The 144179-nt window shown below is 34.5% G+C and overlaps 10 protein-coding genes, 1 long non-coding RNA gene, 1 other non-coding gene and 1 pseudogene across 14 annotated transcripts; 7 read left to right on the forward strand and 6 right to left on the reverse strand.

The window, feature by feature from the left end:
- The first annotated feature begins 1514 nt into the window (after positions 1 to 1514).
- LOC144565320 (calcium/calmodulin-dependent serine/threonine-protein kinase 1-like) lies at positions 1515 to 7798 on the forward strand. The gene is made up of 11 exons (XM_078315044.1): positions 1515 to 2471; positions 3155 to 3285; positions 3598 to 3639; positions 3977 to 4085; positions 4195 to 4273; positions 4735 to 5031; positions 5672 to 5784; positions 6042 to 6149; positions 6478 to 6540; positions 6921 to 7088; positions 7422 to 7798. Exons 1-11 carry the CDS (start codon positions 1968 to 1970, stop codon positions 7560 to 7562), a joined length of 1755 nt encoding a protein of 584 aa, XP_078171170.1. The 5' UTR covers positions 1515 to 1967; the 3' UTR covers positions 7563 to 7798.
- A 1379-nt stretch (positions 7799 to 9177) lies between these two features.
- On the reverse strand, positions 9178 to 9250 carry TRNAA-AGC (transfer RNA alanine (anticodon AGC)). The gene has a single exon. It is a non-coding gene; the product is annotated as a tRNA-Ala (tRNA).
- Positions 9251 to 9343: 93 nt separating this feature from the next.
- On the forward strand, positions 9344 to 11619 carry LOC144565822 (pentatricopeptide repeat-containing protein At2g22410, mitochondrial-like). Its single transcript, XM_078315667.1, has one exon. The coding sequence runs from the start codon at positions 9344 to 9346 to the stop codon at positions 11366 to 11368; it is 2025 nt and encodes a 674-aa protein (XP_078171793.1). The 3' UTR covers positions 11369 to 11619.
- Positions 11620 to 12324: 705 nt separating this feature from the next.
- Positions 12325 to 13719, reverse strand: LOC144565374 (heat stress transcription factor B-4d-like). Its single transcript, XM_078315111.1, has 2 exons — positions 13405 to 13719; positions 12325 to 13018 (listed from the first exon to the last, which is right to left on the reverse strand). Exons 1-2 carry the CDS (start codon positions 13654 to 13656, stop codon positions 12500 to 12502), a joined length of 771 nt encoding a protein of 256 aa, XP_078171237.1. The 5' UTR covers positions 13657 to 13719; the 3' UTR covers positions 12325 to 12499.
- Positions 13720 to 25635: 11916 nt separating this feature from the next.
- Positions 25636 to 30230, reverse strand: LOC144565323 (uncharacterized). Its single transcript, XM_078315048.1, has 6 exons — positions 29874 to 30230; positions 29222 to 29314; positions 27666 to 27899; positions 27169 to 27271; positions 26426 to 26655; positions 25636 to 26108 (listed from the first exon to the last, which is right to left on the reverse strand). The coding sequence occupies exons 1-6, from the start codon at positions 30158 to 30160 to the stop codon at positions 25886 to 25888; spliced, it is 1170 nt and encodes a 389-aa protein (XP_078171174.1). The 5' UTR covers positions 30161 to 30230; the 3' UTR covers positions 25636 to 25885.
- A 7840-nt stretch (positions 30231 to 38070) lies between these two features.
- LOC144565324 (large ribosomal subunit protein uL15x pseudogene) lies at positions 38071 to 38735 on the forward strand (annotated as a pseudogene). Its single transcript, XR_013514873.1, has one exon. The product of XR_013514873.1 is annotated as a large ribosomal subunit protein uL15x pseudogene (transcript).
- Positions 38736 to 43032: 4297 nt separating this feature from the next.
- LOC144565409 (LYR family of Fe/S cluster biogenesis protein) lies at positions 43033 to 44945 on the forward strand. The gene is made up of 2 exons (XM_078315158.1): positions 43033 to 43363; positions 44565 to 44945. Exons 1-2 carry the CDS (start codon positions 43151 to 43153, stop codon positions 44751 to 44753), a joined length of 402 nt encoding a protein of 133 aa, XP_078171284.1. The 5' UTR covers positions 43033 to 43150; the 3' UTR covers positions 44754 to 44945.
- A 23554-nt stretch (positions 44946 to 68499) lies between these two features.
- PRMT3 (protein arginine methyltransferase 3) lies at positions 68500 to 74243 on the reverse strand. The gene is made up of 7 exons (XM_078315047.1): positions 73827 to 74243; positions 71237 to 71692; positions 70777 to 70874; positions 70511 to 70589; positions 69910 to 70128; positions 69296 to 69463; positions 68500 to 69160 (listed from the first exon to the last, which is right to left on the reverse strand). Exons 1-7 carry the CDS (start codon positions 74118 to 74120, stop codon positions 68717 to 68719), a joined length of 1758 nt encoding a protein of 585 aa, XP_078171173.1. The 5' UTR covers positions 74121 to 74243; the 3' UTR covers positions 68500 to 68716.
- A 1118-nt stretch (positions 74244 to 75361) lies between these two features.
- On the reverse strand, positions 75362 to 80990 carry LOC144565164 (flavonoid 3',5'-hydroxylase 1-like). The gene is made up of 3 exons (XM_078314837.1): positions 80311 to 80990; positions 79608 to 79904; positions 75362 to 76142 (listed from the first exon to the last, which is right to left on the reverse strand). Exons 1-3 carry the CDS (start codon positions 80896 to 80898, stop codon positions 75516 to 75518), a joined length of 1512 nt encoding a protein of 503 aa, XP_078170963.1. The 5' UTR covers positions 80899 to 80990; the 3' UTR covers positions 75362 to 75515.
- Positions 80991 to 92183: 11193 nt separating this feature from the next.
- Positions 92184 to 100336, reverse strand: LOC144565325 (Peptidase C15, pyroglutamyl peptidase I-like protein). Of its 2 annotated transcripts, none has more exons than XM_078315049.1 (6): positions 100120 to 100336; positions 98357 to 98666; positions 95161 to 95265; positions 94743 to 94790; positions 94103 to 94366; positions 92184 to 92452 (listed from the first exon to the last, which is right to left on the reverse strand). In XM_078315049.1, exons 2-5 carry the CDS (start codon positions 98633 to 98635, stop codon positions 94124 to 94126), a joined length of 675 nt encoding a protein of 224 aa, XP_078171175.1. In that variant the 5' UTR covers positions 98636 to 98666; positions 100120 to 100336; the 3' UTR covers positions 92184 to 92452; positions 94103 to 94123. The 2 variants fall into 2 exon arrangements, with proteins under 2 accessions (XP_078171175.1, XP_078171176.1); XM_078315050.1 differs by lacking the exon at positions 100120 to 100336 and adding an exon at positions 99928 to 100072.
- On the forward strand, positions 93548 to 94209 carry LOC144565327 (uncharacterized). Its single transcript, XR_013514874.1, has 2 exons — positions 93548 to 93653; positions 94036 to 94209. It is a non-coding gene; the product is annotated as an uncharacterized LOC144565327 (long non-coding RNA).
- A 23614-nt stretch (positions 100337 to 123950) lies between the features above and the next one.
- On the forward strand, positions 123951 to 129087 carry LOC144565212 (uncharacterized). Its single transcript, XM_078314896.1, has 8 exons — positions 123951 to 124297; positions 125121 to 125154; positions 125571 to 125780; positions 126866 to 126955; positions 127227 to 127292; positions 127566 to 127657; positions 128068 to 128115; positions 128667 to 129087. Exons 1-8 carry the CDS (start codon positions 124047 to 124049, stop codon positions 128782 to 128784), a joined length of 909 nt encoding a protein of 302 aa, XP_078171022.1. The 5' UTR covers positions 123951 to 124046; the 3' UTR covers positions 128785 to 129087.
- A 5704-nt stretch (positions 129088 to 134791) lies between these two features.
- Positions 134792 to 137095, forward strand: LOC144565661 (peroxidase 5-like). The gene is made up of 2 exons (XM_078315476.1): positions 134792 to 135084; positions 136242 to 137095. Exons 1-2 carry the CDS (start codon positions 134866 to 134868, stop codon positions 137007 to 137009), a joined length of 987 nt encoding a protein of 328 aa, XP_078171602.1. The 5' UTR covers positions 134792 to 134865; the 3' UTR covers positions 137010 to 137095.
- The last annotated feature ends 7084 nt before the right edge of the window (positions 137096 to 144179 follow it).

Raw genomic sequence — 144179 nt, forward strand, 5'->3', positions numbered from 1 at the left:
AAAAAATCTAAGCTTTTAATATATCATCAGTTATTCGTGTATAACAACAATGTACCAGGTACAGGTAACAGGTACTGTTAATTATTTAGAACCAATATGTCAAGGCCCCCAACATATAGTATAAATTAACCTAAATTTGTTACTTAATTGATATGTGGGGTAAGTTAGCTGCTACATGCCTGTATATAATTAATGAGCACATTAAAAGTACCAATGGCTCCAATGGAGATACCTTGTAGTGTGTCTAAACTCCACTAGAGTGAGCAGTACTTTGTTGGATCAATATCAATAGTAAGGCTACTATGTTTTGCAAATTAAAGTGAGTGTTTTAATTTGCGCTCATATTTTTAGTTTTAAAGTTCAAAATGTCAATCTGAACCATTCAAGTTGATATCCATATTAAATCGTGCTTGGAGACCAAATTTTATATTTTTTGGAAATTTTTTACTATTTATTTAGAATTTTTGAAAATCACTGTTTTTAATGGTTCATAATTTTCTGAAAAACACTGATTTTGAAAAATTCTAAAAAAATAGTAAAATTTTTTCAGAAAAATATAAAATTTGATCTCCAAGCACAATTTAATATGAATATCAACTTGAATGGTTCGGATCGACGTTTTGAACTTTAAAATTAGAAATATGAGCGCAAATTAAAACACCCACTTTAATTTTCAAAACATGGTAGCCTTACTCCAATATCGATATATAAAGTGATATTTCTTACATTATATATTTTTAATAACATACAAAGCATCTGCATTGATATTAATTTTTTAATTTTTTAAAGCTAATGTAGCGTAGATTCTAATCTTGAAAGATTCTTCTAGATTAATCATTTTTTAACGGTAAAATAGTGAATTTTGTTTCCGTTGTTATAGTTGTCTCTAGCAATAATTGCTGACGTGACAGTTAAAAATAATTAAAAATTAATTGAGACGAGTATCGATGTTGAGAAATTAAAATTAATTTAATTTCTATTTAATACTGGACAGTTGGTTTTAATTTCTTCTTAATTTCACTAATAGGCCTAAAATATTCTTAATTTTTTGTTATATAATAAGAGAAAACAAATTATTAAAACAAGAGAGTGAACCTCAAAATGAAAATTGAAAAGTTTAGGTAAAACGATTAACGAATTAACGACCAAAAAGAAAAATTAACAAAAAGGAATATTAAAAAAGGAGAATCCAAATCATGGTGCAGGATAACTTGCAGTAGAGTGTAGAGCCAACTAAGATTATTGGATTCGCATTCAATTCTTATGCACCGAACCCGAAACACCTTGCTTGTAAGCTCAGGATCTAAACGCACAAAATGTGAACAAACTGAAAACGAATATTTCCATTTAGGTCCCTCTCGATTAAATTATTTGTAAACTCGCCAAATAAGACAGCCTGTGACTGTGATTATAACAAAATGGCTTTGCATAAGCTACGGTTTTATCTTTTATTTATCACTCTCTTTCTCACTCTCGAGAAAAAGAACAAATGCCACACCATAAAGAAAGAGCCTCCTCTTAAAAGAAAGCAAAAGAAAGCAACACCTTTTCCTCTCTCACCCCCCACACAACATTTACTCAGATTCATCACTTTCCTTCTCAATTGCGCCATGGTATCGTCGCTTCGCTAGAAAAAATTGACCCTTCTTTTTCTCTCATTTAGCTCTCAAAGTCGGTATCTTTCTTTTTTTCTTTTGTGTTTCCTCTCTTTTTTGGCTGATAATTTGCCACTTCGCTTGTTTAATTGGAGCAAAATTTGATCTGATTTCGTTCCTTCTCTCTTTCTTGTCATACTCATGTTTTAAATTTGCTGTACTCTAATTCCCTATTTGGAAAAATGCTTCTCTGAAGCTCCCAACACTAGCTTCTTGCTCTAAATTTTTCTCAAAATCTTCGCAATTGCAAATCAATTTTTCATCTGAGCCCCCCCTGAAAGTCTTGCCAGAGAGCTTTAATCTTCTCTCACCATGGGGCTGTGCTACGGCCGACCAGCACCAGCCCCGGCGCTCGACCCAGTACAAGATGAAGTTGAAAAAGACAACAACACTGTTGACGTTGTGGGGCCCACACCTAAGAGACCCAGCACGCCGAAACTGCCCAAATTTCCGTTCTACCTCCCGAGCCCGTTGCCGGCCTCATACAAGGGCTCTCCAGCCAATTCAAGTGTCACTTCTACCCCTTTACGGATTTTGAAGCGACCCTTCCCGCCGCCATCACCAGCTAAGCACATAAAGGCTCTCCTGGCAAGGCGGCATGGGTCGGTGAAACCAAATGAAGTCCCCATACCAGAAGGTTCTGAGGTGGAATTGGCACTAGACAAGAATTTTGGGTTTTCCAAGGGCTTTTTTGCAAAATATGAGCTTGGGGACGAGGTGGGCCGCGGGCATTTCGGGTATACTTGCGCTGCCAAAGGGAAGAAGGGGGAGATGAAGGGTGAGGAGGTGGCAGTTAAGGTCATACCTAAAACAAAGGTCTGTATTTTGTGGAATTATTTTTGTAATTTTATAGATCTCGAGTAATTTGCAGTTACTCGGATTTTTTTGGTGATTTGTCACTGTAGTATTGGGTCTATGGAACCAAAAATTAAATACTGTCAATTATTTAGATTCATGTTCTTTTTGTCTTTCCAATTGCATTCAAAGCTTGAGTTGCATAATGCGGTTTAGAATTAATTATTGTCTTATGCCTTCTAGTTTTTGTTCTTTGTCATGTTTAATTGTGGTCTATTGATAAAGTAAGGTGGTTGATGATACTACTGGCAAGGTACCAACTGGCCCTGGTTGTCTATTATTATGAATTGATTGAGCAAATGCTCACAAGTTGACCAATATTTAGAAAATGTGAATATTGCTTATCATATTCAGATAAATTTTTACATATGGCTGCCAGCTTGGTTTAGTTTTGAAAAACATATAGACAAGTAAGCGACATCATTAATAAATGAAAAACCAAATAACAAAAAATTAACAAAGCATGATATTCCATCTAGGTTATTGTCCATTTTTGGTTTAGTAGGTCTCCTTACCTGACAATTGGCGTGTTCTCAAATTCTTGGTATGATGTTGTTTAATTCTGACCTATTTTTCTAACATTTTCATGTTATGATGGGCATATTCCTTTTTCTCACACTAAAGCAGAATTTTATTTTTGTTAGATGACAACTGCAATTTCAATAGAGGATGTGAGGAGAGAGGTCAGAATTTTAAGTTCTCTTACGGGTCACAAAAATCTAGTACAATTTTATGATGCCTTCGAGGATGAAGATAATGTCTATATTGTCATGGAGTAAGTATTAAATAGGAAATTTTACCTTGCTATTCTGCCCTTGCAAAACTTCATAACATGCTCATGTAAAAGTAGAATTTTCCTTGTCATTCTATAAAATATATATTTCATTACATCTGATTCTTGAAATCTACCAAAATTGTCATACCATAACCTCTTCTTTACCTCTTGAGCTCAAGAATTATTATACTTTAGAAAGAAAAACAATGGAACCAGACACAACTTTCATGCATCAAAATACTGTACCAGTTCCATACCTAACCAGTGTTATATATACAAGTTGGTTATTTTAAATGTACACTTTTTTATCAGGTTATGCAAAGGAGGTGAACTACTGGATAGAATACTATCAAGGTACTTTCGCATTTCATTCCACAGACTTATTTTAAATTTTAGCCAGTGTCTCTGATAAAATGGTTAGTGATTGGGGTTTAATTTGGTTAGGCACATGAACTCATCAAAGCATTGAACCAGTTAAACTAGTTTACAGTAGACAAATTCAAAGAAAATGATGAAGGAGATAGGACCAGACTGTAATGGCGTGTTAGCAAAATCCAACAGTAAAGAAAGATGGCCTATAGTAATTTCCCATAGGCATCAAATTTCAAATTGTAGATTTAACTTGTAAGGTTCATTCAGGCTCTGATCTGATCTTTTTAAATGTTATTTTAAAATTTAAACAATACATTAGGGGTGGGAAATACTCTGAAGAAGATGCAAAGACGGTTTTGGCACAAATACTTGGTGTTGTATCATTTTGCCATCTCCAAGGAGTTGTTCACAGGGACCTGAAACCAGAGGTTCATTTTTCTCTAATTTCTTTTATTTAATTTAATAGATCCATGACATTTAGTTGCACTAATTAATTTTAATACTTAATTTTTTTATTATTTTCTCTCCTTTTGTCAGAATTTTCTTTTTTCTTCGAGGGAGGAGGATGCTGCCTTGAAAGTGATAGATTTTGGATTATCAGATTTTGTGAAGCCAGGTTGGTTTTAAGTAGGCAATACGTAACGACATTGTGGTTCACTCATGCCGACAGAAAACTTAATAATCTTTGTTTATATACTTCTAAGTAACTTTTTTATGCTTGAAAATGAATTTTTTGGCAAAGCTCCAGGACCTCCCCTTGGTAACTTCTGTTTGTCTTAGTCCCTAATATCAATTATACATGCATATAACAATTCATAAAGACAGCAATACAAGTTTGAATGTGTTCTGAATGGAAACCCCCCACACATCCACAGTACAAAAATATAATTGTGCACGATATATTAATGTTTCTATAACAAGCATGTATCTATTAAACCATCTATGTCTATCAATGCTTATACACCAACTGCTCCGTCTTACTAAATTCACACACAGACACACAAAACACACAGAAAATGCTCAAAGTTTTATCTTTCCTCAATTATTAACCTCTTGCCTCTTTAAACAATTTTCAAGACGAGAGGCTGAATGATATAGTCGGGAGTGCCTACTACGTGGCTCCCGAAGTGCTGCACCGGGCTTACGGTACTGAAGCGGACATGTGGAGTGTCGGTGTCATTGCATACATTTTGTTGTGTGGGTCCCGCCCCTTTTGGGCCCGAACTGAGTCCGGAATATTCCGTGCTGTGCTCAAGGCCGAACCCTCTTTTGATGAGGCCCCATGGCCATCTCTTTCCACTGAGGCCAAAGATTTTGTCAAGAAATTGCTCAACAAGGATTACCGAAAGAGGATGACAGCTGCTCAGGCTCTTTGTAAGTTTTCTTATTTTTTGAGGAAATTCACTTGGGGTTGGGTTGGTTTGCTGGACAATAAGAGAGCATCCAGATTCAGTGTTTTAGTGGGGCATGAGTTTATTATCTTCTGAGGGTACTGTCTGATCTTGTATTTTGTTGCGGCTTACATAAAATTCTTCCTAGTTATTTTGTATACCTTTCTTGGAACAATAAGCTTGCAAAACCGAGTACTATACATAGATATGTGAGAGGAGTAATTAGGCATTGTTTCAGTAAGTTTAAGGATTCGCTCCCATGTGAACTTCTAAGATTTCATGTTTACCTCACATGGGGACAAATGACATCTATGGATCTTCCTGTCCCTTTTTTTGAAAGATGTCTAAACCTCTCATAAATGGAGAAGGAATTAGTGATAGTATGATTATCATTTGGAGAATGGGAAAAATTACTCAATAGAAGTTCTAAAAGACCGGCAGCCACTCAGGCTCCTACTGCAACTCTTAATTTATTAGTGCCCCGGATTTCATCTTTGATTTGGTCACTTGTTTGAACTTAATGCTGATTATTAATTCCATGGAAGTAGAATTTTCACTAATACAACAAATAAAATTTGTTTATTAAAGACTTGTTTTTTTTTCTTCTATGTTCTAAATTTTAGGTCATCCATGGTTAAGGGATGGGCAAGAGGTGAAGATACCATTAGACATGATGGTTTATAAGCTTATTCGGGCTTACTTGAGTTCATCTTCCCTTCGGAAGTCAGCTTTAAGGGTATGGTACTTTTCAAAAAAATTATCTGCTTGACTATATTATTAGTATCAAATTAAATTCCATCGCTCGTTCAAATAAACATCTTACCCCTTGAAGACTCTGACAACAACTCAGCTGATTTACATGATTTTGCAATAGTCTGCAGTCAACCTACTGACTTCAATGTGATTAAGCTATTTTTATTATTTTTTTAATTCAATTTTCTCATATAGGTTTGATTTATTTTTATTATTATTTCCGGTTTTCTGTTTGTCTAGGCCCTTGCAAAGACTCTGACAACAACTCAGCTGATTTACGTGAGAGAACAGTTTGGATTGTTAGCACCCAATAAGAGCGGTTATATCTCTTTGCAAAACCTAAAAACGGTTGGTGCTTTAGTACCCATTTTTTTTTTCTCTCTTTTGGCTAATTGCAAGCTTGTTGGTTACCTGGAGCTGGTTGCCTAAAACATGTTGAATAGCATGTGGTTGTGCGGGTCCAGTATTAACTGAAACATTACCAAAATTCGTAGTCAAATAGTCAATGGTGTGGTAAGTACTTTTCTCTGACTTCAGTTCAAGATTGCACATCTAGACTTCATTAAATCTGATATCCTTTTTCTATGAATGCTTCTTCTCATTTGAAGTATATATTTATTTCTGATTTACTTCTAAATGTATTTGTTGTTTGAATATTGCTTTTCTTCTTTGAAAGGCTCTGGTCAAGAACTCAACAGAAGCAATGAAGGACTCTAGAGTGCTCGATTTTGTCAATACGGTATGTATGCACTCAAAACTTGGCCCTTGATTCTCTATTTTTTTAATATATATTGGCGCTCTTCACCTGCTTGTTTCAAAAGGAAAAGCTATATGCACTTCATGCCCATCAGATAATATAAATCTACAGATTATAAATGAAAACAAGACAAGTTCTGAAAAGTTTTTCCTGTTGACTTCACAAATTACCTTATACCGAAAAAGGCTTACTCTGGTTGCAGGTAGAGACAACATTCCTAAGAAAATTATACCATATATTATTGCACATGGTTCTGTTATTTCTAAGTACATTTAAGTCACTTAGTGCAATTGGCAAGGACTAGTTCTTGATTGTTTGTGTTTTGGTTTACTGCAATCTCATTTTTTTATAATTTTTTTCAGGTGAGCTCTCTTCAGTACAGAAAGATGGATTTTGAAGAATTTGCCGCATCTAGCATCAGTGTGTACCAGTTGGAAGCACTGGACACTTGGGAGCAGCATGCACGCCGTGCCTATGAGTTTTTTGAGAAGGAAGGCAACCGACCTATCATGATAGAAGAGCTCGCTTCGGTATACCTTGTTTCTGTTCTTTTATAATTCAATACTGATTTTTTCTGTTACATACTGGTTTTGTATTGGTACCAGTACCATAAAAGATGGTAAAGTAAAGATTGAGTGTGACCCATTCCAACTGTTACATAAAAAGGACTGAAATGTGAAATGTTATGTACCAAAGTTTGAGATAGTCTCTCTGTGTGAAGGTCGGTCTTCTCCAAAGGTGGTAAATTAGTAACTATTTGTTGACTGTGATGTCACGAAGGAACTTACTTCTGTCATTTGTTTTAATTTTAATTTTGTGTTTTAGTACAAAAGAAATATTATTTATTCTCTTTTTATTGTCAGGAACTGGGACTGAGCCCCTCAGTACCAGTGCACGTGGTACTTCAAGACTGGATTAGGCACTCTGATGGTAAACTCAGCTTCCTTGGCTTTATCAAACTCTTACATGGTGTCTCTACCCGCTCGATTATCACCAAGGCCTAACAAAGCCCTAAAAATTTAGGGTTAGAACAGGAAGTGGCTGTGGCCATAATGAAGAAATATAATTTGTAATGTTAGAATATCTATTTATGGTTAGAGTTTCTCCTCTTTTCTCTCTTTTTCATTTTATTTTTTTAAACTACTTGTGTGGGTAGTATATGGATGCATGTGATGTGTAATGGTTATGTCGAGAGGTTTTTGTACAGATTTAACTGATAGAAAAGATACCGCGGTTGGCTTTTATGTCATTTGATCTTAGCTCTTGATTATATTTTTATTGGGTTTTAATCATTTTTGTACAGATTTGACGTTTGAAATTATATAATAGAGAAATCTTTTAGAAAACAAATCTAATCCCCTTCTGGCAATGATGGTTTACTTGTTGCCAATGTACTCTAGGTAGGGGTGGAACTAGAAAATTTAAATAGGGGGGCTAATTTATAAAATACATAATATATATATTAATATGTGAAAAAGATAAAAATTGAGCTCATGACCTTATTCTATGAAACTCTTAAGTACAAGTTGACAAATATTCTATGAAAAGAGCTAGACTATATAAAAACATAAAAAATAATAATTAAATTTTAATATAGGAATATGACTTTACTTTTGACATACACCTAGATTTGCCCCTTGCTCTACATCCTTTCAAACATTAAATTCAAGTGTTCTAAATAGTGACCTAGAAAGCTAAGTTACGGGGTAAAACTGTGCTAATCGAGCTACGGCCACTATAGCGCTAATAGCGGTCTGCTATAGCGCGTAGTGACAATAGCGGTCCGCTATGCTACATGGGCTTGTAATTTTGCAATTTTAATGGGTCTTAATGTCCAGATATTGATACCGCTTAACTGATTTAAATGATTTGCAATTAGTACTATTTGAATTTAAATTGATACCGATAGCGGCACCAATATATTGGTAGTGGTATATTTTGAATATAAATTAAATATACCGATAGTTTTTGAATTAGAGATATTTTGAATGACAATTTGAACTTTGTATTAGTTCAATATGAATATTAGAATTTCTTAATTAATTTAGTGTTTTTTTCTTGATGTTTATTATTAGTAGAAACATAAAATATAATTTTTAAAATAAAAAAGTTATTTACACTAAAGCTTTTTTTATTTTCCGCTATGCCGCTATAAATGCTATTTAGAACCTTGTTAAATTCTGTTGCATGAAAGTGATCCATAACTATAACTTTTAAGCACCGTGTTTGTTTTGAATACTTTTTGTAATGGTCTCAATCAAGGTGTTTGTTTGTTTTTGTAATGGTCTCAAGCAAGTAGATCACGTGGACTTCGTTTGCATGATTGTATAGACTCTAAAAAGTATGTTTCAGACTTTCAGTTGGTCACACTTGTAATATGGCCTGAAAATCGGAACAACAAAATGGAAAAGAAACAAGAAACTATGATTTAGTTGCACCAACTTGGGAGAGATTGTCAGGGAAGTAATTCATGTTACTCTATCAGATATTATTGCAATTAATCATCAAACATGGCTGCTTAAAATGAGCTTTGCTGATGAAACCATTATAGATTTAAAATAAGGATTATTATGATGTTAGAAAAAAATATAATATATATTTATAAAAAGGATAAAAACATGGAGATGCGGGGTATCGATCCCCGTACCTCTCGCATGCTAAGCGAGCGCTCTACCATCTGAGCTACATCCCCGTGTTTATATATGTAAATCACTTAACATTTTATTCTTTATAAATACATGCAGTTTAAAGTATTGCGAATTGCCATGATTTCGTTATTGGACCTATGCACCTTCCCTCTGCTCTCAGATCAGCCATTACAAAGCCCACCATTACTCTCTCACTACTCGAAACCCACCTCGCGAAATGCTACACGTCTCCAAAACTCCTCCCACAAATCCTCGCACAAGCCACCATTTCTGGTCTAATCAACGACACCTATGCTGCCAGCCGTATCATATCTCTCTGCACCACTTCTCTGTTTTTCCCTTTCCATTTTTCACGCCTCCTTCTCCAACAGATCAAATCACCAAACGGGTTCATCTTGAACTCGGTTATGAGAGGTGCTATCAAGAGAAACTTCCCCCATTATTGCATCCCTCTGTATAGCTATCTGATTACCGAGGAATTAGAGGTTGTGGATAAGTGCACGTACCCGATTCTACTTCATGCCTGTGCAATTAGAGGTTGTGAAGTCGAAGGAAAAGAGATTCATAACCACGTTCTGAAAATGGGTTTTGAGTGCGATGTTTATGTTGTTAACACGCTTATCAGTATGTATTCAGTCTGTGGGAACTTGCAAGATGCACGTAAGGTGTTTGATAGAAGTCCTGTGTTGGATTCTGTTTCTTGGAATTCAATGTTAGCGGCGTATATTCAGTTGGGTGATGTGAATGAATCGGTTGAGATTTTTAATCGCATGCCTGAGAAGGAGAAGGATGCCTTTACCTCAAATTCCATGATAACTTTGTTTGGAAAGAGTAATAGGGTGGAGGCTGCAGAGAAGTTGTTCGATGAAATGGGTTACAAAGATATTGTCTCATGGAGTGCTATGATTTCTTGCTATGAGCAGAGTGGTATGATTGTTAAAGCATTAGAGATGTTCTCTGAAATGAATAAGGAATTTAGATTAGTCGATGATGTGTTAATGGTTACTATTCTCTCTGCATGTGCACAAATTGGGGTGGTGAGGCAAGGAGAAATTATACATGTGTTTATTATGAAGCTTGGCCTTGATGCTTATAATAACATTCAAAATGCACTCATTCACATGTACAGCAGTTACAAGAATGCGGATTCAGCAAAAAAGATTTTTAAATCGAGTGATAATTTGGATCAGATTTCGTGGAATTCTATGCTATCGAGCTACATTAAATGCGGTCAAATTGAAGATGCGAAGTTACTATTTAGTACAATGCCTCAAAGAAACACGGTAACTTGGAACACCATGGTATCAGGCTATGCACAAAATTATTATTTCAAAGAGGCTCTAGAATTGTTTGATCAAATGCTTATTGAAGGAATGAGACCAGATGAGACCGCACTAGTGAGTGTTCTTTCAGCATGTGCACGTATGTCTGCTTTAGAACTAGGCAGATGGGTACACATGTATATCGGGAAACAAAGATATAAACAAGATGAATTTCTCAGCACGGCTCTCATTGACATGTATATGAAATGCGGTTGCATGCCAGAGGCGCTGGAGGTTTTTAATTTTTCTGGAGAAAGAGGTGTTTCCACATGGAATGCACTTATTTTAGGGCTAGCCTTGAATGGTCTAGTTAAGGAGTCAATTGAAAAATTTTCATGCATGGAACAATGTGGAGTAGTCCCAAATGAGATTACCTTTGTGGGAGTTATGAGTGCATGTAGGTTTGCCGGTTTGGTACAAGAGGGCCGCTTCTATTTCAATTTAATGCAGGAGAGGTACAAAATTGCACCCAATATTACACATTTTGGATGCATGGTGGATCTGCTAGGCCGTGCCGGTTTTGTTAAAGAAGCTGAAGCACTTATACAGAGCATGCCATTCTCTCCTGACAATTCCACCTGGGGTGCATTATTGTGTGCATGTAAGAAACATGGAGAGACTCGAATAGGAGAGAGAATTGGGAGGAAGTTAATCGAACTTGAACCCAGCCATGATGGATTTCATGTGCTTTTGTCAAACATGTATGCCGAGAAGGGAAAGTGGGATAATCTAACAGATGTAAGGTCCTTGATGAAACAGAGAAATATGAGCAAAGTACCTGGTTCTAGCATGATTAACTATTCAAGTTTGAAGACCAGATATCATACATTTATGTCATGATTCATGTGAGCAGTATTGCTTTTGTTATGTGATGTAATTGTAGATAAGTGCCTCCAAATTTATAGTTAGTGAATATTCAAGTTATGATTAATACTATTAGAATGGAGTGTTATTACCTTAATTCAGCTGAGCTTGTTGATTGTTCATAATTTTTGTTGTTGGGTTCAAGATCGACACTTTTTTTTCTCTTCTACTGTGGCTCTACTTGTACTATTGTTGAGTTCATAACTTCAACTTTGCTTTGTTGATTTTGTATCGAGTTGTCAGGATATTTATTTCTTATCCTTTCATCTGATGATGTGTTTGCACTTTGCAGATCATTTATTTTCTTACATGGGATACCTAACAGTCAACATAGATAAATAATATAACCAATACACGTCTGATAGGAAGTCCTAGTTTCAATCGGATTTGATTACTAAATCTGCATTGTACTTCCGTTGATACTTTACATGATTGGCATCTTTAGCTCCTATTTCTGAACTCACAATGATGCTTTGTCTAAAGAAATTATTGAAAACCTAGCTGATCAATATGAGTTTTGAACTGAAATCATTGAAGCTGCAATAGTATGATATTTGATTCTCTTGTGCAAGAAACTTTATTTAGATGAAATAAATTCTGAGTAGAGATCTGAGGAATTAAAATGTGCATAACATTGTTGGCAATTATGCATGATTTTTTTCTTAACTTGGCTTGTGATCTGTGCTGGATAGAAGACAAGTTGAAGTGTTTGCTACAGACATCGCCACCTTGACTGATAGACAATTAGACATTACTACCTCTGTTCAGGAAACAGTTTACATATATCCGTTATTATCATTATGATGGGATCGATGACCATTTTTTAAGATAATTTACAGAGAGAAAAAAACAAATATTAACTAGATGAGAAAACAGACTAAATTCGGATCAAATAGTGGTACCAACCTAGTTTCAGGTAGGTACAGATCATAGGCTAGCCAAAAATCACATGTTAAAATTATTTTCTAAAGGTGCAAAATGTGAAGAGAAATCCTGCAGCTGGGTTTGCCTACTCTACTCAATAGCTCTTGAACTTAAAACTCTCTCTCCTCTTGTCCAAAATGAGAATATGTACAAAGAGAAAAACTCTGAATCCTCAAAAATTTGTTAATCATCTTGATGTAATCTCATCTTTTTTGCATGCAATGAAACACCAAATAGCTTAACTGTATCAGTCGGCTCATCAGACTGATCGGCAGGATCGAGCTCCGCGAACCTACAATTGGTATAAGATTCAGTTGCTGTAACTGGAGTTACATGGTTTTGCAAGAAGTATATTATGTCATTGTATAGCTTCTTCATGTGTGAGAGCTCTGAGAGGAGAATTGAGTTGCGTCGCCTCAGCCGTTGGTTGTCCTCGGATAGAGCACATATAAAGTTTGGGTTATCCATCTGCTTGGTAGTATGCCAAGTGGGTCCCAAATTTTGTTCCATTGTCTGATTATGTGGAGTGTAGGAAGGTTGAGGAGCTGGTGAATGGAGATAAGGGGTGAATGGAGGTAATGGAGAGGATAGGATTTGGTTTGATGTTTTTCTCCTCTGAATTTCTGAAAGCAAGTGCTTGGATCCCTTTCTGAAGAGCTCATTTGCAAACTCCCACCTGTCTGCTACAATCTTTCTAAAACCCTAAAGTTATTGAAAATAACAAGTTAGTCCAAGAACTTGTTGAGGAAAACAGGTATACCACTGACAAAAAAATGTTAGTTCAGAACACTAAAAAATATTTTTTATGCAAAATGTAATACAAAAGAAATTGTAGTGTTTAGTTATAGCAGTAACTTTGTATATGTGGTTTATCTGTAGTGTATAAATTAGTATCCCATTTTGGAAGCACATAAGATTTTGAAGAACAAAAGGAATGTTTAAGATTTTCCAGCCATGCATATATCCTTGGAAAAATTATAACTGCACAATACGTAGGAGATGAATTAGAAAAGAACAAAAACTGAAAAAACTACCAAACACAAAAAAAATGGGCAAAAACCCAAAGAACAGAGAGCTGAAGTACTTACATAGGTGTTGAGTTGCCTCACAAAACTAGAGAAATTATTGTGCTTGAAATAGTTAGGCAAGATTTCTCTGGCAAACTCAGGAGGTCTCCATACAACAAAGGTGGCATCATTGTCTCCCCACGAGACTATGTGATCGGTACATGGATCATCTACCAATTGGTATGTCTTTGTCAAAAATGGTGCTGGTACAGCCTTGTTATTGCTTGCATTGGTGAAAGGAGAAGGGGGGCTGTTATCCATGGGGATATCCATCTCTAGGCCTGAAGGTTTCTCTTCTCACAACTAAAAGGGATTTGGGTGACTTATTGCTTGTCTGCCTCGCTTTTGATCTCTTTCACATGCTTATATATACACACACATAAGCATGTGTATTGTAGTAGACTGAGACTGAGAGTATGTTTGACAAAGCAATGAAATTTAACTAATCAATACAAAATGATAGGTTACTTTTTTACGTCTAACCCCAACTTTACAAAGAATTACAGCAGTATCCTCCTTTTGAGAAAAAGATAGAAAACTATGCATGAAATATGAACGCATGAGTTTAATGCTTTAAGCATAGTTTTTTTTTCTATTTTTTTAAAAAATAAAATACTATTGTTCTTAAATATGCGGTGTTGTACAAGTACCAAGTCATGAATATATGAAGGTTCTTCCAATAATGTGCTAGGGGTTTTTATAAATTATATTGATGCCTACCTCAAAAAAGAACAAAATTAATTACATTGTTGCCAAGCTCCTGTTTTGGTTTAAAAGAAGCTGTGTGTAAATTTGCACTGGGAAGTACACAAAATCAATTTAAGCCCAAAAAACTACACAAATTAAATGATTTGATTATTTGAGCCACTGGTGTTGGTCCCTGATGTAGAATTTTGTAATGGGGTTGAATTACATAATGATCTGGAGGAGTATTAGAGATCTCTCTCAGATCTCGAGGCAATTTGATTTTCTTTGTATTTATAAATTAATCAAATTATATACATTTATAAATTAGCTACAGAATCTAGTTATTTAATCTCCATTAGTGCATAGAAAAGAATCAAGGTAAAAATTACCATAATGGAAAACAACAATGAAGCAATTTGTTATCAAGCAAATGTCTTGTGTTTGGAAAGAAACAATAAAATTAAAATAGCGCTTGACAAGATAGATTGTGAAAGTTTAAGAACAAAATAGACCAAATTCTAGAAGTCCGGTCACAATTTTGTAGATGGATTTACTATAGTTTTTATGCCAAACTTTCAAAGTCCCCTCCGGTTATTTCCACAATTTTTCAAGCCAAATCTTTCTTGTTTGAATTTTTTTACAATTTGAATTCTCAATTGCTAATATAATTTTAATTTTTTGTTTTGTTTTTTCCCAAAAGAATATAATAATAAATAACAAATACAAATACACACAAGACCAAGGATAATATTTGCATGAGAAGAAATTATAAAGCGCATTTGAAATAAGAAAAAACTTTCCTGAATATTATGCAAATTCATCTAGATTTATGATTTTAACTCTAATTGATGACGTGAATTTATTCAAAAGTCCCTTTCCGCTATAGTGGTAAAGGCAATACTTTGGTATAGTGGCATCTACTAACATTAGAGCATCTACGAGAACCGGCCTTTGATATAGTGGCAAAGGCAATACTTTCCATATGAGAGGTCGCAGGTTCAAAATTCGGAAGAAGCAATCCTTTATAGATATTAAATAGTTAGATGGCTTGACCTCCAACCTTTACAAAAAAAAACATTAGAGCATCTACACTCATGAAATTTGACAGAAATTAGAATAGAAATAACTAAAATGAATTTAAAATGAATTTCAAAAGCACTGCACTCATGCAATAAATTTTGATTGTTTTTAGCGTTCGTAAATTGAAAAAGGAATTCTCATACATTTTAAAATTTAATTTCTGAATGAATGAATAGGAATTAATAGTTTTTGCCCATGACATTTTGAAAAAAATCACTCTAGTTATGAAATTACATAAATTCCTGAAATTGCAAATAAAATTGCCACCAAAAATTGAAATTAAAATGAAATTATCAATGTATAGTCATTAATGGCTAGTGGCTACCCAATAACAACAAATAAAAAATTCTTCAAAAGTGAGAGTATTGACTATTGAGGGGCATATATGCAAAACTGTAGATGCCCATTAAAAGTTTAAAAGAGGAAAGGTCCCACCTATTGATGCTATATCAGTTTCAAAATTTCCCTTTTACTGTCTGCGGCCACATGGATTGGATGTGTGTGCAAAGCTCTGAATCTGATGCCTCCAATTGATATCTTTGAACAACAGACAAACATTCCTCAGAATTTTCTCTTTGGAATTTCAAAGGCACCAATCAATTTTTTTAGATCCACATAAAGTCCACTATATACCATACCAGCAAAAGTTAAGTCTGGATTCTCTAATACTGGTACATGTGGTATATTCAGTTTTTTTAAGTTTGTAAGAAATCTCATATATCACTAATTACCAAGCTATTTAAATGATAACTATAATCATATTATAATGCTCTAAGTAAAAGGTGTGGCATTGGTGATGAATCCATATCCTTTGTAGTACCATATGGTCACAACTTTATAGTTCGGATTTACTTTTAGCCGGACCAAACTCAATCCGATATCTATTTAAAATGTAGGGTTTCCTTTAAGATGTGTCAGGTTAAAAGAATGGTACGTATCATCTTCTTCTATATAACAGTAATTCATTGGCGACACAATATACATCGAGTCCATGTTCCCCTAGATACCTAAGGTACAATTTAAAAAAGCGAACGGTCTAGATTAATTCTATTCAGGTCAAATTCAAATCAGAACCTATTATAACTGTAGGGGGTTGCTTTGAAATTTGTGCCAAGCTAAAAGAACAGTCCGGATTTCCCGCTTGTACTTCAGGTAGCTGGGTGATACGGATTCATATACATCAGGGAGTCTTGACCCGTTATGGAGAATTCAAATAGTACTTTCTGTTAAATAAAAGAAAAGAAAAGAGAAGCAGTTTCTTTTGTCTTTCGAACCTTTTTAAATCTTTTAGAGTGTGAACCACGATCGAATAGATTTATTACTCAAAGTAACATATACATTTGTAGAAAGTTAAAAAGTTTATGACTTGGCTTTCTTTTGCTGAAATGATTGAACTCAATTAAGTTAAAAGGTTTTTCTCCTTTTTTTTAATGTAAAAAAATCGATCCGACCTTTGTAAGTTGTAAATTATTTTCTTCAGAAAATTTGTTTATACACATACAACTATAACATTATTATTATTATAGAAATAATTAATGTGGCATCTTGTTGATTTTAATTTTTAATTAAAGTTTTTTCTTTGTTTTCTTTAATAAAGATTTGAAGGTCAAGTCACCCAACTATTTAATTTCCACAAGGATTTTTCTATCTAGGTTTTGAACTTGTGACTTCCCACATGGAGGGCATTGACTTTTTACTTGCACTATCTATTTATAATTTTTTTAGAAAAGCATAAAAATAGAAGTATTTTTGAAAAAAAATTAGGGTGAGACATAATTTTATAACTTTTTTAATATGAAGTATATTTTCAGTGTATTTTGAGAAAAGTGTAGAAATATTCTTAAAACTTTTTGAGGCAAAAAGAACAATTATCTCTCTCTGACTCTACGTAGATCCATCACTGGTTTTAATATAATTATGAAATTTAATATAATCATGAATATTACGAGTAATTTAATTTGGAAAACTCTAGGGCTTAAAGTATGCCTATATTTCACTTGTATTATGCTTTGAAAAAACAAATACAAATTCTTATACTTTTGGATATGTGTGAAGTCAATTGACCCTTATTTATTATAAAATTCTTTTAAACTTGTACTATAGAATATAATATTATTAAAGATAAAATAGTTATAACTTATAAGTATGATAAATTCAACCCTCATTTATTTTCTAAATTTTTTAAGCTTGATCTCATACTTCTTTTAAAAGAAAATTGAGTTCTATAAATTTTTAAATGTATATTGACCTCATATATTAAAATTCTGCCTTTGCCAATATAATTATATTGACCCCATATAAATTGGCTTGGTGAGATTGAAAAATAATCTTAAGAAGTGAGGGGACGTATAGATCGATGGAAAGTGAAAAAAAGGACAAAAAGGTTATCGAAATACTTCTTCTGGCTATGTTTGTATGCTGGAAAGAGAGATGTTCAAGAATTTTCAGAAATCAGATAAAAAAAAAATACAAGATCTGGTAAAGGAGGTACAAGATCAATGGAATTACTTACACTGAAAGAAGAGTTTTAAGTTTTAATTTTTCTTCTTTTATTTTCTTTTCATTAAAAAAGTGAAATTTAACTATGTTGAATTGCTTTTCAATCTGTAACCTGATTTCCTTTTAAAACCTATCATCAATAAAATAATAAAATAAATAATAAATAAGGACTAGATCCTTATTTTTTTCTCAACAAAATTATAATGGAAATCAGCCGTTATATATGTGTTATTGTGATCAGGGGCGGAACCAGGACTTGAACTTGGGGGGGGGCCGAGCTGCCGAAAGACGAAAGAACAACTGCATGGGGGTGCCAATCGGTATGCATCTGTAAAAAACCACATAAAAATAACCACCCAGCAAGCACTTCCGCCTCAGTTGGGGGGTGCCTGGCCCCCCCTTGCACCCCCCTGGTTCCGCCCCTGATTGTGATGTCAAGTCTGAAAAGGAGAGTTGTACAAGTGCAGAAGTGCTGTCCTGTTTCCCACATCTGCCATTCAACCTCAAATTGGATCAGTCAAACTACCAAAAGACTGCACTAGGGTTAGCTAGCTTGTGTAAACAATCATGTTAGGCTTTCCTATATTTTAGTGCTTTCATCTCATGACTTTTCAGATTTATATTCCCGAATCTTTGCTTGTAGACAAACAGAGAACAAGTATATCATATATATGAAGAAGAGCTAAACATATAATAGTCTTGCAAAATAATCCCTTTGTGATTTAAACTTTGTAATATACTGGTACTAACCAATTAACTAATTGATTAATTAATTAATCAATCAAGATATATGCATGCACTGTTTAAGTAGGGGCTCCGATTTTTAAAAAGGTACATGTAAGAATGTGTATGTGTGAGTGTTATTTTAAAGTGATATGTGTACATACAAAATTTATAAATTTCAAATAAATTTAGTATGAATAAGTGATAAAAAAAATTATAAAAAATGAATGCGTTAAAATAATTTGTAAACTTTTTTTTTTTTACCGCTTAAGTTTATATAGATACAGTATTTATAAACTTTTTTTTTACTACTTGACTATACCAAATTAATTTTAAAAATTATTAATATTATATATACACACACTACTCATGAGGCATCATGGTAATAATTCTCATATTTCACACAAAACTGTTACTTGATTGTGACTTATGACTTGTGAGTAGGGCTGTAAATGAGCCGAGTTTGAGCGAGTTACCTCCAACTCGAACTCGGCTCGTTTAATAAACGAGCGAGCCAACTCGAGTTGAGTTGATAATAACGAGCTGTAGAGCCAACTCGAACTCAGCTCGTTTATAACTCGAGTTGGCTCACAACTCGTTTATAACTCGTTTAACCAGTGATAGTATTACAACACAAGTTCAAACTCAGCTCGTTATCAACTCGAGTTGGCTCACAGCTCATTTATAACTCGTTTAACCAGTGATAGTATTACAACACAAGTTCAAACATATTTTACACGAATCTCAAAGCACAAATAACAGTCTAGAGATTCGGGTTTGATTATTTTAAAATTTATTGCGACCAATACTATGTAACTCGAGTTATAAATGAGCGAGTTGGGGCCAACTCGAACTCAGCTCATTTATTAAACGAGTTGGCCAACTCGAGTTGTAAATGAGTTGAGTTGTAAATGAGCTGAGATAAACGAGCTGTAAATGAGCGAGTTACGAGTTCGAGCTTTTTTGCCCAGCCCTACTTGTGAGTCATGTGATAATTATTTGAAATATTGTATAATATGAAACTCACTTTAAAATATATATTAATTTTTTCACTGCATAATATTATTATGGCTTACAAAATTCACTCAAAAATTTGTTGTCATTATGCAAAGATAAATGGATTTATATATCCTTCCAGTTCCAGATATTGCATCTTATATATATTATATTATATATTTTTACTGCAGTGGTTCTTTCAGTAATTGTTCAATATACTGTGAAGTACACTATTTCAATGTCCCAGTAAATTTAATATTTCTCGTCTTGTGCTTATAAATATATATCCACATGTGACCCAGTGATTCATTTTGGAAGATGCTCTAAGATCTAGCTTTGACTGCCACAATTTAAATTATCAAATTATTTAATTAGATGCGACAACATAAGATGTGTATCCTAGTGAGACAAGGGTTCCACTAGAGTCCTCTAGACTATACAAATGTGCAATCTACTGTGCAAAGTTACCTAATATGCGAGAGATATATACAACACACACACACACACATATGAATTCGTTCTGATTGGAACTGAAATATTTGTAGATGTAGTTTCATTTTCCAATGCAATTTTAAAAATAAATAATACAAATAATAAAAATAACAAAAATAATTGGAGCTTTTTTCTTGAAGACAATAGTAAACTCTATCGTACCTGTTTATTATTTGACAAAGTGAAACGATTCTATCAATTAAAAATAAGTACGGATAAATATGTTAACAATATTATTTTAACTTTATGAAGCGCAAGAATAATAAAACTATAATTAAAAAGCACATAACTCGTGCGCTACATAAGATAAAATGGTGCCAACAGTGATTGTTTATGGATTGCTTATGCTGACGTGTCAATTGTTTTTGTAATTGCTGGGTTGTATGGCTATTGCTTATTTAGCAATTGTTGGAAAAAATTGCTTAATAAGAAATCATTTTCTAAATATGAGTTGGCCAAATGTTAAATTCTTATTGGTCAAATGTTTAATTCTCAATTGTTTGGTTGATTGCACCAATGTAAGAGTGGATTGCTTAATTTTTAAAATTTTCATAATTGTTAATTTAGCAATTAATTTCAATTGCTGGATTGGAGATGCTCTTAATATCTCTATCCAACTAAGTAAAGTATAAACAAATACGAATTCATATTACCTACGTAACTCAAATTGTGAGTTTAAATTCCCGAAATTTTTATTTATATCATAATAAAAAAAACTAAATCAAAATATTTTCGTTTGATGAGAATTCAAAAATTACCCAGGTCGTCAAATTATTTAGCGGCCTCAAAGACTAGGAATCGCCAATTGGTTATGTGGCCCAATTTAAGGGCCTCCAAATGAATTTTTTATTTTTTACAGAAATTTAATGACTTCCTTAAAATATGTGCCATGCTAATTAAAATTTGAAAATTTATTTGATTTTTAAAACCAACATAAACAATTATGTTTAGATATTTAATGTTACTTATAAAAAAAAAATGGGGCTGTTAATTTATTTGGAGGCCTCTAGACTATGGCCGCATGGCCAATTGACGTACTGTCTTTGAGCCGCTAGATGAATTGGCAGCCTGAGTAAATTTTGAATTCCCACTAAATTGAGGTGTTTTGGTTTATTTTTTTTGTGAATATGATAGAAATAAAAAATTCAGTTTAAATTCGGACCGTCCGATTATTTTAACACAAATATTACAAGAATTTGTATATATTCCCCTCGAAATCGAATTGGTCGGATCCGAATTAAAAAAAAGAAAAGAAAAAGAAAAAGATTGTCATTTAATAATGAAGAAGCATCTAGACTTGTGTTTCACGTATATTCAGATTTCAGGCTTGGCACATGCATGTCATCAATTTGTTTTTTTCTTCACATATTGAAAGTAGCCATAAATATGTTAAATCACAGAAGCAGCCAAAGCTCCTGCATTGTTACACGTGAGTGTATGCCAGCATGAAGGTTCCAAAAAACCTCAACATAATCTGCAGATAGCAGTTAGCTCTTTGTATATAACATATTTAGAGAGATGATTCAGATGAATAGTTCTTAGACAACTAGTTCTCTCTGAGGTGATTCACATGGGGTCACATGCACCAAATGGCATGTTTATGTGCTTCTCTGTTCACACATTCTTATCTATAACCCCTGCGTTTAAATTTTTGAAAATTTAGCTCCTGCATTGTTTCTAATATGATATGACAGTATCTAATTCGATTTCAGAGATATGGAAGAATTTCTTATTTAGAAACTATGCAGTAAATCTTTTTATTAAGAAACTGTTTATAAGCTCCATGCTAACTAAATAATTGACTCAAATTATTTCTCATTTTTAATTTATTGTTGACGTGGCTTAATAAAAACTTGAAAATTAATTTCAGAGATATGAAAATTAGAAATTTTAGAGATTTTAATTTCTAAAAAGTAGTTAACAGTTATTTAAAAACTCATTTGAGTTGCTGGAATGTATATGCTCATACCCAAATAAATTAACCCTTCTATATATGTTTGATGAAACATTAGCACGTAATTGCAGCATTAAATTTTTGTTAAGTTGTATATACAAAGTTCTAGAATAAATTGCAATTAATGAAGATTATCAGAAATGAAAGTCTACTCTTGGTATAAAATTCAATTTTTATCTTATTATATATATAGAGAGAGGGGGAGTTGGCTACTCTACTTATTTATATAAGCATATGGAGGTATATTCTTATAAGTCATTCTTTCATTTTCAAAATTCAAAAAGTCAATCTCAACCGTTAGATGTGATCTCTATATTGAAATGTGCTTGGAAACCAAATTTTACATTTTTCTGAATTTTTTTACTATTTATTAAGTCACTTTGAAAATCGCTGATCCAATGATGGCTTAACAAAATAGTAAAATCAGAAGCTACCGTTGGATCAGTAATTTTCAAAGTGGTTTAATAAATAGTAAAAAAAAAATCAGAAAAATGTAAAATTTGGTCTCCAAGCACATTTCAATATAGAGATCACATCTAACGGTTCAGATCGACTTTTTGGATTTTGAAAACGAAAGAATGACTTATAAGCATATACCCTCATATGCTTATGTAAGTAGAGTAGCCAATCTCTCTCTCTATATATATATATATATTTAAATGATTTTTTTATATAATTTAATTGATGTGTTTATAAAATAGTATTTACTTACATCCGTCCGGGTTATTAACATTAATTCCTATAATAAAATAATAAATAATAACAACAACAACAATAAAATTACAAATAATAAATAATAACAACAACAACAATAAAATTACAAAATGGGGGAGGATATTATTTATAATTAAATTAAAGTTAAGCAACTTTGTGTTTCCCTTTTTAAGTTGAAGAAGGTGATGAGTTGATGACATGTAACAATTTGCTCTTAGTCTTAATAGTCGCTCTTGCTCACCAGTTGATTTTTGAAATAAGATCTGGTAGCTTTGAGCCTTTGACAAAGGCTTGATAGTGACACGCAGATTGGCACCCCACAATCGTTATAAAGAACCCCAAAAGCTCGTTAGATTCTCTCTCTCGTAAGCTCTCGTGCAATGCATATTGCAAATAAAGCTGATTACATGAATAATCTCATAGAAAAACGCGAAAGCAACGAAGGCAAAGGGAATCAATTACTCGTGGAAGATAGCAGCTTTGAACTGAAAAAAAAGAGAGGCTACATTCATGATTTATTATTTATATTATTTAATCCCCCCCCCCCCCCCCCCCCCCCCCCCCACACACACACACACACACACACACACACTCCTCAATGTGCCCAGGATTTTGGTAAGCGAAGGGTGCAGATGGTTTTCAGAACTAACACAAAATTAAGTTTTTTTTTTTTTGTATATAGTTTGTTTAATTTATTAGGTTTTATTGGAATGGATTGAAATACAAAATATGCAGCTTTTCTAAAGAGCTCTACGTTGTCAGGCCAGTACGATAAAATGCTACAAAAAACTATGGTAACAAAATAATTATGTTTAAATTTGAACCGTTCAATCAGAATCCCGTACAAATATTAAAAAGGCTATTATATTCCACCGAAATTTTTGTTCCGGATTGGGTAGTTTGAATCTAAACAGAAATATTCTGTTACCGCACAGGATATGGATTCCATCAAACAAAGAAATTTTTCATTGATTGCTTCAATTTTGGCCTAGGTAAATCAAATTAGGAAAATTAAGGGGTCTGGCCGTAAGTTGTCTTAGCAGATAGATCAGGAGATCTATTTTCAGCTGATGAAAAGTTCCACTGTTTCACGCTTCCAGTATACCTTTTTTTTTGTTTTTTGATAAAAAGCTTTAGAGTCCGTTTCATTAACATAAAACTAGTTCAACATACACACAAAATACGAAAACCAAAAGCAGAGTTCAACATACCAAAACTACTGAACATAGGCTATCTAAAATAAGGCTGAAGTAGCCAAGCAACTAAACTTCATAACTATTAATAACCAAAACTAAAGTTAATGATTATCTAACAAATGGTTAACTAGAGCCATCTTAGCACTGTTTACTCCTCGCCATCCTAATTGTCTTCATCAACTGGCATGGCACAGTGGGAACCAGTATAGACCACCATCTGCATGTCCTCCTCCGGTGAAAGTGTCTGTAAGGGGATCTCATCAATCTCATCAGGCAGCCAGAGTGCTGTAGAAGACTCGAATTTCTTCAGCGTGTTTCCTATCCAGTAAGAAACCAATGAAATGATTAGTAAAATTGTTGTCTTAAAGGATTTCTGTGGTAATCTTTGGAAGCAAATTTCATTTATAATTTTTCATAGAGTCCAACAAAGTGCACTGAAAATAATAAAAAATGCTTGTTGTTTATCAGCTGGTAAAGAATAAGAAAAAACAATAATATCTTTAATGGAGTGCCATTGTTGGACTGTTGGTAGTATTGTTGACTTAAACCAATCCAAAACCACACCTTTTGAGTGAACCTACATTTTAAAAACAGATGAGTAGTAGTTTCTTTTTTTGAGCAAAAATGACAGTACAATCAGGCCAACCTCTTTTTGCTAGTTTTTTTTTTTTTTTTGTAATAATTTTATTATGTGTAAGGAGCCACATAAAAGATCTATTTTGGTAAGGAATAGATAACTTCCACCGTAACATATTCTTATTCTTAAGTACACCTCCAAAAGTAAGGAATTTGTATAAGGACCTAACTATAAATAAACCAGAAGGTTCCCATATCCATGCTATTTTATCAAAAAAATGAGTGAATGAAATATTGAAATGCCACTAATTTTTAGTATTCCACTCCTGGAGCAAAACTCCATCTAGGGATACTTCCAGTGGAGCAGCTATAATTGGAAGAAAGAAAAAACACTTTAAAAAGGCATACATTAAAACTTTGTTTTAGTCTTAAATCCTTGGACTTAATGTTGTTATTTGCCGACTCATTTACTAATTTTTTTTTGTATTCATTGCAAGAATAAGATAAAATTATTTTTCAATTTGTGGTCTATGAGCGACTCACATCATCAAATTAATGTAAATATTTAGCCAATGTGCAGCTCACAGCATGAACAAGCTGGTTCGACTCAACTAATATCAAGCTAGGCTCGAGCTGGCACGAGCCGAGTTCATATTTTGCCTAATTTGTCTCAACTCATTGACAGCCCCAGGTACATGGATCAGTTGGGCTCTGAATTATAGGTCGATGTAAAACCAAAATATAAGCCCAATTTAATGAGGACTTGGTATGGTACCTGTGTAGTCATGTTTTGAAAATAAGAAGAAAAAAAAATACACAACAACATTTCAGACCAAATATTGAAGATCAAATACAACAACTTTTCAAATATATTATGTCCCAAACTCATGTTTTCAAATCCACTATATTTTTCAGATAGAAATACTTTGAATTTACTTATTTGGGACATTATTAATAGTGTGTGAAGACCGAATATTGAAGCTACCAAGTACTTTTGTTTGAAAAATTATAAATATTTGGTCTTCACATACTATTGATTCTGTAAATATATTAGTGGCCGAAAAAAAAATTTAGGAATTTACTACTCATGGATGATTGAATAGTCATTCGTGCAATGCAAATGCTATAATTCTTTTTCTTTTTAATTTTATAAATAGATTTTTCCAATCTCTAGGGTGCAATTAAAATTACAGCAGCTTTAATGAACATTGTTTGCTTTTACGGTGACAAATTTTGAGGTCAATCGTGTGATATCAATTTCATTTAAACAATATTATGCAGTATTGTACATGCATTAATGCAAAAAATTTGTTAACACGTGCAACTGAAGAATCATAAAGAATAAAGAATACAATTGAAAATTTGTCTTTACATAAACTATACTCAAGCTTTCCTAAAATAAAATAAAAACCTCAAAAAGTAATAATCCAGCCCCTCTATTCAATTACACCCAAGAGGCCAAGACCTATCTAGTATCTATTTAACAAAACCAACATATGTAACATTTGGATGAAGAATCAACCCAATCATTTACGGTCACTTCAATGAAAGACAAGTCAGAAGGTGTGCAGGGAAAAATGAAGACCTAGTTTTCTTTTTCTTCATCAGTGTAAACGGGAATTTGCCAATTGTTGGAGGTTTTCTTGGGGTCGTCAGTGAGAAAAAGATCACCTTCATCTTCTTTGAAAGTTTTTATAAAGGTCCTTGCACCTTGCATAATTAGCCTCTCCATCATGAATAGTTGGTAATTGTTCTCTATCAAAGGATCCAATATATAGCTGTAGTTCGATGAGTAGGCCAGCTTATAACTGCAAAATATGAAATATTTAAACAGTTAGGAAATTTTAACAAAAAGAGCCAAGAAAATGAACCTAAAATAACAGAAGCTGGCAAATAAGCTTGTACTGGGATAACCACATATAACACAAGTACAGCACCAATACAGTATTTTATTCCTAGTTGAAGGTGAACAAATGAAGGAAAGCAAGTTGCAAAGAGGACAACTAACCACACACTAAAAAAAAAAAAAAAAAGAATTACTCGGTCATTTATTTGAACCAATACCCACATCTGTACGAAATGATCAGTATGGAGGTATACATAGCTACAAAATAGAAAAAATTACCGGACAGAGAGAGGTGCAAAGAACCCTGGTTTTCTCTCGTTAGAGGCAACAAACAAAGTACGGCCCTTTGGAACCCACTTGGCAATTCTCTTTTGGATAAATTGGGGTTGTGTATCCCTATCAAGATGAGGAAAGAGGCTTCTTTTAACCCCAGATTTATCTGTCCTTGTTTTAAGCCTGTCTCCTCGCCTCACATGTATAGCATCATAGTCCCCAAGTAACCCTTTTATCTACAAAATCAAAGAAATAAATAACATATGCAAATTATTCTATGCTTCTTGTTTCAAATATGAATGACTTTTAAGCATGGGCGGATCTAGTAAAGACAAATGGGGGTTCAAGGTCCCCCATTTTTAATCTAATTATATATATGTATATTATTAGTGTCCTATTTCTATTTTCTTAAAAAAAACTTATATTTGAACCCCATAAAATTATGAAATTTGTTCCATTGTTGATGCCCATAATTACAATAAAACAATTTTGATGGGATCATCATATTTATATCACTGTTTGATATTTGACTCCCCCCCCCCCCCCCCCCCCATTCAAACATTTTCTCACTCTGCCCGTTCCTTTTAGCTGGAATTGGGTACATATAGAGAAAGAGTATACTCAAGAAAATAATGAATATTGAGGCCTCATCTTCAGGAGTGGAAGAAAACTGAATATCGATTTACATCTTGCCACCACAATAGACAAACATGCACACAGCAAACATATGAATGAGAACGAGATTTAACCTTGTCTGCAGAATCCCTCAGTCTTTTAGCAGCCATTGTAGGGAGAAGAGAGTATGGTAACCTCACAGACCTCCTGTTTTTTCTATCTTTGCACTCTGCAAACCTGTTTTTCCATTACAATTTATTCTATTAAATGACCATTGTTACACATCAATATGCTTAGTAAGAGGGGGAAGAATAAAATGTGTAGAGAACAACTACCAGTGACCCAAGGATTCTTCAATGAAGCACTAGCATGAATGTTAACAATAGGTACTCAGTTTGTCAGGTATACTCCTGTACCAGCATGAATTATGGCATTAAAACTGACAAAAATTACTAAGCTCCCAATAAACAATTATCTGCTCTTATTGAATATTCTTGACTTATTTGTTGTTACATTTGGGAGTAATTGCGAATTGAGCCTCAAATCACTCAAAATTGATAGCATTAATTGGCTGCATAAGGAACCAGTGAAAATTAATAAAAAAGTCTTAAATATCAGTACATACACTTACCATGCAAGAGGATTTGCAGTGCGGTTGATCAGAAGTGCATCAGAATAGGATTTGTTTCCTTTGAGCTCAGCTCGGCTAACACCCTTCACATGAATTATACCTTTTTTACCTAACTTTTTACCTTCTGACAAGACTTGAAACCAGGCATCCGAATTATCAAGTATAACTGGTACAGTTTGGGAAATTAGTTGTATGTCATACAAAGAATCCATTGCACAAGAATTTGCCTCCCATCTACAATTTTTAAATTGAATTTAGTCATTAGTCTTGTAAAATGTACTCCACCGGCAACATAGTATGCATTGCATATAGGTGACTGCTAGGATTGTTTTTTCTCTTCTCTATTTTCTTTTAGGATTTCAATAATATAGTTCATGAAGGGATCCAAAGCCAATGAATTTAGGTGACAAATGATGCCAACTATTTTACTCATGTTTGAAAAAACAAAATTCAAACGATTAAATGTGTTTTACATCAACTAACTTATATGCACATTAAATTTTCGACTTTGCTTTGATAGGCATTGACAAATTATGATCCTTCGAATTTTTAAGCTCTTGATGCAAACCAAAATAAAGTAATGACTTAATTTTTTGTACACGTACAGTGTATGATATGTATAATATTATCTTATACACTTGATTTTCTTATTTGATAGACAAACAATTGTCGTTAAGAATTAATTTGGCATCCCTCGTATAGCTTCATTAAAAAAAACTTAAATATAGAATATGTAGTTTGATATCATGGTAAAGTACTTCTCGTGCCTCATGTAGCAGTCCAGGCTATATAACTGTACTGCTGGGACAATATCATGGTAAAGTAGTTCTCATGCCTGTATGCCCTACGGGTCCTGGTCCAGGGTATCAGCCTGTATCAGGCTATGGTTGTCACCACGGCATTAAATAAATTCTTCAATATCCTTAATTTGTAGTGAAAATAGATACTCCAAAAGTACTGATAAAAGGAAACAACTTAAAATATGATTTTCAATTAAGTATAAATTGTGCAATTTGAATACATAGGAAAAACCAAAAACAATAATAAATTACCATAACTCATTTGTGCTATTATGCCTCATTTTTGTTCAATTCTTCCTCAATCAACCATCAAACTATGTTCAGTTTGCATCAACTTGAATAGTCTCCTCATTGTTCACTGTTTTTTTAATCAAAATGGCTGGCAAAAGGCCAAGTTTCCAACCTTGCTTCTGGTCAATGTAGGCTCAATTATACAGTTGTGACTTGTGACAGAAACAACCTCAATGTTTGCTCAGACTGACCTCAGTTGTGCAATTACACATTAACTGAATCCAAAATATCCCCAGTTATCAGTTGATACATAATTATACCTCGAATTTCTCCTTGACAAACCCTCAACTGTTCAACTATGCAGAAATTATAGAACTTATGCATAAACTAACTTTCATTGAGCAGATGCCTCACTATACCTCTTCTTTTACGTTGATCAACAATCAGTCACATTACAGGCAAACAAGGTATAAACTCACCACTAAATTAAAAACAGAAAAGTGGTTTAAGGTCAATTGAACAAACCTTTCATCACTAGATGTACTGTTGCTAGTGTGAAGTATCCCTTTTGTGTTGTGTATTTTACTCAGGCACATTCTTGAAGGCATCACAAATATTCTAAAAATTAAAAAAGACAGAATAAGAAATGGAACATATTGCGCATCTGCACTGCAAAGATTAAGCCTCCATTTCCATTACCAAAACACTGAGATACAATATTGCTATCCACCATTACTACAAGTATCAAGCAACCTACATCACTGGCCACTTTTCATCATAGTAAGAACCATTGGAGTACCTTTAGATGTAGTAACCATCCAATAGTATGTGTACAAAAAAAAAAATATTGATCCTCATTAGTTATATATGCAAAGTCACAGGTTATATTTGCCTTGTCACTCCAAGCTAAAATATATTTCAAAACATCCCCACAATTTTTAGTTCTTAAACAGGTGTTTTCAATTATCATGAAAATACCCTTGAAGCTTCCACATTGCAAATTTACACCCTGAAACATTCAACATGCACCTATAACCGTAAAATCCCTTTTCAAAATTATGTTCTTAAATGTTACATGAGATAGAATTAGCTCTACTTCAAAAATGACCTTAAAACATTGGCAATAATACTAGCAAAACCGAAATCTCTCTTCCATTATAGAAAGTTGGTCAAGTACCTGTCGAGAACTAAAGCTTCTTCAAGCGCACATCTCAGGCTGGACTCTTGGTGTGCGAGACCAGCGCACTCGTCGCAACACTTTCCTGGGCAATCGATTCGATTTCCCCAGTACAAGTATTTTTTTGCTTCTCTCTCCTTTGAGTTGGCGGAGAACGAGAAAGAAAAAGAGAGGAAGACTAATAGCACGCCAAGTAAAATAGCGGAGGCGATCAATAGAAAAATTCGTACTGGCTGAGGTCGGTGCCTGTTGTAACTGACGCCTTTCCCGATCCTTAGCATCGCCATTAGAGACGGAAGCCTCAAACTGAAGCGAAATTCCAAACTTTACTGAACTTGATTTACTTGACCCTTTTTCTGTCCATATCCTCTGAGGTAACAGAACATTTTTGTTTAGATACGAACTGTCCGATCAGAATCCGAACCAATCTGGTCGTACGTTAAATGCACAGGTTTCTTCATTTTCGTGTGAATTCTAATCGAACAGTCAGGATCTAAACAGAAAATTTCTGTTACCTTAGGTGTTGAAGGTAATTTTACTCTTCGTTTGGATCAAAATACACTACTCTACATCAAGAACGACTGTGATCAAACATCGGACCGCCACATTTTTGGGACAAGTAAGAGATTCGTGGAGAAGTCAAACAGACGGTCCAGATCAACTAATTCTAAAAGATTCCTTTGTCCAGTACCGGAGAAGATATGAATTTTGTACCTGTGTAAACTTCTCCGCTCAGATTTTGATCAGATTCGAGTGCGCGGGGCGGCGGGGGAGTAACTGGAGTTCCGTTTGGGTGTTTCGCAAAGCAGACCCGATATTTTACTGGAGGAACCTGTATCTGATCTAAAATTTGCGTAAAGAAAAGTATTATCCCGGCTTTCAATCTCTCTCAATTTTCTCCGCAAACTCACCTTTTCTTTTTCCTTTTCACGTTTGTACTTTTCTTTTACGAGGAGAGTTCAAATGCCTGCATGTTTTTGTGTCTTTATCACGTCTCTATCTCTTTCCATCATTTTCAAAGTTCAAACAGTCGATCCGAACCGCTCAATCTAACCTCCATACTAAAATATGTTTGGAGACCAAATTTTATATTTTTAGGAATTTTTTTACTATTTTTTAGATAGATACAAAATCAGTAAATCTGAACCATCTAAAAACAGTATTTTTCTACCTATCTAAAAAAAAAGTAAAAAAAATTCCTAAAAATATAAAATTTGGTCTCCAAACATATTTTAGTATGGAGGTTAGGTTGAACGGTTCGGATCGACTATTTGAACTTTGAAAATAATAGAGAGAGATGGAGGCACAAAAACATGGAGGCATTTGAACCCTCCTCTTCTTTTTTTCTTCACCCATCTCTCTTTCTTATTTTATATTTTCCTCTCTTTTTTTATTTCAGGGCGAGATTTTTCACATGAGAAATTTTACGAATTTAAAATTATGAATCTTTTGTACTAGATTTTCTCAATTCTTATAGACTTAAAAGCTTAGATTTAAATAATTAGATGTAGCAGCTGTTGCACTTAGGGGCACCTTTAATTGCTCAAAAACTGAAATTAAATTGCAATTGAAAGTAAAAAGATGAGTTTAGAGAAATTTGACACGCGGGGTGATAACGGAGTTCGGCAAAACAAAGGCCTACGTCTCCGGGGCTTCGCAACCTTGTGAGGTGCGCCTTCCTATTACCCAATACGAAAGGATTACAACTTGTGAACCGTTGAGCCCTTACACACCAAGCGGGAAATCAAACGACCAACTCAAGAGATGAGAACAAGGTCTCGATTGTCTAGGAACACAAGAGAAACACTCAATAGATCACTCTAACCTAATCTATATCAAGATTAGTGAAGTAGATTTGAGGTTGCTTGAGGGATTTTGAAGTTTTAGGCTCTCACAACAATGGAGTATGCTAAGCTCTCAGAAAATCACTTTTGAATTAATTAGGGTCGGCTCAGATAAGTGAGAAGAAAACCTCACTCATCTATTTATAGTGTCAGCTCAAAAATGAGCTGTTTGAACCAAAACGTTACAACGTTTTATAAAACGTTATAACGTTTTAGTTCAAATTGCGATTTAGGGTTTAGATTTCTGACAGCTCAGCAAAAAGGTTCAAAAACGTTACAACGTTTTATAAACGTTACATAACGTTTTGTGCTGTAAAATCTTGATCAAAAACAGGAATTGTTTGAAGCTTAGATTTAATTAAAACGTTGTAACGTTTTATGAAAACGTTACAACGTTTTATATTTGAAATACTGACAATCCTAAAACGTTATAACGTTTAATAAAAAACGTTACAACGTTTTATTTGTTTTGTACACCAGTGCTTCTGCCGTTTTTAGTAATCCTAAAACGTTACAACGTTTTGTAAAAACGTTATAACGTTTTAAGTTATTTCTGTGTTTTTAATCAATCTTTTACTTAAGTGTTTTTGGCAGAATTAAAACGTTACAACGTTTTATAAACGTTACCAACGTTTTACTTCTGCAAAAACATCCTCAAACTTATTTTACCACCTTTGATTTTACAATTTGTCTTCTTGATAAAAGTCTTCATGATTTCTTCAGTCCAAGCGTATCATTCTGTAATTCCAACTCTTCTTGGACCTACATAATCTTAAAATAGAAGAAATCGTAAAATTCAATAATTGTATGTTTTTACAAATTAGTCAAATAGACGAAAATGATTATTGTACGAACAACAATCTCCCCCTTTTGACGATTTGCAAAAACATACAATGCGAGTAAGTGCATAAATCGAAAATTGTCCAGTTTGGTTCACTCAATTTTGATTTTGTGTATCTAGCAATTGTTACCAATTTCTCCCCCTTTTGGAAATCGACGAAAGGGAATAGAAATTAGCACTAATTTTAAGTGCTTCCCCTCAAAATATGCACTCCCCCTCAATTTAGCAATGTAACAACGATAATTCACAAATAAACTATGATTGAGGGTATAACTCTAATCATGCAAGAAATTTCAATTTCAATTTATCACATCAAATTATGCACATCAATTATACATAAACCATGTATATAAACCATTTCAATTCATGCAATCCAAAACAATTCAATACAATTTATTAAGGCTTCATGATATCTAATTTTGCACTTTATGCAATATAGCCCCTAACAAGTTATCAATTCATATACCACATTTAAAATATCTACATCTCATACATATTAACACCAAATAGCAAATATCTAATATGTCAATTCAATCAATTCATGCAATTCAACAAAATTAAACATTGCAAGCATAGTATAACATGAGATTTGAAGAAAAAGGCCTAAAAATCACAATTTTTGCAATTTGAACCCTAGATTTGAGCAATTTAAATCATAGCTAGCTAATAATTGTAGCAGTTCAACAAATTTAAAACACGAATTAAACCTCATTATAGTTCATAATTAAAACATGCAACAATAACACTAATAGTTCATGCAAAGAGATCAAATTGTCAATTTTGAAAATGCAATTAAGATAATTTTAAAGGTAGATCTACTGTGCGGGTGGGTCTTGAGTGGATTCATCTGCTTCTTCATCCATTTCCTCATCTTCTTCATCAATACCATCAAGGTTTGGTTCTTCTTCAGGTTCTTCTCCACGAGAAGCAACTGAGCCACACGACACGCCAAATTGATTGATGAATTTCTTTGAGAGGTTTTGTTGGCGTTCATCAAGATTCTTAAGGGCTTTGGTATGATTCTTCAATGTCCCTTCCATTCTAACCATCCCTGCTTGCATTGTCACCAAGGACATGTGTTGTTCTTGCATTCTTTGGCATAACCACATCATTTGATCATTTGGGTTTCGAGGAATTTGAGGAAATGGTAACGGTTGATCCATTTGAGGCAATTGTTGAGGGCCAAATTGGGGTTGGTTTTCCTGAGGGTTTTCAACCGGTGGTTCTTGAATCATCTCATCCGGATCCCAATACTGGTTTGGCAGGGCATTTTGATAGAATATCCATGAGTTGACATCCCGCGTATCGGGAGAGTACATCAGCTATCCTGAAGGAGAGTACATCTTCATCCACCCAATTTTTGTCAGAAGAGTTGTCAGGTTCTTAGGGGAACGATAGGGTAGGTCCGTTGGTAGAATAATGCCACTCAACCTGATAATTTTGTGGATGACATGGGCATATGGCAAATTTGAAAGATACAATTGAAAGATTACTTGTTAGATTTAGAGAGTTGTATAACAAGATTTACAAACTCAAAATTTTGAATTTATATTATTAAATGCAGCAACTGGTGTCAGATTTAAAAAGGAAAAAAAATAGATTATATGTTAGAATAAGGCTTAGATGCTATGAATAGCATAAGGTCTTCCGTGCTACGGTCTTAAAAATCTATTGTATAAATTACAAATTTCTATCTAAGTAGCTTAGTAAATTGGTTATATAATAAACTTGTAGAATATCAATTTTTACTATTTTTGGAAAAAAAAATTAATATTTTTTATAATTTACGAAAGATAGCAAAAAAATAGCTTGAAAATAAAAGAAAATTGCCAATGTTTTAGGTCTTTTTGGCTATCTTTCATAAATAAAAAAAAAAGTAAAAAATTTCAAATAAAATAAAATTGGTATTCTATAAGTTCATTATATAACTAATTTATTGAGTTACTTAGATCGAAGTTTGAAGTTTATTCGATAGGTTTTTGAGACCGTAGCATGGAAGACCTTATGCTATCCATAGCACCTAAGCCTTACTCTATATGTTAAGTTTACATACTTGAAATCAGCACTTTACAAGTCTGTGGAGCAACAAACTTGAGTGCAAAAGTCGCTAGCGACTTCCTAGAAGGTGATCCCGGTCAAAGTCGTTAGTCTAGAAATTTTATCGGGAATTTAGTCTTGGAGGCAATTAGTCAACTCCATATTTAAATTAAATTCATAATATGTTAAGAGTTATTTAAATAATAATATTTTAATATTCCAAATGTCATTTATGTTGTTTTAAAATGTATGCCTACATAAATTAAATCATAATTACTCATATTAATAGTTAATTAAAGTTATTGTTTATTATATGCGCGATTAAAAATATAAAATAATTAAATTCATTGGTATTATATATGTATTTTATTATTGTAGTTGTTGTAATTAAATCATATTAGATATAATTATCTTAACTACAGCCAATTATTTCTAAAGAAAATTATATATGCATTCTTTATTGTAATTACATATATAGATCAGAATGTGAAAGAAAATATAGAATTTTTATAAAAATCTCTCGTAAAATAATAAACTAAACAGCCAAATAGTTATATAATAAAGATAACATTTCAAATAGTAATATTTTGAAAGAGATTAGCACATTGTAGCATGGGAGGTCTCTATAGAAGCTACAACAAATTATAATAGTTCTAACGAAAATTGTTTACATCGTAATTTATGTTACACAATAAAATGTTGATCTTAACGAATCATTAATTAATTCAAAGAACGCAAGTAATGTACTAATACGATACAAGACCATGCGAAGTATAGGTAAAGAGGAAAAAAGAGCCATGAACAATTGGTGGAGAGGAAGATAGTTTCATATGTAACTCTTCTTTTTAAGACTTAAAGTCTAAGTCTGTGTTTCAAAAAAATGTAAAATATCGTTCATTAAAGGGAAGAGTAGGGAACAGAGGTGGAATTCCAGCAGTTCGGATTTGATCGAGTCGTTCTCTTACTTAGAGAAAAATCGAAGATAGAACAGAAGAGAACAGAGGGGAGAGAAGTTGAATTTAATTGCTGTACAAAAGCTCTGAGATTTATCACTCTCAAATTGGAGTATAGAGAAAGTAAAATTAGCTATGATCCTTTCTGTTGCTTTCCTCTATGTGGAAGTTTCTAAAGCATAACCTAAAAGCCGATTTTTTTTATTTATATTAAAAAAATAAATCAAATTACAAAAAATAACCACTTCGGCGTTGAATCTTGAAAACTACCCAATCCGGTTACCCAGTAACCGGATTTTTTTTTTCCGGTTACCCAATTCCCGGATTAGTGAAATGGGTCCGGTTATTGGTTAACCGGAAATGTGAAATGGGTCCTGTTATTGGTTAACCGGAAATGAGCAAAATGTTTGGTATGGTATATGTCCGGTTAATGGTGCACCGGTTTTTTTTTTTTTAAAAAAAAAAATAGAATTTTTTTATTTTTTGTATTAAAATATTAGAAATGTTGAATATATTTCTTTGAAAATAGATGGAATACAATATAATTTGATTTATTAGAAAGACTGCAACAAATAACCCGGATCAATATTTTTCAGATCGGATTTTTCGCGGCTGTAAGAAAAATTAATATATTTCTTTATGTGTTATTGGAAAAAAAATAAAAATGCTTAGATTCCGAGTTATTGATCCCGGTTCAAAAGTCACTTCTAGGTAATCTATAAAATATTATGATCTTTATAGTACATTTAATTTATTAAAAGTTGTATCTATTTTGAGAATTATTTTTGAATAATAATTATTAAATAAATTAAAGTTTTTGTTTTTTTCAAAATAGATACAACTTTTAATAAATTAAATGTACTAGAAAAATCATAATATTTTCTAGATTACCTAGAAGTAAATTTTGAACTGGGATCAATAACTCGGAATCTAAGCATTTTTATTTTTTTCCAATAACACATAAAGAAATATATTATTTTTTCTTACAGCCACGAAAAATTCGATCTGAAAAATATTGATCTGGGTTATTTGTTGCAGTCTTTCTAATAAATCAAATTATATTGTATTCCATCTATTTTCAAAGAAATATATTCAACATTTCTAATATTTTAATACAAAAAAAAAAAAATTCTATTTAAAAAAAAAAAAAAAAAAACCGGTGCACCATTAACCGGACATATACCATACCAAACATTTTGCTCATTTCTGGTTAACCAATAACCGGACCCATTTCACTAATCCGGGAATTGGGTAACGGGAAAAAAAAATTCCGGTTACTGGGTAACCGGATTGGGTAGTTTTCAAAATTCAACTTCGAAGTGGTTATTTTTTGTAATTTGATTTATTTTTTGGATATAAATAAAAAAATCGGCCTAAAAGTATAGTGAATTTGTTGGACAAATTACATATTATTTTAATAAAAATCAAATCACTCTACAAAAGAAAACTTTTGTAAGCCTCTGTTTCTCGCTCACATTTTCATACATCATAACTATTAATAACAACACGTATTTTTTTCCCAAGACAAAACACGTTTTGATAGCTGTCAATAATTGTATTAATTTTTTTAGACATATCATTCAAATTCTCAAAACACATACACTAAATTATTTCATTATACACATTCAAGTTCAACTACTGAACAATTCACATTTAGCTAATGAATAATGCACATTTTACTATTTTAAATTTTCATACTTGTGATGTAGTAATGTAGATCATCCTAAAATGCATTCCAGACTATTGTGCGATTCACAAATCACACTTACTACTGCAAAATGCACACTCGCCTATTTTTTTATAAATTAAAAGAAAAAGTTGACAAAAGGAAAGGAATTGGGTGGTATTAATGGGGTATAAACTAGGAGGGATAAGTACAATGTTCTAATATTATATTAATGAAAACAAATATAGTAAGAGGAGGGTTCAAATGCCTCCATTATGCCTCCATCTCTCTCTATCATTTTCAAAGTTCAAACAGTCGATCTGAACCGCTCAACCTAACCTCCATACTAAAATATGTTTGGAGACCAAATTTTATATTTTTAGGAATTTTTTTACTATTTTTTTAGATAGGTACAAAATCAGTAAATCTGAACCATCTAAAAACAGTATTTTTGTACCTATCTAAAAAAATAGTAAAAAAATTCCTAAAAATATAAAATTTGGTCTCCAAACATATTTTAGTATGGAGGTTAGGTTGAGCGGTTCAGACCGACTGTTTGAACTTTGAAAATAATGGAGAGAAATGGAGGCACGATGAAGACACAAAAACATGGAGGCATTTGAACCCTCTAGTAATGTATTTTTACTGTAACTTAGCGATTGATAATGTAAAAATTATAACGGGGCTATTGCGTACTTTTTAAAATGTCAGCCCAAGTTCTCTATACAGGAAACGACACAGAACGTGTCAACCCATAAAAAAATAACCTTTCTCTAAGCAGAACCTCAAAATTGTTTAAGCCCATTAATATATTGGGCTTGTAAATTATTTAAACCAAAACTACTCAACCCATCTCAACCTATATAAAATCAATCCCCGATCAAACCCTAGCCCCGCTTTGTTCCTCCCGCCGCCTCGTTTCCCCTTCCCACCCAAAACCCTAATCACGCCATGGCAACCCGGTTCAAGAAGAACAGGAAGAAGAGAGGCCATGTGAGCGCCGGCCATGGTCGTATCGGCAAACACCGCAAGCATCCTGGCGGTCGGGGTAATGCTGGAGGCATGCACCACCACCGTATCCTCTTCGACAAGTACCATCCCGGGTACTTTGGGAAGGTAGGTATGCGTTACTTCCACAAGCTCCGTAACAAGTTCCACTGTCCGACTGTCAATGTCGAGAACATCTGGTCGATGGTTCCAGAGGAGGTGAAGGCGAAGGCGAACGGTGAGGGAGCGGCGCCGATGGTCGATGTGACGCAGTTCGGATACTTCAAGGTACTAGGAAAGGGGAAGTTGCCATCCCAACCCATGGTGGTCAAGGCCAAGCTTATCTCCAAGATCGCCGAAAAGAAGATCAAGGCAGCTGGTGGCGCCGTTGTGCTCACTGCATGAGGTCTAGATCTGAGTTTTTTTATTAGGTTTCCGTTTTGTTGTGAATTCAGTCCTGGTTTGATATGTTATGAAGACTTATGAGATATCATTTTGTTTTTATTTTTTGTTGGAAGTTATGTTGAATTACAATCAGGTCTTGCCTTTTGGTCTCTGCCTCTCTGGTCTCTGGTCTCTGCTTGGGATCAATACTTTTGGTAGTCTCTGGTAAAGAAAATTGAACTCACTGAGATTCCGATTAGTGTTTTAGTTGGTTGTTTATTATGTCAGTGTTATCTAGGTAGGCCATAAATACTTTTCCAGGGAAGTGAGTTTGCCTCAATTGGTAATTTACATTACATTTTCAGAATAAATTGATGTCTATCTTGTATGTATGTTTACTATTCCGGTTTTAAGCTATTGCGCTAACGCCCACTTCATATAAGCTAAATGCTAATGAAATTTGCCATAAACCCCTACTTATACTCCCAATGGGCTGTCCATTTACAGTTACTGACAAACTTGTATTATGTTAGCCTTGTTAAGAACTGCCTTTTTTTGGGTCCATTTAATCAAAAACTTAGTGCCTCATTTTGCTCAAGTTTTACCTTACTGTGCAATGGAAACCTCAAACCTCAAAAAACTTGCATTAACTAACCCACAAATTATGTATGTTTGAATCTCCACTATACAGCCTCCTTATTGTGCATTTCCTGCAAGGTGGCTTCAGACTGCTGATTTTATACTCAGTTCGGACCAGTGTTGTAAAAAATGTCTTTTTAGGCTGATTAGTTGTTGGCGGTACCCATTACTGTTATTTACAACACTGGTTCGGACACATTACTGACCATGTTGAAAATAACATCAATTCATTACTCTCTTTAAACGACCACAAATTTCTTGGACTGACAAGGTTGAAAATGGTTATGCCTCAACCTTTACCAGCTTCTTGATTGTTCTCAACTCTGGAACTAATGTTATTCCCAAGTATTGTACATGCCAATAGGCTGTCATATTTTCTCCTAGCAAGGACCAGAAAGAAGTTAAAACAACTTAATTAATGTTTTTCTAGGTATGAAGTTTGAAGTCGCCAACTAACTAAAAACATACCCAAAAACTGGGATAGATGCTCTGGAATCAATCCTCGAGGATTCAATTAAATTATTTATGATAGAGTAGAACAATAATGTTTTAGAATTGATTTTTTGTGATTAAATCATCTAATTCACAAGTGTCTTCTAATTTCTTACAAATATCATTCAACAGGGCTTGTCTATTTTTTCTGTAAAAAAACCTTAGCAGCAGTTGCTAAGTATAATTTTCATTAAATAAAATAAAATTATATTCATCCTACCATCTCCTACAACATCAGCACATCCAAATCTAAAACAACAAATCGATATCTAACTTAACACATCATCTAATAATACAATTCAACATCTAGCAAATTGACTTGAAGCAGTCGTCGATCTCCTTTCTCTCCGTTTTGATCTCTGTTGCGCTAGCTGACTAGCAACAGAAAGGATGAGACGTCGATCTCCTTTCTCTCCGTTTTGATCTCCGTTGCGCTAGCTGACTAGCAACAGAAAGGATGAGACATCTAGGACAGTTCAACTCTTTTTTCTTTTTTTTTTTCTTTTTTCCGGGGGAATGGGAGAGACCGGCACAAACTATACCCTCCCTCAACCTTGTCTAGGGTTTCAGTTTAACTAGTTTAAAAATAGAGAGCATAATAAGTTTATAAGAAGATCTAGGTTTTAGAGAGGCAGTCGAGGGGACGAAAGGTGGAGCGGTAGTGACGGTCATAGTAGATTTGAGTCAGACTGAAGCAGAAAGAAAAAAGGTGCGCGACTCTGGGACGTGGAGGCAAGGTGGTGTACTTGTTGCGGCGGCTAAGTTTCCATTCAACAAGGGACTTGTCTTAAAAGATAATTTCGATTAACATACTTACTTTCTTGTGAAAATTATTTATGTACCTCATTGAAAATTTTAAAATTAATATGTTCCCATAAAAAATATTGATTCTTTTTTATATTCCTCCAAATACAAATATATTATAAATATCCCTTTTTGTGTATAATCAATTTAAAAATAGATTGATATCAGGGTTCTAAATAGTACGCTATAGCGTTTTTGAACCCTAAACGCTAAGCTATGGCATCAAAACACGCTATTTGAGGTAATAGCGGTTCGCTATAGCGCACAGCATGTAGCGCAAATAGCACGCGCTATGTAACATGAGATTTTTTTTTTTTTAATTTATATGGCTTTAAATAAAGGCTCAGATTGGATTTTAACCGTGATTTTTTTTTTTGCAATTGACATACTAAGTTTTTATATTAAACTATTAATTATTAAATGAGAGATCCATCAAACAAAATCAAATAAGGAAGCTACAGCGTGTTATGCAACATGAGATGTTTTTTTTTATTTTCAATTTATATGAGCTTTAAATAAATGCTCAGATTGAATATATTAAGATGTTTCTTGAAGTAACAAAATGATACTTACTATATGGTAGTTTGAATATTTTGAATAGATTAAGATAGTTAATTATGCCATGATGTCTAGGTTATTTTGAAATTTAAATAGAAAAAAGATAGATTATGTCATGATGTTGAATATATTTTGAATAGAAAAAAATCAATAGTTTATGATATTAGTATTACTATGGATATTTTGAGTCGTAATTTGGACTTTATATTGGTTCAATATGAATATTATAATTTTTTAATCAATTTGATGTTATTTATTGTTCTATGAGACTTAGATAATGTTGATATTTAGTACAAATATATGATATAATTTTATAAAAATAAAAAAACGCTATGTAGCATAGTTTTCGCTATAGCGACGCTATTCGCTATAGCTTTTTTTTGCAAGCTTCCCGCTATGATGTGATAAACACTATTTAGAACCTTGGATATTAGTGAAAAATAAAAATTATCATCATACCCTTCTCTTCAAAAGCTAAAAATGTTCTTCCTCAGTTCCTATGTCATCACTTAGATTCAGTTAAAGGAAATTTTGTTCAAATCACCACTTGAACAAGCTATGTTATCAAGTCACCCTTCACTCATATCCACATAGCAACCGTGTAAATGCCGTGTTTTAGAATTCAGAGGCCGTTGGTACTTGGTAGAGTTTTTTTAACGGCGAAGGGCAAAGCTTAAAAGATAAGAGTAAAATGTAAGAACGGACGAAAAAAAAAAATGTGGGTAGAAATGCCATTGCAGTCCAAAAGTTTAAGACATAATTTAAACAAATCAATTAGAGATGGAAAAAGATTACCCTTTCTCAGTTTATTCTCCCTTCTTATTTTGTGCCAAAAAAAAATTAAAAAAGTAAACGGGCACAAAATTTTAAGATTTATTTTTCTTATGTTAAATAATTTGTTGAGGGGTTCAAATGCCTTTATTTTTTGTGCCTCTATTTTTAAAAACTTTAATAATTCAAAATTTAAAACTTAAAAGTCAAAATAAAATCATTGGATATGATCTACATCATTTTATCTATACACGTGTAAACAATTACGACATTTCAATTTTATTTTGGTTGTCATCAAGAGCTTGTAAAAAACGTACTAATTTGGATGATTTTTAGACATTGATTTTTGAACTCATTGATTCACATAAAAATAAAATTGAAATGTGATAATTTTTTTATGAGCACATAGAGAAAATAAGATAGATCACATCTAACGATTTTATTTTGACTTTGAAGTTTTAAATTTTGAGTTATTAAAGTTTTAAAAAATGGAGGCATAGTGGAGGCACAAAAAATTAAGGCATTTGAACCCTCATCTAATTTGTTAGTTAATTATAATCTAGCTACTAGTATGAATCATACTAGTGCCAACATCAGACACTTACGAACCAACATCAGGTAAAATAATTAGATTTTTGAAATGGAATATTTCGCTTATGTGCATACCTGTTTGCTGCTGGTACGATTCTGATTCATATTACATTAATTAAAAAAAATTTATATTATCATATATAAAAAGAATGTACATTAAACTTCTGGTTGAGTGTCTGATCAAAATAAAATGATTATGCTAAAACGAGAAAAACTTTCGCTTTAAATTTCTGATCGGAACAAAGGAGCAAACATCGGTGCAGAAGAATCGACGGGATTTGAGAGTGATGAAATTTCACGGTGAAATTGCACGAAAAAGCAAAGTATTTTGACGAGAATTCAATCGATTGGATTTGGCGCCTCTTAATAGTCTCTTCTTGTCAAAGTGTGAAATGCAATTTCAATGAATTATACAAATTACTTCTACTGAATTGAATTGAATTTAGTTAAAATTTCATTCCGATCCGATCAAAAGGTGAAATCTAATCTGGACCGTCCGATATGAAGGAGACACCGTTTCCAACTTGTGTCTCTGTTAAGTGGTCCCATTATTCAGTCATAATCAGCCTCGCGGTTAGTCCCTTCCTGCAGGCTGCAGGTGTCCAGTCCCGAACTAAACCATCTCCTTTGGTGTCGCTAGGTTTCCAAAATCCATCCAGGACCAACTATATCCATCCGAGGAACCGAAGCTCGATCGGAAGCATAGAGCAATGGCGTTCACGATGAGGGCCGTGAAGGTGCCGCCTCCCTCGGCGTCGCTGGAGGAGGCGAGGCACCGTGTCTTCGATCTCTTCAAGTCGGCGTGCCGCTCCCTTCCGACCGTCATGGAGATCTACACTCTTAACGACGTCGTTACCGTATCCCAGCTCCGATCCGCCATTTCCTCCGCGTTCCGTAAGAATGCTCATATCACCAATCCCAAGGTCTCTTTCTCTCTCTCTCTCACTTGCGCTTGATGGATCCACTCTTAAATAGGAACAGTAGTTGATAGAATGGTTGGACTTGTTGTTTATACTGTGTTTCAATCAGTGCTAGATATCAAGAATTATATTTTAGTTCAGTCAGAGTGGTATTCTTTTATGGGTTGCTTTGTCTTTGCCTTTCTGTTTGCTGTGCGACTATGGTTAAATACAACAATCAATTCTAAATGGTATAATTGTACCATAAAAAATTTGAAACGCTATACAAATCTGATGGTTGAATTGTTAGAAGCTTATTTGTATGTTAGGCTTGGCTCCTTTATGAGATGAATTTTATTGTTCCTTTCTGAGGTGAATTTCAGTGTTAAGATTCTTGAGGATTATCATGGTCTGAAGTCAAATAGGTATTAACAACAATATATTTGATTCTTAAATTTATGGAGTTAATTAGTCTCATGAATTTTGTCCAGCACTTTGCGAAGAGCCCAAGAGCTTGATTGTTTTTTAGATTAAAGGTCAATTTGGTCTTAAGGTTAGAGTAAAGAATTCCATTTTGGTTGTTTATCTTCTGTTTTTTTATTGATTTATGCACTATTTGAGTGTTAATTGAAGAAAAATTGGGTCAATTTGAGGTTAATTGGGGTTATCGCTAATTTTTGAGCTGGTACTGTACTGTTAAGGCTATATATTGTATGGCACTTTCAATCATATTGCAATCAAGATATCTAATATTCTTTTTTCTGCTCTCTAGCTACTAATGAACTTAAACCTGATCTAATAAGAATTCAGATTTGGGTTCAAATTGGAACTAGTCTGATGCTGGTTCATACTGTACAATATGCTACGTGTAAGTTTTGCAAGATTGTATGTAGAATTCCTCCCTAACTTTTTTTTTGAAGGTTAGATGGCATAAGTGCCACTAACAATATATTGATAAGAAAAAGTTATTTCCAAATCCTAGCTCACTAGAAACATAAGAACATAAAGTACAGTATGAATGTATGTAGAATTCCCCCCCTTGCTGCGCAGAAGGCCACCAGTTAGGTTTCCATTCTTAGCAGCTTTCTTATATGCATTGCCACGGCTTGAAGTCTCTGGAAACTCTGTTGTAGACTCAATAGTATCCGTGTTGAACTGGATCACTGCATTTAATTAAATTGTGGTCAACCAAAATTAAATTGAAAATTGTTATTTTGTAAAACAGGTGATTGACATGCTGCTGATTAAGGGACAGGAGGAGCTGAGCAATGTAGTGGAGCATGCAAAGCAGCGCCATCACATCATTGGCCAATATGTTGTCGACCGCACTGGAATGCACCATGGTGCAGGGGCCACCAAGGATCCCTCGACTTCTCAGTTCCTTGACAATTTCTATACCTCCAATTACTTCTGAATATTAAATAAAAAGACCCTAGAAAAATTCCTCTTCCCTTTTCTCCCCTTATTGTTTGCTCATTTTGCCCTTGTGATGGTTTTATGAAAAGCTGCTCGTAGATGCAGTAGACTTTTAATAAGAACTATTCTGATACCGTCTGAAATGTAGCTTTCAGCATTTCTTGTGACAAATCAATTTGTTTTCATGTTATTTTCATTGAACAGTTCATATTATCTTTCCGAGAAACTTTCAGGCTCTATCTACCGTTGTTAGGTTCAGGTAATATACTTTAATAGGTCCCGTCAATGGAACATTTTGGTGAAAGTTCCTTCTTGATACTAATATTTCGTTTAGCAATACAGAACGGAGTTTCTTCTTAAATTTCTCTGATTTTTACATGATTTTCGACATTTACTTTTTTTGGACAAAATTTATTGTGTCTTTTCTATGCATGGTGCCTTGGGCACGTTTAACAATACGCAACGTTTAGCACTTCCATTAGTCAGTTCGAATGGCCTAATTAACAATATTATTGAATAACAAAAAGTGCAGAAAGAAATTTCCTACTTAATGAGCCTTAATAAAAGCGTTGTAATAAATATCAAATTTAAATAGTTAGTACAGATTAGATCTGGGATGTATTGAGCCGACATTTTTATTAATATCCAAATTGAAAAGAAAAATATCAAATGTATCCGAACAAAATGAATTATCAATGTCCAAACCGGGTATTTTCGGCCGGTTGGATTAAAAATTCTGACCAGTCATTTGGCTGGTTGGATTAAAAATACTGACCGGCTAAAAATGGCCAGGCAGAATCTTTTTTTTTTTGAAATATTTATTAGATTACTTGTTTTGAAATATCTTACAGGTTAAATTATGCTAATTATGTTAAATTAGCACTAATTATGCTAAATTATGTTAAATTACGCTAAATTACGACAACACTAATTATGCAAAATGTTTAATTACACTAAATTATGCTAAATAATGTTAAATAGACACTACTAGAGTGCCGCAAAGACCTTCAATTGAAGTGCTTTATTAAGGTTGCAACCACCCCCTTTTGGTTCCATATGGAGACACTACAAGAGTGTTACGTAGACCTTCAATTGGAGTGTTGTACTAGAGTTGCAACTATCATTTTTTGTTGCCATATGGACACTACTAGAGTGCTGCAAAGACCTTCAATTGGAGTGTTTAATTAAGGTTGCAACTAACCTCTATTGTTGCCATATGGATACACTACTAGAGTGCTGCAAATATATTCAATTGGAGTATTTTATTAAGGTTGCAACTACCCTCATTTGTTGCAATATGGAGACACTACAAGAGTGCTACAGAGACCTTCTATTGGAGTGTTGTATTAGGATTCCAACTAGCCTCTTTTGTTGCCATCTGGACACACTATAAGAGTGCTGCAAAAACCTTCAATTAGAGTGTTTAATTAAGGTTGCAACTAACCTCTTTTGTTGCCATACGGAGACACTACTAGAGTGCTACAAATACATTCAACTGGAGTATTTTATTAAGGTTGCAACTACCCTCATTTGTTACAATATGCAGACACAACAAAAGTGCTGCAGAGACCTATCGGAGAGATGTATTTGGGTTGCAACTACCCTCTTTTGTTGCCATCAAGAGACATTATTAGAGGGCAACAAAGACATTCAATTGGACTATTTTATTAAGGTTGCAACTACCATCTTTTGTTGTCATATGAATACACTACAAGAGTGCTGCAAATTCCTTCAATTAGAGTGTTGTATTGGGGTTGAAAGTACCCTATTTTGTTGCCATATGAAGACACTACAACAGTGCTGCAAACACCTTCAATTGGAATGATGTATTAAAGTTGCAACTACCCCCTTTTCCTGCCATATGGAGACACTACTAGAGTGTTGCAAAGACCTTCAATTAAAGTGTTATATTAAGGTTGCAACTACCCTCTTTTGTTGCTATATGGAGACACTACAAGAGTGTTGCAGAGACCTTCAATGTAAGTGTTGTATTAGGATTGCAACTACGCTCTTTTGTTGCCATCTGGAAACACTACTAGAGCGTTGCAAAGACCTTCAATTGGAGTGTTTTATTAAGGTGGCAACTAACCACTTTTGTTGCCATTTGGAGACACGACTAGAGTGCTGCAAAAACCTTCAATTGGAGTATTTTATTAGGGTTGCAAGTACCCTTTTTTGTTGACATTTAGAGACACTACTAGAGTACTGCAAACATCTTCAATCGACGTGATGTATTAAAGTTGCAACTACCCTCTTTTGTTGCCATATGGAGACACTGCAAAAAGTGTTGCAAAGACGTTCAATTGAAGTGTTGTATTAAGGTGGCAACTGTTGGGTTTCGGGGTCTCCAAAACCCATTTAGGCCTAAGCTGCGGAAAGACCGTAAAACAAACATTTTACTTCTAACTTAAGCCGTGGATTAAAAGGATATGCCCGAAAGACCACCAAAGGTGTCCCTCTCCAATCTTTCATTGCGAGGACCTTTTAATCCTTTACAGATCTACTCCATAATTGATTTCTAAAAATTAAATCTATTTAACAATTAAATAAATTAATATAACATTTATACTTCATTTCCAAATTCAGATTAGAATGTAGACCGAGCGAGAAGAGCGACTTAGGGAATGACTTGTCTCGGAGCACCAGATGTCTCATGCCTATATCGGTTATCCACCAGGACTAACCAGAGAGCGATTTATTTCTTTTGCCAAAAATACCGTAAATCGCGAGATTCTGCAAAAACAATATTCACCAAGAAAAGACGAAAATACGTAAACACGAATTTGCAGTTATTCAGATTCACTAATAAGCAAAACTGAAATACTGCGAAATTTAGAAAAACACTATTCACCAATCCTGCAAATATACTTCTCAACAACCCGCAAGATTATACGTGGATTACGTATAACTTCCTTTTCTAACCCGAAATACTATTTGGGAGAGAAACCGAGAAAGAGAGAAAATACCAATTCGATTTGACACGAAACGATATGAGTGAATTAGTGATTTCCTACCCCTCTACCCTTATTTATAGGCATTTGTGGCGGTTGCCAAGTTACAATAGTAAGGAGGTTATGAATAGTAAGGAGGTTCCAACATGAAAAACCAAAATGTCCTCGGTGGATAAGGATGATGACATGTCATGTGGATAAGGATGACATGTGAAAAGATCAAAATGCCCTTGGTCTAAAATCAATTAACATCCATATAATTATTCTGAACAATTATATTTCTTGCGGTTATTATTTCGGTAACTTTTATACAACGTACTGAGTACGTTTATAAATTAACATTTTGATTTTGCTTTGCCATTTTTACATGACATTTATAATTTAATTATATCACGTATAATTAATTATAACTATCTTATTATTAATCATAATCAATTAATAATTAATCAATAAGATTCTCCGAGTAGCTCCTATACGATGTGACATGTTCGCACAAAAGTGTATCATAAAGTTTTAGTACAGCAAGCTGTACCTTTTAAACCATGAGTTAACTTCCGATTAAGACTGCAAATGCACCATCCTATCGTATAGTAAAATCAGGTATCGATCCACAGGACGGTTCAAATATAAACTCGACTCTACTTAAATTAATTAGGTACTAGAAATTGAAAAGGTTGGTTTGGTTTGTTTTAAGTTCCTAAACTTGATTGCAATAATTAAATGACAGTAATTAAAAGTTTGATTTTAGAATATTGTAAAAAAAAGCGTTTCCAGGGTTTCAGATTTCATCTTCAACTCTTCCTCAAGAGCTCTGCATGTTCAATTGAAGTGTTGTATTTGGGTTGCATCTGCCCACTTTTTTTGCTATCTATATATACAACTAGAGTGCTGCAAAGACCTTCAATTGGAGTGCTGATAAGATAATAGGGGCTTTACATTCCTAATACAACACTCCCATTGAAGGTTTTTGGAGCACTTAAGTTATCTCACTAGATGGCAAGCTAATAGAACATTTACAACCCTAATACAACACTTCAATTGAAGGTGTTTGGAGCAGTTCAGAGAGCTATGGCAAGATCAAATGGCCTAATACAACACTCCAATTAAAGGTGTTTGGAGCACTCTAGTTGCGTCTCTAGATGGCAAGAAAATATGGCATTTACAACCCTAATACAACACTCCAATTGAAGGTGTTTCGAGCAATCTAGTATTGACTCTATATAACAAGATAATACGACATTTCCAACCCTAATATAACACTCTAATTGAAGGTTTTTGGAGCACTCTAGTTGTGTCTCCAGATGGAAGGATAATAGCGCATTTACAACGGTAATACAACACTCCAATTGAAGGCATTTGGAGCACTCTAGTCGTGTCTCTATATGGCAAGATAAAATGGCCTAATACAACACTCCAATTGAATGTGTTTGGAGCACTCTAGTAGTGTCTCTATATAACAAGATAATACGACATTTACAACTCTAATACAACACACTAATTGAAGGTTTTTGGAGCACTCTAGTTGTGTCTATAGATGGCAAGATAATAGCGCATTTACAACCACAATACTACACTCCAATTGAAGGTGTTTGGAGCACTCTAGTCGTGTCTCTATATGGCAAGATAAAAGGGCCAAATACAACACTCCAATTGAATGTGTTTGGACCACTCTAGTAGCATCTATATATGGCAAGATAATAGGGCAGTTACAACTCTAATACAACACTCCAATTGAAGGTGTTTGGAGCACTTTAGTAGTGTCTCCCAATGACAAGATAATAGAGCATTTACAACCCAAATACAACACTCCAATTGAAGGTGTTTGGAGCACTCTAGTAGTGTCTCTAGATAGTAAGATAATAGGACATTTACAACCCTAATACAACACTCCAATTGTAGGCGTTTGGAGCACTCGAGTAGTGTCTCCAGATGACAAGATAATAGGGCATTTACAACCCTAATACAACACTTCAATTGAAGGCGTTTGGAGCACTCAAGTAGTGTATCCAGATGACAAGATAATAGGGCATTTACAACCCTAATACAACACTCCAATTGAAGGTGTTTGGGGGCACTCTAGAAGTGAATCCAGATGGAAAGATAATAAGGCATTTGCAACCGTAATACAACTCTGGAATTGAAGGTGTTTGGTGCACTCTAGTAATTTGTCCAGATATCAAGAAAATAGGGCTTTTACAACCCTAATAAAGCACTCCAATTGCTGGTGTTAGGAGCACCCTTGTAATGTCTCAAGTTGACAACATAATAGGGCATTTACAACCCTAAAACAACACTCAAATTGAAGGTGTTTGGAGCACTCGAGTAGTGTCTCCGGATGGAAAGATAATTGGACTCCAATTGCTGGTGTTTGGAGAACTCTAGTAGTGTTTCCTGATGGAAAGATAATAGAGCATTTACAATCCTAATACAACAATCCAATTGAAGGTGTTTGGAGCACTCAAGCAGTGTTTCCATATGACATGATAATAAGGCCCTTACAACCAAAATACAACACTCCAAATGAAGGTTTTTGGAGCACTCTAGTGGTGTCTCTAGATGACAAGATAATATCGCATTTAAAACCCTAATACAACACTCCAATTGAAGGTTTTTGGACTACTATAGTCATGTCCCTATATGGCAAGATAAAAAGGGCCTAATACAACACTCTAATTGAAGGTGTTTGGAGCACGCTACTAGTGTCTCTATATTGCAAGATAAAAGAGAATTTAAAACCCTAATACTGTTAGTTTTGTGTTCTAAAAGTTATCTTATGTTGATTACTTTTATATATTATGTTTATGAATTGGATGTTATATGCATTTTGTTCCATGAAATTTATGTTTATCTTTAGAAGTGTTCAAGAAGATGCTCTTGGTCTTGAACCATAGAACTCTATATGATGACAAGCATAAATCTCTAAAATGTTCACAAACTTGGTTATTAGCATGGAACACTAATATACCATGATAAGTTTGTCATGTTGATTAAAGTACATTGTAGTTCTATAAATGTTGATAAAGGCTTATCGTTTAATAACATGAGTATATGAAAGGTTTCATATATTGAACAGACCTAACGAATGAAAATATTATATGGGTTATGTTAGTGTCATTAATATTTTCATTGTGTCTTGGAATTCTAAGATATGAGATGTATTTCTTTTTCACATGAGAAGTATATAATGTAATTAGTATTAAAAGTTGCTTATCATAAGTGGTGATAAAAATATTAGTTCCTTGTATATAACTTGTGCGGGAGAAAGTTATATGTCAATAGTATCATTGCCCCTCATTTATAATGAGTGATGATATTTTATGGGCCCCTTGGTAAAGTAGAATTATAATGCATGCAATATAACTGAAGTGCAGTTATATATTTATAATTTACTTAAGAGACCAAGAAACAAATATAATACAAAGATGACACAGTCCGACTTTGTATATTATTCATAATATCATGTGGCAAGGAATAGACACAAGTAATGTTATTTGTAACGTTACTTTAAAGGATCATGTATTGTAAAAATGATACTTTACATCTATGTTATTTGGGTAACTATAATGTATAGCTAGAATACCGCTTATAGTTTATGGTAATAAAATGTTTTATGCCATTGCCAACATAACACAGATCCTCCATATAGGTCACACCAACTGAACGAGAAAAAAGAAGGATATTTTATTTATATGATGTATATTGTTTCATATGACATGAAATAATATACATGTGATAAATAAATATCATGACTGCTTAGAACGAAGATAAATTTATGAGAAGTGTGTATATATATTATTTGGTATAATATGATGCATATTATATAGTATAATATCATGACACATAATTAATAATGTGCAAAACATTGTTATAACATAAGTTTATTAAAACCCAAAATGAATATGAGTTGAGGCTGGTACTGTAGCAGTTACTGTAGCTCGCACTGTAGCGTGTACTGTAGCAGCGGCTAGGGTTAGCTCTTTTAATAAGGAGAATTATACTAGGAATGTTATATAATGAAAACCCTAGTATATTTGTATATAAGGAGAGGTAGAGAAGGCATTTTAGTAGCAAGAATTTTTCTGAAAATTTATTTCCTTCTCTTCCTCTCCCTCCTAGCCGCCATCCCTCTTCCTCTCATATTATTGATTTCTCTAGTAAAAAATTATTAGAAGAACAAGAAGGGTTATTAACTAGGTTCTAAGCTTAGATTAGATTAAGATCTCTAGCAAGGTCTTTCTAATCCTTGTTTAGTTCAAGGTGAACACTAGGAGGCCGTTTCGACAAACGAAGGTATCCAAGAGATCTAGAAGAGAATCCGACTTCTCTCTATTTACCAAACTGACATTTGGTAGAGGTATATCCAAATTACCCTTAGTAAATAGATTTGTGATATCCATTTGCATACATTTGAATTGTTGTAATAGAATTAGCATAATAAAGTCGATCCGTAGATGCTTGTAAGAAGGTTAAAATTTTTGAATTTATTGCCTTGCCGCATCATGAAATCCTTCAAATACAACACTCCAATTGAAGGTATTTGTAGCACTCCAGTAGTATCTCCAGATGTCAAGATAATGACATTTACAACCCTAATACAAGACACCAATTGAAGGTGTTTCGAGCACCCGAGCAGTGTCTACAGATGACAAGATAATAGGGCCTTTACAACTGCCATACAACACCCCAATTGAAGGTGTTTGGAGCACCCTAGTAGTGTCTCCAAATGACAACATAATAGGGCATTTACAATCCTAATACAACACTCCAATTGAACGTGTTTGGAGCACTCTAGTAGTGTCTCTAAATGGTAAGATAATAGGGCATATAACCCTAATACAACACATCAATTGAAGGTGTTTGGAGCACTCTAGTTGTGTTTCTATATGGCAAGATAAAAAGGGCCTAATACAACACTCCAATTGAAGGTGTATGGAGCACTCTAGTAGTGTCTCAAGATGGCAAAATAATAGGGCTTTTACAACCCTAATACAACCCCCAATTGAAGGTGTTTGGTGCACCCTAGTAGTGTCTCCAAATAACAAGATAATAGGGCAATTACAAGCCTAATACAACACTCTAATTGAAGGTGTGTGGAGCACTCTAGTAGTGTCTCTAGATGGTAAGATAATATGACATTTACAACTCTAATACAACAGTCCTATCGAAGGTGTTTGGAGCACTCTAGTCGTGTCTCTATATGGCAAGATAATAGGGCATTTACAATCCAAATATAACACTCCAATTGAAGGTGTTTGGGGCATTCTAATCGTGTCTCTATATGGCAAGAAAAAAAAGCCTAATACAACACTCTAATTGAAAGTGTATGGAGCACTCTAGTAGTGTCTCAAGATGGAAATATAATAGGGCTTTTACAACCCTAATACAACCCCCCAGTTGAAGGTGTTTGGTGCACCCTAGTAGTGTCTCCAAATGACAAGATAATAGGGAAATTACAATCCTAATACAACACTCCAATAGAAGGTGTCTAGAGCATAGTAGTGTCTCTAGATGGTAAGATAATATGGCATTTACAACCCTAATACAACAGTCCTATCGAAGGTGTTTGGAGCACTCTAGTCGTGTTTCTATATGGCAAGATAATAGGGCATTTACAACCCAAATACGACACTCCAATTGAAGGTGTTTGGGGCACTCTAATCGTGTTTCTATATGGCAAGATAAAAGAGCCTAATACAACACTCTAATTGAAGGTGTATGGAGCACCCTGATCGTGTCTCTATAAGGCAAGATAATAGGGGCTTTTACAACCCAAATACGACACTCCAATTGAAGGTGTATAGAGCACTCTAGTAATGTCTCTCGATGACCAGATAATATGGCATTTACAATTCTAATACAACACACCAATTGAATGTGTTTGGAGCACTATAGTAGTGGCTCCAGATGGCAAGATAATAGTGCATTTAGAAACCGAATACAACACTGCAATTGAAGGTGTTTGGCACACCCTAGTTGTGTCTCCACATGGCAAGATAAAAGGGCATTTACAACCCAAATACAACACTCCAATTGAAGGTGTTTGGAACCCACGATCAGTGTCTCTAGATGACAAGATAATAAGGCCTTTACAACCCTAATACAGCACTCCTATTAAAGGTTTTTGGAGCACTCTAGTTGTGTCTCTAGATTGCAGGATAATAGTGTATTTACAGCCCTAATACAACACTTCAATTGAAGGTGTTTGAGGCACACTAGTCGTGTCATTATATGGCAAGATAATAGGGAAATTACAATCCTAATACAACACTCCAATTGAAGGTGTGTGTAGCACTCTAGTAGTGTCTCTAGATGGTAAGATAATATGACATTTACAACTCTAATACAACACTCCTATCGAAGGTGTTTGGAGCACTTTAGTCGTGTCTCTATATGGCAAGATAATAGGGCATTTACAACCCAAATACGACACTCCAATTGAAGGTGTTTGGGGCACTCTATTCGTGTCTCTATATGGCAAGATAAAAGAGACTAATACAACACTCTAATTGAAGGTGTATGGAGCACTCTAGTAGTGTCTCAAGATAACAATATAATAGGGCTTTTACAACCCTAATACAACCCCCCAGTTGAAGGTGTTTGGTGCACCCTAGTAGTGTCTCCAAATGACAAGATAATAGGGAAATTACAATCCTAATACAACACTCCAATTGAAGGTGTCTAGAGCATAGTAGTGTTTCTAGATGGTAAGATAATATGACATTTACAACCCTAATACAACAGTCCTATTGAAGGTGTTTGGAGCACTCTAGTCGTGTCTCTCTATATGGCAAGATAATAGGGCTTTTACAACCCAAATATGACATTCCAATTGAAGGTATGGAGCACTCTAGTAGTGTTTCCCGTTGACCAGATAATATGGCATTTACAATTCTAATACAGCACACCAATTGAATTTGTTTGGAGCACTATAGTAGTGTCTCCAGATGGCAAGATAATAGTGTAATTAGAACCCGAATACAACACTCCAATTGAAGGTGTTTGTCGCACCCTAGTAGTGTCTCTAGATGGCAAGATAAAAGGGCATTTACAACCCAAATACAACACTCCAATTGAAGGTGTTTGGAACCCACGATCAGTGTCTCTAGATGACAAGATAATAGGGCCTTTACAACCCTAATACAACACTCCTATTAAAGGTTTTTGGAGCACTCTAGTTGTGCCTCTAGATTGTAGGATAATAGTGCATTGACATCCCTAATACAACATTTCAATTGAAGGTGTTTGAGGCACACTAGTCGTGTCACTATATGGCAAGATAATAGGGAAATTACAATCCTAATACAACACTCCAACTGAAGGTGTCTAGAGCACTCTAGTAGTGTCTCTAGATGATAAGATAATATGGCATTTATAAACCTAATACAACAGTCCTATCGAAGGTGTTTGGAGCACTCTGGTCGTGTCACTATATGGCAAGATAATAGGGCATTTACAACCCAAATACGACACTCCAAATGAGGGTGTTTGGGGCACTCTAGAAGTGTCTCATGATGGAAAGATAATAAGGCATTTGCAGCCGTAATACAACTTTCCAATTGAAGGTGTTTGGAGCACTCTAGTAATTTGTCTAGATGGCAAGATAGTAAGACATTTACAACCCTAATAAAACACTCCAATTGCTAGTGTTTTGAGTGCCCTTGTAATGTCTCCAGTTAAGAGGATAATAGGGCATTTACAACCTTAAAACAACAAGCCAATTGAAGGTGTTTGGAACACTCGAGTAGTGTCTTCAGATGACAAGATAATATGGCGTTTACAACACTAATACAACAGTCCCATTGAAGGTGTTTGGAGCATTCTAGTATTGTGTCCATATAGAAAGATAATAAGGCATTTGCAACCCTAATACAACACTCCAATTGAAGGTGTTTGGAGCACTCTAGTCATGTCTCGAGTTGGCAAGATAATAGGGCATTTACAACCCTAACACAACACACCAATTGCTATTGTTTGGAGTACTCTAATAATGTCTCAAGATGTCATGATAATAGGGCATTTACAACCCTAATACAACACTCCAATTGAAGGTGTTTGGAGCATTCTAATCATGTCTCTATATGTCAAGATAAAATGGCGCTTACAACACTAATACAACACTCCAATTGAAGGTGTTTGGAGCACTTTAGTAGTGTCTCCCGATGACAAGATAATAGAGCATTTACAACCAAAAGACAACACTCCAATTGAAGGTGTTTGGAGCACTCTAGTAGTGTCTCAACATGGCAAGATAATAGGGCATTTACAACCCAAATACAGACACCAATTGAAGGTGTTTGGAGCACCCGAGCAGTGTCTACATATGGCAAGATAATAAGGCGTTTACAGCCCTAATACAACACTCCAAATGACAAGATAATAGGGCATTTAAAACCATAATACAACACTCCAATTGAAAGTGTTTGGAGCACTCTTGTTGTGTCTCTAGATTGGAAGACAATAGGGCATTTACAATTTTCATACAACACTCCAATTAAAGGTGTTTGGAGCACTCTAATCATGTCTCTATATGGCAAGATAAAATGGCGTTTACAACACTAATACCACACTCCAATTGAAGGTGTTTGGAGCATTCTAGTATTGTCTCCATATAGAAAGAGAATAATGCATTTGCAACCCTAAAACAACACTCCAATTGAAGGTGTTTGGAGCACTCGAGTAGTGTCTCGAGATGGCAAGATAATAGGTCATTTACAACCCTAACACAACACACCAATTGCTGGTGTTTGGAGCACTCTACTATTGTTTCCAGATGGAAATATAATAGGGCATTTGCAACCCTAATATAAAACTCCAATTGAAGGTGTTTGGACCACTCTAGTAGTGTCTTTGTATGGCAAGATAATAGTGCATTTACAACCCTAAAACAACGCTCCAATTAAAAGTGTTTGGAGCACTCGAGTAGTGTCTCTAGATAGCAAGATAATAGGGCATTTACAACCCTAATGAAACATTCCAATTGCTGGTGTTTGGAGCACTCTATTAGTGTCTCCAGATGGCAAGATAATAGGGCATTTACAACCCTAATACAACACTGCAATTGAAGGTGTTTGGAACACTGTAGTAGTGTCTCCCGATGGACAGATAATAAGGCATTTGCAACCGTAATACAAAACTCTAATGGAAGGTGTTTGGAGCGCTCTAGTAATGTCTCCAGATGGCATGATAATACGGCATTTACAACCTTAATCTCCAGATGGCAAGATAATAGGGCATTTACAACCCTAATACAACACTCCAATTAAAGGAGTTTGGAGCACTCTAGTCGAGTCTCTATAGGGCAAGTTAATAGGGCATTTACAACCCAAATATGACACTCCATTTGAAGGTGTTTGGAGCACTCTAGTTTTGTCTTTATATGGCAAGATAATAGGGCATTTACAACCCTAATACAAAACACCAATTGAAGGTCTTCAGAGCCCTCTAGTCGTGTGTCTATATGGCAAGATGAAGGGCGTTTACAACCCTAATACAACACTCCAATTGAAAGTGTTTGCAACCGTAATACAACTCTGGAATTGAAGGTGTTTTGTGCACTCTGGTAATTTGTCCAGATAGCAAGAAAATAGGGCTTTTACAACCCTAATAAAGCACTCCAATTACTGGTGTTAGGAGCATCCTTGTAACGTCTCCAGTTGACAAGATAATAGGGCATTTAGAACCCTAAAACAACACTCGAATTGAAGGTGTTTGTAGCACTCCAGTAGTGTCTCAAGATGGAAATATAATAGGGCTTTTACAACCCTAATACAACCCCCAATTGAAGGTGTTTGGTGTACCTTAGTAGTCTTTCCAAATGACAAGATAATAGGGCATTTACAGCCCTAATACAACACACCAATTGAAGGTATTTGGATCCCATGATTAGTGTATCTAGATGACAAGATAATAGGGCCTTTACAACCCTAATACAAAACTCCTATTAAATGTTTTTGGAGCACTCTAGTTGTATCTCTAGATGGCTGCATAATAGTGCATTTACAACCCTAATACAACACTTCAATTGAAGGTGTTTCAGGCACAATAGTCGTGTCTCTATATGGCAAGATAATAGGGCATTTACAACCCAAATACGACACTCCAACTGAGGGTGTTTGGGGCACTCTAGAAATGTCTCATGATGGAAAGATAATAAGGCATTTCCAGCCGTAATACAACTTTCCAATTGAAGGTGTCTGGAGCACTCTTATAATTTGTCCAGATAATAAGGCATTTACAACCCTAATAAAATCTATTGCTGGTGTTAGGAGCGCCCTTGTAATGTCTCCAGTTAACAGGATAATAGGGCATTTACAACCCTAAAACAACACTCTAATTAAAGGTGTTTGGAGGACTCCAGTAGTGTCTCAAGATGGCAATATAATAGGCCTTTTACAACCCTAATACAACCCCCCAATTGAAGGTTTGGTGCACCCTATTAGTGTCTCCAAATGACAAGATAATAGGGCGTTTACAACCCTAATACAACACTACAATTGAAGGTGTGTGGAGCACTCTAGTAGTGTCTCTAGATGGTAAGATAATATAACATTTACAACCCTAATACAACAGTCCTATTGAAGGTGTTTGGAGCACTCTAGTCGTGTCTCTATATGGCTAGATAATTGGACATTTACAACCAAAATACGACACTCCAATTGAAGGTGTTTGAGGCACTCTAGTTGTGTCTCTATATGGCTAGATAAAAGAGCCTAATACAACACTCCAATTGAAGGTGTATGGAGAGCACTCTAGTAGTGTCTCCTGATGACCAGATAATATGGCATTTATAATCCTAATACAACACACCAATTGAATGTGTTTGTAGCACTATAGTAGTGTCTCCAGATGGCAAGATAATTTGGCATTTACAACCCAAATACAACACTCCAATTGAAGGTGTTTGGAACCCACGTTCTGTGTCTCTAGATGACAAGATAATATGGCCTTTACAACCCTAATACAACACTCATATTAAAGGTGTTTGGAGCACTCTAGTTGTGTCTCTAGACGGTAAGATAATAGTGCAACCCTAAACCCTAATACAACACTTCAATTGAAGGTGTTTGAGGCACACTAGTCGGGTCTCTATATGACAAGATAATAGGCCATTTACAACCCAAATACGACACTCCAAATGAGGGTGTTTGGGGCACTCTAGAACTGTCTCATGATGGAAAGGTAATAAGGCATTTGCAACCGTACTACAACTTTCCAATTGAAGGTGTTTGGAACACTCTATTAATTTGTCCAGATGGCAAGATAATAAGGCATTTACAACCCTAATAAAACACTCAAATTGCTGGTGTTAGGAGCGCCCTTGTAATATCTCCAGTTAACAAGATAATAGGGCATTTACAACCCTAAAACAACACTCCAATTGATGGTGTTTGGAGCACTCGAGTAGTGTCTCCAGATGGCAAGATAATAGGGGATTTACAACTCTAATAAAACACTCGAATTGCTGGTGTTTGGAGCACTCTAGTAGTATTTCCTGATGGCAACATAATAGGACATTTACAACCCGAATACAACACTCCAATTGATGGTGTTTGGAGCACTATAGTAGTGTCTCTAGATAGTAAGATAATAGGGCATTTACAACCCTAATACGACACTCCAATTGAAGGTGTTTGGAGCACTCTAGTCATGTGTCTATATGGAAAGATAATATGGCATTTGCAACCATAATACAACACTCTAATGGAAGGTTTTTGTGGCACTCTAGTTGTGTCTCTAGATGGCAAGATAATAGGGCATTTACAACCCTAATACAACACTCCAATTGAAGGTGTTTGGAGGACCCAAGCAGTGTCTACAGATGACAAGATAATAGGGCCTTTACATCTCTAATACAACACTCCATTTGAAGGTTTTTGCAGCACTATAATTGTGTCTCTATATGGCAAGATAATATGGCATTTACAACCCTAGTACAACATTCCAATTGAACTTTTTTGTAGCACTCTAGTAGTGGCTCTAGATGGCAGGATAATAGGGCATTTACATTTCGAATACAACACACCAATTGAAGGTGTTTGGAGCACACTAGTTGTGTATCTATATGGCTAGATAAAAGAGCCTAATACAGCACTCCAATTGAAGTCGTTTGGAGCACTCTAGCAGTGTCTCAAGATGGAAAGATAATAGGGTAGTTACAACCCTAACACAACAACCCAATTGAAGGTGTTTGGGGCACCCTAGTAGTGTCTCCAAATGACAAGATAATAGGGCATTTACAACCCTAATACAACACTCCAACTGTAGGTGTTCGGAGCACTCTAGTCGTGTCTTTATATGGCAAGATAATTGGGCATTTACAATCCAAAAACAACATTCCAAATGAAGGTGTTTAAAGCACTCTAGTAATGTCTCCATATGACAAGAGAAGATGGCAGTTGCAACCTCGATACAACACTCCAATTGAAGGTGTTTGGAGCACTTTAGTAGTGTCTCCAGGTGGAAAGATAATAAGGCGTTTACAACCCTAATACAACACTCCAATTAAAGGTGTTGGGAGAACTCTAGTAGTGTATCTGTATAACAAGATAATAGGGCATTTACATCCGTAATTAACACTCCAATTGAAGGTGTTTGAAGCACTCTAGTCATGTCTCCAGATAACAAGATAATAGGGCAATTACAATCCTAATATAACAATCTAATTGAAGGTGTTTGGAGCTCGTAAGGCTTAGTCTGAATTGTATGCTATTGTAGTGTTTATGTTTGAATTGTAACGGTTTGTATAATTGCTATGTTTGAACTGGTTGTTGCTGTATGAATTTTATGTTGTTTTATTTTATGGACTCGACGGTATTGTATTATTTTTTGCTGTATCTGGATTTTATGAATTTTATGTTGTAGTATTTATGTTGTACATGGGCTGCATTATTTTTGAATATGCTAGAAATAAGTATAGTTCTAAAATAGTCTAACATAGTTCAACAATACAATCAAAAGCGCTATTAAAGTTCATAACTTAGTTCAAACCAAATAAATCAGTTCACATAAGCAAAATAGCAAGTTTATCTGCCACCACGTCTCAATAAACCTAACAAATGACTAGTTCTTCTGGTACCAGCTGCAGGTGCGGCATTACTTATAGAGGCTTGGCTAATAGATGATTGGCTTACCGGAGGAGGGGGTTGTGTTCTACCAGTTGCTTCAGCAACAACTCTAGCATTTTCTCTTTCGTTGTGTTCGTTTATAGCATTTAAATATAACAACACAATTCAGTCAGTAATATAATACAATCATAAATTAAATTCGTACAATGCTACATACCTGCCCTGCGCCTGTCAAAAATAGAACGGCGAGCCCGATTTCCCGACGGTCGCCTACCACCCATCTCGTCCATGGTCATTACAATACGCTTGTGTCTCCTCCTCCCCTTTCTTATCCATCCTTTCGAAGGGAGTATCATATCACCGACATATGCAGGCCACTCATGCTGGTCGGGATAAGAATGGAAAGATCCACCCCAAGTGGCAGCAAGGTAATCGGTACGATACATGTCTGCGACATAGTGATCCTCGCAGAAGTTTCTCACTCGGAATACGGCCATCACGTGACTACAGGGTATGAAAACTAGCTGGGGTCCTTGGCATGTACAGTTCACCTCCCTGCCATCTCTGAATTTAACAACGTACTTGCAAGTCCTCTTCACAAACTCCATAGTGCCATCTGGTCTACGGCTGGTAGGAACGTACTCATTTGGATTTTGCACTTCGAATTATGTACCATCATTCCCCATCGGGATCAGGGTCATAGTTGCACCTTTGTCCCTGTGTTGTCTTAGTTTGTCCTCCACCCTTGTTGAAAATGACTGCTCCCTCCTTATTAATTCTATGGCCTTAGCACGCCGTTCCTGAAACCAGGCATTTAACTTGTAGAATGTGTCCTCTACAACTGCAGCCACAGGCAACATCCAGCTCTGCTTGAAGACTGCATTCAGCGACTCGGACCCGTTGGTGGTTATTATTCCCCAATGCCAACCTCCATCACGAGATTGATATATTTTCTCATATGCTGGTGGCTCGTTGACATCTCTGGAATTATTTTTGTCCACCTTCATTAAGTAGAGATTTGGCTTTTGCATGTACTACATAAAAAATAAGGAAATACAATAATATAAGTAAACAATTATACTAAAAAAATAGTCCACTTCAAATACAATAATATATGTAAACAATTGAAATATGTATACCTTTGCAAAACTGCTAGTCATCTCTACCACCCTTCTCAGCTTTTTCTTTCTGCAATTTCATCTAAATGTTTCTAGAACCCATTTGTCGCCCCCGGTTGCCTTGAAAAGGTTCTCTGCAACGTGTTGCATACACAACCTGTGCGCACACTGGCCAGTACGTGTTGACCAACCGTAATCTTCACGATCAAAAACATATTTTATTCCTTTGTGCTGGTCTGATATCACACAGAAAAACTTTCCTTCCCTAATCACCCGTCTTCTTAAAAAGTGCATAAAGAATCTCCAGTTCTCACCATCCTCTTTCTGAACAATTGCAAAGGCCAAAGGCAACAACTGGTTCTTAACATCATATGCACATGCTATCAGTAGCCTCCCCTCGTAACGGCCAGACATGAAGCATGCATCAATGCTGATAATGAGTCTGATGTATGGCACAGCTTGGATACAAGTCCCAATATCCCATGCTATGCCCTTGAATTGTTGAGCTCCCTCTATTGCTCTCCTTATCAAAAAAGGGGCCATGCCACCGCTCATATACGATGCCGGCGTTTGTACTTGCCATGACCTGGAGCAATGGTGCCAGATAACCGTATAAATCCTTCCAACTACCGAATATTCTGCAAACTGCAAGTTCACAACCTCTCCACAGCCTGTTGTATTTTGGGGTTGCATATTTGTATTTGTGTCTGACGGTCCTAGCCACCGCCTTGATGCTAATCGATGGGTCCTCCTTAATGTCCTCCTCAATTGCATCGGTAATTAGTGATGCCGTCAGCTGTGCATGGTCTGTCCTTGTGGACGCAGACTTGCATGTATGAGGTGGTTCACACTTCTTAATTATCCATGCTTCTCCTGAACCCGCAGGGGTTGCAAAAAGGCGGAACTCGCACCGCGGGTGAGTTTTACATAATACAACCAACCTTGTTCGGTCCCTTTTGTGTATTTTACATTCCCAGTTGCCGTGAACATGAGTCTCGTTGATTTTCTTTATAAGTTCGTTTATGTTGGTATAAAGTTGCCCTGCGGCAAGTTCGTGATTGTATTCAACACGAGGACCAAAGAAACTAATGTCTGCCTCTTCAAAAGCTGTGGTGTCGTTGAATGTGGCCACTGGATGCTTATTTCCTCGACCTCTAATCGGGAATTTTTCTGCCTTGGATAAACCTGGTACATTTGCATCACTATCTGATAAGTCATCAGATTCCCAAACCCCTTGGTATTCATCCCCCGTTTTCATTTCCCTTTTTGGTATGGCATCAATAGCATCAACATCAATATCAATATCATTTCGATTAACGGGTACCGGTCCTAACTCTGGCATAGTTGGAAATCTAGGGATTATGGGTGTCTGTTTGGGTGGTGGTGGTAACTCTTCAGTATTTCCAGGGGAGTTGTGGTACCCCAAGTTGTCATAACCGGGGCTATGGTACCTCTGGTTGTCATAAGGGGAGTGCTGGTGGTACCCCTGGTTGTCAGAACCTGAAGGTCCAGCCCCAGCCGCACTTGAAGGTCCAGCCATAGCCCGGGGAACCCTCTTTGAATATATGTCCATTACCGGGATCCCACTGGTCGCAAATTGAGTGTACACAACTCTCCACAAATTCACATATGTTATTGGAAACCTAACAAAGTAAGGTCTACCCCCCCCCCCCCACGTGAGTTGTCAATCCGTGTAGCCAATTCTATTCCATACCTGTTGGGGTTTACAACAGTCTTTTCGTATATTAGCTGCTTAAGTTCCTGAAATGTGGTATTTTCATTAACCTCGAAGCCAAATGCGGCCTCTTTCGTGTACTGCACGCCATCTTGATGTGTTGTTTGCAATTCAAGCAATAAATCCTAATTTACGCTCAATTCGGTTGCAAGTGTACAACCTTGTCGAGTAGTACTTAGGGATCGTCTCCACAAGGACAAGTTGGAATATCAAAGTCTAACCTAACAATTTAATTTAGAAAAAGAAAGTAAAAAGGTTTTGGTTTGTTCAAAGGTTGGTTTGATTACGATTAAACTGAATTAAACTAAAGTCTTTAAAGCGAAATCTGATTTTTAACAAGTATGAGAAATTAGGGTTTCTTAGGGTTCCTATCCACTAATGTTACGATTAATTGGTATGTAAATTTTGTTCTTATATTTATGAAGGCACAGTTGGATGTTGTAGGTATAAAGTGATATTTCTATATTAATACCATCTTTAAATTAGAATAAACGTCACCTCTCGGTACTTGGCTACACTAATCTAAAGTCATTAAGTTCTTACTGTCCCAATTGATCTAGAAAACTATCTTTCACCTCTCGGTACTTGGCACAATTTTCTAAACTATTAGGTAAAGCCCGTATAAGACAAGCATCACCTCTCGGTACTTAGCTTATCAAATACCCTATTCTTAATGGTCTGGACCTAATATTCAATTTCTCAATTGCAAATACCAAATCCTAAGATTTCATGTGATTTCGATTAAGTCTTCACAATCAATTAAAATAAAGAATAGATCATAACAAAGAACAAGAACATATGAAATAAAACCAACTAAATCATAACAAAAGTTTCAAGTACAGCCCTAATCAACCCTAGAAAAGCCCTTAGCCAGTTATGGCTAAGACACAAATGAAATTAAAAGAGTAAAAGAGTTCCAAAGGAAAGAAAATAATAAAACCGGTTGATCAATGATGTTGTCTTCTCCCTTCTTCTCTCTTCCTTGCTTTTTCTTGTTCAAAACCAGAAATTCTCTCCCTAAAAAAAACGTCCTTAATATGTTCTACAGGTCCCCTTTTATACCCCCCCCCCTCTAAAACCTAAGAATAACTCCCTAAAAATAGTAAATTCGGGTTCTGAACCGACTTATTGCAGGCCGCAATGGGTGGAGGCAGTTAACTGGTTGCGCAGAAGAAACTGGAGAGGTCATTGCGGGCCGCAATGGATATGGCTACGGGCCGCAATAACTGTGCTGAAAAGAAGAGGCTCTGGCTTGTTGTGTTGCGGGCCGCAATGCATTCTGCAGTTGCTCCAATCTTCGTGCTAACTCACCCGTTTTGCTTCGTTAAGCTCCAAACACTTGATTACCTGTAAAATAAACATAACTAGGGCAGTAACTTGAACTTTTGGACATTTCTAACCTAATTAAACCTAATTTAATCAAAACTTGGCTTAATTTACATACCTAACCCTAGGTTTCAATAGATACAATTTTGGCTTATCACATCTTCACCCCTTTGTAGCTTGCCGCCCACATACAGTGCAACTAACATCTTTTCTTTAACAAACTACATTTAAAAAATAATTTAAAAAGTATTACATGACATAATAACGGGTACAATAATAAATGGCTAATTGAAAAATAATTAAAAAGAAATTTAAAAAAAAATACATGTTGCTACAGTAAATGTACAGTAGTTGCAACAGTTACAGTAAATTGCTTCAGTAAATGTACAGTACTTCAGTTACAGTAAATTTGCAATAGTACGCAACAGTACTAATTAGCATAATTAAACATAATTAAACATAATTTAAAAAAAAAAACCTATTCGCCCAAAAAATCGCCTGGAGAGAGCTCTTAAAATCGCAACAGAAAGGAGTAGGCAGGAGAGAGAAAACAGGGAAAAAAACTGGGTTAAATAGGCAAATAGCGGACCGCCTGTGATGGGGGCACCTCGCTAGGGCTATGGCTCGCCCCTGCCTGGGGCGCCTCATTAGAACTATAGCCCGCTCCTTCCAGAGACGCTTCACTAGGCGTATGGGCCGCCCCTGGCTGAGGCACTCCACTGTTTTTTGGGCTGCCCCTGACCCAGGCGGTTGGAGCATTTTTTTTTTAAAAAAAATGGACACAATGGCATTTTTAAAATTAAGTTTTTTTTTAGAGTATTAATAAAAATGGCCGTGTGTTCCCGAAGGATTACAAACAATAGAAACAAAATTTTCCTGACGTACCTTGAATAACCAAAATATTTTTTTTGCTTTATTGAATGGTCATGCAACTTTGGTATGGCAATAAGAGAAATTTTATAAATTGATCTTCCTTACGGAAAAAATCAAACAAAACAGTTTCTTTCTAATTTTTTTTTGAGAAAATATGCTCTTTCCTCCATCTCCCTCTCTTTCTTGAAACCTTGACAGAGACCACCAAGTTGCTCTCTCTCTCCTCTCTCTATCTCTCTCTCTATCTTGAATTCTTGGCAGAGGCTACAAAAACATATAGTGCATGTTCGGCTGGGTAGGATTAAGCTTCCTTAAAGCTCCTTAAGCAGGATTAAAATTTTTTTATTAGCCCAAAGGTCCCGTTCGGCAACATGAATTAAGGGGTGAAGGATTAAGAGCTTAAGGAGTGCTAAGGAGCTCATGTTCGGCAAGTGAAAGATTAAGATAAAAGATGAATTATATATAGAAAAAGTCTATTTTATTATGTAACAAGAGACAAAGACCAATATACCCTCATTGTAGATTGTTATATAACATAATTGATTGATAACGGTATATAGTTGATTCTTTGTTTTCCAAAATATATTGCATTTATAAATTAAAGACACAAGTTTATTAAAAGAATGGAAAAATAAACAAAATTAATTTGTTTCTTTATGCTTACAAGGCCTGTGTGCCAAAATTACATTTCTTTAATTGAAATTTTTTCTGAACCTTACTATTTTTATTAGTTGATATCAGTAGTCTACGCATAGCCAGTAAACTAAATTAACACACTAGATTACATTTCTTTAATTGAAAACAAAGTGAAGTACAAAACACACTTAATTAACCACCGGAGTCTGTGCTATGCATAACCAGTACAGTGGAGTATGTGCTATATACTAAATTAAACACTAAATTAACCACGGCCCTTGTCCTTCTTACTCCCAATTACTTGAGCTTGTTCCGCAACGAAATCCATAACTTAGCTTCACCTTTAAATCAAGGACATAATTGAGAAAGATAACCATCAGCACTGATTATAGCATAAAGGAGGCTAAATTGTATATGGGGTCAAGTATACAATTGAGAAACTTGTTGGTTGTACCCAAATCTACTAAAATTGATCAAGAGCAATTCGTCTAATTTAGTGGGTCAATTAATTATCAAACCCCCTGCGCCTCTGCAAGTCTTTTTTTTTTGCCGATTACGAGGACCAAACCATCTATTCACTTAAAGAGGCATGAACTCAACTAACAAAATCAAATTGTCTGTTTCAATTAACGCTAATTTTGCTCTCGACTAAACTTGCTCTCGACTCAAGAATGACTTACATTTTGAGAAAATCAAATGAAAAAACTATCAAACGAAATAAAAATTACCTATGAATAAAGGGGATGTCAATAGAAAGAGCGTTTCGAGGAGAACAACTGTGTGGCGTCGGATTTGAAAGTTGTTGGTCGGACAACCATCAATCTCCGACGGAGAGAATAAGTTCTTCAATTTTCGTGCCTTGGTAAGCGTGCTTTGTTTGAGGAAGGAGGCAATAGAAAATAATAAATAAATGTAAGGGCCTTAAGGAGGGTCTCTTCGCGGGGGCATAATTGTCTATAAAAATCACCTTCTTGGCTCCTGGGGAGGACTAAAGGAGGCATATTTCTTAAGGAAGGTTTCCCTTGGATTAACATTTTGGGCTAAGGAAGACATTTTAATCCTGCTTAAGGAGCTGCTGTTCGAACAGATTAACGCGGATTAAAAGCTTAAGGATGTTGCGTCTGAATCTGCTGAAATCCTATGGAATTTCAGCGGATGTGAATTCTATAATGTGTGGTCTCTCTCTCTCACTAAGATTGATTTTTTTTTTCTGAGCTCAATTGCCAATTAAAAAGTTAATCACTAAGATTAACATTGTACCGGTTGAACGATAATCAGTTTGCATTAATCATGGTTGGTGAATTTTTGAATTTAGGAAGAAGAATAATTAGTCTGTTATTGTTTTATATGAGAGGACTTATTCAAATGTACTGATTAAAATGTCCTCTTACTATGCAAGTAAATATTGCAAATAATTCAACCTCGTTTTACCTTAATATACCCTTGTTCATGCAACATAATCTTCATATGATTCAATTTCTGACAATTATTTATTATATGTATTCGAATCCGTATTTATAAATTATCCGTATCTATTTAAGGTGAGTTTGATTTTACATTTTGACATTCATTTACTATCCACATCAATATTCGTATTCGCTCATTAAAATGTACATATAGATATAATTTTATCACTATCCACTCCGTACCCACTCTGTTTTCACCCCCAGCTCAAATCAACCCATTTGCACCTCGAATCATTTGCATGGCTCTTTTTTTTTTAGAGAATATCATAATCATTTGCATGACTCTGGTATTCTCTAAATGTAGGTGCTTTAGATACATAAAACCCTTATACAGCAGATTTCAAAATGAAATTGATAAACTATTAATTTTGGTCAATCTGTTTTAAAAGCTATGCCCAATTTCTAGGCAGCAGATCTAACCTAACAACAGCGGTCATTTGCTGAAGGTTTGGAAAAAACACTCATTGCTGTAAAGGTATGCAACCGCTGATCACAAGTTTTATCAACGAAATGTTCTCCACACCAGATCTAAGATATTGAAATGGTAAAAGAATTAATAATGTGAAAATAGTAACGACTTGAAATGGTTTTTATATAAAAAGAAAAAACTCTTGGAGAGGTATCTATGCCATTCTAGTTAATGTAACAATATGACTAGGCAAGTGGAAAAGAAAAGTAAATTACCTTGTAAGATACATAATTTAACAACAATACATTAAAAAAAAAAATACAACAGCGGCCGCAAAATTAAACCGCCACTACAACCACCATGCTACAAAATAATAATAAGTCTCATAAATTAAAAATTTGAACTGGCCAATTCTTCTTGCTGTCAAACCCAACTGCAGTTGTTTCTAGTGATATGCCTATACTCCGATGCGATGCCCGAGCTATGCTAACCCTAATTCTCACCATAGACACAGGGCATTCCTCTGTGCCAATTCCCTGGGATACAGACGCAGCAGAATTTACTGATCTACCATTCTGACTGCACATGGCAATCGGTTCTCTGAAGGTCAAAATTGTCTGTGACCAATGGGTTTTTGGACCGAAGGGTGATGTAGAGAGGTTTGTAGGGTTCTTTTTGCAAAATCGATCTGTGAAACCAGTGTCAAACCAGAGCACTAAGCCATGGCACCAGGTGATGTGGGCCCCCGTGTGGCTGGGTCTCAAACGCAGTTCAATGGTTGAGGTGAAATCCATGTCATCTCGTGCCATGGTCACTAAGTCAAAAGACTAGAGAACAAATAAAAAAGGGTAAATTGTAAGAAGCATTACAAACTGATAAAACAATTCCTGAACGCAGAAGAGAATGGTAAATTAGTAAAAATGTTCAGAAAGAAAATTTAATTATAAAAGTTCCAGACTTACATGGACGATAGCAGATTCAGTGATAACATCCTGCGGTTCAATAGTATCAACTATTGGTACACGTGCCGCATCTTGTACCAGCTCCTTGCCGACACATGACATGTTGAATCCATACACGTTTTCCCAAAACGGTATGCTTGTACCACCTTTGCCAAATCCAGCACCAAACTTAACAATAAAAAATAAATAAAAAAAAAATTGAACTTGAGCGATAATACATTCCACAGCCGTCAAATTTCCACAAACTTGAGTTATAATAAACTAAGGATCTACATTCTATATTTATTTGTCCTCATCTTTTGATTATCTTGGACGATTAGGTTAAATTTAGGTACATTTGGGCTCATATTTGGATGCAATTGCACAGCAGCAAGTTAATTAATGAAAAATAGGATTGCATTTAGATTGAAAAGCATAATTGTGAACTTGGGGGTACTGGTACCAATAAACAAGAATCAACTCTTCTTGATCAAATTGATAATGTACAGCATTGTACTAAGGTGTACTTGATAATATTATTCCATATGTACTGACACCAAAACCATTTGGTACCGAATTATGATTTGAGATATATTGTCCTGATTTGCAAGTTTAAATAATAAAAAACATCTTACAATGGTGGCTGTATCAGGAAGGATGGCCCCACCAGGTTTCAGGTAGCGGTCCCGTGCAAATAATACTGAGCTGAGCATGGATTCGTACAACAAGCAGTAGCCCATCCATTCACTCACCAAAACATCGACACTTCTGGGTTCTAATTGCAAATTTCTCTCTATGTCCTCCACCATAGAGTGCACCACATGTATTACTTTAGCATTGTTGACTTTTGCTATCTGTAATTGTGTAGTAATTGCAAATATAATTTTTGAAAGGTGCATCTAAATATCAAACATTAGAAGGTTTGCAAGAGAATGGGGGTGGTCTGGTGGGCATCAAACCGAGATGCCCGGCTGAGCCAGAAGATTCACATCAAGATTTGTGCGCACTTGATTCGCACGAACCTTGAAGTTGTTCGCACAATTATTGATGCTAATAGGATGGCTAAGACCAGACATCGGACAGAATTTGGTCCGATGCCCATCGGACCGGGGCTTTCTTTGCAAATACCTAAGTAGTTCCAACAAGAAACATAACAGCTGATTTTTTATTTATGTTGACTCAGAATAAAGTAAATTAGATAGCTAATTTGCAAAATTGAGAATTAAGTAACATTACTTGAGTAGCTACGCTGGCCATCTTTGCACTTGCATCCACAGCAACTACTTTGGAAGCCCCAGCTTGTGCCGCAAAAAGACTGATAGTTTATCATTTAGAGAAACCACAAATAAATTTGTACATGAGCTCAACATTTTCCATACAAGTGATGTAGGGAACAAAAAACATAAAATGAGGATAATATCTTGGGTCAAATTTGGAAATGTCATGCTGTTTATCGCAATAAAAATATTAATAAGAGAAGGACAAACTGGCATAGTAATTACCTTAATATCCCTGTACCACAGCCAACATCAATTACTACAGCTTCTTTCAAGAGACTTGGGTTATTCAAGAGGGCATCTCTATAAGTATCCGTTCTTACCTAAAAGTAAAATCAAAGCAAATAAGCATCAACTGAATCACTTGAAATTAATGAGTCAACTGTCGGAGCTTAAAACATAAAAATAAAAAAACAAATGATATTTACACATAAATATGAACCGACTTTTTTTAACTTAAAAAGTTATGCATGCTTCCACTTGTAAGTTCCTCAATTGTAAGAAATCATTATTATCCAAATCTATACCTCATTTATGTGCAAATGCTATTCTTTAATTCCATATTGATGCATTTAAGTATTATGTTTGTTTTCGTATATAATAAGCCATTTGGTACATGATGTGTTTCTTTATAATAAATTTTAAAAATAACAGCTAGTAATATCCGAACATGAGAATAGCATACCTTGTCGCTGAGCATCTCTCTATGAATCCCGAATGAACTATACGCCCCGAAATAATCCTCATCCACATCCTTTCTCTCTCTAGCTGCTGCACCTTTTCTCACCACCTTTAGGTTCCTCTCCTTACTTTCTTCTTCACCAACCCCGTTTTCCATTAACTTTCCCAACTGGTCCTCTAATCTCTCCAAATTTGGCCTGTTAATTTGTTTGACGATCTCTTCTCTATCCATTAATTTGACATCAGACACATCACCATTAACATCATCGTAGTCATCATCATCCATGGACAGACTATGCAAAAGGGGGTCATCCTCTAGATATGGTTTTAGGTACATGTCATCATCCCATGGGAGTTTTGCATCCTTTTTGAAGCAAGTAGTATTTGCATGTAAGTGGTTTAACATGTCTTGGTTGCACTCAAAAGCTTGATCAAAGCTCCAGCATTTGTTCTGAGAAACCTACAAAAGGAAGAGACAAGAGGGGAGAGAGTGAGAGAATATTTTAAAATCATGATCTTACAACCAAGTTGTTGACTGACAATGTACTTTGTGATGCTAACAAGTGAATAAATTCAATAGAGTTTCTATTTAGAAAATGGCATAAACTGTAGGTCAGTAATTTACGCGAAGACACCCCTGGAAAATGTTATCTATAATGACATATGACCAATGTACAAAGAATGAAAACTTACAAAAATTTTAACTTCTACAAACAATATTGATGCAAAACTGCAGAAATGACAGGATAACCATGCAAATAATAAGAAACTTTTACAACTAAATGAGATACTATCAAACCTGTGTCAAGTGTAATTGCTGAAATAGAAATACTACTAATTGTGAGGTCAGAAAACAATCTTGACAGGATGCAACATTCAATTTAAAAGAAAAATAAAGAACTTAGACTTTACACATCGATAAAAAGAACCTATATTTTTTTTTTTACTCAGAAGACATTGAAAACTCAAAGGGCCTTTTTGCATTTCTTGTTTCTCTTGTCAGATATGGCTGTGATGAGCCTTGTGAAAATGTTGATACTTATTGTCCTTTTTTTTCTTTCTTTTATAACTTTCGTAATTTGTAGTGGTTGGTTTGAATTTGTTAGTTGGCACTACCTGTCCCTGTGTCCAGTCGAACTCATATCACCTAAGGTAACAGAAGATTTCAGTTCAGACCCAGACTGTCTGATCAGAATCCGCACTTATATTAAAGGGGCCCCGTGCACAGGGGTAGAGACAGAATTTTGAGTAATGGGAGTAAAAAATATATACTTTTTTTTTTCAAGTGATACGCTTGGAGGTAGAATTTTTGTTGGAGTTGAATGTTGGATGGGAGTGAGAGAGAGAGTCAGAGAAACATGTCAAGAGTGGTAAGCTTATCAACTTTCGGAAAAAAAAAATATAAAATACTACAAGTCTTCAAGTTGCACACATTGAATAATAGTTTACTTTTCTCTTGAAAATGAATGGGGGCAACCATATAAATTTTTCACAAATTTATGGGGGTCATTTTCAAGATACTCATAATATTTACCTATAAACTATACAATAAAACTACATATAATAATTAGTTTTTGAAATTGAATGGGGGTCAATTGACCCCCATTTGATGTATGTCAATTCGCCTCTGACCGTGCATTCTACCTCGATCCGGATTGGCCCGGATTCTGATCGGATGGTCAGTATCAAAAGAGAAATATTCTGTTACCTCAGATGATATTCTCATCCAGAATCTGTCAGAAACATTGTTATAAATATTACTAACTTGGTGATGTATTGGACAGGGGCTGGGGAAGTGGATACTGGCACACAACAGACACAAGCAGCTTGGTTGCCCAAGAATATGGATCATATTCCACTGCAAGAATGGGACCCTGCCAATGAAGGACAATTGATGGCTACCTCTGAGGAAGAAGATAGTGTGCAGTAGATGTGCTGGGCACACATATCACACTTCACATTTTGGTTATAACTGCCGTGCGTGGCTGCCACCTATGTACTTTAGTTTGCTTTTAGCACTAGACTATTTCAGAGCTTTTGTGCTTATTTTGCTGCTTGCTGTGCTGTGGGTTTTCTTTTGGATCTTAACAAGACTTGTAATATACCAGGTTTCTATATGAAACGGGCCTAGTAGCCTTATTTCCCAAAAAAAAAAAAATGATATGGATTTGTGTCGGTCTTCCCCCCAAATTCAGGTCAAAAGGAAATGAAAAAAAATGAGGGAAGGGGTAAGTTGATTCCTCTCCAAATTGTGAGGGATCAATCATTAATAAATAAACAAATGTTTCCCTCCATTCACATTCAGAAATTTCTTGGGAGCAAGGTTTGCATAACTCTTTCTTCTCTCTCTGAGCAGATTCTAGCCTTCTAGGGTTGCATTGACTGGTGTTTTCACTCTTTTTTCTTTTAATTTGGATGTGTAATTGTGAGACCTTTGTATGTTACTTATTGTTTTGTTAACAAAAACAGATAATTATTTGCTGATGCTTTTAATATATATATATATATAAAAAAAAAAAAACAGAACCTAATATTCAAAATCAATATACTTTTTTATTGTAAAAACTGGGAAACAATTCCAGAAAGATTAGTACCTTTGATCTGACATAGTTTACGAGCTTGAGAGAACCATAGAAATCGAGCCCAAAATTTTTGACGACACCGTCGAAATTGAAAGAGTGCTCCACGCTACAGTGCTTGAACAGAAGCTCCGACGAATCAAACTTCTCCGTGCAGAACAGACAGAGGACGCTGGCAAGTGGGGCCCACTCGTCATCCTCTCCATCTCCTGCACGCCAATCATCCCAGCCTTCTTCTATCTCTTCTTCCTCCTCTCCTTCAGATTCAGATTCTCGTGCTATTTTCGGATCGATAGCTTCACCAGCCATTAATCAGTTTTACTCTTCTTTTTTTGCTTTTTTCACTGGATGGATGAATTGAGAGAGGCAGCACGCCTTGAGAAGTAGCAAAACCCTAGCAAAAACCCCAGAGCATGAAGGCAGAAATTTGGAAAGATGAAAGTTCCGGTATTAGGATTGTATGACAACTGGGACCCGTTTTTCAGACACGAATTATTAGATCGTCTGTAGTTTTCAATTTTAGATCCAATATCTTTATACCTGGGCTGCGATTGGTAGAGAAATTTAGACCTGTTCCCAGTTTGGGCCAGATTAGATCTCTACAACCACTTTGGTGCGGTACCAGATAACCAATCCTTATCCTCTGAGCCTCTGAGGTAACAGAATATTTCCGTTTGGATGCCGTCCGATCTAAATCCGGGCCAATCCGTTTCAAGGTAGAACGCATGGAGCCCCTTTAACAGTCGTGAGGATTCCGATTGGACGGTCCAGATCCAAACAGAAAATATTATGTTGCTGCCTATGCGAGTATCTGATATGGTACAGCGTAGCAAGGTTATAGACCAACAATGGCAAGTTTCTCCTCTCCAAATAGTTGGAGAGTGCAAAGTCCAGTTTAATCCAGATGGTTGAAGGTTCATGTCAACACTTGCCTTTTTGTCTCCTCCTATTAACTATTACTGCCTTCTTTTTTGAAATATTTATTGAAGATTTCTCTATCTTTTTTTTTTCATTCAGTTAAAAAAAGAGGGAATTAGTACAGTGGCACGAGTCCCGTCTCTCTATGGAGAAGTTGCAAGTTGAATTCTCAAGAGTAGCAACTAAAAGAAATAGATGGTACTTATGAAAATATATATATATATATATATATAGGAAAAACCCGAGAATTGGAGGATTGATTCAAAGACAAGAAGAACCAACAAACATAAAAATAAGAGAGAGGACAATATTTGTTAAAGATTATATGTTTAAATGTCTAAATAAAATTTTGATTAGATACGAGCATTTGGTTTACAAAGAAATCTTAAGCATTTGCCAACTGAAAATTGAAAAAATATATATATATTAATAGCAGAGAACTCTCCTTTCTCTTTCAACTTCTATTTTGAGTCCTTGTCGCAACTCAAGATTTGCAATCCTCACTTGCAGATCATTCCAGCAGTTGTTTAAATTGAAAATTTAAAGACATAATTTGCAAATTGAATTGAACAAGTCAATCAAGTGTACAACTTTATAAACTATTACACAAATGCACAATCAAGACTCAAGAGTGTTCTAGTTTTTCATAGAACACACAAACATAGTAAATGTAATGTACATAGCAGTATACTGGAAAAATACGAAATATTATTCTCTTTTTCTTTTTCTTTTTCTTTTTCTTTTGCTTTTTTTTAATCACAACATGACTTTCAAAAATAAATGAGATTAAACATAAGCTGAAGGAGCCAACCGGGGGATTGCCATGGCCTTCAAAGGGACGGCTTTCGGCAATGCCAGACCGAATGTCTCGCCCATGCACAGTATCTCTCCATCAGGCAATCTCCAATCAAAAGAATGCACCAGAGTTCCCAGGAAATACTGCACAAAAACCATTCCAGCCAGTTTCCCAGCACAAATCCGTCTACCCGCACCGAATGGGATGAGCTCGAAGTAATTCCCGAGTGGGTCTATCTTTGCAGTAGGACCGCTTAAAAATCTCTCTGGTTTGAACTCGAGCGGGTCCTCCCATGTGTCGGGGTCCCTTCCAATTGCCCAGATGTTGATTAACAACCGTGTGTTCTTAGGCACGTAGTAGCCGTTGACCTCACAATCCTCGAAAGAGAAATGCGGGAGGCTTAGAGGTGTCGACGGGTGCAGACGCATTGCTTCCTTGACTACGGCCTGTAGATAAGGGAGGTTCGGTATATCTGACTCCTCCAGCTGTCTGTCTCTGCCAATGACCTCGTCCATCTCTTCTTGCGCACGCTTGAGCACTTCCGGATTCTTTATCATTTCGGTGAGGGCCCACTCGGTGATGATCGATGATGTGTCGGTGCCTGCTGTGAACAAGTCCTACAGCCAATGTGTGTGCATGTGGTTGATTAATATCAGTTTTATTGAGGAATAGAAATTATATCACATCTATGTTGCATGGATACGGGCATCGTATCGAATACAATACGGAATACGATGATATGACAATTTTCAACATGATACATGTATTGGATGATACGATACAGATATCGATACAGCAATACGATATGTATCAGATACAGATACGGGACCATATATGAACTACCGGGATAACATAGTGTCACATAGATAATTTTATTTAAATTTCTGATATGAGTATATGAAGGATGAAGAATAGTAAAAAAAAAAAAAAAAGAATCTTTATATGATAGTTATCTTCTTCCCATGTGAAACAACAACTTAATTCAGAGGTACCAAACAGCACAAGTTAGGTTCATGTCAACAACATGCTTGGTGGATTTATTGACATGCTAATATTGGACAAACAATTAAAGATGGAGAAAGTGTTCAAAAGACTTTTTTTTATTTTCATCATACATGCACTTTTTCTATTTGATATTATATAAATCATTTTCTCTACCTACACAAAATTATATTATCAACTTCGATTTTTATTTTTTATATGAATAAGTTCAGAAATCAACATCAAATAATTATCTGCATCAGTCATTTTGTCCTTTCATCGAATGTCTACAAGTTTTATGTTGTTAGAAGAAAGCTCATGAGACATAATATATTTGTTTGTTATTTTATACATAAGACATAATACATTTTATTTTAGAAAAATAAAAAAAAGTTATTATCACCAGATAATAGTATACAAGTAAAAAAATTATATATACGAGTACATTTACAATTTTGTTTTTGAAGCATATTTATATAAGAAATTACAATAAGAGGTTGTGGTGGATCTGTCAATGTGCTTCACAAATTCCTTTTATTATGCTGGTTGTAGAGACATCGACGGTTGTTGGTGAAAATGGTGGGACCATAATAGAACACTGGACTAGAACACTGTTAGAATTAATTCGGCATTTGAACCATAATTAATACAAGATCGATCTGGGTCGTCCATTTTATATCAGACAGTTCATGGCAACATTGATCGCACATTTTCAGATCTGCTCTTTAAAAATCAGATTTTGACATGGACGAAACATTTCTACGTGAAATTTTCTAACGAAATCTTTACGACTGAAAAGGAAACGAACCCAACAATGGCATTATCACTTTAATTGTTAATCGAAGAGATAAATTTTTGTGATTCAGTATTTCAGCCTTTTTAGGCGTGACTGCTTGTAGCTGTTCTTCCGTGGCCAATTCCTATACAGCTTTATGTTGCTATTTGAAGATTAACATATTTTCTTTTCTTTTTTTAAAAAGATCTGTTCCGAAATCCAAGCTATGAATTTTGATCATATGCTAATATAATCATGCTCAAGCTTTACTAGCACAATTATTTTTTGTCACCCACATTGATATAAACTGGAATTTTAGTGCCGTCATGTTACCATAAAGTAATGAGTTTGGCTAGTATAATATCAGTGTCATTTCAGCCTATATAATACCAACTCTAAAATCTATCAAATCGACTTTGAACGACTAATTCAAACCATTCAAACTGATTTACATTATGAGTGATGCATTTACATACAAATTTTGTATATTTTCGAGTTATTTTAGTATCAAATTAAGCGGTAAAAATATTAAAAAATTAATGTATTAAAATTAATTTAAAAACTCACATATTTGACCGCTTGACTTAATACTAAATAAATTCGAAAAATTATAAATTTTGTATGTAAATACACAACTAATGAAGTATATCAGTTTGAACGATTTGAATTCACCGTTTCAAATTAATTTGATAAGTTTTAGAATTTGTGTTATATAAGTTAAAATAACACTGGTAACACCATAACAGAGCCTGGTCTGAAGACAAGTCGGTGATGCGTGGTAGGTGAGACAATGACAGGGGCTGCCTACTTTACCAAAAAAAAAAAATTGTATGATTACAAATGTAAGGACATGGATGATTAAATGAACCTCTCCACCAATCCACCAACTCTCCTCTCCTATCACTACTCACTAGCTTGACAGCCTTGACTTATAATTTGGGTTTTGTTCTGATGGACTGATGCTACGATGTCAACTTCTAAATCAAGCATCAGTTGTTGAGAGTGATGACCCATGACCGATATTTGTATTTGTAGCATTCAAAAAAACAAAAATTGAAAAAGTAATATGGTTTTTACGAAAACTGGGATCACCTCTGGTACCGTAAATAAGAATCAATTAGAATTAGTAAATTCGGATTGTTCTTTTAACTTGACATGAATTTTGAAAAGGACTCCTACATATTAATAGACATTTAATTGAGTTTCATTGGAATTAAATTTGGATCGTAAAGTTGTGGGACCCACTTGATAAGTACCCAAGAGGTAGAGGATATTCTTCTAAAGCAGACTTGATCTAGGTTTATGCTAGAATTTGAATTTTTTTTTTTTTTCAACTACGTGCCACTTTTCTAATTTTATTTTTTAAAACGCTACAAATGAAAAAAAGGGAGTGATGACCTCAAATTTCTTTGAAGCATACCCTCCATAATATTTATATATATTTTTTTTATGGATAAGTTGCAATTTTTTTTTTAATATTAATACCTTTTTTTCTAAAAAAGCATGGTAGTACATAGCTACCATGGACTGAGTCATAGTGTTGAATGTGTTGATCTATCAAGAGAAGTCATAGTCATGGACTCATTCCAAGGATGATAGAATGGATGAAATCAGAATTTTTGAAAATTATCAATTTGCTGAATTTTTTATTATTGTTTAGTTTAATCAAAAATTTTGAAAAAAATAGTAAAAAAATTTCAAAAAATGTAAAATTTGGTTTCCAAGCATATTTTAATATGAAGAGTACGTTGAAAAATTTGAATCGACTATTTGAACTTTGAAAATGAAAATATGAGGAGAGGGTGCACGTTAGGAGTACAAAAGAGGGTGCATTTTAACCCTCCTCTATTTAAAATGTAGTTTTTTTATAATAAATCTAACATTTTAAATTGTGATAATTGAAAGCTATACATGCACGGCGCCCATTAAAATCAGTTTAATGACTTTAATCCATCTAGTCAAATTTTCTAATTTAAATATTCAATAAAAAAAATTCAATTAAGTATTTTATATAAGGCCTCCTACATAAATGATGTTGGATTACTAGACTCAAACGTTGGTTCTCTACGCTCCGTACAATTGAAATGATACAGTTTTCTTTGATGTTTATAAGCCAAACTGGAAATTTAATAATCTAGAAACCAAAACATGTACTTTTATTTATTAATTCAAGTTTTGTTTCCTTTTCAGGTGATTAATAATCTAGAAACCAAAACATGTACTTTTATTTGTTAATTATAGTTTTGTTTCATTTTCAGGTAACAAGTCACGATAATTCAAGTGAATGACATTTTAACTAAAGGTAATAAAGTAGAGAATTACTTACAAAAATAAGCCCCTTGATATTGGTGTCTGTTATAGTTTCGCCATCTTCCCCAATTCTGTTTGCCATGATCAGATCGATGAAATCCGGCCGTCCCTCCCTCTCCTTCGCCGTTGCCGAGTGCTCTTCGAGCATTTTTGTTATCATTGCATCGAACCGGTCATGGATTCCCTTCAACTTGGCTTGAACACCTTGCAAATCCAACCAAGCTATTGCCGGGATGAAATCACCGATGTTGAACAGCCCGGCACCCGTTAGTAGCTCCACGATCATGTCCTTGTACTTGTTTGATTCCTCGCCCTGCAAAAAATGGTGCATGGAAATAAATATAACGATGAAGGTCCAATGCTCAGGGGGGAATTGATGCAATGCAAATCGGATTGTTGAAATTAAAATAAGATCCTCGTTATCTGAGTTACTTTAACAGCATTCTATTTGCTGGGAATTAAATTGAAATATAATTTATTACAGCACTTGCAGTTACAGCAATGATTTCAAATTGTATAAATTGGGGGGGAAATGAATCGAGAAAAGTAATTTTATTGCGGTTCTAGCAATTGAAAAAAAAATGATCTCAAGATATTTATTTTATAAAATTCTTCTGAATTAATTACTTTTTGTTCCAGCAGCATATTATCATGAATTGACAATAAAAATTGACTAATTGTTAAATATCATAGGGGTTCATTTATAAGATTTGACTTACTTGTGAATCAAAGACTCTTTTGCTCAAGGTGATATGCCCCACAACATTAGCCAAGCAACAAACCAACAACTCCGGGACCACCACCGGCTTTTTGACAGCCGCCGCCTCGCACATCTCCTTCAAAATTCTTCCCATCTCATCCCTGCGCACCGGGGCCCACCCTGCCACGGCCTTAGCACCTAGCAAGTGTAAACTTGCCAATTTTCTCATCAGCTTCCACTTGTTGCCATAGTTGGAAAACACCATGTTTTGATAGTTGTAGGTGATGTCAGTCGCGCTTACGACGTTCGGCCTGTGTGCAAATTGTGCATCTAGGGTTTTGAGGAATGCTCTTGCAGCTGAGGGGGTGCTGACAACGATGACATCCGATGTTCCCATTTTGAGATACATGATGGGGGCAGCATGTCGACGGGCGAGACGAGCGAGACCAGAGTGCGGGGTCGGGCCAACGAAAGGCAGTGCACCTATGACTGGCAAGTTTGTGGGTCCAGGTGGCAGTGGAAGCCGATGGCGCCGACTGAAGAAGCGGCGAAGAAATAGGTGGAGGAGAAAGCATGCAAGGACGGAGAGAATTAAGAAAGGATCCATGGCCAAGTGTCTCTGAGTTGTTTTAGTGGTTAAGCTACTGCCTGGTAGTGAAGGGGTATTGTGTGTTTTTATATACAAGTTGCTGATATTGTTTCTTGCACCTTCAAATTTTGTCAAATACGAGAACGCTTAAAGTTTGGTACTTCTCCGGTTTTTCAGAAGTGAACATATTTTTATGCTACTAATCAAAATAATCCGATTTTTTTATATATATCCAAAACTTCAATCAAATTACAAAAAATAACCGAAGCACCGTGGAAATTCGATTTTTACCCAATCCGGTTATCCAATAACCGGATTTTATATAAATGTCCGGTTAACCACTCCCCGGACTCAAAATGCACAAATCCAGTCAACCATTAACCGGATTTGTGCATTTTGCCTTTTTTTTTTTTTTTTTTTTTTAAACAGAAATTCTTTATTTTTTTTATTTTTTGTATTAAAATATTAGAAATATTGAATATATTTCTTTGAAAACAGATATAATACAATATAATTTGATTTATTAGAAAGACTGTAACAAATAACCCGGATCAATATTTTTCAGATCAGATTTTTCGCGGCTGTAAGAAAAATTAATATATTTCTTTATGTGTTATTGGAAAAAAATAAAAATGCTTAGATTCCGAGTTATTGATCCCGGTTCAAAAGTCACTTCTATGTAATCTAGAAAATATTATGATCTTTCTAGTACATTTAATTTATTAAAAGTTATATCTATTTTGAAAAAAAAACAAAAACTTTAATTTATTTAATGATTATTATTCAAAAATAATTCTCAAAATAGATACAACTTTTAATAAATTAAATGTACTAGAAAGATCATAATATTTTCTAGATTACATAGAAGTGACTTTTGAACCGGGATCAATAACTCGGAATCTAAGCATTTTTATTTTTTTCCAATAACACATAAAGAAATATATTAATTTTTCTTACAGCCGCAAAAAATCCGACCTGAAAAATATTGATCCGGGTTATTTGTTGCAGTCTTTCTAATAAATCAAATTATATTGTATTATATCTGTTTTCAAAGAAATATATTCAATATTTCTAATATTTTAATACAAAAAATAAAAAAAATAAAGAATTTCTGCTTTCAAAAAAAAAAAAAAAAAAAAAGGCAAAATGCACAAATCCGGTTAACCATTAACCGGATTTGTGCATTTTGAGTCCGGGGAGTGGTTAACCGGACATTTCTATAAAATTCGGTTATTGGATAACCGGATTGGGTAAAAATCGAATTCCAACGGTGCTTCGGTTATTTTTTGTAATTTGATTGAAGTTTTGGATATATATAAAAAAATCGGCAAAATAATCATATACTCTTTTTCGTTTTAAAATATGAATTCGTTATTTTCATAAATTAGAAATCCAATTTTTTGGTCTTCAAAATTTCAAATTTAACATTTTTAATTTTTGTCCAATTGTGAAACTAAAATCATGTTTACATAGTTCAATTCAATCAATATTATCTTATATTTACAAATTTTAGTGCTCTCAAAGCGAATTTTTTTTTATAAACCATAATTAAAAAAAAAATTATGAAACCAACATGATTATTTTTTTTTCAAAAACCATAAAGATCGAATTATTATTTCGGTCCCGAATTTTTTTTTTTTTTGGGACCAAAATAGCAATTCGGTTCCAAGTATTTTCACAATTTTTCAATATATTTTTTTCTCGAAATCTGCAAAAACGGCTGAGATTGAAATGACAATTCGGTCCAAAAAAAGGGACCGAAATGACATTTCGGTTCTTATGATTTTTGTAAAAAAAAAAACAATCACGTTGATTTAGGGCTGTAAATGAGCCGAGTTTGAGCGAGTTACCTCCAACTCGTACTCAGTTTATTTAATAAACGAGCGAGTCAACTCGAATTTGGATGGTAATAACGAGTTGTAGAGCCAACTCAAATTCAGCTCGTTATCAACCCGAGTTGACTCGTAACTCGTTTAACCAATCAAGTTCTTAGGTATTGTTATACACTAGTATGTGTTTATCTATACACAAACAATTGAAATGACATAGTAATAGTTTATCTAAATACAAACAATCTAATACATAGATAATAGGTCAACTCAAAACAAACAAACAACTTATAATCTAACAATTTTTCATACAACAACTTAGTACATAAGCACCAACAACTCGAGTTATAAATGAGCGAGTTGGGCTATGCTCAAATTCAGCTCATTTATTAAACGAGTCAGCCAACTCGAGTTGGAACTGACTCGGGTTGTAAATGAGCGAGTTAAAGCGAGTCATTAACGAGCGAGTTGCGAATTCGAATAATTTTGTACAGCCCTTTGATAAAGTTTATTTTTATATTTATGGTTTCTAAAAATATTCTTTCAAAGCGGTGGCTTTCTCTTCGACTCTCAAATTGACCTAAAAAATTGACAATTAAATTTCGTGACAAGCGTAGTTTCTTGCTTTAGAGTTCACACTGAGAACTAAAATTTTCTAGGAGCACATGGTCACAATCCCAACAGTTCGACCATTTTCTCTCTGACTCTTTGGTATCTGTCACATTTTAATCCCTACCTCCTGCTCAGTGACAAGAATCGGATAACAATTCGAAATTGCGAAAGCAATTTGTTCTTCCTTTTCTAATGTCCTTTTCTTGATATAGTTTCCACATATTTCTTTAAAAAAGATTATTAGTATCTACATCATAAAAAATTAAGAAGAAATTAACAGCAACAGTCAAACAATAAATAGATATTAAATTAATCTTAATTTTTAAACCTTTGCAATTAACTATTAATTGCTTTTAATGACCCCGTCAGTAATTATTATTTACCGAAGATAGCCAATATATAGAAACATAAGAGCATCTCCAATGACTTGCAAATGCAATTGCAAAGTTCTTGTTAGCATTTTTATTTCTATTTACAAAAATATTGAACTCTTACAAAATTTGAAAGCTTTCATATTATGAAATCTTTCAAAAGTACTTTCATCTGAGAAAATTGACAGTTACTATTCTTTAAAAAATAAAATTTTTCAATTACTACTCTTTCATGAATGCATTTATTTTGCAATTAGTGGTTACTTTCAATTTGACAATTGTCTTGCAGTTACTAATCAATTGTATTGAATATTGATGGAGATGCTCAGAAAGAGATTTCTTTAAAAAAATCTTTCTAAATTAGAAATGAAGTTACTTTTAAAAAATAGTATACGAAAGCACCCGCCTACTAGAAAAAAAAAATATATTCCAATATATATGCTTATTACAAATCAATAAACAGTTTTTGACGGTTGTAGGGTTTTAATACTGGGCTTCTATGAGTACTGATATTTCTTATGTTTGTGAGAAGTGTTCAGATATATTATGGAATTGTTTTAGGCAACTATTATATTTAGGACAGTGATAACAATCCCCGCAGGTTTATCCCCGCATTTATCCCCGCAGATACTGCCAAAAAAAACATGGGGGGACCGCCCAATCATTAATGAGCGTTTAAAAAACTGCAGGTATTTAACTTGAAGCATTAAAGTATTTATCTTGAATTTGTCAGGTATTAAATCCTATGCAATGATCTCTATTTATGAAATAATAAATCAATCCATTAATTGTTCCCGCACAAAATTTCTTTTTTTTAATCGTCCCCGCACAACTGGAGACCATTAAACATGGGGGGACCGCTCAATCATTAATGAACGTTTAAAAAACTGTTAGTATTTAAATTGAAGCATCAAAGTATTTAACTTGAATTTATCAAGTATTAAACCCTATGCAATGATCTCTATTTATGAAAGAATAAATCAATCCATTAATTGTTCCCGCACAAAATTTCTTTTTTTTTTTTTAATCGTCCCCGCACAACTGGAGACCATTAAATAAACAATCATCTCACCCAATGATAAATACTCTGAGACATAATGATAAATATTTTATGTTACATGGGTAAATACTTGACATTATATGGATAAATACTTTATGTTACATGAATAAATATTTCTCAGGCATACTTGCAACTTTCAGTAAAACATCAATGATAAATACTCTCATGCATAATGATAAATACTTTATGTTACATGGATAAATACTTCTCAGACATAATTGCAACTTACAGTAAAACATCAATGATAAATACTTTCAGACATAATGATAAATACTCTATGTTACATGGATAAATACTCTATGTTACAAGGGTAAATACTTCTCAGAAATAATGATAAATATTTTTTTGAACATCAATTAACAGATAAGCATTTATTAACAGTGATTGTTATTAGATAACAGTATAATTAATGCGCAGATTGTTTTTAAAGCAATAATTAACGCGGGAATTGTTATTAGATGAATGCATAATTAATGCGGGAATGAGAGTGGGGGGTTCTTATAATTAGTGGGGGGATAAAAGAAAACTTTTAGGGAAATTAATGGGAGGATATATGGCAGTTATGGAAGAGAGAGAGTGCGGGGAAAATAGGGAGATGGGAGTGGGGGGTTTGTTATAATTATTCTTATATTTATTATTTTTCAAGAAGAGTTAGGCTGGGGTGCTATGGATAGCATAGTGGCCTCTATGCTACGGCTCAATATTCGAGTTTTCAAAATCCAAACAGTCGATCCGAACCGTTCATCTTATTCTCCATATTAATATCTGCTTGGAGACCAAATTTTATAATTTTCTGAATTTTTTTACTATTTATTAAGTCACTTTGAAAATCGCTAATCCAACGGTTTTACTGTTTTGTGCAGCCACCGTTGGATCAACAATTTTGTAAAATACTTAATAAATAGTAAAAAAATTCAGAAAAATGTAAAATTTGGTCTCCAAGCAGATATTAATATGGAGAATAAGATGAACGGTTCGGATCGACCGTTTGGATTTTGAAAACTCTAATATTGAGCCGTAGCATAGAGGCCACTATGCTATCCATAGCACCCCAGCCTAACTCTTTCAAGAATTTCGGTATACTAAAATAGTACCAATATTTAATATGAAATTATAGTATTGTGGCATTTAATAAGACATGATGAAACTAGTTTGTTCTTAAAGATAAATTAATTCATACAAATGAAACTTAGAAACAAAAGTTCTATAAAATCAATAAAATTATTATTAGGATCTCTTGTTAAATTCCAAAACAAATACTAAATTTATATTGAGAATATATAAGTGAGTCGGTTAAAATGTCTCATTTTTCATGTTTCACTCATAACTAACATTTTTATCTTCATTAACAAAGTACAAACATTCGATTTGAACCGCTCAATATGATATCCATATTGAAATGTGTTTGGAGAAAAAATTGTATATTAATTTTTTGAAACTTTTTTATTATTTTTTTAGATAGGTAAAAAAAAAATTTGAACCATTTAAAAATAATGATCTTGTACCTATTTAAAAATTAGTGAATAAATTCTTAAAAACATAATATTTGATCTCTAAGTACATTTTAATACGGAGATAAATCATGTTGAACGGATCAGATTGGTTATTTGAACCTTAAATATAGAGATAAAAATGTGAGATTAAAGTCCAAAAGTATATTTTAACTCTACTAAGTAAAATTGTTTACATAAATTACTATTATTAAATAAAAATAGACAGTAGATCCCCTAAAAGACAAATTGTAAATATCAATAAATACACTTCTTCATTGCACACTCTACTTGGTTCCGATTTCAAAGCAAACAATAATAAATTGCGAATAATGGTTTTTCTTTGTTTATTAAACGAAAATAAGAACCGACAAAATTGTTGGCTTTGTGGGAAAAAAAAATATCTTTATAGTCAGATCTATTTTTTTTTCCATCGATTACTGAAGAAAAGAGACCGAAGAGGGAACCAATGAATAAAAAAACACATACCCATTATACAAAAAGTATGCACGGAACGGGACACAAAAAAAAAAAAAGCGCTTTCCTCTTGATGTAAATTAAATTGACATACTCAATTTGACTTCAGCGAACGACTTAGTAGAAGAAAATATGACTAATACACTGTGTGACACCTACGGTGTTTCAATAAAAAAAAAATACAGTGTGATGTAAAGTCAAAATTGCTCTGTCACTGTTTCTACGGAGAATCAATCAAAAAAAAAAAAAAATACACTGTGTGATGTAAAGTCAAAATTTCTTTGTCACTGTTTCTACGGAGAATCAGGGGTGTTCAAACGGTCGGTTTGGTTTAAACCGAACTAAAATTGTTAAACCGAACATTTTTTGGTTTTTAAAAACTCAACCAAACCGACTGAATTAAAATGTCAAACCGAACTAAAACTGAACTGATTAAATTGAATTAAACTTCGGTTTGTTCGGTTGAACCAAATAGAGAAATTCAATCTCAAAAAATCAAAACTCAATACATAAGCCAATACATTCATAATTTCATAAAAATGAAAATTAAGATACTATTACACACATAATTCAATTTTATACAAATATATTGATATTCTAAAATATCCAAAGTTCCAGATCAATATTTATTCTTGATTTTTAAGTCCACAATAAATAAAAGAACCAAAATAATACTTGAATTATTATATAACCGGTCGGTTCGATTTATTCGGTTTTGAGAAATTAAAACCGAACTGAATCATTTAAACCAAATTACTTCATAAAATTAGCCGAACAGAACCATTTGAACCGAACCATTTAAACCGAAATTCCCCTGTTCGATTCAAAACCAAATAAACCGAACCATTTGAACACCCCTAACGGATATCATATGTACTTGCTTGATTTCCGGTGGATATTTTTTTAAGTAAAAGCTAGAGTTTAAGTTATTTAATTATTTAATATTTTTTAAATAAACGTTGGAGTTTAAGTTATCTAATTATTTAATATTTCTATTTTTTTTTTTTTAGATTTTGAACCTTTGACATTTTATACAGAGAATATTATTTTTATTGCTAGATCAAAAATTGATTTTCGGTTCTTAATAAAATTGACTTCTCAGTGTTTTCTAACATGATCTGATTTATAAAATATGTTACTGAACATTTGAATTCTCATTTCTAGCTATGTAAATAAAGACACCTCCTAGCTTAGTCACCATGAGGAAATGAATAGATGTCGATGCAATGAAGAGGGATCGATTAGAGTCGTGAGATATAGATCAGACGGGCGAAAACAAAATAATTACTGTGGGTCCGGTGAACAGTAGGGGTGTAAACGTCTGGATACGGATCGGATGGTGGTTTTACCATATCCTTATCCGTTATAATTTTTCGGATACAAATAATTTCAGATACCAAAACAGATCGGATATGAATCGGATATCGGACAGATACATATATTTTTCATAATTAGTCAATATTTTAGGCTATTATTGGTCATATTTCATAAATCATAAAAAATAGTAAAAAAATTTCAAAAATAATAAAAATTAGTATTCTACATGTTTATTATATAACCAATTTATTGAGCTACTTAATCAAAGTTTGAAGTTTATACGATAGGTTTTTGAGGCCGTAGCACAGATGACCTTTGCTATCTATAGCATCCTAGCCTTACTCATTATTAAAATATTAGTCACTAATTATGTCAGTGTTATATTGTTCATTAAAAAATATATTGTTCGCGTGAAAGCGCAACGCAAGTTTCGGTACGCTTGGGAGCGTACCTTTTAAAACCGCGGTTACACCTTCCGATTAGGGTTGCAAGTGCACAACCCTATCGAGGAGTATAATCGGGTATCGATCCACAGGGACGGTTCCTTTATCTAGATATTTACTTATCTCGACTAAAGACTAGAAGTGAGAAAGAGGGAGTTTTGGTACTTAATTTTCCTAAAGAATCAACTCAAGCAATCAAACAATGCAATAGAATAGTAAATGTGCAAGGAAAAGTATAAACTGTGTTTTGATTTGGGATAAAAGATGTTTCAAGGGTTTCAGACTTCATCTCTGATTTGCCTCTAGTGGTACGAGTCTTACCAAGTTGGTACGGCTAGGCCGCACCAACCTGGTCCGACCAAGCCGAGTGGAGCTTGGTACGGGTAGGCCGCACCACTCTTGTAAGACCCGTACTGATGTACCAGTACAGAGCTTACAAGTTCGAGTTGATGCATTTCTTGCTGGTACCTCGTATTAAACTCTTCAGAAAGGTTCAATTGACCATACCTAAGGTTCCTAAACCTCAACTCTCGTTTGTTGGCTTAAGATCTAGGTTTTGGAGTCAATTCTTCACCTTTTAGGGTTTCTAAACCTCAACTCTCGTGTTTTGGTCCAGATCCTCTAGTTGATTGATTGGAGATCTAAGGTATCCTCTAATCTGTCAATTAGGGGAGAATTCAACCTTTCGGCTTCAATTCGAACAAGTCTACCTAAAGGGATTGGTTTGGTTGAGAGAAAGCAATGGTCACATGACCTTGTTAGGGTTGATCTACCACTATAGGCACACCATATGCAATCACAGAGAGACAAAGCAATCAAGACAAGTAAATACACAATCAATTCAATCAAAAGAGTTCATACAAGATCCAAATCAAGAAAAGCAACACAAATCAAGAAAATCCATCTACAAACCCTAGAAACAATGATCAACTACTCACAAGTCATAGATCTGTCCAGAAATACAAATAAAGAGATAAAGAGAGGCATGATAGAACTAGATCGAAGATCGGGAGTTGAGAAGAGGTTGATCCGTCGATTCTCGCCTCTTCCTCTTCCTTCTTCTTCTCTCCTTGCTCCTTTGCTCTCTTTCTCTCTTTCTCTGAGCTCTCAATCTGGAATGAAATGTGGATCCTCGAAAATGGAGAGATCCCTCGCTTTAAATAGCCTCTGCCAAGATTTGAATTCTGTCAGGCGGCATCTATGTACGGCCCGTACCAAGGTGGTACGGCCAGGCCGTACAAGATGGGAAAGAGGCTGGATCGGCTAAGTCTGGTAAGGGCCGTACCAAATCTGGTAAGGGCCGTACCAAGTCTGGTAAGGGCCGTACCAAATCTGGTAAGGGCCGTACCAAGCCTGGTAAGGGTAGGCCGTACCAAGGTGGTACGGCCAGGCCGTACCAAGCCTGGTAAGGGTCGTACCAGGGAGTCCAAAAACGCCGTTTCTTCGTGTATTTTGCTCCAATCCTGCAGAAAACAAACAAACTCTCAGCAGTACCAAATTCTAAGGATATATCAATGAAATGCACATGATTTTGACAATTTAGAACGTGAATTTGGTACGAAATCAAGTCAAATATAGGCTAAATATGCGAGGTATCATATATCTATATGCAATTTAATAAATCATTAATATAATATGCAATTTAAGAATATATATAGTAAATTTGTTGTGATTTAAGAGTGTAAACAGTTGGATACGGATAGTTAAAAGTCTTACCGTATTCTTATCCATTATAATTTTTTGGATACGGATACGGATCGGATAATTTAGATAATTTTTTGGATTCGAATATGAACAAAATCGGATAATATCCGATCTGTTTACACCCGGGTATGTTTGGATGCACTGAGAATAGTGTTATTCTATTCTAGAGTTCATCCAAACAATATTAAACGCTATTCCGAATAGCCAAAATAGCATTATTCCACTAACCCAACAAATACTTGAAATAGCATGAATGGGCTCTTCAATAGTAGCTATTCCAAAGAGTGCATCCAAACAACTTTTTATTCCGAATAGCTTTGAATTAGCACCATTCTCAAATAGTAACTATTCTAGCTATTCTATTCTAACTATTCTCAATAGTAGCTATTCTAGCTATTTTAGAGTACATCCAAACGTACCCTAATGAACAGTGACCAATCCATCCAAAATTATATACTATAAAATAGATGTAATAAAAAACTCGTGTTTATGGTACAACCAAACTCATATTAAGTTCCTTAGGAGCACAATAAATTTTGTAATTTATACTAGAGCGGGTTAAAACGTCTTTGTTTTTCATATCTTTTCTGTATGGCATGTCATTATTTTTAAATTTTTAAATTCAACCAGCTAATTTGAACTGCTCAACATGATTTCCATAATATAATGTGATTGTAGATCAAATTATATATATATTTTTTAAATCCTTTACTATTTTTTTAGATAGTACAAAATCATTACTTTGAATGGTTCGAAATTTCTGAAAAAACATTGATTTTGTACCTATCTAAAAAAATAGTAAAATTTTTCAAAAAATTAAAAATTAAAAATTTGGACTCCAAACATATTTTAATATGAAAATCATATCAAGCAATTCAAATTAATTGTTTAGATTTTAAAAACAAAAATAAGAACATAATAAACATTTTAACCCTAAAACCTCATACTATTTTCAAACATAAAATATGTACGCCACAAGAACTGCAACACAAATATATCAATTATGCAATTAGCTCATATATATATGACTTGTTCACATCTGATGCATCACAATTTACTGTTCGGACCAACGGATCCCAATTAAATTCAATGAAAGTTTCACCCAATGAAATTTAATATCAAAGAGGTATTCGTGACTCATCACGAGGGAAACAAAAATGTGAAGCTATCGGTAGTTTGATTAAATGGGTTTGGTGTTTATCCTTGAAGACTAGTAAAGTATAAAGGTACTCAATTTCTTGGGTATTTTAATGAAAAAAAAATGGCAGAATATGTAAGGGGCCAAAATAGTGCAAAAGGATTTATATATTATTATAGTAGTTAGCTAGGTGGCCCATGGATTTGTTGAAAAACAGTGTAATTGCTAGTGTTTTGTTATTTGTACAAAAGATGTCGTAGGTGAGATTAGGTGAATAGGTGGTGTAATTTTTTCATCATTTAAAGAGGTATGATTTTTTAATGTGATATTTAATTCTTGTATTTGTATAACAAAATGGGTAGTAGTGGTCTATTAGTTAGGTGAACTCAAACCTCTAATTTATCTGATTATGAAATAAAATAAAAAAGAAAAAAAAATGTCGAGAAACGAGGTTCTAAACCCAAAAAAAGAAAAAAAAGAAAAAAAGAAAAAAAAAGAAAAAAAATACACAGATTCTGTTTTTAAAAGTTTAAATAGTCAATGTGAACCGCTTGATCTCCAAATGACAACTTTTGCATTGGAAAACTTTAGTCAAACCTAAAAGCACAGCTTCCACCTAGCCCAATATTTTTTTTATGAACCAAATAAGTATATTAAAAACTATAATAAATGGAACGTAATCTGTTATGCATTTGACCCAGTAACCCGCCAGTAGATCTGGTTGAATATACCAAATAATATTGTCAAATACAATAACACTGACTAGGAACCAACCTGATCAAACCAAAGTTGTTAGTTTCCTCAAAACCTTTGGGAATAATACAAGTGCCACACTTCGAAAGCATAATTACCAACTTAATAGTTTAAAACAGCTTTCATCCCTCAAATCTTTATTATACAACACTTGTTCTAGAACCATTAGATTCATATACATATGCAAACAAGATGATATCAGAAAGCCAAATATTTATTGAAGCATTTTCCTTAAATTTTCAGTCCAACAATACATACAACACAGGTCCAGACAGCTTCAACTACATAAATTTTGTGCAAAATGCCCCCCCTAATTTGCTTATTTTCACTTGTCACGCGCCATGTGACGATTGCCATCTCCATGGTTGAATGATTGGCCTACAATCAAAAATCAAAACAATTAGAGATGATAACATCAGAAATAGTACTATACTCCTAGTTCAGAAAAACATATTAGTAACAAAGTTTGTACAATGCAATAATAAAAATTTGCTTGCCAAAATAAGAGTCTAATTGCAAATAAATCACAACAAGCACTCCTTGTTTCTTACTTCACTAAGCTCCCATAAGCTTTTACATTCTAGCAAAAAAACTAAAAAGCAACAGCCAAAAATTACATCAACCACCAAAAGTCACACTCTTGGACTTTCAACTATCATGACCTTACCTGGCCTATCAAAAATTTGTTTTATTAGACATACAAATAAAACAATTATCCATATTACTAAATGTACTAAACTCTTCAAAGGTGCTGAACTGTGTGAAAATACATCTCATTAACTGTGGCACCCTAACATGGTGCCCAAAACTTCATAACCATTAATCAAATACATAGTTTCTTTTCATTTAATATATGGTATATCAAAAAGATATTCTGGGAGCCCATAATGTTATCTGAGTAATACAATTAGTCACATTTCAAAAGGTTGTTCACAACCACACATAATTTCCCAAGAGTGCACATAGAATCCTGAATTATCCTGCAGTTGAAAAGCTAATATTAGGGTCCTAGTTTAGTTGATACAATTACTATATATCTACTGCTAAATTTGCTGAGCACAGCTCCAGAGTGTATGGACTTCATTGTCAATGGCTTCAAAGAGCTCTCTTACAGCAGCAACCGGAGTTGATCTGCAAGCGCTACTTTCCAACTTCTGTGGGATATAATTATTTGAGTTGTTCTTAAAATTTGATCAAGTACAAATACAGATCGTTTGTTACTATGGAATGGTACCGAACTAGATTATTTTCATCAAAGAGAATAAAAGATGTCTATAATTGGAGGGTAACAAGATCAAAGGTCTAGCTGTGATAAGGGGGATTATGCATCTGTGATTTATTTCATTGTATACAAACTGTACTGTACTTTTTTTCTGATTGGAAATATTGGGGACACAAATGTATTACTAACAGATATCATTAAGATCAATGTTATGGTAATATTTTAGATTTTAAGTCGCACTGTGTATTATTTCCACCCATACAGCTAACCAATACTTGCTATATGGTAAATCGCTCATTGTCAATAGCGAATCCCACGCCCCTCACCCCTCCCACAAAAAAAAAAAATGTGTGCAGCGTTAGCAGAGGATTTTCTAGTGGCATAACAAGTACCAATACCTTTAGTATATTACTGATTGTTAGCTCGTTACCTGAACTGAACCTCCCCAAAAGGACAACAAAACAACAAGAGCAGTTGAGATTGTAGGTCGAGCAAAACCTAGACACTACCAGATCCATTGATATATTAAGGCTTATGATTCTATAAAACTATGGAGAATTCAGACAGTCACTTGATCAGACTAACTCTGACAAAAGAGAGGTCATAGTTTTAGTCGAGAATGTTGGGCTTTGGGCCATGTAGTTCTGTACAGATTATTTATTCATTAAATGTAGTTCTGTACAAGTCAGTCATAGTGACTGCAAGTCATAGTCGAGATGTTTGGCTTTGGGCCATGTAGTTCTGTACAGATTATTTATTCATTAAATGTAGCAGTGATAAAAGAAAGTATTAACATATGCACTCACTTCTTCAGACTAATAATAGTTTTAGTGCAAGAGTGAAGTGAGAACATCTAGGAGAGAGCCAACAAACTGCATCTGAACTTCTTCATCAATAGTGAGGAAAAGAGGGACATGCACAAAAAGTGACAATATCCTGTTTTGTTCCGTGAAACGGAGAGAATGATAGTAAACATAATTGCACACAAAGCGGCCTGCATCGTCAGAGGGTACCACATCATATCCCATCTTTCTCAGTGATCTTGTCAGCTCACCTACCGGCAACTTTGTCTGCACACAAGTCAATTCACATGACAGTATGTAATTGACATATGGTACTCAGGTATGAGAATTACTAGCTGACATGGTACATCCACATGTTTTTTGTCTGGTAAGGCTGTAGGCATAGCTTCCCCATTTTAGCTCCTTAAATTTCTTTGAATTAATATTTATTGAAATTAAATAAAAATAAAGTTTGGACTCCAACATACAAGCCAACAAAGTAATATTTGTAGCTTTTCTGGTGTTAAGCTGACAAATTTAGGTCTATCATTCTAACAAGTATTAAATCAAGGAAAAGTGCAGCATAATTGCTTCTTATTCACATTAATTGAAAATTAAATATCAAAACTGTGTAGCTTAAGATGGAAAAACAACACACAAATACCTCCCGTGTTCTATTTATGCTTCCATCAGATGGCACAATTGGGACTCTCTGCATGCGGAAAAAAAGAAAAAAGAAACATCACTATTGTTATAGCAGCACAAGCTAATTTCGAAACTACAAACCATTTGAGATAAGAAAAACCTTAAATTAATAAAGACAAAATTAGGTGCAATAGGTCTGTCCCATTTTTTTTTCCCAATCCTAGTCCAATGTTGATGACTAAGGTTTTATTTTATCAGGATTCACCAAAATATTATATTCGTTTCATATTCCTAAATCCTGGCATCATGTGATGTTCAGTCCTTCCATTGTGCAGATTTTGATCTTGAAGTACCAAACCACTTGCTGTTACTGAGTTGGACCGATATCAGATATAACCATGCTAACAAGCCTAGTTGAACAAATGAAGTAAATGAACCTGAGGTTTCCAGCCTAACTCATCAGGGCATCGAAAGGTGGCCTCGTTAACTGCTTGTGATTCTAGTGCAAATCTTGTTGCTCCACTATTCACCCCAAAATGGACCTGAGAAGAAAGAAACCAAAAGTTGGTAAATACAAACAAAGATAATAACAGAAACCCCACTCGGCACCTCTCTGATTCAAAAAGAAAAAGGAACCAAAAACCCAAAACTTATAATATTTTAACAGTTGCCCACAGTTTTCATATTCAATCCAAAAAAGTTAATATATTCAACTTTAAGAGCGAGGAATTACATCAGAAACTACTTTTTTTTTTGGTAAGTTCTTTTTATAATGACTGCACATATTTTGACTTTTCCAATTTTCTGCAATAACATAAGCATAAATACACCATCTTTTACTTTCACAATCAAGAAATGTGCTAATGAAATAAAACAAAAAATCATTACAAATAAGTAAAAAAAAAAGAATGTGGCATTTTAATCTCCAAAAAAGAATACCAGGTTCATATGTATGGAGCGAATTTGGAACGGATAATGCTAATACCAAATTTATCCGCCTTACAATAAGTGGATACAAATACAAATACAGGTAGTAAACGGATGTCAAAGTTTAAAACCAAATCTGCCTTAAACGTACAAGGATACGGAGAAGATAATCCACGAATGTGGATTCAAATACGATACGAAATGAATAATTGTCGGATAATTGAGTCATGAACTTTAAGATACAAATATTAATTGAACAATTAAGAAAATTAAGAAAAACACATTAGAAAAAAAAAAGAAGCATTTGGAGGTCTCTCTACTCTCTAGTATTAATGTATATTATACAATAACGCTTGAAATAAAGCTTCAATTCTATGCGTCCATGTAATCTTATTTTAAGAACCGTCCGATCTCATATTTTCAAGGCTGTGATTAAGTCACAAGAGAAACATGGAGGGTCTGGAATGAAGAAGAGAAGAAGCATGGGTAAAGAGAAAAGAAAAAGAAAGCAGCGCCACTGCACAGCGAATAAGCAGTCCGGAGCACTAAAAGATTAATCCCACATTTGATACTCAAAGGAGTTTAAAATATTTATATATGGATCTTGGATCAGACAGTTGAAGAGTTTCGGCTTCCAGATAGAGGCGGATATCTGCTCCGTTTATAGTTCTGAAAATTTATCCAAATCCGTATCCAAATTTTTTCTGAGTATTTAAAAATTATCTGAATTCGGATCCAGAAATTATCCAAATCCGTTTATCCGAATACGGATCTGAATCAAATTCAAAGCAGATTCAGACGGATAAATCCAGATCCGTTTTCAGCCCTAATTACAATAAAAGTGCACCATTAGCTTTTGTACAATTCTATAGGGGTCAGCTAAAGGTATGTACTAGTGGCTGGTACAACCCCAACTAAACATTGGTTTTTCCTTAGCGCACATGATGCAATGAAACCACACCACAGAATCTTGGGCTAGGCAATATAGTTTTAACTGCACATAGTGCTCTTTTCTCCTTTTTTCACTTTCAAAATCCCAGCTGTGCTTAGCCTATAGATGAGAGAATGATTCTGAAAACAGATCCACATGTTTCAAGGCTGTACATCTGGCTGTCCAATGTAACAGATGGTCCAGTTTCATCGAGATGTACAGACTAGCAAATTTGAATATTGTTAATTAACAGTTAAAATTTGTTTGCCAAAATTGCCCCTAGTTTCCTTTAACTAATGGTAGTTAGACTGTCTTTATGCATTAGGGAACTCATATCATTAAATCTTCTTTCTATTTTCAGAAGTCATGTCACATCAAACTGTGGCACCATCAAAACACTAACTATAAAATAAGGTTTGGGCTAGGCAATATAGTTTTAACTGCACATAGTGCTCCTTTCTCCTTTTTTTCACTTTCAAAATCCCAGCTGTGCTTAGCCTATAGATGAGAGAACGATTCCGAAAATAGATCCACATGTTTCAAGGCTGTACGTCTGGCTGTCCAATGTAACAGATGGTCCAGTTTCAAAGAGATGTACAGACTAGCAAATTTGAATATTCTTAATTAACAGTTAAAAATTGTTTGCCAAAATTGCCCCTAGTTTCCTTTAACTAATGGCAGTTAGACTGTCTTTATGCATTAGGAAACTCATATCATTAAATCTTCTTTCTATTTTCAGAAGTCATGTCACATCAAACTGTGGCACCATAAAAAAAAAAAATTATTAACATAATTGTAGAATATTCTGGATATAAGAAAATATAATGTATAGTCACAAAATCAGTGATATATAAGCATTACAATTATAACATAATTCCTAATCAGTGATATCTAACCTTCAAGTTTCACAAGAAACCAAACAGAGAAATAAATTGGAGAATTACCCGCAGTCAACAATGAAATTGCACTTCATAAACCTCTACTTTCATGATAATATGGGATATGCTTCTAGAGCAGCTAGATTTGAAAAAGAAAAAAAACTATAGGCACTCAAACATATTTGATGCTACTAGAAGCTATGTCAAGAACAATGAGGCTGATATAAGAGAGAATAGTTTAGTAGTAAAGGGCTTTAACTGCATAGCTGCATGATTTGGACCCAATTTGAGTAGTAAAGGCTCTAAGTGCACAATTGAGGGCTAACTGTGATGAATTTGGATCAATATAAATCTAAATGGGCCTAATTCTCAAATTGCAATAATAAGATTTAAAGAGACAAAAGATCAATGTGTGAAAACACCCAAGTTTTGCCAAAAAAGAAAAAGAACCGCAAATACAACAAGTGCCGGTTTTTAAATGGACAAGCAATGGTATGAAGGAATATATTTTTTGTTTTCTGAACTATTTTTATTAAAAGACAATTTTGCCCTATGGCTTGATGTTGTACTCAAAAGAATGGTTCTTCCATTTTTTCTATTTCATTATACAAGTGGTAAAGAGAGATTTGATTATCCTCAATGGGTCAAATTCTGTCAGGATGATTGAATTAACGGCAAGTTGTTCATTTTATGTTCTCATTGCTCAATTATGTTAATCCTCAGTAGAAATTCAAAAAGAGAGAAAGTGAATAAAAACAAAATAATTAACCGTCTAAGTAATTGCAAGACAAAAGGAACAACAGAACAAATGAAAGAGTATACCAATAAATTTGACTGGCTATAGACCCAAGAATGGTTAAAGGAAAAACAAGATAAAAGAGAAAAAAGAAAACTGACCCAAACAATTGGACTAGGAGTTGCTGACGATCCAAGCTCTTTCTCTCTACCTGAGATGGCTGATTGCAAGACCTTATATAGATTAGCCACAGCACCTTGACCGGCTGTCTCAAGAATCGTGCAGCTGCCGAGCACAAGCCCCTTTGGCAGTCCCCTCTTCTCCATGAACTGCTTAAGGTTAGCAACAATTGTCTCTGTCGGGTTATCAGATACCCCATGAAATTTCTTGAACCCGGTAACATGCACTGTCACCACTGATGATGGCCCCTCTGACCCCATCTCTTAGAAGTAATTTGATGCAAATGGTAACCTGTATAATTAAGCAAGCATGCGTGGTCAAAATATATATAAAAAAAATATATATGGTACTGGATTTGATTCAGTATCAGGCAAGTCGATTAAGGCAATACTAGCACATTTTCTGACTGGAACCATTCAAACCAAAAAATAATCTATTATAGGATCCTTCATGAACTTCTTCAATAGTAATTAATAACAACAATAACACTGACAACAAGAAGAAATAATAGTAATAGAATATCATAATGATATTATACCAAGAGGTGGGCTACGGTGAGTTGCGAAGTAAAACGCGTTTCTACTTCACGCCGTATTTTTATTTTGAAAGTCCAAACGACCGATTCGAACCGTTAGATGTTTAATCCATATTGAAATGTGCTTGGAGACCAAATTTTACATTTTTTGGAATTTTTTTACTATTTATTAAGCATTTTTGAAAATTGCTGTTTTGCTGTGAACAGTAAAAAAACAGTAAAATTTTCTGGACCATCAGATCAGCGACTTTCAAAATTGCTTAATAAATAGTAAAAAAATTCCAAAAAATGTAAAATTTGGTCTCCAAGCACATTTCAATATGGAGAACAAGATGAACGGTTCGGATCGATGTTTTGAACTTAAAAATCGCAATATATGAGCGTGAAGTAAAATAGTCGCTTTACTTCGCAACTCACCGTAGCCCATCTCTTATACCAATATTATCACGCCATATTAATATTAGTAATTATAATAAATAATAGTAACAATAATTCGATAATAACCTTTTGGTGCTATTGCTGTTGCTGCCAATAATTCGGCTTGGATACTTAAATTATACTGATAAACTCCAGTAACAGTACCATGCTGACCTGAACTATTATCAGCACTGACAATAATGAAACTAAATGGTGGTTTTTGTGGGCTACAATTCCCTTGATTAGCCCCAAAGAGACGTTTGGTACCAGCTCGACTGATCAAGTTTTGAGTTTCTATTGAAGGATTACTGGATTAATAATATATCTGATGATTATTTCCATATCGCACTTATTTAATTTATAGTTTAATATTAAAAATACAGAATTAAGTACGCATGCTAACAAGCAAAGAATAGGAAAAGTAAGTAATTGGAAGAATTAAAGTTAAACAAAAAAAAACAAAATTTCTTTTGCCTTAAAACAAACAATTGGGATGCATGGTTGAAGGATACAGTAGAAACACTATCACAATCCGGCAAATTCTACAAGAGAATTGACAAAATTCTTAGCAAAATTAATACAATTGAAAAGCAATCACACCTTTATGAGCTCCAGAACAAGCTAATTACTTCTTAGGGCAAAATTGGAAAATTAGGACAAAAGGAAGAAAAGTGTGAAAGCTGCCGCCTTTTCAATTATCCACGGAAAACTACACACTTGGTAGTTTCCCAAGAACAATAAAATCAATAAATTTAGTTGATTTTAGGAAGGAAACCCAGTAAAAGTATTCACCTTCTTCTTGGCAAAGAAAAAGAAAAAGTATTCGCCTTTGGCCTCGAGGTAGCTCGCTGCTGCTTTTCTTCTAGAATAGTAGTTAGAACAAGAGAGGATAGAATAAGAAAAGAAAAACAGAGAAATGGGCCCCGCCTCCTCGAAGAAATCAAAGGTCGTAGAAGCAATCAGACTCGGCGAGAGAGAGAATGAAAAGAAGATAAAGATGGAGAGAGATAGGAGTGTAAGCATCAAAATTTGTCTTCTTCCGTATTATTCCTGCCAGTCTTTCCGACTTTCCCCATTTTGGGTCATTTTGCAAAACGACCGCAAAGTTCTTTAACAAAAAGCACCCATGATTTTCTATAATTTATTTAATATGTGCAATTTTCACTCATTAAAACTAAGGAACGGAATGCATGTTTTAACAGTTAGTCTAATACATATGAGAAAAGGTTTTCATCCACCAGGTTTTGTCCACCGTCTGTCCACTGCCTTATCCAATACCGGGTTCAATTGTTTTTTAACTTCCGACGGTCCCCACCTTCTAATGGACCTATTTAAACAGGTCATCGCGCGATCCGTATCTTCCTTTTTTTGAATTTCATTTCCGATTCTGCCATTTTTTACTACAAGCTCACTCTCTCACTACTTCACTTTACCGACTAGTCCCATTAGTCTTTCTATCTTCTCTCTCTCTCTCTTTCTCTCTCTTGCCGATCGAACCTAGGTTTTCAAAACCCTCGCTATTTCTTCTCCGTTTTTCGATGAAATAGCTTTTTCTCAGCGATCGACTAATATCCACGCCGTTGTTTCACTGTTTCTCTCCGAACTACTTATCTCTACGCCATTGTTTTATCGGGCAACCGTTTCATCGCTCAATCGGTGGATCAAATGAGTGTGATTTCGAATCCTTTTGAAGAAAAATGAAGAAAATTACTCAAGGTTACTCTTATTCTCCTTATTTTCAACACATTTGGGATATTTTGAACAATTTCTTTCTGAAATGTTACGATTTTGTGAGTTTTCAGTTTAGATTTGCTATTTTGATTTTTTAATTTGTCAGATTTAGTGCATATACTGATAGGTTACCAATTTGTCACTCAAATTTGAGAGTTTGTGATTTCTAAGTTATTTTATAGTTCTGATCTGCTATTTATGAAGGATTGATGAAGTAATTTATTCAAATGAGTGTTGTTGTTGTTTACAAGTTTCGATTTGATTTTTATAGTTTTAATTTGTCAGATTTATTGCATTGAGTAATTTTTTATTAGTTTGTTATTGTAATTTGTGATTTTGTTATTTATAAGTTATTTTATAGTTTTGATATGTTATTTATGCAGAATTGATGAAGTAATTTGTTCAAATAAGAATTGGTGTTGTTTGCAAGTTTAGAATTAGTTTTTATAGTTTTAAATAGTCAGATTTACTTAATGCAGTAATTTTTTATCAGTTAGTTACTGTAATATTTGATTTTGTTATTTTAAAGAGTTTATATGTTATATTTACAGTATTTAATTTACTAATTTATTCTTATTGTTTAGTTGATGAAAGTGATTTTGTTCTAATGTTTTGATGTAATTTTGTTTCTCAGATTCAAAGACTATAGCAACTCGCGCATCTCCAAGACTGAAAAAACAGAAGTCTAAAGATTCTGAAGGTTTAGTATTTTGCTTTTTATAATTGTTAATTTAACTGTATGTAGTTAAATTTTCACCAGATTTGCAGAAATTGTATTAAAATTCATACATTTGTTATTTTTTAACACTAATTTTTTTTTCTCAGGTTATTTGAAGAAAAATGAGAAAGGGAAGGGTAAATCTGCAAAAAATGTCAGTCAAGATGTGGAAGTTCCAGAAGGTTATTATTATTCATTTTTTTTTAAGTTTTATAATAACATTTTACTATAATGAGTTAGATATTTTACAGTATTGTATGAAATTACTTTTCAGAAGAAGTTAAAAGGAGAAGGAAAGGAAAGGGTAAGGTTCAAGAGGGTGACAGTGATTCTGATAAACAAGAAGGAAAGGGTAAATTTATTTGTTATTTAAGATTATTAAATGTTTTTTATATCATTCAATAGTAATTTCACAGTATTGATAAACTTGTTTTGAAAGTACTTATTTTTTATTTTTTGACACTTGTTTTAATAACTGCATTAGCAATTTGACAGTATACATGTGTATGTTTCACAGTATATGTTTGATAGTTGTTTCATAATGTATTATACAAATTTATTTCATAGCAATTACTTCGGAGCCAATTTTACTTCATTCATTATTTATTTTTACATCATTCATTTCTTTTTTTATATGTTAATTATTTGACACTTGTTTTAATAAATACATTAGTAATTTAACAGTATACATGTTTATGTTTCACAGTGTCAATTTGATAATTTTTTCATACTTTTTTTTTACAAAATTATTGCATTGAAATTAATTTAGAGCCAATGTTAATGCATGTATAACTGATTTTGCATCATTCATCAATAATTTCACAGTATTCAATTGAATTGTTTAATAGTATTAACAAACTTACTAACCACTTATTTGATGTTTTGTTTTGCAGCAACTGGAAAGAATAAGAAAAATTATGACATGGTCACGAACAAATGTGTTGTTGACCGTGCTATGACTTTTATTCATGGCATAATTTTTCACCTTCTGAACCGAGAATTATGTATGGTTGTTAGTTTGAAGGATCTAGCTGAAAATGAACGATGGCTAACCTGTCTCTTAAACAATTTTCAGATCTCTTCATGATCACAGGAGAAATGTGATGAAGAGAATTATTGGTTTACCGAGTGACTGAATCCGAGTACCTGATAAGGCAGAGGTACTGAAAGTTCCAGTGGGCCATTGTTGGGTTGAAGGTGATAACTTAGGTGTCAGCTTGGATTCACAATCTTATGGCCCGGTACATCTTTGTTTCATGTTCTCCATTTCTCTTCTCTGGTACTTGAAAATAGTGAGACATAATAAGTTTAGTTTTAAATGTAGTTAATTTGCTACAAAAGTCAAGCTGCGGTAGTGCTGACCTTAAGTGGTACTTGTATACCTCATTGGTTCAGGTACCAATATGTACTGGTACAACTCTTGTATAGATGACAGTACATCCTAATACTAAAGTATCAGCCTGCTACCACTTCATTCTGGTACAATACTAGAATTTTGTTTTTCCTGGACACCTATAATGCATCCCTATCAGAACAGGACCCAACGAGTGCTGCTATTAGCATAGATATGACTGAATTATCCTCCCCAAACCCAAACTGGTGGTGCTATGTAGCACTTAAATGTGCCTCAATTAAACCAAGTAAATGCATTGGTAGAGAAAACCCATACAAAAGGCCGAAAAGGAAATACTTTTAATCTTTACCTCAAAAAAACAAAATGAAGAACCCTATAAATATCTAGTACACTATGATACCAGTATTGCATATTGATGCATAAAATAGACCAAACAATTGCAAGCATGAAATTATGTTTGCAGATTCCTTTGGGTCTGATACGAGGAAGGGTAACTCATGTAATTTGGCCGCCTCGTAGAATTTGACAAGTTGAGAGAAAGGTACCAGAAGGGCAAGTTTCACTACTTGATTAACATTTTTTCCAATGTCAATTTTGCCACATCTCGTCATTTTTTACCCTTGTGACTCAAAAAATTAGTAAGTTATTTATGTTGAATTTGTTGTTTTCTTTGTATGCAGTAACAGATCTAGCATTTCAAATGAAATCTGGAGAAAAGAGATGATAGAGAGGCGATATGGAGTATTGATCTGTTAATTTTACTGTATTGCCCCGTTAATTTTACAGTATTCATCTTGTAGAAATCTGGAGGAAATAGATGATAGAGAGGCGATATGGAGTATTGATTTGTTAATTTTACAATATTGTCTTGTTAATTTTACAGTATTCATCTTGTGGAAATTTGGAAGAAAAAAGATGATTTGTTAATTTTACAGTATTTATCTTGTAATTTTACAGTATTCATCTTGTAATTGAAAATTCTACTGTATACAAGATTTAATTTTTACAGTATACAAGATTCAATTGAAAATTTTACTGTATACAAGATTCAATTTTACAGTATACAAGATTCAATTGTAAATTTTACTGTGTAGAAGTTTCAATTTTACAGTATACAAGATTCAATTTTACAGTATACAAGATTCAATTAAAATTTTTACTGTATACAAGATTCAATTTTACAGTATACAAGATTCCATTTTACAGTATATAAGATTCAATTTTACAGTATACAAGATTCAACCCAGTGTGGACGCTAATAATTAACTCTAACTGTCAATAACCGCTAATAACTAACTCTAACTGCCAATAACTTCCTATAACTGTAATTTTCGAAAGTACAGTTTGAAAGTACATTTATTTTGTCCTGTTGTGCAAGTTGCAATCTTTTTCTAACTATCATGGGACTACTTCAAATAGTTGCTGGATGTTTTGTAATTAACTGATATTTTTTATGTGATATATTGTATAATTATACAGCATGTAGAAGTAATTTTACAGTATTCGCGCAAGTCAAAGCTGTGGACAAATGGTGGACAAAAGGCTGTGGACAATTAGACGCTTCCAATACATATAGCTTTGGACATTCGACGGGTGAACATTTTGATAAGTAATTTTTAATTCATACAGTGCGCAAAAGAGCTTGCATATGACTGGATAAATAAAAAAACAATTATGTCAAAATGTTCACCCGATCTGCTAAATCATTATATAATTTTAATTTTTTTAGTAATGTATATTAAAATTTAATTTAATTTTTAAATTTTTATATAGTTTAGTCTCTCTCATAAAATAACAAATGTGTAATTATAGTCTAGTGATTTAAATTTTAGTTAATATATGTAAAATTTTGAGATCAATTTTTACTAATTATATTATTTTTATTTACATATTATATTTTATAAATTAACCCCTATATTTCCGCTTCTATCACCACCCGTCAAAACGGAATACATATACGCAAATATCAATTCCGTGTCTCAACTTATATGCATCTTACATAGTTACATTATATGTATGTGAAAAGACGATAAGCAACATGTGAGTACGATATCTCACGCGGTCAGGTTAGTTAAAGCCAACTCAAAAGTTTTTTGGAGCCTATTAATATAGAAAATTCCGTTTTAACATCGTACAAATTTAAAGTTAAACGGTATGAATCTAACTTGATCTTATCATGTATCTAGAGTGGAAAAAATGACACAGCAGAGTCAGTTCTGTTACGGAATGGCACGGTATATATGTCGGTTACATGTTGTGATTTGTGTGTCCTGTAACATAATTATCTTTAGAAAATTCGGTACGTCACAACACGGCACGCAAAAGATTTAGTCACAGCACGGCATGACATGTAGTCACGCGAGTTACGTGTAATTAGAACCGTTTGATCTTAACCAAATGGTGAATTTTGAATAAACTAACATAAATTATGATTAAATGGCCACACAAGTCACGTTTAGTCATAGAACGTTTAGGCACGACGTGACTCACATGACGTGACCATTCGCGTGCCGTGACCACTCCTTGATATTTTAATCACAACATTTCACATAAAAAATTTACTTAGCCACGGCATATCAATCACGGTACAGCACTATATGACATGTTTTTTCCGCTCTACATGTATCACACCTGATCTGAATTCATAAGTAATAACATCATATATAATTTTTTTTTAGCATCATCTATAATTAATTAATTATATACCTTATCGCCTATCTGTTAGCTACATGTATCACACCTGATCTGAATTCATAAGTAATAACATCATATATAATTTTTTTTTAGCATCATCTATAATTAATTAATTATATACCTTATCGCCTATCTGTCATCTAGCTAGGGACAATCCAGTGAGTCAAATCAATTATTTTGCATTACAAATTATAGTTATGTAATATGAAATTATCAGCTATGCAAAAATGAAAAAGAAGCTAATTAATACTTTTAATATGCGTACATCAATCATGATAAAACACTTGATTTGACATATATCTCATTTTAAAACATGTCCTGCCGACCGATTTTTTTAAAAATACCCAAATTTATTAATATTTTATTATAAATAACCAGATGTTTGATAAAATTATATTTTTATCCAAACCGTAAGAAAATTTTACGGTTTGAATTAAATTTTCAAACCGTAAGATTTTCTCACGGTTTGAAATTTTTTTTTTTTCAAACTGTAAGATTTCCTTACGGTTTGGGGAATTTTTTTTTTTTTTTTTTTGCTTTTTTTTTTTTACCCAACTTTGCACCTCTGGTTAACATATCAAAACATCTTCAAAAATCATGAAAATTTACCAACATGCACTCTTGACTTCATAGAACAAGACTGTGAAGTTTCATACAAAATCTCAAAACAGATCTTGAGATACCGGCTCTCAAAAATTGTCCAAACTGCTGAAGGAGTGCTTCTGAGCCCAAATTTTCACCTCTGATTAACATATCAAAACACCTTCCAAAATCATGAAAATTTACCGACATACATTCTTAACTTCATAGAATAAGACTGTGAAGTTTAATACAAAATCTCAAAATAGATTGTGAGATATCGGCTCTCAAAAATTGCCCGAACTGCTGAAACAGTGCTTCTGAGCTCAAATTGCACCTCTGATTAACATATAAAAACACCTTCAAAAATCATGAAAATTTACCGACATGCATTCTTGACTTCATAGAACAAGACTGTGAAGTTTCATACAAAATCTCAAAACAGATCGTGAGATATCGGCTCTCAAAAATTGCCCGAACTGCTGAAGGAGTGCTTCTGAGCCCAAATTTGCACCTCTGATTAACATATCAAAACACATTCACAAATCATGAAAATTTACCGACATGCATTCTTGACTTCATAGAATAAGACTGTGAAGTTTAATACAAAATCTCAAAACAGATCGTGAGATATCGGCTCTCAAAAATTGCCCGAACTGCAGAAATAGTGTTTCTGAGCCCAAATTTTCACCTCTGATTAACATATCAAAACACCTTCAAAAATCATGAAAATTTACCGACATGCATTCTTGATTTCATATAACAAGACTGTGAAGTTTCACACAAAATTACAAAACAGATCGTCAGATATCGGCTCTCAAAAATTGCCCGAACTGCTGAAGGAGTGCTTCTGAGCCCAAATTTGCAGCTCTGATTAACATATCAAAACACCTTCAAAAATCATGAAAATTTACCGACATGAATTTTTGAAGTCAAGAATGCAACTTCACAGTCTTGTTCTATGAAGTCAAGAGTGCATGTCGGTAAATTTTCATAATTTTTGAAGGTGTTTTGATATGTTAATCAGAGGTGCAAATTTGGACTCAGAAACACTCTTTCAACAGTTCAGGCAATTTTTGAGAGACGATATCTCACGATCTATTTTGTGATTTTGTATGAAACTTCATAGTCTTGTTCTATGAAATCAAAAATGCATGTCGGTAAATTTTCATGATTTTTGAAGGTGTTTTGATATGTTAATCAGAGGTGCAAATTTGGGCTCAGAAGCACTCTTTCAGCAGTTCGGGCAATTTTTGAGAGCCGATATCTCACGATCTGTTTTGAGATTTTGTATGAAACTTCACAATATTATTTTATGAAGTCAACAATACATGTCGGTAAATTTTCATGATTTTTGAAGGTATTTTGATATGTTAACCAGAGGTGCAAAGTTGGGCTCAGAAGCACTCTTTCAGCAGTTCGGGCAATTTTTGAGAGCCAATATCTCAGGATCTGTTTTGAGATTTTGTATGAAACTTCACAGTCTTATTCTATGAAGTCAACAATGCATGTTAGTAAATTTTCATGATTTTTGAAAGTGTTTTGATATGTGAACCAGAGGTGCAAAGTTGGGCTAAAAAAAAAATTTACGGTTTGCATTTTTAATCCAAACCGTAAAATTTCCTTACGGTTTGGGTAAAAATATAATTGTGCCAAACATATGGTTATTTATAATAAAATATTAATAAATTTGGGTATTTTTAAAAAACTCGGGCCTGCCCAAGTTGGAAATCTCTGAACTGTGATGCATGCATCTGCACCTCATGAATCCGATCAGATCAGTATGAATGTATTATTGAACATTGAACAAGCATAATTTATTAGCATGCCATTCTTGAATTGATAGTATAAAAATACTATAGAAAGATCTGAATACACTAGTGAAAGGATTTAATTTTAGCTAGTTCAGCCGGCTCGGGAATTAATAAGTTGAGTGTGGCTCGATATTTCATAACAAATCAGACTCGAAATTAAAAAAAAATCCGAACTTGATTTAGTTTGATTTTGAAAGAAAAAGCTCAGCTCGGCTCATGTAAACACTTGGTTCAACTCGGCTCAGCTCGCGAGTTGGCTCATATTTTTACTTATTTTTCTAGGTTTATTTTCATGATGTTGTCTTTTGATATTTTCCTAGATCTATCAAAACAAATTTGCCTCCAAATTTCGTAACTGAAATCCAGAAAGAATGGCATTCATGAAAACTGCATCGATTCCACTCTATCACATATTAATTGTAAGTTAACTTATAAGAATTGGTTTCTCCAAAATTTTAGTATCCATAGTAGTATAAAATCTAGGCTCAGTCTTCTAAAGATTGTTTTTTGCAGATGTTACCAGCAAAGAGCTAATTTTTCCACCGCTGTCACATTTTTTCACCGATTTCAAATTTCCATTTTTTTCAAATTTCAACCCGTGCGTGGGGGTTGTCACGCAAAATCGGGGGCAAGTTGGCTGAGCGGAAGCCCAAGTGTGGGGGCTACCACGAAAAAGGAATTAATTTGAAATTTGGAAAAGAAAATTGAAAAAAAGTTGAAATTTGAAAAAAAAAAAATGTTGAAATTTGAAAAAAAAAATTGAAATTTGAAAAAAAAAGTTGAAATTTGAAAAAAATTGAAATCAATGAAAAAAATGTGAAAGCGGTGGAAAAATCAACTCTTTGCTAGTGACATATGCAAAAAACAATATTTAAAAAAATTAAGTCTAGATTTTATACTTCTGTGGATATTAAAATTTCGGAGAAATCAACTCTTATAAATTAATTGACAATTAATGTGTGACAGAGTGGAATCAATGTAGTTTTTGTGAATATCATTCTTTTTGGAATTCAATTACGAAATTTGAAGGCAAGTGTGTTTTGATAGATCTAGAAAAATAACAAAAGACAACAGCCTAAAAAATAAACCTAGGAAAATAAGTAAAAATATGAGCCGACTCGCGAGCCGAGCTGAGTCGAGCCAAGTGTTTACATGAGTCGAGCCGAATTTGAGCCGAACTCTAATCATTAGCAGTCCTACTAACTATTATTTTGCTTAGTTTTGTGAGAAAAGAAACCATGTAACATGTGCAATTTATAAAAAGAAAAATCCGGACTATGCATCCAATCATGATCACAAATTCACAATAGACACAAAACTAGTTTGTGATAACATATTCGTGAGAACGGGAGGAGACTTCGTTTCCCTTACAATCATCATCCCTCGTCCGTGTCCAAGTTGCCTACAGTTTGCAGTAATTGCACATTCTCATAAAATGATCAGACGATACCTGCTAGTGTCACATAATTAGTGTGCATTTTCAAGGAAATGGTCTAAGAGTTGTAATTGTCGTAATATTATTATTAATTGAAGAGGCCCACAAGCAGGGTATCAATGGATAAGGATGTACTAATTATGCCAGAGTTTGTTATTTGTTAAATAAGGTCGGAACTTCAAATTTAGATTGAGGATTAAAACGTGAAATGTATATGTGTGACAACTGAGATTTGAACTCAAAGTGTCAAGAATTATAAATTAAAATTCTAACCACTAAACTATCTAAATTTTACGAGAGCTAAACTATCTAAAATTTAAAAAATATTATATATAATTTCAATATACATGATTAAAAAATTTTAAATTATGAAGGTAGTTAAGCACCATTGAGTTAGCTGTAGATATGTCTATTGAGTTACTTTTTAAATTTCAATATTCATAAAAAATTCTTCATCCGAATTTTATTGAAATATGTGATTTTTCAATTTCAATATTCATAAAAAAAAATTCATCCGGATTATATTGAAATATGTGATTTTTCATATGGGTGTTATTGTCTTTTTATCACTACGTACATCAGAGACTAGGTTTTTAATTTTTGTATAATTAATTTCTATAAAAAAAACGATGAAAAAAAATAATACTTCAAACACCAAACTTTGGATATGACTTGAAAAGAGAACACGTCTTTACATGTAGAATAAGCATATTTAATGAAGTAAAATAAAAATTGAAGCCTCATAATCTTTTTTTTTTTTTTTTTTGACTGAAAATTCGTAGACAGTTTCATTAATATAAAATAGTTGTTACATAGATTAGATAACAAGTGTCTGTGAAAAACACACAGCTAAACAAAACAAAAAACACATAGGAGTATGTGTATCCTGTAGACGCAAATTAATTATCCTTGCTTGATGAGAGTGATAGAAGCCTAGCGATAGTGTCCTCTGTCCGCAAATCACAGCTGAGAAGGCACTGAATCCAAATTAGACTGAGAACTGAATCAACTGGACCAGAACAATCACCCATTAGCTAAGAAGGCACTGAATTAAACCAAGCTGAGAATTAAATCAACCAGTCCAAGACAGTCACCTCGAAATAGAAAGAGAAATAAAAGATGTGAAAAACAACCAAAACAACACTTACATCATCATCACAAAAACTAAACATTTATTTCCTAACTTAACATTTATTCAACTATATATAAAGTAGCTATAGGTCATACTCGTTCCACCCACTCTTCCATTGTCAAAGAGGGAAAGAAGAGTTGAAAGAAAGGTAAGAAAAAGCAAATTGCTGGTGTTGAAGAATAAAACCCCCAGAAGAACGATGACCAGATCCACGAAGCGGAATCACCAACAAGGTAGAACCCGCTAAATAGAAGCACCAGCTCGAGTGACAATGAAGTAATGAGCAGTGACTAGATCTAATAGACAGAAGTATTGAAATCGATAACCTGATCCATCAGACAAAAACACAGACTCAAAAAAATAGAAGAACAGTGTACACGGAAAGAGGAGGGTGGATGGGGTGGGGGTTGGGGGGTGAGGGGCTGAGGGTTTGGCGGAGGGTTTCGCCATGGCGACTTGCCTTTTCCAGGAAAGCCTCAGAAATTTGCTTGCTTGAAGAAATTGCAGTCTCACCGGAAAGAAATTAATTAATACAAAAGAGGAACACGTAGCCTTTTCCTCTTTCTTTTTTTCTTTTGTATTTTTAAATGCCTTTTGGTCTCAAAAATATATTAGGTAGAACTGGACAACTGGTGTTGCTATCAGGGTTTATATTACCTAATAAAGACGCTTTCAAACTTGTCCATTTTATGCCATAAATGTTTGATACTTCAGAAATGTTTCCAATCTTGTTAAATCTTGAATGTCCGTTTTATGCCAGAAATTCAGACCCATTTGGAATAAAATCTGTATTGTATGAGAGGCGCCAAATCCTTCCAAATTTGATTCTCTTGCAAAAAAAAAAAAAAAAAAAAAAAAATCTCTGATCACAAGTCATTTTACAAAATTATTTGCAAAATTGTTTTATTGCCTTTTATGATTCTTCCACTAATTATATTTTTATTTTGCCTTTTATGATTCTTCCACTAATTATATTTTTATTTTTTGTATGTTCCACAAAAAACATGCTGATGGAATCACACTAATGGTGGTTCTTCGGACAAATATCAAGATGAAATTTAACGTCCGAAATAACACCAATGATAGATTCCATCTTTTCGAAGAAAAAAATTATTATTTTTTCGAAAAATTAAAATTTAATTTCTTAAAAAAAAAGTCAATTACTGTAATAACATCAACTGCACCCAGCTGTTTACATTTACTGTAATAACATCAACTGCACACAGCTGCCATATATAATTTATGCGGATCAACCAATTATTTTAAATTCAGACATCCAAATTGCCTTTGAATTAAATATTTTTTTTGTCTATTTTATTTAGATTTCGAACAGACGGGTCATATAAAAATGAGGAGGCTTCAAATGTCTTCATTTTTTGTGTCTCTATCATGCCTCTATTTTTTAAAACTTTAATAGTTGAAAATTCAAAACTTAAAAGTCAATAAAACCGTTGGATGTGTTCCATGTTATTTTCTTTATATCCTCATAAAAAATTATCACATTTCAAATTTGTTTTATGTGAATCAATAAGTTGAAAAGTCAACGTCTATAAATTATCCACATTAATACATTTTTTACAAGCTCTTGATGACAACCAAAATAAAGTTAAAATGTCATAATTTTTTACATGTGCATAGATAAAATGATGTAGTTCATATCTAACAGTTTTATTTTGACTCTTAAGTTTTAAATTTTAAATTATTAAATTTATTTAAAATAAAAGCATGATGAAAGAAAAAAAATAAAAGCATTTGAATTCTTCCATATAAAAATTATAACATTATTCATCGATCGTTGCTTTCACCATTAATTGTTCAAGAGGATGTGTTGTCGCTAGAATCCAAGTTTCAGTCGTGCAATTCTTAAAAAAAAAATACTTGTTCATGAATCATGATGTTGCTTTTGCTCAAATTACACGTCGTTTTGTAACTTTGTCTATAATAAAAGATAAGATTATTCTTTAAGTCTGACATTGTTGGATGACCTCGGTCTTATCAACTTATTATTAAGTACTTGAATTCATATTTCTAGGTTAGGCTAAGATACAATTAAAAAATTTGACACGAATTTCAAAACGGATTTCCTATACTAATTTTCTTTTATTTGACTGAAATTAAATTTATACCGTTCTTTTCTAATTGTACTCTCAGGTACCCGAGAAGATACAGATTGTAAGTACTTATACTTACTGCTAACTAGGAAAAAACTGTAAAATTAGTTTTCAGCCCTGCAACAAAAAATAAAGAGTTGGAAATCAAGCCTACTATCATTCGAGGAAAAATCATGCTAGTTAAGTTTGTATTATCGACATCACTGTTGCACTACATGTAGGTCATATTTTTTTTGGTAAAAGTAGAAATATTTCACCTGTTTCACTGTGAAACAACAAAGTTCATACAAAATATAAACTCAATTAGTGGAACATCAACCACTAGTAACTATCATCCACAAAACACAAAATATAAGAACATAAAAGAATATTCCCAAGTTACAATACTAACATAAGAGCAAAGAACACATATTCTCTATACGGGAGGTCATGGATTCGAAATCTAGATGGGAAAAAATTCTTTGTTATATTACAAAGGTATTAAATAATTGGGTGACTTAACCTCCAACCTTTATTAAAAAAAAAAGCATAAGAGCAAAGCACACAAGAAAAAATCCACTAAATGGTACTAATATCACTAATATTACTAACACTAGAAGAGGAGAAAACATGAGAGAGTAAACTAGCTGCCACATCAATGACATCAAATACAGCCCTGTCACTCAAAAGGGACGACCCTTCTAAACCAAGAGAAGAGTCGACATCTGAATTCAACAGAGGGCTGGGTCTGTCATGTGAGTCTGAGTCTGATAGAACTATCAGGATGCTGATCTGAGTCAAAGAAGAAACATTAAAAAACAAAATTAATAATAATTAACTTGAAATATGAATTATCTAAACTTGCCTTATTACATGTAGACCATAAGAATACCAAATAGAGTTATCAGATATTGATATAATGAAAATAATTAAACGTGTAAATGTATAAACTGCCTCCGACATTTTTATTTTTACCCAAATTTTAAAACATTTTAATAAAAATAACCAGGTTTTTGAAAAAAATTTAAAAATACCCAAAGTGCGGAAAAATTCCGCACCCCGGAATAAAAATTCGGGAGTGCGGAAAAATTCCTCATCCCGGAATAAAAATTCGGGAGTGCGGAAAAATTCCGCACCCCGGAATAAAATTGTTCAGACCTTTCGATTAAATCCAGCACGGATCTTGAAGCACCCCAATTAATCCCCAGAATAAATCCAGCACGGATCTGGATGCAACAAAATTTGAACGGTGGAGATTTTCCAAAGAATCAAGTGATTCATTGATTGATATATATATATGGTGCGAATTGCACCTGACGGGAAGCAAACAGTTATATTTTTTTTAATTAACATTGTTATAAATTTTTCTTCTATATATGAGTTTCAAAGTTTAATATTTCATATCCTGTAGTTATTCACAAATCATTCTTCAATTCAGAACTCGAATCGAGGCTTCGTAAAATTTCCATAATGTTGTACGAATATTTTCAAGTATTTATAATTCGATTTTAGAATCCGAAACATTCGATATCAATTAGTATGTATAAATATATATATATATATATAGAGAGAGAGAGAGAGAGAGAGAGAGAGAGATGGGCTATGGTGCATTGCAATGCATGAACCCCCTTATGCATTGCACTATAAATCACGGATTTAAAGTCCAAACAACCAATCCGAACCGTTCATCTTGTTCTTCATATTAATATGTGCTTGGGGACCAAATTTTACATTTTTTGAAATTTTTTTACTATTTATTAAGCAATTTTGAAAGTCGCTGATCTGATGGTCCAGAAAATTTTACTGTTTTTTACTGTTCACAGCAAAACAGCAATTTTGAAAAATGCTTAATAAATAGTAAAAAAATTCCAAAAAATATAAAATTCGGTCTCCAAGTATATTTCAATATGGATTAAACATCTAACGGTTCGGATCGGTCGTTTGGACTTTAAATCCGTGATTTATAGTGCAATGCATAAGGGGGTTCATGCATTGCAATGCACCATAGCCCATCTCTCTCTCTCTCTCTCTCTCTATATCTAGAGATGGGCTATGGTGCATTGCAATACATGGAGGGATTTGTGCATTGGACGATAAATCTAAAATTCAAAATCCAAATGACCGATCCAAACCGTTCATTTTGTTCTCCATATTAATATGTGCTTGGAGACCAAATTTTATATTTTTCTGAATTTTTTTACTATTTATTAAGTATTTTACAAAATTGTTGATCCAACGGTGGCTTATCCGAACCGTTCATCTTGTTCTCCATATTAATATGTATTTGGGGACCAAATTTTACATTTTTTGGAATTTTTTTACTATTTCTTTAGATTGATTGGAAATCGCTGTTTTCAACAAATATGGACCATAAAAAAACAGCAATTTTCAATAAATCTAAAGAAATAGTAAAAAAATTTCAAAAAATGTAAAATTTGGTCCCCAAACACATATTAATATGGAGAACAAGATGAACGGTTCGGATCGACCGTTAGGATTTTGAAAAGTCAAAATCCAAGGCGTTGCATGGAGGGGCTCTATGCTATGCAGAACATGCTAGCATATTCCTATATATATATATAGGATTTGGCTAATATGCTATGGGTAGCTAAGGGGCCTCCCGTGCTACGGCCCAATATTCGACTTTTCAAAATCTTAACGGTTAATCCGAACCGTTCATCTTGTTCTCCATATTAATATGTGTTTGGAGACCAAATTTTAAATTTTTTGGAAATTTTTTACTATTTTTTTTAGATTTATTGAATATCGCTGTTTTTTATGGTCCAGATTTGTTTGAAAAACAGCGATTTTCAATAAATCTAAAAAAATAGTAAAAAATTTCCAAAAAATGTAAAATTTGGTCTCCAAGCACATGTTAATATGGATAACAAGATGAACGGTTCGGATCGACCGTTAGAATTTTGAAAAGTCGATTATTGAGCCGTAGCACGGGAGGCCTCTTAGCTACCCATAGCACCGTAGCCAAGTCCTATATATATATATATAGAGGTTGGCTAAGATCAAAGTGGTAGTTCGTGAGCTTTGGTGCTACCAATTCGTTTTTAAATTTTTAAAGTTCAAAACATCGATCCGAACCGTTCAAGTTGTTCTCCATATTAAATTGTGCTTGGAGACCAATTTTACATTTTTCTGAATTTGTTTACTATTTATTAAGCCACTTTGAAAATCGCTGATCCAACGATAGCTTAACAAAACAGTAAAATCAGAAGCCACCGTTGGATCAGCTGTTTTCAAAGTGGCTTAATAAATAGTAAAAAAATTCAGAAAAATGTAAAATTTGGTCTCCAAGCACAATTTAATATGGAGAACAACTTGAACGGTTCGGATCGATGTTTTGAACTTTAAAAATTTAAAAACGAATTGGTAGCACCAAAGCTCATGAACTACCACTTTGATCTTAGCCAACCTCTATATATATATATATAAAATCAAATATCTATAATTCATAAATGAACGAAATTTGTAACTTTTATATAATCTTATTCGTACGAGAATTTTGTATATTTATTCTCCTAATTAGAACTCTTATTTATTTATTTCTCTACACGAATTATTTAATTTTCTATTCTAAATTTTACGAACTTGTAACGAATTTTCGATTTATGAATCTTGTAACGAATTTCAGGTGCAATTCGCACCATATATATATATCAATCAATGAATCACTTGATTCTTTGGAAAATCTCCACCGTTCAAATTTTGCTACATCCAGATCCGTGCTGGATTTATTCCGGGGATTAATTGGGTGCTTCAAGATCCGTGTTGGATTTAATCGAAAGGTCTAAACAATTTTATTCCGGGGTGCGGAATTTTTCCACACTTTGGGTATTTTTAAATTTTTTTCAAAAACCTGATTATTTTTATTAAAATATTTTAAATTTTGAGTAAAAATAAAAATGTCGGAAACTGCCTTGTCAACTGGAACAAAGTTTGCACCGTGAAGTTTAATGGGGAAATGAAAATCACCAACCTTCGTGGACAAAAAGATGCACTGTTGTTTAAATGGCTACAGAGAATGCAAACTAATTAATCGAGACAACCACTGAGCACAGACTTTGCGCATGCTTCATGGGATTAACGAAATTGCTCAAGTGCCTGCTAGCGTCGATTAATCATTTTTTTTCTTAAAGTCCATGGGAATACTAACACACATTCTCAACTGTTCGACGAATGCCCGTGATGATAACAACCAAAACGAATGGCACTAAAATGTTAACATGCTATTTACGACTAAATCCGCCATACAAAATACTAAATGACATGGGAGTTGAGTGCAAAGTGATAAATGTCATGCAATTCATGACTAAATGGCAAAAATACTAACACATATTTTAAGCCTCCGATAGCAAAAAATAAATTAAATTTAAATAACAATAATTGTTTACATCGTTTTTCTTCACATATGTAATAAATTATAGTGTTTGGTTTAGTTCGATTTGCACAAACATATTTAAAATTTGTGTGGATCAAATTTTCACAAATCGTAAAGTAAATCAAAGAGTTTTGGTGGGACGTTAGATCAAACAAGTGTCATCCCAGACATTGAACAGTGGAGTTCACAATTTTACAATATATATTAAGTTATTAACTCAATTCGGTGCCTATTCGGAGATAGCACAGGGCAGCATTTATTTGTGCTTTGAGACTCGTGCAAAGTTAAAAGGACGGTCCAGATCTACTAATTATAAAATATTTTTTTGTGCGGTACCGAAGAAGACATGAATTCGACCGCCGCCCTCTTTTTATTTTAGATCTTCTTCTTTTCTCTCGCCGGAATTTATATTTCTTAAGCACCTTGAATTTTCATTCCTTGAGATATCTCAAATTTATGCAGCGTTCTCAATTCACAGCCAAACAATCACAGAAATCAGCAAACAAACAGCTCAATTTTACTGGTAAAAGCGAAATAATTCGCTGAAGATACAATGGAAAATAAGCAAAACTCATTCAAAATTGTTCAGATATTCGATACCTGGATTCACAGATCCATCTGCCTTATATAGGCGATACAGAAAGCAAAGGAATTAAGCAAAAAGAACCCTTATTTTACTTCTAATCGCTATATGGATGATAATTCAGAAAAGCGCGCCTTCAGAAAGCGAAACGAACTTCTCTAACGGCCTGACACTATTGTCAAGAACATTTCCTCCAGTCCTGCGATCCTTTCCCCTCAATTTCTACCTTCCTGGGTCCCATAGTCAGTCATAGGTATAACTAAGCTGCTATTTAGTTCACAGGGACCACTGTCAGCTACTTTTCTTAAAATAACGGTCTGACCTCCTTTGCTGACCGCTACACCTTCTTCTCCCCTTTTCAATTGCGAATTTCCAGCAATAATTTCCAATTCAATTGGGCCTCGCTGCATTCCCTCCCCCTTAAAAAAATTCGTGTCCTCACGAATAAAATTAGGGAACTTCTCTGCAATTCTACTATAATCTTCCCATGTCGCCTCTTCTTCGGCTTGCCCTTGCCATTGTACTAGCACCTGCGCCACTGCGGCATTCCTACGCTTAACCATCCTTCTGGCTAGTATCAAGTGTGGGAGAACCTCTGGATTAGCCACTGGACCAATGATTGGAAGTGTTGGAGAGCTCACTGGAATATCACCTATCTTCTTCTTCAACTGTGATATGTGAAATACAGGATGAATCTGTGAATTTGGAGGTAAATTCAACTTGTAAGCAACTTCCCCAATCCGTTCAATAACTTCAAATGGACCATAGTACTTGGGACTGAGCTTCTGGTTACGCATGCCAGCAACAGAAATTTGTCGATAAGGTTGTAGTTTGAGAAACACCCAATCACCAACTGCAAGTTTTCTGTCCGTGCGATGCTTATCCTCATTTTGCTTCATCCGAGCTTGAGCCTTTATCAAATTAGACCTCAACTTAGCCAATGTTGTCTGACGATCACTGAGAATTGCATTGACCGACTCCACTGGTCCCTTTGGCACACTTCCCAAAGCTAACTGTGGAGGGGGGTACCCATATAAAGCCTCAAAAGGTGAAGTCTTTATCGAGCTGTGCCAATTGGAGTTGTACCACCACTCAGCTAGAGACAAATACTGAGCCCATCTATTTTGCTTCTCAAACACCATGCTTCTTAGGTAATGTTCAACACACTGATTTACCTTTTCCGTCTGACCATCTGATTGCGGGTGATAGGAGGTGCTCATCCTGAGTTGTACACCCAACTTACTCATCAATTCCTTCCAAAACCGACTGGTAAAAATCGGATCCCTATCCGATATGATATTCCTAGGTAACCCGTGTAGCTTATAAACATGGTCCATAAACGCCTGTGCCACATCAGATGCCTTGTACGGGTGTTTTAACGCCACAAAATGAGCATACTTCGTCAGTCTATCAACTACTACAAAGATCACCTCAAACCCTTTAGAATTTGGAAGACCCGTTATAAAATCCATACCCACACTCTCCCATGCTTCCTCAGGAATAGGTAATGGCTGCAATAGTCCAGCTGGTGACACAAATTCTGCCTTGTTAATTTGACAATTCACACAATTTTTTATATGGTGATATACCTCTTCTTTCATCTTGGGCCAATAAAACATTCTTTTCACTCTATGATAAGTAGCTGTAATGCCACTATGTCCACCTAAACTCGAATCATGTAACTCCTTCAAAATAGCCCTCCTCAATTCACCATAACTGCCCACACAAATTCTATTTTTGTATCGAATTACTCCTTGGTATTCACTCAAATTAGATTGCTCTCCAATTTCTCCTTGCAGTTTCATCCTCAAATTTTCAATCCATACATCCTTCTCATAACTGCCAATCACATCTTGCACCCAATGAGGAATTAATTCACTCAACATACTCAACTCGGCATTTAATTCATCAGTTTGACAGTTTTGCCCTTCCCTCCTAGACAAAGCATCTGCCACCTTGTTTTCTACCCCCTTTTTGTACTCAATGGTATATTTTAAACCCAATAGCTTGCTCAAACCTTTATGTTGCATGGGTGTATTTACCCTTTGCTCAAGAAGGTACTTCAAACTTATCTGATCAGTTCTTATGACAAACTCACCTCCTAAAAGGTAATGCTTCCATTTGGACACAGCTGAAAATAATGCTAACAATTCTTTTTCATAAGTTGATAGAGACTGATTCTTTACCCCTAGCTTCTTACTCATAAATGCCACAGGCCTTCTCCCTTGCATCAATACAGCCCCAATTCCCCTTTGACATGCATCAGTTTCAAGAATAAAAGGTTGTTGAAAATCGGGAAGTTTTAATACAGGAGCAGTTACCATGGCCTGTTTCAGTTGGTCAAAGGCAGTTTGTGCCTCTTCACTCCACCCAAATGAGTTCTTCTTAAGGAGGTCGGTTAGCGGTTGAGCAATGAATCCATACCCTTTAACGAACTTTCTGTAGTAGCCCGTCAGGCCTAAAAATCCTCTCAACTCCTTGATGGTTTTGGGTACAGGCCACTGTGTCATAGCCTCAACTTTGGCCGGGTCTGTTGCAACACCTTCTCTCGAGATGATGTGTCCCAGGTACTCTAATTGATTGACCCCAAATTCGCATTTTGACATTTTCACAAATAGCTGATGCTGCTTCAATGTTTCTAGAGCCAGCTTGAGATGTTTTGCATGAGATTCAATGTTCCTGCTATAAACAAGAATATCATAAAAAAAAACTAATATGAATTTCCTTAAAAAAGGTTTAAAAATCAGATTCATCAAGGCCTGAAATGTTGCCGGCGCATTAGTTAGCCCGAAGGGCATAACTTTGAATTCATACAAGCCTTCATGAGTAATAAAGGCTGTCTTGTGAATATCACCCTCGGCCATCCTAATCTGATGATAACCGGATCTCAAATCCAACTTAGAAAAAACATGAGCCCCATCCAATTCATCCAATAGATCGTCTATAATCGGTATTGGAAACTTATTCTTCACTGTGTCATCATTAAGTCTCCTATAGTCTATGCACATACGCCAAGATCCATCCTTCTTTTTAACCAACAAAACTGGTGAAGAATAGGAACTAGTGCTATGCTGGATAAGGTTGTTTTTGAGGAGTTCTTGTATGATCTTTTCAATTTCTAATTTTTGGAAGTAGGAGAATCGATAAGGTCTTTGGCTAATGGGTTTGGAGTCAGGTTTTAGCACAATTTGATGGTCAATGGGTCTTTTAGGAGGAAGGCTAGTTGGTTCTTCAAATAGGTCTTTGAATTCTTGCAACACTGGTAAAAGGGTGGAATTGATTTCAGGTTTCGGTTTGGGTTCACCTTCTTCTATTTGGAAGAGTTGTGCATATATGACTTGATTTCCTTTTTTTCTTTCATGAACTACATCCAACTCACCATCACAGATTCTCACTTCCGCCTTTACCTCTTCTAATTTTAACCTCCACTTCTTCTCATCTCCCTTTACCACCATCATACCTTCCTTCCAATTCACCTCCATGGTTCCAAAAGTAGATAACCAATCCATGCCCAATATGATATCATAACCCTTCATTTCTAATGTTCTCAAATTAGCCTCAAATGGTTGCCCTTGCAACTGAAATTTGATCTTTCTGCACAAAATTGCTGATTTCATTTTTTCACCATTTGCTATTCTCACATACAGCGGTTTAGTGTCACATGTGGGTAAATTTAGATCTTGCACAAGAGAGGGTTGAATAAAGGAATGTGTACTCCCTGAGTCTATGAGCGCGCATATAGGTATAGTGTTAAGTACCCCTTTGTACTTTAGGGTTCTATTGTTCTCAGCACAATCAGGATCTTCTAAGGTGACAACCTCATTCTCCTCAACTTCAGTTTCACCTTCCCTATTCTCATTATTCTCTATTTCACCTTCTACCTCCTGCTTCTCAATTTCATTTTCCCTTTCTTCTTCCTCTTCAGCATTAATGGCATGTAAACCCTTGTGACATTTATGCCCCTGAAACCATTTTTCATTGCATCTAAAACACAATCCCATACTTCTCTTTTGTTCAAGGGTGAGGTTTTGTTGCTGTTTAGGTGGAGTTTTAAGATCCCCTTCAATCCATCTCTTTACTCCTTGGTCAACAGGTTTGTAAGGCTTATAAGTAGGATTGAGGTTAGGCTTTATGAAAGCTGGTTTCTTATTATTTGACCCTACTGCCATTTCAATCTCTTGAGCCACTCCAAATGCTTCAGTCAAGGTTTGTGGTTTAAACAAATTAATGGTATGCTGCAACTCTTCCTTAAGCCCACTTATGAAACTCCACAAATAGAAGTAATCATTTTTTATACCCGTTTCAGCTAGCATCCTGGCTTTAGCCCGTTCAAACTCCTCAATATATTCATCCACTGTGTTCATTTGACATACCCTTCGGAATATCACCACAGCATTGCCCCCTCTTTTACTCTTAAACCTCTCAAAAATTGCATCCACCAATATAGGCCATGGAGGATTTGGATTCTCAATCCTAAAACAGCTATACCACTCTTTAGCCTTACCATGGAAATTCATTGAGGCTAATCTCATTTTATACATCTCCCCCGTTTGATAACATTCAAAATAAAACTCACAAGATTCCAACCATTCAACAGGACTACTCCCATCGAATGAAGGAAGGTCAAATCTAGGCATTTGTACCTTCTGATTCTGAACTGGAGGATCGGTGAATCTGTTAACCCGAGCACCTTGACCCAGTGTCTCATCCGAGTTAAAATGACCTCCTCTATTCTGGTTGTCTAGGTGAGACCTACCAGCTGAGTTGCTCCCATTGGCCTCTTCAGATCGCTTACCATCGATATATGCTTTGAACATCATCGTTAGTTCATCAATCTTACTCTCTACTTTATCGATTCGAGCATCCCGTGCTTGCAATGAGGCCTGAATAGAAGATTCAGTATCTAAGGCAAATCGGGCAAGTTTGTCACTCAGCGCTGCTAGATCCAGAGGTATCGTCTCATCCATCTGAGCTTGAGACCTCAACTGCGGAGCCATTCTTCTATTCAATTGCTTTTTGTGCTTAGTTTTCCCCAGCTGATGATCGCTGGCTCTGGTACCACTTGCAGCGTTCTCAATTCACAGCCAAACAATCACAGAAATCAGCAAACAAACAGCTCAATTTTACTGGTAAAAGCGAAATAATTCGCTGAAGATACAATGGAAAATAAGCAAAACTCATTCAAAATTGTTCAGATATTCGATACCTGGATTCACAGATCCATCTGCCTTATATAGGTGATACAGAAAGCAAAGGAATTAAGCAAAAAGAACCCTTATTTTACTTCTAATCGCTATATGGATGATAATTCAGAAAAGCGCGCCTTCAGAAAGCGAAACGAACTTCTCTAATGGCCTGACACTATTGTCAAGAACATTTCCTCCAGTCCTGCGATCCTTTCCCCTCAATTTCTACCTTCCTGGGTCCCATAGTCAGTCATAGGTATAACTAAGCTGCTATTTAGTTCACAGGGACCACTGTCAGCTACTTTTCTTAAAATAACGGTCTGACCTCCTTTGCTGACCGCTACCCCTTCTTCTCCCCTTTTCAATTGCGAATTTCCAGCAATAATTTCCAATTCAATTGGGCCTCGCTGCAATTTATCTCCTTCAGACCATTCAAATCATTTCTGCACGAATCTCAAAGCAAAATAATACTGGTACCCTGCATGAATAGGAACCGAAAAAAATTCAATTCGACTTTAGATAACTTGAGAATTTGAGATATCTCAGAAGATACGATGCGGACTCGCTCACCGTTTGCGTTTGAATCCAATTCGTTCGTTATATATTCGCATCAAATTTGAAGAGATTCCGTACATATTGACTCAGCGGATTTCATTCCTTAAACTCAACCGGTGAGAAAACGCAGGGACAGGTATCCTCTCCAATATTGATTCCTTTCACTTTACGGTTTGAGATTAACTCTCAAGCTGCTTTGAGATTCGGGCTACGCAGGGGCAGTATTATTGAGCTTTGTGATTCGTCCAAGTCAAAAAGAACGGTCCAGATCCAATAATTCTAAAATATTCCCTATTACGGTACCCCGAAGGATCTGAATTCGTAACGCAGAGGATCCGGACTCTCCGTGCAGTTGGAGAAGTCCGCGACCCATCTACTAATTTTGACTTTTGACTGGTGGACGGAGGGACTTCGCAATTTCAGGGCAGCAGGATTTCTGGGCAAATCCTACGGCGATGTCATGGCTGACGTGGCAGGAGATAGTGTGCGGCCTGATCATCGGTGTTCCCGTCGCCGTGGCTGCTGTGCTATTGGTCAAGGTGCCAAAGGAGCCACTGCGAGCTTATGACTTGTGGGGCCCCTGCTGGAGTGGGGTCCATCCACTCTGGCTCTTCCTTTACAGAGGCTCTGTGTTTGTTTTTATGACCTTCTGGTTCTTGCGCTTAGTTATAGCAAATGGTATCTCCGATTTATTCTTCTATACACAGTAAGTGTGCTTCTCCTTTCTCTAGGATCAGTTTTTAATTGTTAGTATTGAAAAGGTGTGTTCCATTAGATTTATATAATTTTTATTTTTATTTTTACTTGAAGTGAAATAAAATCAAGCCAAGGCAAGGAGATCTAAATGTTTGGTACTGTCGGTACTGATGCAGTGTCTTAGAGATTCCTGTTGTTAATCCTAAAGTGGTTTGGTGTTAGGTCGATTACGAGACGATTTTGAATCTTTCTTGCTAGGTAGTATAAATAATTGGATGTATTTTCCAAATTTTTCGAGTAAATGTTGGAGGCCAAGCATCCCAACTATTTAATATTCACAATGGATATTCTATCCGGGTTCGAACTGTGACCTCCCACACGGAGGGCATTGCCTTTGCCACTAGACCAAAGGCTGGTTCTCGTATTTTGCAAATTAACTTCCGTGTCTACTAATATTAGCAATATCTAGCTATTGTGTACTATGTAGTTATTTTAGCAAACATATTTTGCTTTCTCGTATCAATAATGGTTCAATATTTCTGCTTCCTAATAAACTGGCACAATCAGATCTAGTAGTGCCTGTGCTAAGGGGATAGGTACGAGTCTCCAATGGTGTTAGTATTTTGTATTTATCCAACTAAAAGGGTCAGTGCATAGAAGTGCCACACTAATTCCTAGCCCATACTCACTAGACAACTGCAAGAAACAGCAAAACCATGCAAACAATGTATTGTGGTACTATACTGTTTTGGTTTTGTGATCGGAGACCTCTTGTTGGCAATATGACCTTGGCTTTTTGGCATTTTTTTTTTTTTGACAAATTTAACATGCAGGTGGACCTTTGCATTGGTGACTATATACTTTGCGGTGCGTATTCCAAATCTCTGTGTATTAAACAGAAAACTACTTTTTTTCTTTGTTATTTTTACACTCTATATCAATGCTTAAAGATCTTAGCTGGAAAGAGACATATAGGTCCGTTTGTTTATAGTACCTAATACCAATGTTGCAATGTCAGCTGGCACATCAAGTGTTCTATGAACTAAAATTATTGAAGAACCGCAAAGTTAACAATTTTTTTTAATGGTATGTACCACTATGGTCTCTTCGGTGATATGCTCTCCTCATTTCCAAAAATCATGGTAGGCTTTTGAAGGATATATCTGATATCACTTTGCAAGGTTAAATATAAAAAAAAAAGATAAAGGACTAGCGATACTTATGATGCCATATCCTCTTGTGCATAGTTGCTAAGCAGTATTGATAATTTGTTATATTTCTAGATTGCCACCTGCATATCTGCCAGAGGATGCTGGATTTACTTCAAAGAAGGGTCTACAAGAACTGTAGAGGCTGATGAACTTTTAGATTCAGATTTGGAAACAAATAGAACTAAAATTGATGATGGTATTGTAATGGGGCCTTACGACATGAAAACTGGAAAAGAGAGAAGAGCAGGGCATTGGGGCTATGTCATGCAAATTGTATACCAGGTATGGAATGAGTAGCTTTGTAATTGTATGGCACTTGTTAGTATGTACTATGTAGTATCATATTGATTTCCTGCAGGCAGGGGCGAACCCAGGAATTTGGCCAGGGTAGGCAAAAAAAATTAGACCCGGAGGATGTCCGACCGATGGGCATCGAACCAAATTCTGTCCGATGCACGGTCAGAGCCGTTCAATTCGTGTCAAGATTTGTGCATACTTGATAAGCACGAATATTGAAGAGGCCGCACAAATCTTGAACTGGATCGGACGGTTACGACCGGGCATTAGACTGAATTTGGTCCGATGCCCATCAAACGTCCCCTTCTTCCAAAACAATTAGGGCTACCAGATAAGCGTGCTTCTCACCTCACACAAGTCAGAAAAAAAAAGAACATCCAGAGATAGGCAATTTTTTTTTGAGGGGTAGGCAAAAGCCTGATAATACATGGGCTCTATTTTTTTTTTTTCAAAATCCAGGGGTCGGCAGTTGCCTCCCCCTGGACTGGGTCTGCCCCTGCCTGCAGGTAGGTACTTACTGGTATAGCTTTGAGGCACATATCTGGTAATTACATGTGGGTATTTGTTAGCCCTTAAGTACTGGTTTCTATTACCTGTTGGGTGCCACTTTTTTTTTTTTTCTCTCTAATGAAGGTTAGCTGGCAAAGTGCCAACTATCATGTTTCAGTAAACAAAAAAGTTTACAGAAGTACAATGCAAGAAATTAAAGTTACATAAATAGAAAAAACATTTGTGAAAAAAAAAAGAAACTCATAATCTCTCTATTTGGGAGAACTTTTTATTTGTATGGCTCAGTATGTACAGGTAATGTGGTGCTGCTGCAGTTGATATAAAATCTGAGACCATCTTCTTTGGTCAGGGGCATTTACTAATTTCATACAGGGGTTAGTGTTGTACTGTTAGCATACCTGTAATTAAACTACATTTATCTCCTTCTAATTTACATTCTGACAGTTAAACATGTATGGTTTCATGCGTGTTATATGGAGATCCTTTTTATCTACTCTCTCTGTCTCTCTCTCACACACACACACAAATGGTGTTATTAACATGATATTCGTAATTGACAGACTAGTGCAGGTGCTGCTGTTCTCACAGATTTGACATTTTGGGGTCTCCTTGTTCCTTTTTTCTACTATGATTCCTTCACTCTAAAAGATGTGAGAAACTATTTTAACTTGCTCTACAATAAGTAGAAATTTAAGCGTTCATGCAAATATCTTTTTCTTGATTACAATTCTGAGGTAAGTCAAGAAGTCGGTAACATAAGAGCTAGTTTTAAGAGGCTGTTTAGACATTTGGTTGATATTACTGGGCAAATTAATGTATCAGAGACTTGTTTCCACTCACACATTAAGTGAATAAGGGGGTTATTGAATGGCGAAGACTTAAATGCTACATTATTGAAGGGTATACATGCAATATTTTCAGGTGACTGACGGAATGCACTCGCTCAACCTTTTGTTTCTCCTGGTTGACACATCTCTCAATAGGATGGTAATTATATTATTTATTCATATTTCTTTTGGAAAACCTTAATATTATTTATCCTTTTACTTTCAGAAGCATGCTTTTCCTTTTTTTTTTACCATGGTTGTTGGCTTCATAAAATACAAACTGTATTTACTATCAACATAAAGCAAATGTTTCTTTCATCATTTTATGCCCCATAAATTTCTAGGTTTCTAATGATTTTCGTGTGAAAGCTGCCATTCTTTGCCTATAAACTCTATTATATTTTCTTAATAAACTTTTGGTTCTTGTACTCAGAATTTTCCATGGTATGGCATAATATACTTTGCATTCTGGAGCGGTGCATATATCACGTTTCAGTGGGTTTCACACGCCTGTGGGGTTTCCTGGTGAGAGAAAAACTTTCTATTATCCCATTTGTTTGCATATTTAGAAAGAATTATGCTAACGGGATGCTTTTATATCACTATGCAGCACCTGCAAATGCCGCCAGAAATCTTATCTTGTTTTTATTGTTTTGGACTAGTTATAAACATAATGCTAAAATTTAGCGTAATTCAATGGAAAAACCCAAATATGTGGTATTGTGGTACTGTACCTGCATAGATACTGGCATCAGCGGTAATTATTTATGATTCCAAGCTTGATAAATATTGAAATGAATTTAAGAATTTTTATGCCTGATAGCTAGATCTCATGGATATCTTTACAATGAAAAAATTACTGTGGTTTGTTTCTGTTCTGTGCTATCAGTGGTATATTTGATGCTAATTTTAGAAAATAATTAATTTATCTCCAGGTGGCCATACCCCTTTCTCAAGCTTGACACACCTTGGGCACCTTTATGGTAAGCACAATATTTTGCTTTACTTTAAACTATTCGATTTTTATCAGATGTCTAAATAACCCATTTCTTATATTAACCACTCCGTGATTCAGGATTGTGAGAAATTATGTGTTAAAAAAAACGAAAACCATTGCTATTTATTAGTTTAGACTTTTTATCTAAGCCCATTTCATATTCTTTTTAATCAAGAGATGTGGTATATTTACAATTTTGGATGGTTGTTGGGAGAAATTTACTAGTTGTGGGTTTAGATTGGTATTATTGGTCTTATATTTTATTAACATATAATAATTTATCTATTAACCATCACGGAGCCACCCCCTTCTCTATTTTTTAGACCTGAAAGTCCAAAATTTTTTTATTGGCAATTTGTTGTCATTTCTTAAAAAACTTAACAAATCCTAACTATGTTATGATTGCTGTCAGTTTCATTAATTGGTAACTATAGGTCGGGAAAAAGTAGGATGTTGATGTGGTTCTGCTCTAATTGATTATTTTTTTTTTGCTTATACAATTGTTGCATCTGTTGAACTAAAATTTTATTTTTCAAGGTACCTTGCTCTGGCATTGGTTCATGTGCCATGTTATCTCATATATTGGATTATTGTCAAGGCCAAGGATAAATATCTTTCAAGGTTCTTCCCAGATGCTTATGAAAAGTTACCCTAGAATTCTACTAAACCGCTTCTATGTATATCTTTCTCATGATATGGAAATCATCAAATAAGTTGTGATATCGACTGTGCTAACAATAATGTATGATGTCAACATATTCTTCAATAACGGTACGTGACATCTCTTTGTTATAATGATGACTAGATATGTTTTACTGAGGAGAGCCATGGAAAGAACAACAGACAATTGTATGAACTGTATCTTTGTAAATATACATTTCATTGAGAGATTGACAGGTTTATGTATTAAAACCTTTATTGGTTACATGATAATATATATATGAAGTGTGAAGTCACATAATATATGGCGATGAGTTTCTCTACAGAGAAATACAGGTTTAATTATGTAAGAATCATCCAAAAAGAAATGAATACTGGAGTTCCTATAAAACATTCACATCACTAAATTCTTATTTGGTATGTACAATTTTTTTTTTTTTTTTTTTGAAAGAAAGATGAAGATGAAGTCTCCAAATTACATACTCTTATTACAACAAATGATTTATCTATCCGAATTTCGAATCCATAACTTCTCACATCAGATATCATGTCTTTAGTATCTACAATTGTTAATTTTTCCAACTTACAATATTCATATCATTAAAAAAGAAAAAAAATCCTAATTCTAATTTGGTTTGTACAATGTTTAATTTTATTAATTTACAACATGCGCATTCCTAAATCATAATTTCAGTTTAATCGGTAATTCGGTACCAATGTAAATTTTATCAATTTACAACTTAGCATTCTTAAGTCATAATTTCTGTTTGGTATGTATAATTCTAAATTTTAATGAATGGACACTTCACCATTCCTAAATCATAATTCCAATCTGGTCGGTACAAAGAAATTGTACCAATTCACGATTTACATTATATGTTACAATTTTTAATTTATCAATACATGTTATCAGAACCGAACCGTACCGATCTGTTCGACCAGCAAAAATTGGATGTCATTCCGTCTTGGTTCTTTAAAATACCTGAAAGTTTTAGAACCGTTAATACCGAGTCCGGCTAGTATGATATTGGTGTCATATGACATCAATTCGAAAATTTATTGGATAGATTTCAAACGATAAATCCAAACCGTTCAAATCAATTTACTGTATGAATGATATGTTTATATGCCAATTTTATATAATTTCAAGTTATTTTAGTATCAAATCAAGTGGTCAAAAATGTTGAAAAATGAATGCATTAAAATTAGCTTAAAAGCTCCCACATTTGATTGCTTGACTTGATACTAAATAAACTCCAAACATTATAAATTTTGTATGTAAATGCACAACTAATGAAGTAGATTGGTTTGAATGGTTTGAATTTTTCATTTGAAGTTGATTTAATAGATTTTAGAATTAGTGTTATATAAACTGAAATGACACTGATGCCATATTAGCTGGACTCGTTAATGCCGGATCAATTGACCGGTTTTTGGATATAAACGGTAAAAGGAAAAAAGCGATGTTTTACATAATCCACAGAATTCTTAAATATTCAATCTTTCTCACGGAGCCATTGTGACATTTTAGCAACACTGTAATAAAAATGGATGCCCAAAGAATTTAATTTCTTGATCGATGTAACTTTTGCAAGCTTGAGCCGAAAGGATAGCAATTTTAAAGGCTTATAGGATTATTCATTTAATGTAATCCAAAATAATTAATGTTAATTTCAAGGTCATTACCAATGAATGTTACATCTGGGAAATGAACCTTGAGAAAAATGATACTAATATACAGAATTTTATAGATGTAAAAAATTGAGCATTGTTAAGCCTAAAGCTGGGGAAGAGGCCCAAACAATTGATCCGAAATCTAATGCAAGATCCCTATAGAAAACAATGCAAGGTAATTTATTGTTACAACCTCCATTACACAATTTATTGTTAGAATATTACATTACATTAGTTAATTGTTTTACTACTAATCCTTTAAATATATACTATATTTTGGAATTTGGAGATCAGAACGAGATCACCTGCCCCTCGGGGTGCAGGAAATTAATTCCTGCCCCTAGAACCATTACCGGGTGGAGCCGGGGTCACTTTTAACATTTAAATATTTAATTCGGTCAATCCAATCCAATCCAATCCAAATCATAATTCGGAGGAATTCTTTAATATTCGTGCATATTCTGATTGAATAGTTTGAATTCAAACTCAAACTTTGAGTTACTTCAGGAGATCCGAACTGGAGGTGGGGTAGTGTGCGTGCGCGTCTGGGGGGAGGAGTTTGTCGCAATAACTGAATAACATAAGGGTGCAGACAAATCAGACAATGATAAGACTATATACGTACATCTGTTTTTATTTGTTTTTATTTTTAAGATACAAATACAGATCGGATATTAATTAAATATGAATATATATACAGATATAATTCAAATATCTAATTTAATTATTGTGATAAAATTAACAGGTTATTCAATAAATATTTTTTTATCAGAAAATAAAATAACACAAAGGACATATATATTTCGGATATTCAATCATTGTGGTGACAAAATAATATCTTTGTTATGTTAAATTTGTTTTCTCATTAATAAAACTTAATCAATATAACCATATTTTTAATTAACAGATATATACCAACAAAAAAAATATTCTTCTCTATACACGTATGATTCTAATTAAAACAAGCGAATAAAAACATATGGATACTAATAATCATTCGCATCTGTATCAAAATCCTCACAAATGAATATCCAAAAAATTATAAAGATTCGGATACAAATGATTATCCGTATCCATATCCGCTTTTGAAGCCAAAACTGTATCTGTGTTCGTACAAATCATATCCGTATATGTATTCCAATATCTGAATATACTAAAAATCTGGATACGGAGATATAATATCCGATCACCCCTGGCCTACCACGGCATCAGCGCAAAAGAAAATGTTAATGGGTTGCATGAACTCTCTAGTCTGGAGATACTTCACAATGACGCTCAGTAATGGTAAGCCCGAAACAGCTGCAGAGATTTGGGCTCATACGCGTTTTTCTACTTAATTAAATATATGTAGGATTGTGTGGTCGGTTTTTATTTTATTCATGCTAAAAATTACAAGTAAATTAATTTAGTCAAATCTGCATGGCAAACGTTGTAACGCATAGAATTTCATATGAGTCTGTCTAGTTGTCTGTTTGACAATTGATGACCAAGTGGAATAATAAAAAGCAATTGTGGCTAAATTAGCTAGTTGATCAACTAGCTAGCAGGTTAATCGTGTTACATAATTGAGTTAGTTACACATTATCTAAATTCGTGCATATCGGTTGTTAATTGGTTGGTAAATATTCCTAGAAAAAAAATATTCAAAGTAAACTCTCGAAAGAATTAGGTGGAACTAGGCCATGTGGAGATGTTGGATGTTTCTTGTGGATTTTTTATTTATTTTTATTTAGGCACATATATCATATATTCCATTGTCTGCTTAAGATAGAGTTGCCAACTAGCGTACTATGTAGGGGTGGTAAAAAAGCTGGTAGTTTGTAGTTTGATTGTGACTCGCACTTGATTCGTTCGCTAATAGTTTGTTTGTTACTGGATTGAGTTGTTAATGAGCCAGCTCGTTACTATCTCGGTTAAAAATTAAGGAGTTCAAGCTGGAGTCTAGCTTGCTCGTCAGTTCAGTTAGGCATCAATTTGTGAATTTGTATGAATTTGTGTGCATTTTATACTGTCCAGCTCGGTCAAAAAAGTTTGTATAATTTATTTTCTTCTTAAAAATATACCCAATGAGCCAGCTCATTAGCTCGCAAGTTAGCTCGATCAAGCTCATGATGATTTCAAGTTAAGATTTCAGCTCAGATTTCTAAAGTTATCTCGCTCGTAACTCGGACGAGCCAGCTCGTAATGAATTCAAAATAGACCAAACTCGTGACGAGACAACTCCTTGCCACCCCTAGTACTATGTAATATATAGGAAGGTTATACAAATGTCAAATGTACACCAATTAACCGTAGTCTTTTTATTGTATATATAATATAGAGGAGGGTTCAAATGCCTCCATTTTTTGTGCCTCCACTATGCCTCCATTTTTTAAAACTTTAATAACTCAAAATTTAAAACTTAAAAGTCAAAACAAAACCATTAGATGTGATCTAGGTTATTTTATCTAGGTGCTCATAAAAAATTATCACATTCCAATTTTGTTTTTATGTGAATCAATAAGTAGAAAAAACCAACGTCTAGAAATTATTCATATTAGTACATTTTTTATAAGCTCTTGATGACAACTAAAATCAAATTGAAATGTCATAATTTTTTACACGTGCATAGATAAAATGATGTAGATCACATCCAACGATTTATTTTGAATTTGAAGTTTTAAATTTTGAATTATTAAAGTTTTTAAAAATGGAGGCATGATGGAGGCACAAAAAATGAAGGCATTTGAACCCTCCTCTATAATATATAGGCAAAGTCATCATATATTCATATCCCTATCTGTAGTACACTGCTGGTTCTTCATAATGAAAACCACATTTAATCTACAAACTATAAAACATTGATCGTAATTCTTATAAGAGTCTTTTAACTAAAATTGAGTCAATGCCTGGATCAGAGTGAGTTGAAGGACTTCAATTTTCATCTCATTTAAAAAAAGGTAATATGATATATAAATAATTAAAAGATACAATATATATTCCCAAGAGTAATAAGACATGCAATAACTAATTAAGAATTCCATGTCTGACATTAGACAAGTTATAATTTGTGTGGAGGTTGCAAATTCGAAATCTAGCAGGTGTGAGCATTAAAAGTTACAATAATTGACCTCATTCATTGTAAATAAATAAATAATTTTATTTAAATCTCGATTTATATATAGAAGTAAACTAGGACTGTAAATCTTTTTTAATCATCAATCGAATTGTTGGAGCTATTTGGCTTCCAACGTACCTTAAAAAAAAGAAAAAAAAATCAACCTCATTTTTATCTAAAAAACTATAAGTTCTTCAATTAAAAACTTATCAATCACTTGATTTGTAACTGCAAAGCTATAAGAATCTGTTTTTATCCACGAGGATAAAAATGACTATTGCCGAAAGTAAATTGACATAAATTGTTATTTTTAAGAGTAACGCTATTGCCGACGAGAATATCCGCAAGAATACTGACACTGTTAAACAATTTTATTCTCACAATAAAAGTGTTGAATCAGTTGAATAATATTTTTAATTTAGACAGATTACAATGTAATTTATAATGTAATATTTTAAAAATTATTTTATATTATTATGATAAAAAATATATAAAAGTTTAATTTAGAGCAGTAACTTATTTAGATAGTTTAAAACTAAAATGTTTGATGAGAGATTTTTAAGGAAACAAATATAATATAAGAAAAAAATGTCTATCAAATTCAAATATATACTTACAATCCTGAATTTGATTTGAACCCAACCATTCAGATTCAGAGGCAAATTAATTATTAGTACTTGTATATAGTTGTATATCTTCAACTCTGGATCATGGTACGTAATTAAACACATACCCGGATTCGAAATAAATTGTCAGTATTCTGTATACCGAATTACGTACCGAATTTTCGAGGGTATGTTATGAATTATGAATATTATCACTTGGTCCCTACCGACACCTTCAAGCACAAAAAAAAGAAAAAAAGAAAAAAAGAAAAAAAGTAAAAAAGAAAAAGAACCCTCCAAATATGACTATTCAATAATTAGCAAGAGAAGATCAATCAAAATATATACATTAGTATAATTATCCTATCTTTTTAGGTAGAATACATTAATCATATAGTTGTGTGCCGTCCACTTCTTGATACTGTTATTACGTGCCAAATTAATTTCAACGAGAAGGCCATCAATCATGCATGATTTCCTTGAACTCGAATGCTCGATCATGAAATCAGGAAATGAATATAATAGACTTATAATGTTCCATCGGAAGCATGCACCTATCCTATAAATAGCCACTCTTTGGCCTCTATCTTATGCCCATCAAACACTTGCACTATTCTTCTATTTCTCTACATCTATATTACCAACGCTGTATAAGAAAAAAAAAAACAGCAGCTAAAACAGGAGAGATAAGCTCGCCACAATGAAGAACAAAGTATTGTTGTTCTCATTCTTCCTCCTCTATGCATCGATTCCCACCAATGCACGAGAAATAGGCCTAGGATATTACAAACACAAGGGGACTTGCTCCTGCTCCGATGCAGAGTCTATTGTTAAATCCGTCGTTGAAGAAGCACTGAACAAAGACCGTGGTGTTGGAGCTGGCTTGATCAGGCTTCTCTTTCATGACTGCTTCGTTGGGGTATATATACATCACTTCTTTCTATTAAATAGTATTGCTTTGCTTTGAAGTGCTTGAGTCCAATACGTACTTTGAAGACATACCGTTAATTAAATATTAATAAATTTAAAGAAGTGAGTCTTGCATTAAGAATTGATCATAGTTGGACATATATATGTCAGAAACTTCAAATATGTATTAAGAATTAATGTTGAAGAAACTTCAAATTCCTGGACAAAAATGAAGCATGTCCGTGATTTCCTTCTGTTTAAAAAGAGAACAAAATGTTGATATATATTTAATTTATTCAGTATTGCATAAAAAATATTTTTATTGTACATTTTAACCATACTTCTATAATTTTTTTAATAGAATTTAACGGTTCCATGATGCCTTTAACAATAGACTCTGCATCTTTATTGTACATTTTAACAATATTTCTATAATTTTTGTCGTTTGAATTGTGTTTATTCACTATCGACGAGATGCCTTTATTGAATTTGAACACCAGAATTAATTCAAAAAACCTTTTAATAATTTAATATAAGTTTAATCGTGGTTTTTTTAAAGATTTACTTACAAGTAAAGATTTTTTTCCAGTACTATTTGAAATTTGACATTAATTATATGTTTCATTTATGAGTAGACAGTAGTATAGTTGGCCAGTTAACATGACCAACAGAAGTATTGTCCAATCTAGTGACTGGAGTACCTTGTTGACGAACTGGCATCTTACCGTTATTAAGCGGTTGTTATATATTATTGTCATTTAATGTATTATGCCAAAAATAATTAGCATTTTGCACATTATATTTGGTTAGATGTGTCTTGCAAACAATGACAATTACCATGTATATGTTTTCAGTACTGTTTTTGTTGGGTCAAATATACTCAAAGATATTTGCAATTATTTTTCATATAAAAACTGTGGCTAGCATATATTAGAATATACAGTATATTAGCAAATACATGCAAAAAAAAAATGTATACAAGTACGCAAGTAGTTGTCATCATCTTCTGTTCTTTTTCAAAGTGTTAATTAAGTCATTTCCGTGGCAAAATTAATTGCTCAACACCAACCTAAATTCTCAACAAGTTATAGCTAATAAGCATATATACTATATAAGTACATAATCATATATATATATATTTATATATAATGCCGTGGCATGTGGCAGGGATGTGATGGTTCTGTCCTCCTTGATGAATCTGATAGAAACCCTTACCCGGAGAAGAAGGCCAGAAACAACATCGGCTTACGTGGCTTCGAGGTCATCGACGAGGCAAAAAGCCGCCTTGAGAAACATTGTCCCGGTGTTGTCTCTTGTGCTGACATCCTCGTCTTTGCTGCACGTGATGCAGTAGAGATCCTCAATGGCATCGGGTACAGTGTAACAGCAGGAAGGCTGGATAGCAAGGTCTCCTCCGCTAGCGAGGCAGACCAGATCCTTCCACCGCCCACATTCGACCGTCAACAGCTCGAAGACTTATTTGTCAATAAGAAAGGCCTTACAGTCGAGGATTTGGTTGTACTTTCTGGGGCCCACACAATCGGGCGGTCCCACTGCTCCTCATTCACGAACCGCTTGTACCCAGACATTGACCCAACACTGGACGAAGATTTTGCAAACAAAACCCTCAGAAAGCAATGCCCTGAAAATGCCTATGTTGATGGTGTTGTTAATCTAGATCATGTGACAGAAAATGCATTAGACGGCCAGTATTATACAAATGTCCTTGATCTGAAGACTGTGTTCTTCTCAGACTGGTCACTGCTGACAAGTCAAGAAACGCGGGACCTGGTTGTGGAGTACGCAACAAAACCTGGCGTCTGGGAAAAAGACTTTGCAGTGTCGATGCCCAAGTTGAGTAATCTCAATGTGATCACTAATCCTGCGGAAGGTGAGATCAGGAAGTCTTGCCGTGCTGTCAACAGCTACTACTAAGCTAATTAAATTCTATTATTTGCATATGATTGTACTTTGCATATTTGTATGCTTTGTGTATTTACATTTTAATTTTCATCTTTAAATTCTGCATATTATTTGTATCATTTTTCTCAAGGTTCATTTTATTCCAGAGGTAACGTTCATTATTGTAATGACCATGAAATGGCGTATTAATTTACTTATTTTGGATTACATTAAATTAATGAATGATTTTATGCTTGCAAAACTTACATATCCTTCATGCATGTTTGACGGATCAAGATATTAAATTCTTTTGGACACCCATTTTGATAGTATTGCTAAAAAGTCCAATGGCACGCATCCAACTAGGGGCGGATGCAATTTAGGATGGGACAAAAATCGAGTTCAAATAACCTATCAGATTCAAACTCATTAACAATTGGATTCTAGATAAATAAATAATCAACATAATAAAAAACAATAAAAGTAATATACTCTTACATAATAAAAACATAAAAATAATAGAGTAAAGATGTTGTCCCCCTTGAATCTGTCCCCTATCTGTCCCCCTAACAACTTTCCTTTTTTATTCTCTCACGTGGTCAAAACCCATCCTTTTCAATCTTCTTTTAGAAAGAAAAAAAAAATTCAACATAACTCAAAACTCACCATGTTCTTCTCCTCTACTGCTCGCCACCATCTACCCACGCCGACGGTTGTGATGGCGGTCAAGATCCGGCGAGGCGAGCGTGGTGCACCGTCGAGATTCGGTGAGGAGAGTGCTGGGTTTTCGGATACCACTTTTGGGGTTTCGCGGTAACCAAAACCCTTTTAGGCTTAAGCTGCGGAAAGAACGTAAAACAGAAATTTTTACTTCTAACTCAAGCCGTGAATTAAAAGGGATATGCCGGAAAGACCAAAGCAGAGTTCCTTCTGAAGTCTTTCATTGCAAGGACCCTTTTAATCCTTTTTACAGATCTACTCCATGATTGATTTCTAAAACTTTAATCTACTTACAAATTAAATAGATTAATATAACATATTTATACCTTGTTTCCAAATCACAGTTGGAATGCAGACCGAGCGAGTAGAGCCTCACCAGGGAAGGAGTCGACTCGGAGTATCACACGTGTGATACCTCTATCGGTTATCCACCAGGACTAACCGGAGAGCGGTTTATTTCTTCTGCCAGAAATACCGTAAACCGCGGAATTATGCAAAAACACTATTCACGGGAATAAGACGAAAACCCGTAATCACGAATTTTCGGTTGCTCAGTTTCATCAATATGCAAAACTGACATACCGCGAAATTCGGTAAAACACTATTCATCAATCCCGTAAATATTCTCCACAACAACCCGCAAGATTATACGTCAACTACGTATAACTTTTTTTTCTCAACCGAAACACTATTTGGGAGAGAAACCGAGAAAGAGAGAAAATACCGATTCGTTTCTGCACGAAAAGATACATGTGAATGTGCATATGTATATATGTGAATATATCTTTCTCTCTCTACCCCTCCACCCCTATTTATAGTGTTTAGAGTTGGTTGCAAAAGACCAAAATGCCCTCCAAGTTCGGCCTATTTACAAGACATGCCATTGACACCTCATCCTTTTTATATGTGAAATGACCAAAATACCCCTTCCACACCCTTCCACATCCTTCTCCATGCTTCTACACATGCAAGGTGGCATAGGTGTGAAATGACCATTTTGCCCTTGTGGATAGGATTGATGACATGTCATCTGGATAGGATCAATGACGTGTCATGCGGATAAGCTCGAATCTGAAAAGACCCGAATGCCCTCGGCCCGAACACAAATAATATTCGTATAATTATTCTAAACAATTATATATATATTTTTCTTTCGGTTATTTGTTTCGGTAATTTATACAATGTGTCCTGCACATTTATAAATTAACCGGTTAACTTTTATACAACGTGTCATACACGTTTATAAATTAACCAATGTTTTTGCTTGTTATTTTTACATAACATTTATAATTTAATTATAACACGTATAATTAATTATAACCATCTTATCATTGATCATAACCAATTTATAATCAATCAAAATAAGATTCTTCGATTAACTCCTATATGGTGTGACCCAATAGGATCTGTGTTATGTTGGTAAATAGAGTTAAAACCGTTTTAACTTCTATAATCATGGGTGGCGTCTGGCAACACATCATGACCATCCAATTACACAGATGATGCTGTACTGTACAATATCACGATCCAGTAAACAATTTACTTGTGTCTGTTCTTCTGTCTCATAGCTATCAGATCAGTTTCAAGGTAGATGTGTGTCATCCTTGCTAACTGAATCTTTTCTTGATCTTGAGCAGATTATCAAATATAATCACTCTTGTAATTATACCGCGCGCTGATAATCTTACTCTATCAAGGGGCCCAGTGATGCTATAACTCGTATAGAGATACGAGGGACAAGTAGTATTCTTGGCAGACTATCACTTCCTCAGCTAAGCTATATATATCGAAATGCTACCGTTATGACTGCTTTTTACGGACAGTGTTAGATAACACTCACACATATATATTTCTTAGTGGGAACGATAAATACCTCATACTTTAGAACGTGACACTGAATGAGAAACATTAATGACACGAACAAAATTCTATTTAATGTCTCATTCGGGGTCTGTCAAATACCATGTTCCTAGAACATGTATCTATGTGATTAAAATGACATCTCGTGTCAAATGGTTTGTAAAACTTAACCATCTTTTAATCCACATACTAACCTTATAGCGGTAATTAGTGTTCCTGCTAATTACCTTGGTTAGTGACCTTTTAAGATTAAGAGTATATATCATCTATATTATGGAGTTTCACAATTTCAGTCATGAACTCGAAATGATCCATAAATTCAATAATACTCAAGGCAACAAAATGATATTAATCATCCAATTCATGAACAAAGCTTTATGATAAATTATCGTATTATTGACTTCTAGATTATTACAAACTAACAATCTCCCACTTAAGCTAGGAGTCAATCATCGTAGATCCTACTTATATACAAAACTCTATATTCTCTAAAATCTCGTAGATCCTGAGAAAATTTCACAGCCTATCTTCTATGTGTTCCAAACTCATAGAAGCATTAAGCATCTAGTGCTTGGCTTGAGGAAGAGATTTTGTTAGTGGATCAGCTGTGTTGCTGACTGTGTCAAATCTACTTATCTTTACATCACCTTTATATTAATTATATCTTTTATAATTAATTATAAACATCTTATGATGTTTACGATCTTTCGTATTAGGTGATAACGTTGTAGACAAGAAACATATCCTTAGTTCTTCTCAAGAACTTAAGGACATTCTTTACTGCATTCCAGTGCTTTATGCCTGGATTAGCCTGATATCTACTCGTCACACTCAAAGCGTACGAGACATCAGGGCGAGTGCACAACATGGTGTTTATGATAGAGCCAATAGCCGAAGCGTATGGTACTCTACTCATAGTGCTTTGCTCATCAGTCGTCGGAAGACACTGAGTCTTGCTAAGCTGTGTACCATGATTCATTGGCAGGAATTATCTCTTAGAATCCTGCATGCTGAACCGATTCAGCACTTTGTCAATGTGCGTGCTTTGACTTAATCCTATAAGTCTCTTTGATCTACCTCAGTAGATCTTTATGCCTAGTATATAGACATCCTCGCCCAAGTCCTTCATCGAGAAAACTTTTCTTTAATGAAGACTTGGCTAATTGCAATAGAGGAATATCATTTCCTATATTAAGAGTATGTTATCTACATATAAGATTAAGAAAGGCGATGACACTCCCACTAGTTTTTCTGTACACATAAGATTCTTCTTCGCATCTGACGAAGTCAAGCTTTTGACTTCTTCGCCAAATCGAAGATTCCAACTCCGTGATGCATGCTTCAATCCATAAATGGATTCAAGAAGCTTGCATACCTTCCCAGCTTTCTCTGGATCTTCAAAACCCGTAGGGTGTGTCATGTACACATCCTCTTCTTAAATTTCCATTTAAGAATGCGGTTTTGACATCCATTTGCCATATTTCATCATCATGAAATGCGACAATTGCTAGGAGTATCCGAATTGACTTAAACATAGCCACGGGAGAAAAAGTTTCATCAATTCCCAGAATTTGTTTGAAACCTTTTCGCTACTAGCCGTGCTTTGTAAATAGTCATATTGTCATCCATGTCTGTTTTCCTTTGAAAACCCACTTGTTAGCTATGGGCTTCACCCCATCAAGTGGTACAACTAGGTTCCAAACCGTGTTGTCATACATGAATTGTATTTCGGATCTCATGGCCTCCAGCCATTTATCAGAGTTAGGCCTATCCATTGCTTCCGCATAGGTCAGAGGATCTTCAGTGTCAAAAACTGAGACCTCGTGCAGTCCCAAGTACCTCTCGGGTGCATGGACTGTTCTCATTGACCTACGTAGCACTTGTTCTTCAGGCTGTCGAACTTGATCCACAACTGTCTGCGGATCCAGTTCTTCTTCAACTTGCGTTGAAGCACTTGAGCTCAGGACTAGAACCTTATCCACAACTACTTGTGGACTTGGTACTTCCAGATGCTCATCAGCCAAAGAATCAAGAGGTGGGTTAATCTGATCTAGTTCAGATATTGTATTGTGTGATGTATCTTGAATTTCTTCAAGTACTACATTACTCCCACTACTTCCTTTTGCAAGAAACTTGTTCTCCAAAAGTATACCATGACAAGCAACAACTAATTTGTTCTCGGACTGGTAATAGAAGTAATATCCTTTCGTTTCCTTAGGATACTCTACGAAAAAGCACTTGTCAGATTTGGGACCAAGTTTGTCAGACGTCAGGCGTTTGACAAATACTTCGCAACCCCATTTTTTAAGATAAGACATATTTGGGATTTCCCAAACCATAACTCGTATGGAGTCTTTTCAACTGACTTGGATGGAACCATATTTATAGTTAGTGCGGCAGTATCTAGTGCGTGTCCCCAAAATGATTTTGGAAGGGTGGCGTCACTCATCATGGAACGAATCATGTCCAGCATGGTTTGTTTCATTTTCTTGGCAACACTGTAACATTGCAGTGTTCCTAGAGGTGTGAGTTATGAGACTATCTCACATTCCTTTAAGTACATTTTGAAAACCATAACTCAAGCATTCGCCTCCACGGTCCCACCGTAATGCCTTAATACTTTTGTTCAGTTGATTTTCTACTTTAGTCTTAAATTTCTTGAACTCGTCAAAGGATTCAGACTTATGTCTCATGTAAGTCAATACTTTCATGAAACGTTTTGAGTCTTTTGTTATTGATGTTAAACACGTGGTTTTCCATTTCTAGCATATAAAGATCATTTAACAAGTAAGATGGTCCATAATATGTCTCATTTTTATAAACAGAACATCTATTGTCCTTTATAACAAACGAGAAACCATTCATCTCTAAACACGAGATTGATATGATATTTCTAGAAATGGTAGGAACAAAATAAACATTTTCTAGTTCCAGAATAAACCCGCCAGGCAAGTACAATTTTATCCTACCGACTGTAGCGGTCGCAACTTGTGCTCCGTTACCAACTCGGAGTTGTACTTCCTTATTGCGTAACTTCCTCTTAGTGCGTGCATATTCGTGCAAATATGAGCACATGGTCCAGTAGCCAGTACCCAATCATTAACAGAGGTCGCAACATTAATTTCAATAACATAAATACTTGAGACTGAGACTTTTGAGACATTCTCAAAATTCATATCTCCAAGATACTCCGGGCAGTTTCTCTTCCAGTGACATTTGCTATTGCTAAAATAGCAGTCAGAGTTAGCAGAAACATTTATCTTGGGAGAGTTCGTTCCTGGAACTAACTTCCCTTTGCCTTTGTACTTTAATCGCCGTTTTTCCCTTTTGCTTTCTTGATCTTCCTCCCACCTTCTTGGATCATGAGGACATGAGAGCTATTCTCAATGTCTTTATCAGTGATCCTCAGCATCCCTTGGAGCTCCTGCAAGCTCTTATCCAACTCTTGCTTATAGGAGTTCACAATGAACTCCGAATAGCTGGGAGGAAATGAGTTCAGGATAACTTCCGTGGCCAACTCGTGGCTCCACGGACAATTAAGCTTCTCCAGTTCCTCATCATCGCTTGTCATACGAAGCGTGTGAGTACTGACAGAGCTGCTCTCTACTATTTCAGCAGGGACCGGTGTATTTAGGATATATTCCTTTTTCTCACGTATGTCTACCTTTTCGGGTAGGGAGCGTAAAGAGAAAGACGTTTCTTTAGCCATATTTCTACAACGTTTTAAAGTAAAGATTTTAGCTTTGTTCATGTAATGTTTTATTCAATAATAAAACTCCCACTGCAAATTTGTTCTATTCCCGTTTGCAGTAAGACCAAGATCCATGTTTTCACCAATAACCAAGGCAGTGTATGCATATCATGGCTATCAGTTATCTTAGGTAAGCAAACATGCTAATCACAACTCTTTGTGATTCTTAGTTTCGTTAAAACATCACGTGTATTTAACGAAGACTTTGCCCCGAGCCTAAAACTCTTTTAGAAATCATCGGTAAGTAACCTCACTCTATTTTGTTTTGTTATGTCTCACATAACCCTCGACCACCAAAGGTAAAAGGCGATGCCTACTGAGTAGGTTTCAATCATACAACCAATGAATAACGATGTGAGGAGGATAGAGTGGGAAGGGCATACTACTTAATATTTAATGGGTTGGTGTTTATGCTTAACAGTGCCAGCAATATCCAAAGGGGTATGTCAGAAAGAACGACTAATGTGATTCTATTCGTATATTTATAGCGACTTCTTTCATATGCTTCATTAAGCAATTATGGAAAGGAAGTCTTGAATACTGAATGTGATCTCCATTTCTTTTCTTATCTTATGTCAGAAAGAACGATTAATGTGATTCTATTCGTATCTTTATAGCGACCTCTTTCATATGCTTCATTAAGCAGTCGTGGAAAGGAAGTCTAAAATATCGAATGTGATCCCCATTACTTTCTTTTCTCAGCATATGTAAGAATGACTAAATGTGATTCTATTCGTATCTTTATAACGACCTCTTTCATATGCTTCATTAAGCAGTCGTGGAAAGGAAGTCTTGAATACGAAATGTGATCTCCATTAGTTTATGTTCTTATCAGTACCTCTTTGATACGCTTAGCTTTGTTAAGCAGTCAG

The sequence above is a fragment of the Carex rostrata genome, chromosome 14 (genome assembly GCF_964058835.1).
Source record: "Carex rostrata chromosome 14, lpCarRost1.2, whole genome shotgun sequence".
Lineage (NCBI taxonomy): Eukaryota > Viridiplantae > Streptophyta > Magnoliopsida > Poales > Cyperaceae > Carex > Carex rostrata.

Excerpts from the sequence above, each read along its gene's own strand:
- LOC144565409 (XM_078315158.1), top strand. The coding sequence starts at position 43,151 with ATGGCGTTCACGATGAGGGCCGTGAAGGTGCCGCCTCCCTCGGCGTCG. Across the intron at positions 43,364-44,564 it reads CTCATATCACCAATCCCAAG|GTGATTGACATGCTGCTGAT; the intron begins GTCTCTTTCTCT and ends TTTGTAAAACAG.
- PRMT3 (XM_078315047.1), bottom strand. The coding sequence starts at position 74,120 with ATGGCTGGTGAAGCTATCGATCCGAAAATAGCACGAGAATCTGAATCT. Across the intron at positions 71,693-73,826 it reads TAAACTATGTCAGATCAAAG|GTTTCTCAGAACAAATGCTG; the intron begins GTACTAATCTTT and ends TTCCTTTTGTAG. Across the intron at positions 69,161-69,295 it reads CTGAATCTGCTATCGTCCAT|TCTTTTGACTTAGTGACCAT; the intron begins GTAAGTCTGGAA and ends TTTGTTCTCTAG.
- LOC144565822 (XM_078315667.1), top strand. The coding sequence starts at position 9,344 with ATGCACCTTCCCTCTGCTCTCAGATCAGCCATTACAAAGCCCACCATT.
- LOC144565164 (XM_078314837.1), bottom strand. The coding sequence starts at position 80,898 with ATGGATCCTTTCTTAATTCTCTCCGTCCTTGCATGCTTTCTCCTCCAC. Across the intron at positions 79,905-80,310 it reads AAAGAGTCTTTGATTCACAA|GGCGAGGAATCAAACAAGTA; the intron begins GTAAGTCAAATC and ends CATTTTTTGCAG. Across the intron at positions 76,143-79,607 it reads ATATCAAGGGGCTTATTTTT|GACTTGTTCACAGCAGGCAC; the intron begins GTAAGTAATTCT and ends CATTGGCTGTAG.
- LOC144565661 (XM_078315476.1), top strand. The coding sequence starts at position 134,866 with ATGAAGAACAAAGTATTGTTGTTCTCATTCTTCCTCCTCTATGCATCG. Across the intron at positions 135,085-136,241 it reads TTCATGACTGCTTCGTTGGG|GGATGTGATGGTTCTGTCCT; the intron begins GTATATATACAT and ends GGCATGTGGCAG.
- LOC144565320 (XM_078315044.1), top strand. The coding sequence starts at position 1,968 with ATGGGGCTGTGCTACGGCCGACCAGCACCAGCCCCGGCGCTCGACCCA. Across the intron at positions 4,086-4,194 it reads ACAGGGACCTGAAACCAGAG|AATTTTCTTTTTTCTTCGAG; the intron begins GTTCATTTTTCT and ends TCCTTTTGTCAG. Across the intron at positions 6,541-6,920 it reads TGCTCGATTTTGTCAATACG|GTGAGCTCTCTTCAGTACAG; the intron begins GTATGTATGCAC and ends AATTTTTTTCAG.
- LOC144565323 (XM_078315048.1), bottom strand. The coding sequence starts at position 30,160 with ATGGCGATGCTAAGGATCGGGAAAGGCGTCAGTTACAACAGGCACCGA. Across the intron at positions 29,315-29,873 it reads GAAGCTTTAGTTCTCGACAG|AATATTTGTGATGCCTTCAA; the intron begins GTACTTGACCAA and ends TTTAATTTTTAG. Across the intron at positions 27,272-27,665 it reads ACTGCAAATCCTCTTGCATG|GTTTGCAGAGTGCAAAGATA; the intron begins GTAAGTGTATGT and ends ATGGAAAAACAG.
- LOC144565374 (XM_078315111.1), bottom strand. The coding sequence starts at position 13,656 with ATGGATATCCCCATGGATAACAGCCCCCCTTCTCCTTTCACCAATGCA. Across the intron at positions 13,019-13,404 it reads TGAGGCAACTCAACACCTAT|GGTTTTAGAAAGATTGTAGC; the intron begins GTAAGTACTTCA and ends CAATAACTTTAG.
- LOC144565325 (XM_078315049.1), bottom strand. The coding sequence starts at position 98,635 with ATGGGGTCAGAGGGGCCATCATCAGTGGTGACAGTGCATGTTACCGGG. Across the intron at positions 95,266-98,356 it reads CTCCTAGTCCAATTGTTTGG|GTCCATTTTGGGGTGAATAG; the intron begins GTCAGTTTTCTT and ends CTTTCTTCTCAG. Across the intron at positions 94,791-95,160 it reads AGTTAGGCTGGAAACCTCAG|AGAGTCCCAATTGTGCCATC; the intron begins GTTCATTTACTT and ends TTCCGCATGCAG.
- LOC144565212 (XM_078314896.1), top strand. The coding sequence starts at position 124,047 with ATGTCATGGCTGACGTGGCAGGAGATAGTGTGCGGCCTGATCATCGGT. Across the intron at positions 125,781-126,865 it reads TCATGCAAATTGTATACCAG|ACTAGTGCAGGTGCTGCTGT; the intron begins GTATGGAATGAG and ends CGTAATTGACAG. Across the intron at positions 128,116-128,666 it reads ACACCTTGGGCACCTTTATG|GTACCTTGCTCTGGCATTGG; the intron begins GTAAGCACAATA and ends TTATTTTTCAAG.